The sequence below is a fragment of the Phalangium opilio genome, unplaced genomic scaffold (assembly GCF_054372755.1).
Source record: "Phalangium opilio isolate 3A_F unplaced genomic scaffold, DU_Popi_V2 ptg000329l_1, whole genome shotgun sequence".
In the NCBI taxonomy this organism is placed as follows: domain Eukaryota; kingdom Metazoa; phylum Arthropoda; class Arachnida; order Opiliones; family Phalangiidae; genus Phalangium; species Phalangium opilio.
Genome location: NW_028324226.1, coordinates 8667263 through 8793647, shown reverse-complemented (window position 1 = coordinate 8793647; position 126385 = coordinate 8667263). Strand labels below are relative to the sequence as shown.

Below are 126385 nucleotides of genomic sequence, written 5' to 3'. Positions count from 1 at the left end.
GCAGATTCGCCTTGAAATTGTATCGAGGGGGCCGTCATTACGCATCAGAGCGTACGAGATTTGAAATCACTATCGATTTTTGATGATTTCAATGATTTATGAATGATTTGACTGATTTGCAGATTTGGAGCTGATTTGAATGATTTGTATGATTTGAATGACGGGTGACTTAACGAGGATTTGAATGATTTGTTAGGGATTTCAATGATTTGGTGAGATTTGAACGGTTTGCTAGGGATTTGAACGATTTGCTAGTGATTTGAACGATTTGCTAGTGATTTGAATTATTTGCTAGTGATTCAAGTGATTTGGCATTGATTTTCTAGTGATTTAAGTTATTTGGCATTGATTTGATAGTGATTTGATTCAGTTGATGATTTCTTGATTTGACTGCTTTGTATAGTGATTTGACTGATTTACGATTGATTTCACTGATTTCTATAGTGATTTCAATGATTTACTAGCGATTTCACTGATTTGTGCAGCGATTTGATTGATTTCATAGCGATTTTAGTGATTTGCTAGATTTGCGAACTGATTTATGTGATTTGAAAACCTAGGTGTGCGAGATTTGAAGGAGCGACGGCCCCCTCGAATTGCGTTCTTGCGTTATATTTTCATTGTGTAGTTCTGTCAAGTCGTTTCGCCCTTTAATATCCCCAACCTCCTTGAGGGTGAGGGGCCAGGTTTTTACAGATGACTTGTGTTTTGACCTCCCTAACGATGATGCTATGCGTTCCGGAGACTGACTGAGTTTGGGCAAAAACAGAGCACACCCATGTTTATTTCAAGAGAAAACGAAACTCTCGGAAATGGTGGAGATACTGTACATAAGAGGAAAACATGACAAGACTTGGGTTAAGGAAGATACTAAATACCTTTAGAAATTTTCCTATTAGATAAATAAATTCAAATGTTGTGTCGAATATACTGCTTTAAATTAAAATTGGTCAAATGTAAGCGATCGTTTTTGGAAAGCGCGTTTCTAGATGTATTGCGCATTTCAACCTTCCTTGAAGCAGGCTTCAAAAACGGAAAAATAGTTCGCGTTGGGGCCATAATATTTCTGTGCCTTACATTCTTTTAGTTCGATAAGATCTGCGTTTTCTGTTGGCTAAAAGAGAATTAGTGAAAGTTTTCCATTCTATTTTACGTTATTTGAGCAGTTGGTTTGACTTAAGAAAGCTTTTAAAAGACTATAAGTGAACGCAGATACATAAAGGTCACGGACCTTAAATAACTGAAATAATAACCTGGGCGATTTATGTCGCCCTTAGATAGTAACAAAAACCAACGGCAGATATTACATACTAAGTTTGCATAGAGAAAAGGATTGTATACCAAAATCCCCCCAGCCAAAATCCCCCCGGCCAAAATCCCCCCATTTAACCCAATGCGACAAAATCCCCCCAATGTAGGACAAAATCCCCCCAAATCATTATAACGAGACAAAATCCCCCCAAATCATTATAACAAGACAAAATCCCCGCAAATCATTATAACAAGACAAAATCCCCCCAAATCATTATAACAAGACAAAATGCCCCCAAATCATTATAACAAGACAAAATCCCCCAACGAAAATCCTCTGAGAAATATATAACAGAAGTTTCAAATATAAGTAGTTTGTTTTATTTCACATTTCACATTTTTTTGGCGACAGAGCTTGTGGTGTCGCATTCGACCGAACGTAGCCAAAAGGTGCGATTTTATTATAGTCCCATTGGACCGAAATTCTATTGAACTGGAAGAAGACATACTGTATGGTTTTACATTAAATATATTTTTAATTAATAGGAAAATCTTTTGGAAAAGGTGGCAGCTAATTAATAGGAGAATATTTTAGAAAAGGTGGTAGCTAATTAAAAGGAGAATATTTTAGAAAAGGTGGTAGCTAATTAAAAGGAGAATATTTTGGAAAAGGTGGTAGCTAATTAAAAGGAGAATATTTTGGAAAATGTGGCAGCTAATTAGTAGGAGAATGTTTTGGAAAAGGTGGCAGCTAATTAGTAGGAGAATATTTTGGAAAAGGTTGCAGCTAATTAATAGGAGAATGGTTTGGAAAAGGTGGTAGCTAATTAAAAGGAGAATGTTTTGGAAAATGTGGTAGCTAATTAAAAGGAGAATATTTTGGAAAAGGTGGTAGCTAATTAAAAGGATAATATTTTGGAAAAGGTGGCAGCTAATTAGTAGGAGAATATTTTGGAAAAGGTGGCAGCTAATTAGTAGGAGAATATTTTGGAAAAGGTTGCAGCTAATTAATAGGAGAATATTTTAGAAAAGGTGGCAGCTAATTAATAGAAAAATCTTTTGGAAAAGGTGGTAGCTAATTAAAAGGAGCATATTTTGGAAAAAGGTGTCAACGAATTATTTGAACCTAACCTAACCTAAACCCTAACCTAACCTAACCTAACCTAACCTAAACCCTAACCTAACCTTAACCCTAACCCAACCCTAACCCTAACCCTAACCCTAACCTAACCCTAACCTAACCCTAACCTAACCTAACCGTTAAACATAATTTGGAGGATTTTGTCCATTAAATATGATTTGGGGGGATTTTGTCCATTAAATATGATTTGGGAGGATTTTGTCCATTAAATATGATTTGGGGGGATTTTGTCCATTAAATATGATTTGGGGGGATTTTGTCCATTAAATATGATTTGGGGGGATTTTGTCCATCAAGTAGGAGTTTTGGGGGGATTTTGTCCGTTACTTATGATTTGGGGGGATTTTGTCTGGGGGGATTTTGGGTCACACCCAGAGAAAAGTAGTCGCTGACAATGCAGTTCTTATTCAACTTCAAAAAGAATCCTCCAATGAAATAACAACAATCACTCTCAAAAGTAAAAAAAAAACATTGATTTAGTATTTCATAGCAAACCAATTCTACCTTTTTCTTAAAACAATTAAAAAATTATTAACTTCAAACAGTAAGATTAAGCCGCATTTATATGCTAAAGTAACTTTTTAGCCACATCGTATGATGATGTTGTCGGTGGTGGGGGCGACGGCGTCCTTGTCGTGAAAGAGTACCGCATTTGGCAGTATATATAAAATGTTTCGTTCGTCATTGAAGGGGGAGTGAATGGGAGTTGAGTTTTGCGTTTGCTCGATATATTTAAAGCGAGAGAGAGCATTATTTTATTGCTTTAATTTAAATGTGAGGTTTCCTACTCCCTTTAAATTTTCTGTCACCCGTCGACAATAAGGATTTTACGCTTTCAATCACGCTCCCTTATTCCCTATTTCAACACTCAAAGAAATCGAGGGAAATTTTAAAAGCAAAAGCAAGTATATACTGATGTTATTTTTAGAATGGTCTTCTATTAAGGAATTAAAGATAACTTGGGGGTTTCAAGTAATGATTTTAGCACCGTTAAAGGTAGCACGTAGAGAGGCTATTCACTAAATAATGATATTGACTAAAAACATAGCGTCGTCGTATATTAAACTATCTGTTCTTCTATTAAGGGATTATGTCGATGTTAGAAATTTATAAGATGCGTCGGCATAAGTATATGTTGTAAGGTGAAAGTTTCTGTACGTGTATTAATTGAGCGTTGTGTGATCATTTTAGCACTGTTAAAAGTAACTCACCGAGGGGATAATCACTAAAACTATCTGTTCTTCTATTAAGCGATTAAAGGTTACTAAGGGGTTTCGAGAAATCCTTTTAGCAACGTTAAATGTAGATCGTCGAGACGTTTTTCCTTCTCTTCTGGAATTAATGGTCTGTTCTTGATATTCAGACATAAAAAATACCTTGCACTATGGGTGTATTCATGTGTACTAATGAATTTTTTTACGCTTGCTTACTAACTACAGTGTTTTACTAGTGAAACTTTCTCGATTGCTAGAGCCTTACAAACGATGTGGCTCTAATCTGGCCGAGGCCATCTTGTTGAGTTGTCAAAACAACTGCATAATATTATAAGGTAATATCGGTAGAGAGGGGAGAGAAGCTTGTATCCCCGCGTTGTGGGCAACTTTTGTAATAGCGAATACTATTCGCCGCCGGAAGGGGGATAGACTAGTGGCGGTAGAGAGGGGCGTATACTGTGTATCCCTCCACCTGGGCACGCTCTTTTAAGAGGTGATACTCTACGCGCCCAGTAGGGGGATGACACTGAGCTAAGAGTAGAAGGGTATGACGTTTGTATACGTAGTACTGCACTACTACACTACATCGCTAAGGTTACGTTGCCAGTTGCCATACATATAAAATAAATTTCTCCATATCCTTCTTCATCCACGGCCAAGGAAAACCTAGTAGTAGCCCATCGTATACAGCCCTCAGTATTGCGACGTGCCTAAGAATTGTACTTTCATTCACCCATAAATATATACTTCCTTATTTGATATACTTCAGTTAATAGCTAGTTGCTGAAGCCTTCCCACACCGTGTATTAATAATTAAAATTAAAAATTTAGTATAATACACATAATTTAGTATAATCCCAAATACTTTAATTTTTAATAGGACCAAAAAGGTTGAGTAGAAAAGTGATAGGGAGTACAAACGGTTATTTTGTGAGATGTAAACGACTCAGTTTTCTAAAAGTACCACATTGAATTAATAGTATAGTAGTTGAATCGTCATATAAACAACAGGGAACGTTTAAAAAAAATACGGTATTTACAATAAAATTCTCTAGGTGTCGCCGTAAGATTTCTAAAAACAACCAAAGCTTCAAGGTTAACTTCGATAGATATTTTTTATCAAAGCACCCCTATCAAGGTCGAAATCGACTCTTCCGAAAGGCAGAAACTTTTGTAATAAGTCGAATTCTAGTTTTGCAGCTTTTCCGTAGAGAGTTCCGCGGCGGGAACTTTTTTATTCGCACTTGTGAGTCGAGAGGGAACGTTGGTGCGCTGTAGAAGGGGAAAAACTATTATAAAACTCTCAACCGGATGGGCCGAGCTCTGACGAAAGTTATAGAAGTTGATTCCCGCCTTCATAGAATATTTTTTCCCTCGTGAAGTCGTGGTGGTGGCGCTGCTGTTTTTCAACAGTTGTCATATTCCAGCTTTCTCGTGGTTGTATCTTCGGCAGTTTAGATTTAGTTGAGCCGCAAGTCAAGGCGAAACGGCGCGCCACTTTCGTCTCGTCTTTTAAAACCGACCACGTGGAGCGTATATTATAAGCCATTAATACACGCCCTTCTAGAAGCTCCGAGCTAACTGGGACAAGAATAAATTTTTCCTGCATTTTCAATTCGACAAATCAATCAGGTAGGCCTAATAAAATTCCCTTTGCGTTAGTGTCATGAGTGTTATTTTGATGTTTTAAAATACTTGCGCGCTCAGTTGAAGGGAGGTATTTGGTATTATGACGTTGACAGGTAACCTAAACTTACCTTTACCGTTTCACGTCTATAATTCGAATACTATTTAGTAACGTTTAAACGATAGGCCAGTCACTCAGCTTTTACAAATGTATTGCTTGTAATTTTTAAAATACCTGCCCTCCCAAATCTATGAGTTCTTTGCCCCTTGCGTGCAAAGCACTTTGAACTTTTAGAAACGAAATATATTTTTTATGACGTCACTTAAGGTGCTACAATGTTTTTACATTTATTGTATACCATGAACCATCCGTGTTACTTTGAATTTTACGGTGGAAAGCTGTCATTTGTTACTGTTTTAAAAGAATTCATTTAGCTTTACTTAAAACTTGCATGCACGCGTAGTACCAATGAATACTGTTTTTTTTTGGCGTCCAAACCTCATGATAAATTAAGGACAGGTACTGCACCTATCTCCTTGAAACAATAGGCCTACGATAATTAGGTTAAATTTATTTTCACATTATTAAAAGCTTGTTTTTTAAAAATAAAAAAATTAGTAAGCACAGTATATTACGTCAGACTTTGGCATAGAAACCCGGTTTTCCTTAAAATGGTGATAGGGAAATAGGTAAACAGAAAAACAAGTGGGATGATACGAAATTATAAGCCGTAAATTGAAGGTTCAATGTCAACAAAAGGTAGAGACTTCTGAAACTGGCGATAAGATGCTGTAAAAGTAAGTAGACCGCGTTGTTTATCATGCTTAAAGAAGTTCGCTTGATAACTTTGCAGTTACGTTATGGTGGTAGTTGTTCAAAAAAAGAAGCTTAAAGGTTTTCATTACTTTTATATACCTGTACAATAGCTTACTACGTTGGCAATATCTAATTTTGTTTGGCTTCAGCTTAAAAGTAAGAAGTAAAAAAAGTATTTTAAACCTTGGCTTTTAAGGATTATAGGTCGTTGATAACTTTACTACAAAATCAGCAGAGTTGTAATTAGAGGGGTGAAGGTTTCACATTGCCTCATGTTACTAATTGCGTCACGGAGTTTGATTCTGAGGTTTCATAGCGCGGTATTTTTGAAAAATCATCGAAAGATATTTTATATAATTTTTTGCTTTCGTAAATTTTATTGCAATTTGGTAATTTATTTTCAACTTGTACAAAGTATAATTATATTTTACAACTTGCGACTTTGTTATAAAACTTGACCGTAAGTTCTCGTTTTTCAATTTAGTCGAATTTGAAGACAATAGGCCCAAGGTAGGTCAAGCAAGGGATGTTTATTCTGTATAGAAGTCTGAACTTGAAGTCTCTCTTCGCGAAACGTAGCAAGTCATGTGTCTAATTTTCGGCGTTTGTTTTAACTGCGCATGATCTGGAGCGCAACACGTTATTACCCTACGTAATCGCCGTCAGAGGAAGAACTGTCGTCTGCCTTAGAACGATGCGTCAAAAAATTGCGCACTAGCACATCGGAATGATCTATAGGGCAGTTTTAAAATTACATAACGAAAACGACTTACAGAGGTAGTCTCTATAACTACTAGCGAAGTAACTAGCCTTCCACGTAAAGTGAAGTACTCATGCTGAATCTAGAAAGAAAATACCTACTGCAAAGTTCTCTTAATATTTTCAGTAAACATAAATAACAAAGTGTTTAGCCGGTATTTTCTGTTGATGACATTGTCGCTCTGACACAGCGTACCATTAACTGCCTATTACGAAGTTCAACACTTATAATTATGTATGTTTCTTACGATACTAGCATACTAGTAAACATGGTCGTTAGGCACCGACCCAAATATATAAGTAAAAAGAATTAGGGTGTTTTGCCAATACGGAGGTACACCGGAAATAATTGCACGGCATCTAAAGGATTGTTTTAATTCGCTCAATTTCGCTTTTTATCAGTTTATATTAAAAATTCTTAATTTTTTCCGTCTTGAAACCACTTAATTTTCTGAAGCCCTTTTTTGAGTGTATTTCCTTGAGTTAAGTATTTAAAACTTTAACTTTCCTTTCTTAAAAGTCCTCTTATTGCCCGGAGTAAAACGAATCATTTTCAGTAATTTTATTATATTTTCGAAACATACATAGACAGGCATAAAAATATTTTTGCTGAAAAAAAAACTTCTGAATGGCGTGAGCTTGCATAAATGTAGGTCCGCATCAATTTCGTGTTTTACGTCTAAGCCGAGTACGTAAAACGGGGTCACCGTTCTACCCCCATCGCTTCAAAAATCACGGAGCCGTGCATGAGGGTAGGCTTTACTATTATTATTATTATTATTATTATTATCATAAGTTGATAATCTACCATTAAGTTTGCATGTTTGAATGTAAACTATAGAGTTCTAGTCAAATTAAAAATCCGTTTATTCTTATTTATAATACATCAATCTCAATATTGAGGGCCCCTGCAACCTATATTCAAGCTGCATTTACACAAGACACTTTGAAACCGTTTTAAACCGTTTTGCAAAGTACAAAAAGTAATATTACACTGTTAAAAGCAGAGATCTTTCACGAAAAAATGCAAATATTACTTTCCAAAACGGTTGAAAACTGTTTCAAAGTGTCTCGTGTAAACACGGCTTTAGTCTTACCACAATCTGGAATTAAATGAGACACTTTCGTCGTAAAAGCCGTTCCTTTAGTGTACTCTAAGTATGACACGCGAGAGGTTATAAAAAAACTCCTCGATTGCCGGCGAGGTTTTCGTTCGGTTATTTTCTCCCCCAAAATCGTCTGTGCAAGGTCATCATAGCTTAAAAACTATGGTAAAAATATTGTTCGTCTTTTGCTCTGTTTTTTGCCTCATATATACTTGGCCACGAGCGGCGCCACTAGGAAAATAAAAATCTGACGCAAAGGTAGGGAAGGGCCAAAGACATAATGATGTATACTTATAGAGGGTTTTGGCTTATGTTATTATGTATCTGAATACTATCTGAATATAAACTCCCACTATAGTATTCCCCTAGTGTTTATTTTCAAAACGGGATATTTTTTATTGTGTTGTGAATTTGAGTGTGCTATACAGTTATACCATACTATGGATCCGGATTGTAACCTAAATTCACTCGTAAATATATTTAATATTATGGTAATTGTTTGCGCGTAATCAATCGTTGTTGTTTGTTAATTCAGTGTCATTTCAAGAATGATAAGTTTCACAGTATGATTTTAGGATAACATTGTTTTAGGAAATACTAGCTAAGCCACCTGGCTTTGCCCGGGTGTTTTAAGGTGCTGTAAAGCTGGAAGAGTTTCCTGTCTATGTAGCCATTAAACACTATCATTATCATTGGGACCACCCGTATCAAATATCTACACGCTGTTGTTTATTTGGAAACGAATCAAGCAAACCTGCACTTCTAAAACCTTCCCCTGGTCTTACTGAAATCATTCATGCAGTTTGGTCAAATTCGGTAACGAATTGTGACTGTGTATAAAGAACAAACATTCAAACTGTTTTCTGAAATTATGTTTTTGGAAATATTGCGAACCAGATATTACGTGAATTTGAATTAGTGTATCGTTGTTTGCTTTTTTAGGGCATGACACTTATGTACATATCCTTGATATTTTGTCCGTAAGATAGACGTCATCCCGTATATGTGAGCATATTGTTGTGTATATGTATTGTGTTTATATTGCAAAAGAGGTGCGAGAGGCCCACAGGAAGCCATGGTGGTGAAAGAGAAACTGGTGGTGTTGAGTGAGTCGTAGTTGACAGGCAGGCGAAATACTAACTTAACCTTATAATACTACAGAACGAACTCAATGATATATTATAAAAAAACGTCTTGATTTGGACCAAGACCGAAAAAACAAACGATATGTGTGAGGTTTATCAATTGGCTGAAGCGTCAGATATTGAAATTTTTTTTAGTTATTTTTATCCATTTAATCCTTAAAAAATATTAAATTCAATCAACTGATTTTACTGTTAATCGATCTATTCCCTCTAAATTAATTGAAAAAATTACATATCTACGCTTTTTCAAGAACAATTACATTTTCCGAAAACATTTTATCATGAAATTAATTATTTTGAAGGGAGTACGTGTTAAGAGCTCAGTATTGAATATTTGAAACACTCTGTCTAAAAAGACCAAGCGAACTTTGACATAATTCGAAAGGAAAATGTAAATTTTTAAACGTCGATTCCAAACCACCCTGCACGAATTCATACATTTAATTTCGTATATCGAAATGCTACATTTCTAATGTCGCGACTATGAAGGAAAGGTTGCACTGCAATTTCCCTCTTCGTACTTTAGAGTTTTATAACGTCACCACCCCTTTCTACATTGTTGGCGTTACTTGTACACCGGTAACGTATTACGCATAATCATTTTAGCACGCGTAAATACCATTTCGGAAAACACACAGTGGCGAGGCCACCATTGGGTATTATCCCTCGCACCAAGGGTCACCGCCAGACGGTAACAAAGTTGACTACAGGCAGGAGGCTAGTCAACTTGCACTGCCTATAGCGGTGCTTCTGGGCGAGAGAGAGAAGACCTTAATGGCGGCATCTGTATGTAATTTCTAAAATGGTCTACTCTCTTACAAATGTACACCGATTAGACTGAGTGATCGGTCCTTCAGGCGCTAGCGAGTGTCAAGCCACAACAATAATCATTCTTGTACACGAACGTTTTATAGTTTTAGGTTATTAAGGTTGGCGGGCAAGTCCGGAGAGTCATGTACCGTTCACTAATGTGAAAAGGTTTCGACCTATATGGTAATATTTGCTGGGTGTATTGCGTCGGCTCAGATGACCCAAAACACTGGAACCACTGGTGATTGTAAAATTTTATATATTGGGGAAATGGAGGAAGGGGGGGGGGTTAAGTTAAGTGTGACCTTCTTCGTTTAACTGGTAAAGAATGGAGATGAATATAACAAGCCATTGGTACTGAAACGTATTTCTTTTTATGTAATCTTTACCCTTACCTTTGGTTATATACCGTTATCATATTTGTCCAGTGCTACAGATAGCTACCTACTAAATGAAACCACACAGGATAAACGATGTTGCTTTGTCTTAAATAGACGACATTAGTTATTTAGTTTATTAACTAGTCTGAACAAAATAAATTTAAATTATCATATTTTTTTTGAACATCAGTCTTCTTAGCAACTTACAGATTTAAACTTTTTTGGGTGCACATTTGAAAATTTGTCAAGCCATCAACAATTAAATCTATGTCCGTCAAGGTGCTTACACGAAATCCCTTCAAAATAATTAATTTCATGATAAAATGTTTTCGGAAAATGTAATTGTTCTTGAAAAAGCGTAGATATGTAATTTTTTCAATTAATTTAGAGGGAATAGATCGATTAACAGTAAAATCAGTTGATTGAATTTAATATTTTTTAAGGATTAAATGGATAAAAATAACTAAAAAAAATTTCAATATCTGAAGCTTCAGCCAATTGATAAACCTCACACATATCGTTTGTTTTTTCGGTCTTGGTCCAAATCAAGACGTTTTTTTATAATATCTGTCACTTCAGTCTTAATGTAATTAAATTTTGAATAATTATGTTAGCTTTACCGTATATATATTTATATACGTGGGCTATTTATATATATAGGCGCTAGCCCACTTGCGAGAAGGTTCAAGGTAGTTTGACCATAAAGGATAGGTTTGACTAAATTGACTCTGCGAGACTTCAAAATTCCAATCGTGCCGAGACTGCCGACTACCGTGTAGTTTTAAATCTAACTTAATACCACTACCAAAACCTGGTACCACTTGGCAAGCCCTTCATTTGGGTCTAAACTCTAGAGTGATGCGGTTTATTGTGTTTGAAATAGAAAAGTTAAGAGTAGAAATTGGAAGAAAGCTTGAATTTTTAAACTGGTCCCGCCTCCATTCTCATCAAAAAACTTAATTATTAATTTTTTCAATTAAAAACTGGTCCAAGCAACCAATAAACTGGTTTTGGACCAGTGGACGTGTGCTATTTCTAAGTCTGGTAGTGTTAAAATTGTAACAATACTCCTGTTAAAAAGGCACAAATACTGTAAAATCCCCCCCCCCCCCAAACTTTAAGTTTCGCTCCTTTTCAATGGCTATCTTTCAATATGGGAAAAATGCTTTTAAATGACAATTTATTTAAGTGTAAGAATTAAACAGGAAAATGGAGGCTGAGTGTAAGATAAGTGTAGTTTTAATTATAATTTGTTAGTTTAATTATAAGGTATCCATGAATTTTCCAAAAACATTCGTGTTTTGGGTTGATTTCACATTAATTATACTTGATTAAGTTTAATTTAACGGTTTATCTAGTGTGGATACAAGTTTCGATAGAATATTAACTTTAATTGCAATTACCCTAAAATATGTAAGAGCTTTCGATGTATTTTAATGATGAATTAAATCAATTTGAAAGTGAAATAGGAAACATCTGTGGCTGTGCGAAAAACTTGTGATGTTTTAATATTAATTTGAGCGCGGTTCGGGAGAGTGGATTAAGCTTAAAAGTATAATTTCTTGGAATTTTTTACCCTAATTGCAACGTTTAGTGAAGTTTAACATTTTTGCCAGTCATTATTTTACCTTAAACTTTTGAATTTCGCGCCAATTAATGTACTTTAAAGACAGTTTAAATTAACTTAAGTGTGAAATAGAAAACATTGGGATTTATACCAATGGCTTGGGTAGTTTTAAATAAGATTAAAAGTTATTTGAGTTTTTATCCAAAAAATGAATATATTTGGTTTAATTTCACGTTAATTATATTTAATTGAGTGACTGACAATTAACGTAGGATTGTGTTTCGGCAGTGTATATTTAGGTTATAAAATTACTTTCAATAAATACTTCACGTTAATTGCAATTTTTAGTGGAGCTTTTGAATCTTATTTTACTCTACACTTTCGAATTTCGCGCCTATTAATGTATTTTAAAGATAATTTAAATTGACTTAAGTGTGAAATTGAAAACATGGGGCTATACTAACAGCTTGTGCAGTTTTAATCTTAATTAAGTATTTTATTTCAAAGTTACTCGAGTTCTCATCCAAATATATATATTTCATGTTTAAATTCACGTTAATTATACTTAATTAAGTTGAAATTAATGAAGGATTGAGGTTTGGCAGTGTTGATTTAGCTTACAAAATGAGTATCAAATCACCTTAATTGTAAAGTTTAGAAGAGTTTTTCATTCTTGCCAAGACAATGTGTTAAATTTTTATCATACCACGTGCTAAATTTGCGGTAACATAAAGATCATCTATAACATTTGTTAATGAATGATGTGATTCTATAGTTTAGCTACTTTGGCTTCAATAACAGTAATTAAATTAAATACCTAAACAATTCATAGCAATTTAGAAAAATGAACAAACGGCAATGTGAACTGTGGAGATAGCGAACAACGTAACCCTCCGTTGCTGACGTGGTTACGTTGGAAAAATCTGCGCCGATGTAAACATGGAAATTATTTGACTAATTAAATTACATAACGACACTGTCCTCCTGGATTAATCAGACCACTGTTACTTATATTTATGAATTAACAAAATCCACTGTTGGTAACAAACTGCGCTAAGGTAAACACCACGAGTCTTTAAACTGCCGTAAGGAAAACATTTTCAACTTTTTGTCATCTTACCAGTAGCATTTTGAAGTTTTCGATCTTTTCACAGGGTGAAAAGCACTATCTTTATTTCAACACGTTAATAATTTGAATAGGTATGCCATTTTTTAAATCAAATTGCAAGCGCACACGGTAAATACAGCATAAAAAACCTAGGGTAGTAGGGTTAACCCGGTTAGGCTCTGTTTCTAGCATAAAATTGAGCAGACTATATAATGGATTCCAATCCAAAACAAATGAGAGCTGGAAATCAGCCTTTTTAATAATCTTTAAAGAGTAACTAAAATAGGGTAATGGCAGCCCTCTGCCTTCGACTGTATTAAGCTCTATGGGGAAACAACATGGGGTGCTATTAGTCTATATAACTTAAGCCTTGGCCGTAAAGAACGTCGAAAAACTTACTTCAAAAGATATAAAAACCTCTATTAACTGTAATAATTTACCTGAATTACTTTTCTAGACGAAAATTCGACCTGATAACGACCTATTTCTTATTAAGGGTGCTACAGTTAATTAGAAAATACATATAAAGGTGCTCAAGCTCGGACGAAATACCAAAGTAATTTGTTAGTCTACTGCTAAGAAATTAGGAAAATCAGCAAGAAAGCCAACATTTGCAATTTGTCAACGTAACTTGTTAGCACCCACAAACCTAGGCCCTTCTAGTTGTCAACGAGAACAAAATGAAGCATTAGGTTTAAGCATGGTTTAAGCGCGCTATAAGGTTAGGCTGACTTCTGGCCCAAAAGTAATTTTTTGACGTACTATCTTAATTAGTTAAATTACAAAAATTAGAATTCATTAATTAAAAATCGAAACACGTAAGTTTCCCATTTAATAAATGCTTGTTAATTTAGAAGTATTCCGAAAACTAACTTCGCTATAGTTTTTCCGTAAGGCCGGCTTCAATTGCCTTAAAAAACCGAAAATTTTTAATGCTTTTTCTATGGGACGCTAACCCTAAAAGGTGTGACTTTTTCTTTAACATTACGGAAGGGTGTCATGTCATATCTACAAGGGCCTACCGGCCCTGTAGAATAATCTAGAATGAACAATAAACGAAAACCGATTTTAAATTAAATGCTTAATTTAAAAAATTGTTATTTTTAGCGTAGCATTTTAGTCTTAATTTAGTCCGTTCGAGTGTTTTAGAGTGTGTGATAGAAAATATTTTCGACAAATATAGATATATGTAGACCATTTCGTAGATTACATACAGAGAAACCAGCGCACAGGGGCCGTCATTGGGGTATGCTCCGTCTCGCCAAGAAGAACCGCTAGAGGCAGTGTGAGTTGGCTTGCCTTCCGCCTGCAGTGAACAAGGGCTCCGTCTGACGTTGATTATTGGCACTTGGGGTTAGTCACTTGAATAATCAGGTGAACAAAACCGCAGAAATCGATTACTTGATTGCTAGAATTCTTAGAAAATTCATCAGTTATCAAAATCATTCTTGTGGGTAATCAAAGCTAATCAAAAATCTCCGATGATCACTGGAAATCGCTTAAAGCCTTGAGAAAAATCAGAAATGATCACATGATTTACTAGTAATCTTTCGTAATCACCTCGGTAATCACATATTTCGTGAAGTAATCATACATAATCAATCGAGGAATTCGAAAATCCGAAATAAAAATTGTAATCAGTTGAAATAGAAATAATCAAAAGTCAAGTTAAAACCACGCTTTATTCCATATTATCTAGGACAGTCGTAATCCTACAAAATCTTACACTCGCGGTTAACGTCACCTAAAACCTCTACGAAACGTTTTGAGCTTTTTTTCTAAAGACGTAACTAATCGTTTTAACAGCAATGGAAGGTATATTACTAACCAAAATGAAACTATTGCTGTTAAAAAAGAAAAAAACAGTTGTTTGCAGGATACCAGACGACATATTTATTTGGCGTTTTAGTGGATAAAATTAAACACGTGACCCCAACCGAGAGCTGAAACCTAAAATACACGGGCGAGAAGATCAAAGTTTCTTTGAAGCGCTCAGCTTGCGCCATAAGTTAGCGCCGTTTGCGTCTGCTTATGGAAAATCAGCTCTCGCATGTTTATAAACGGTCGCGCGGAAGCCTACGCCGAGTAAAAATTTTAAGCTTCAACTATCAGCTTCAGGTTTTCGCTCGCTTATAAACGCGCCTCAAAGATTGTGACCCCTAGTAGATTACCATGAACGAAAATTTCTTTTAACCTTAGGGATCCCTGCCGAGCCGTGACGATCCTGGTGCAGGTGTTATATGAAAAGAGTGCAATTTTAAGGATAATGCTGTGTGCGTTTCCCGTTACAATATATGACAATTTGAATTATACACAGTTTCAAAACCCTTCATTTCTAAATTTTACTTAGATTACAACATATGCGATATGTTGCTGTGAATGTGTTTGCTGACTTGCTTCTTTTGGTATTCCTTCTATAGCTGGTAGATATCGCATTAGATGGTATGAGGGGCCTCCTTAATAGTTTGGTAGGCGGTAAGAACTTTAGCGGGGCAAAGTTGTTTAATGCTGTATCACAATAAAGATAATGTCATATTTTGTTCATTAATTAGGGTTTCATTACTGCTATAAACAAATGCAATAATGTACGAACATTTTAAAATAATAACTTCATCCTCGTCGGCATCAAATACTAAATAATTGCAGAATGAATTTCAAAAATGTTTTTATACATGTATTTAGATTGTTAGACATCAGTCTGTAAACCCTCAGATGCTATGGTTTTCATAAGTTCTAAAAGGTTTTTAATATGCAAGAATGTTAATACGTGGCTTAAAAAAATTAAGATTTTATGGTATTAAGTTAAGATTGCAATTTAAAATTGCCTATTTGACACTTTCTTTAAAAAGGAAAATTCTATGAATAATTTTATGAAACGTCTAGAGAGTGAGAAAATCCCAATAAAATGTTACAAATTAGCTTGTCATAAATGTTAAATTGGATCTTTCCTTTCTTCCGAGATAAAAGTTTCGCAATTCAAAGTGCTTTTAAACATCCCAGGAGGGGATATTTTACTGTGAAATGTGAAGCCGATTTTAAGCGCATATTGCATTGAAATTCCCGAAAGGACTTTGACAATTTTAAGAAAGTGTTAGAAGAAACGCTTTTTCTTCTGGAAGGGCAGATACCAAGTCACTTAAACTCACTTTTTTTTTTCACAAAATCAGTTACTAAAGTCACTTTTCTTAAAATTAGTTACTATTTGTCGCTTTTTATGGACTTTTGGGTTCTATATATCTTCTCTATCATAATCCAAAACAGTATATTTTAACCATTCAGTTTGATTACGGTTTAAACGCGGTATATTTTGGCCATATTTGACAAGATCTGAAAATGTCTCACTCAGGCACGTTTAAAATTACCTTTTCAGAAATTCCAATTCAAACGAAATTGTTTGTTTATATTTCAAACCATAACAATTCTGAGCTGATCGCGAAAAATATCTTGATTGTATGAGGTGACCTTGGACCTTATTGCGACATTGACCATTGAAATGAATTTAATTATAAAAATGAATTTTGGAAATTAGTCAAATCATCAGCAGTATAAGAATATTTTTTCCGACCCGGCCTTTTCAATAAGCCTCATTTGGCAAATTTTAACCAATTCTAAGTCACATTTTGCTTACTATTATTAAATAAAATGTTGTTGTCTCTTTTAACTACATAAGTATCAGGATCCTAGTTTGTTCTTGCACGGATATTTACTCTTTTTCTTATTTAGAGCTCCACTGCAGGGTTATTTAAACCTCTTTGCTCAATTGTAACGGCCAACGACAGTGTCACTTCTTAAGCAACGCGGTTTATTAGCCGAACAATTAAAGCCAGTATCCCCTCGCTCCTCTCATGTCTTATTAAAATGTTGCCTGTCCTTTTCACGTGCTAAGCATCTTGTCTTCCATATGATTTCAAGGCCAAGTTGATTTAGGCTTAAAGAACTACTGAACGGCCCAAGAAATAAGAAAGAATTTCTCGGCGAATGCGTGACGAAACATCCTAAGATCGTGCGGAATATCTTCAAAGAAAAGAACCGAAATGGAGGAAATAATTTGTACTTGTTCATCGGGTTCCCTTTTTACGCCATGTTTCCCTTAATTTACAAAGCACGCCTGGATAATGCGGAACTCACTGTATAGTCTGACGTAAATTTCTCATGACGTGGGTGCAATATTGGATGCTTTAGTTTCAATTTAGATCTTTTAATTATTTAATGCACTTTGGGAAAACGTTAGTAATTGAGTTACTCAATTACAATCAGGTCGTTAAACCAATTGTAACCTTGGGTTTGGCCTTACCTGAGACATAATAGCCAATCAACTTGCAGGAACTTCACAATTAAACAAGAACAAAATGTCACTTTCCTAGTCGGGAACGTGTACCTCCAGAAACATGTAATATTGCAAGAAGTCTCCCTACGGGACCCTTATTTCTACATGCAACAGTGCCCTGTTTCCTACGACCCTCAAACTACACACGATTTATCAATCCTTTACTTTTAAAGGGTTCCTTAAGTCTTTAGAGTGGGTGGAATTACTATACCCCTCGACTTTGGCGGATTTATAGAGAACTCAAAGACAGAATGACTAGTGGAACTGAATTTCACGTAAAATTATGCTGTTTTCATGAAATTCTACATAGGCTACAGCCACGCCTTTTGGTGATTCAAATTATTTCTTGGTTACTCGGTTTCTAAGTAATCACTTTTAAATTTTGAGTTCAATTTTACATCTAAATTACTCGTGAAAAGACCATTTTCAAAACTCGGATGCTTGAAAACGTAGTATTTTTAAGATGGGACAACCGGTATGCGATTACAAAGACGTTAGATATTACTTCAAACGAACAAGCTTTTCTGGAGTGGTAACTTTGAAGCCCTATCTAACGTCTTTTGATCCACGTACCCGATGTTCCGTCTTAACCTTATATCATGCAGACGATTCTGCAGCCCCACCCCTTCGAAAATGGTGTATATTTTCCATATGATATTTAACACAAACTGTACATAATGTAAAGCTTTATTGTGTGCTATCTTTCGACTTATCACTCGTGTTAGTACTAAAATCATTATAAGTCGTTTGTTAAATTAAAATACTTTTATTGTCATTGAGACTAAGTCAGGATTATTATTTAAAACTGAACTCCTAAACCGAATTTAATTTTTTCGTTAGAGGAAACCTCTTATCAGTAGGCTAATCTATTTTTATGTGTTTATCTAAATCTAGCTTGGCCTATTAATTAATTTTTTTACATGTTGTGACTATGTATTATTTTATCGTTTACAATAAATAAATTTTAATTTTTTAATAGATAAATTGTGACGCCAAATTGTGAACCTGTTGACCATATTACAGAGACGAAATTCTCAGTAAAGTTTTTCTTGAAGCCTCTTGCGAAATGATTTGAGAAACTACAATATCTGAGTGAGTGTTTAAACTTTTATTGACGATTTTGTGGTTAATTTCCAATGAAACAGTGAAATCAGAGTAAAGTTTAGAAATAGTACTTGGATACAAAATTCAATAACACCCTAGTGTTTCAAGCAACTTATTCGCGATTAGTTTCATTAATTCGTGATTAAATATTTTAATTATAATTAGCATGATTGAACTTCATTTATAATGCTCTCAAGTGATATACTCCACTTTCCTAACAAACTTGTATAAAAATCAAATTTAACTTGGAAATCTGGAATTCTTATCGGGACAATTATTTATGAACTCGGATTACAATGTCATGTAGAGCTGGGGACTTTCTTAAAATATTTATCTTTAATCGCGCCGAAAAGCTGTAATTTGATAATCCGGATATATTAGAGCGTCGAAACGTAAACACGAATAAGATATTGAATCAACAACCGAACGTGGGCCGGTTTAGTTTCTCTCGAAAATTGCCAGAAATCTCGGGAAACCAAAGCAGCTGTTGGCAGCGTGGTTTTGTGGATACGTTGGCTCATCATCTTGAACGCAATATTTTTCTCCTTATGCGCAAATCCCTCTTCAAAAGTCGCCTCACACGAAAGACGTCAATATTATATCCCGATATCTTCATAATCCCCTAGTTCCACGGGGTCATTTTGCCCATATATGATGGAACTGACTTTGGCTAAATAGGATTCCCATCCTTTTCCTTTACCATTATAGAACTTCTTACTTCCGCCTGCACGCTTTCCTTCTAAACAAGCTTTCTGGCGAAACAAGGTTTTTCCTTATTTCCCAACCGATCCTTCTCTACCCTTCCTGTTCCCAAACGGGACTAAATAGTCTTAAGAACGGAAAACCCCCTCGCCATCTTTATATAAAATTGGCAGCGCGGCGAATACCAAGCCACGAGCTAAAAGCGCCCTTTCTAGGAGTTTTTCGCGGGGGCGACCATAAGCTCGTTCACGTCATTGTAGCGGGGATTTTGGACAACCTTAAGCCCCGGTCGCCACGTTCTTCTTTTCGTTTTCCTAGTTTAGCTGCATCTGATATTGTTCAAACGCGTACTTGCAGATGTTCTTTGGTTTTGGTTGTAGTTGTGTGAGAGATGGTCATATTTGACTTATTGGGCCAAGCATTCAAACATCAAATCGTAGATATTTTTAAGGAGGTGCAACAAATGATTTGGAAAATGTTCTACCGAGAAGCGGTTTTCAATACGAGTTTCGCTTTTCTTCTAGCCCAATTATTTTTAATTTTTGAAATAATAAATATAACTTCTCGTAAGCGAGTTTGTTTGCACTTTTTCCTTATTTTAGAATTTGGTTTTCATTGCAATGAATAGCTAAAACTTGCCACATACCACCAAAGTGGTTCACTGGCATTTATCGTTTTTCAACCATAAGGAATGACTGTAAATTGCGACTATAGTATGCTTTATTAGCAGACTCTATGGTACTAATTATGATATAAATGTTAAATAACTGTACACTTACGTGTGTAGTTATGGTTTTGAAGGAAGTTTTTTTCAATGCCAATTTGCGAAAATGTCGCGAGCTTGTTTAAGAAGCATTTAAACAAACTTGAAGCCCTTAGGAGTACTTTTTATTCAAAACCACCTTCACGAAGTCTCTGTTTGAAACTGTTCTTATAGAACCCCCACTGATTTCAGATCTGCTAGGTTACAAGATTTCGTTTCTCACTGTTTCAAAAATAAGATACATTACTATTAAAACGTTTGTTCGATTTTGGAATTTCGGTATCATTAGCAGAAAATTTGAACTAAACCAACGCCGTTGCACAGTGTGATATCAATGTATTACTTATAACCAATAAATAATCCTTAACTCATCTTGAACTCATTCAGATGGAGGAACTATTATCTCTTTCTTGGGTACCATCTTGTTGGCTTTTATCTCACGGTACCCTACTAAAAAGGGCTTTGGGGCTACCAAATACCCCTAAAGCCCACCTTCCTTAAGTTTTCAAGCCTTGGTGGACGAACCTCGCTCCCCATCCTCATTTTCTTCCTCAGCTTCATTTCTAAACCTATTTAGGAGGGTCCGTCTCTAAAGTTGGACTTTCTGACCTCTCTGATCTATTCCAATTTAAAGGCAGTCTTAAACTCTCCCCATAACCCCTATTATCCGCGGTTTTCGAATCTCTCTGGTCCTTAATGGGCTCCATCTAATTAATAGTTTCTCTTGCACGTTGACTGTACCATCAATTAATTCACTTCTCCAACGAATTCTCGACTGCTTCGTGAATACCATCTGACTAGATAAGAGTTTTGGCTTAAGTTCCTGCAGGCTGACCACAAGGATTTTTTAAAATGATAAGCTATGTTCAAGTATTATTTGGAGTATTGAATAAATTCTTTCGCGCACGACCCCTCCTGATCAGCCTATTTTATCTTAACTTGAAGGGATATAAAGTGAGCCATGCAGCGAACTCGAGCTAGGGTACTTTCTTTGAATAATGAACCGATCAGTTTTAATTTAATCAATCGCGATTAATCTTAAATTAAAATTGGCGGAATAAATTTAAGCTTTTTTTCTCTCTCTCTTTTAATTTCGGATCTACGTCTTCGGTGAATAGCATTACGATATAGGGCCTCGGGGTCTTCTAAGTTTTTTCCTTCTTTTGCGGGCTTCCTTCTTACTCGAATTCAAATTTAGTCGAGCCCTATAAAAAGCTCTCGGTCCAACGTTACTCGGTGGCTTTAACATGCCTGCATTGACATTATTTCAGCTAAAACAAACGAAATTTTGGCACATGGAATTTGAGTTTCAAGAACGTTATAACGCCAATAAAATTAAGTTACTGAGAGCTTGTTGTGAAGTGACGTAGGTGAAACGTCATATATTCTAGTGAGGCACTGTCAAAGGCTGAGTAGAGACTAAATAGGAAGGTAAACTGCAAAACTGAGTGTAGTCAAACTCTAGCGTCGTTCTCGAACTAGCTCTCAGTAAGTCTCTACCTTTACGAAGTATAGGTAGTGTCATACTTAAGGAACATATCTTATAAACTTATGGTTAATATACCTTTTCAAATAAGAAAATAGTCTTGAGTTGGACCACTATGTGGATCCAAAGCAGTTTAGGTATGGCTTCAAACAATAAGGAATTTGGTGGACTGGTAACGTTGAAGCCCTATTTAACGTCTTTGGATTCACATACCGGATTTTTCGCCATAACCCTATTTCGAACAGACGATTTTGTGGGCTCCCCTCTTGAAAAGCATATATTGAAAAAACAGCACAGTTTTCTATGATGGGTTTTAGCGCATGTATAGGCCTACCTTTTATTGTGGTTTACTATTAAGAAAACTTCCGCCACACTCCCACGTCGACGCTTCACTGCAAAGATTGACGCTTTAGCGAATATGCGGTGGAAGCGTCTTGCTAAAGAATTTAGTGTCAAGAAAGGTTTGAACGCCATAAAAATATCTCCCCATAGCTACGACCTGCAGTGAATAATACGAAGCTCTGTTATGCGTTAAAACCCAATATAAGAACACGGTAAATCCCTTTTTTCCTGGGGAGCACCAACGTATGGGGTAAAGTATCGAAACTATGACGAAAATTGTCTTAGCTGAAAATGGGTTTCCGCAAGCGTTCAAATAAGATTGTGCAAGATGGGGTAATGATAAGTCTCATAAGAAGTAAATTGATATTCATAAATGTTACTTAAAAGTTGCTAAGAAATAATTTTCATTCAAAAATCGTTCGAAACTAGCCTTGGGATTTCTTACAAATTATTTAGTCGTCAGTTTACAAGATTAGTATATCACGTGCAGAGACGTATCAAATAATTTTCCTGCAGCTTGGTTTAAAGGAGACTATTTTCTGAAATATTTTATCTCTAGACATTGAAAAAGCAAATAACCCCCTCAATTTTATCGTCTGTTAGTAGTTTCTTATCGCTACAGCTCGAGCAAAAGTCCATTATGAAAGGTCCATATAAGTGAGATTCGTATGATACCTCTCAATTTTGGCGTTCATGTCGCACCGTTGTCAAATATATGTTTCTTTTCATGCATGTTTGATTATTTTGCTTCATGATTAATGTAGGACCAAGTATTTAGTGTCGTTAAATAAAGGTCAGTTAGGGCTACCATACTGTTAAGCTATTTTCCTTCATTTATTTTTAAGAAAGAGTTATGTCGTTTCGAAGTTGTAACTAATGTCCACATCTTGCGATGTCATACACGAGGACAACGAAAACAAGTAACAGTTTCTCTGGTCTTTTTCAATTCTTCATAATAGGCCTTTTTCGATGAACTGATTTATAACGTAAATACTTTCGTTTGAATTCATCTTTACCTCCATAAACCTTTCGACTCTAGAGTTCACTTGTTCAGTCTCTAAGTCACTGATGTGTGTGAGTTTGAAGCAACGTCTAAAAACAAAATACCCTATATTCTTGCCTGAGGTCAAACATAGTTCTTGAAAGTGGCCATGACTACAAAAGCAGGGATCGTACAGAACATAAACATTGAGGGATAAGTCTTCGATTCAAAGTTTTTAGTAAAAAATCTGAGATGGGTCTGGGATTTCTTTCGGTCTATCAAATTATTTGTGAAGCAGCAATAAATGTCGACCGGACGTGATCAAGTGGACTCCGGTAAAAAATGGGCCATAAATGATCAGGGACAACCTGGAAAGATGAGGTATGTTGAGTCCCAAAATTTCGTAGAAGTCTTCAGTTCTACCAAGAACTTATAGAAGACCTAAGAAAGTATGAACTGCCAATCCTTATGCACTGGGTTTGTAACATGCTTGCCAATATGGTTGCGACGCACAAAAAAATCCTGTAATAGTGATTGAAGAAAAATCTCAGATCAGGACATGGATGAAGTATGTATGCGCTTGAAAAACATTTGTCTCTCTATAAGATGTGCAACTCCCTATACCAAAATGTAGACAAGTCGATACTAGCGCCGTCTGACTACCAGCGCTGAAAAGCCTCGCGTGAAAAATAAAATATACTGGACGAAAGAAAAGAAAATCCACCGTTTTGCTTCTAGCAGACGACACGAAGGAATCAAATCTAACGTAGTGCTTGTTTTTTTCTTGTGTCCAGTACATTTTATTTTCAACCGAGGCTTTCCAGCGCTGGCATCCAGGTGGCGCTAGTATCGATTTGTCTACTTTTTAGTATAGGGAATTGCACATCCTATAGAGCGACGAAATGTTTTTCACGCACATCCTTCATCCATGATCAGGGCATGCAATCTTTGAACGTTCTTAGATGTTGTATGGGTTCTTTGTCCTCCTCTTTGGCTCGGTATATCACCTGAATGACTTACAAGAAATGCCAACTAAATACGTTTACTATGGAACTCGAGTTATACTTTGAAACATCTCTAGTCAAATAAACGCTGACGTTACTTATTTCTGAATTCAAATGCGTTTCTTTTTCCCAAGGAATTTTCTCTCCATATTAATGTATGGAACTTTTTATCACGTTCTTATTGAAAACTCCAGCTTAAAGGAAGAGTTCCACTGAAAAGGCCCAATTTTAATGAAAATTACGAAGCAGCAGAATTTGCTTCCAAAAACAGTCTTGAAAATAGCAGAGGTCCACAGGTCAAAAACAATTGCTTTTATCTGTTTTTATATTCACGAACTTGAGGTTACTGATTTTTTATTGAGACCAGTTTATTAATTGCCATGAAACGGGAACCCGTCTTAAGGACCAATGTACTAATGTGGACGCTAGGGGACACTGATCCCAAGGACTAGTTTAAAAATATCGCAATTTCAAAAAAGGTGTCAATTAGAGGTGTTGGACATGAAGCTTCTTGGCACCCGCAGTTCCACGTCAATGTTAAGAGATTTATCATCATGCATGCAATTGTGCTTTATTGTGGTATTCGTCAAGGCAGTCATGGGAAGAAATTTTAAAAATGTGTGGTGTTATTCTGTTATGATTGTTGATATTGCAACATCGTATAGACCAATCCATTATTGACATGGTTGAAGAGAACTTTACTGGGCGTAGCGGTGCGTCAAGAAGCACCGCTAGTCGCAATGCGAGTTGGCTAGCCTCTGGCGTTGCCTCTTGGCGAGTCCGAAGAGACCCCTCCGCCTCTACAAATAATGATCTATTTACACCAAAAATGTATTTATGTGGTAGTTTTGGAGGTGATGGTTTTCGTTAAATTTTATTGACAGTGACTCAAAGGTCCAGTATAGTACTCAAGAACAAGCGTCGAAAGAAGCAAGCCTGAAACAGTTGATAACAATCCTAATGAAATAGTATTTAAAACTTTTTGAATTGTTTCTCGACTTAAAAAGTCTTGCATTGACCACCACAATGGCGATAAAAATGTATTTTAGGCATCATTTAGTAGAGTAATAAAATATTACTAGTAGTGGAAAAACTATGTTTTGTAAGACAATATTTTTGACCTTAAATATATGAAAATGTTCTAACTAAATATATATGAGCGCCCAGCCCACTCCGCTTTTACTTAGTAAGCTAAAATTTAGCGGGGAATTTACTGTTGTTGTTTAAATTCATCAAAATGTTGTGCAATTTGAAAAGGCAACCCATTTCACTGGGACTTGTCCTTTATAGGAGAGGTATAAGAGCAGCCAGAAGATGCTTCAGGTTTTTTTCATGGCCTTTGACTAGAAATGCTAAGAAAAACTGTCGAATTTTTTACTCTAAAATGCAGGGATTATTTTATCATCTCGAGAGGATCTTATCGGATAGACGTGTTTCAAAGCCAGAAAGAAATGTGTAAGAAAAGCACTGCTGTTGCAGCGTCTTTATAACGCCCTTGAAAACCTTTCTCATTTTTATCGGTGGCAACTTTAGCCGCTAGATCGAGTACCTATACCGGCTATGATTTGAAGAATCGTTCTAAAATAGTGCTGGGGGGATTTTCTCGAAAAAGTTCTCATCTGAAAAGACGTCCGTCCTTTGGAAGAGAAAAAAAATATATTTTTGCTGAAAAAGCATGATTCTAGAATTAACGGTGTTCCTTGCACTCTCACGGGGAGTACTCTTACTGGAAATAGAGGTATGCATCCTTGATGCTTCGGTGTTGCGTCTATACAGGAAATGCGTAATTTTTTGGCTTAAAACGTCAACAAATATTTTCTATTCATTTTGGGGTCAAAAGTTCAACATTTTTAACATGTTAGCGAATTCTTTCGTTCGCAAAAGTATGATCTTATGTAGGACCTCATATATCTCCATAGACCCTAATTTCCATGAGCCCCTTAAACTGAGAATGTCAAAGCTATAGATGTAACATCTTGAGGTTGGAAGCTAGTTTTATGTAACTTCCAAAAAAAAAAATGTTTAAATCGAAATTGGTGAACATCCAAAACAGACAGGAGTAGCGAATGATAGTAAAGTTGAACGAGGACAATATTACAGATTTATATAGGTACAGGAACCCACATATTTACATGCAGGGGTCAAGTGAACAGATACATTATACTTCTTCACATCATGTTGTACGCCCGGTCGAAAATGGTTGCGATGTTACACAATTCTCGAGTGATCAGCTAATTCCGATAATGAAAAATAGCGCGAAAAAAATAATTTAGGCTATATGGAAACGGTTTTGAGCGAGGAGAGAATTTAATTGATGATCTATTGTTGTTAAAATTTAAAGAGACGCAACCCTTTGAAAAATATCACTGATAATTTCAGGTTATAATTAGGGAATAACTGTTAACGTATTAAGCATTATTAAATTCATCCTTAAATCGTTAATTATAGCAGTACCTGTCCCTATCATAAGCAATTCATCAATATTTGTCCTCGTGATATTAAATGAAATTAAACGGGGCTTTTTGCTTCATCGCGGCGTAAATAGTGGCTTAAGCATAGGTATGAGTAAATAAATAAGACAGAAGTGTAAGAAATGAAGCTCGCTTTCCGTCACAATTTAACGGAGGCAATCCGTCCTTGATAAACTTAATTTTTAAGTTGTATTTCGTTTTCTCTGCAATGTTTTACACTAAACTTAAAAACTCGCTAAAAAATCTACATGTATTTTGGGAACTTCCTAAAGATTCCCCATTGAATGATTCTGAAAAATTTTGATTTTATACTTAAGTTAATTCATAAATAAGTCGGAGAATGTTTTTAAATAAATTGGAATTTGCGGATTTTACACTTAAATTTACGTGATGTTATGTAATCGGAAGTGTTAGAGTTTTGTATTTGCGATACACTGTAGCACGCCAGTTAGAGTGAAAGTCTTATAAAATAGGTTATACCGTTTCTATTCCGTATCCCGTTATATCATTTAGTTTGAATAAAGGTAGAGACCCTACTTTCTGTATAGAGAATGTCAACTCGCTCAAATTAACCTCTTTAACTCAACCGTTACGTGTAATGTATTATGTCGAATCCACTTAGTAAGAAAGTGCATTTGAAGGAGATGACATTTAAGGCAAAATATAGCATCTGTTTTTCGCATGTTGGCTAATTAAATGGACCAGAAGGCTCGTTTCTTGATTCCACAAAATATTTTCGGCTAGTTTGTCGCTCTCATAACAAACTTCACATTCTAGAGATTAGCGCGCAAGATTCGTGTTTACAATTCATGAAATTGTTTTATAGGCTAGGCTATATCCATTTAAGATTATAGGTGCTTGGGTAAGTTTGCTTGTCTTCTCTTATCCATTTCAAAAATAGGTTGGGTAAGTTTAGCTTCTCCTTATCCATTTCAAAAATAGGTTGGGTAAGTTTAGCTTCTCCTTATCCATTTCAAAAATAGGTTGGGTAAGTTTAGCTTCTCCTTATCCATTTCAAAAATAGGTTGGGTAAGTTTAGCTTCTCCTTATCCATTTCAAAAATAGGTTGGGTAAGTTTAGCTTCTCCTTATCCATTTCAAAAATAGGTTGGGTAAGTTTAGCTTCTCCTTATCCATTTCAAAAATAGGTTGGGTAAGTTTAGCTTCTCCTTATCCATTTCAAAAATGGGTTGGGTAAGTTTAGCTTCTCCTTATCCATTTCAAAAATGGGTTGGGTAAGTTTAGCTTCTCCTTATCCATTTCAAAAATGGGTTGGGTAAGTTTAGCTTCTCCTTATCCATTTCAAAAATGGGTTGGGTAAGTTTAGCTTCTCCTTATCCATTTCAAAAATGGGTTGGGTAAGTCTAGCTTCTCCTTATCCATTTCAAAAATGGGTTGGGTAAGTCTAGCTTCTCCTTATCCATTTCAAAAATGGGTTGGGTAAGTCTAGCTTCTCCTTATCCATTTCAAAAATGGGTTGGGTAAGTCTAGCTTCTCCTTATCCATTTCAAAAATGGGTTGGGTAAGTCTAGCTTCTCCTTATCCATTTCAAAAATGGGTTGGGTAAGTCTAGCTTCTCCTTATCCATTTCAAAAATGGGTTGGGTAAGTTTAGCTTCTCCTTATCCATTTCAAAAATGGGTTGGGTAAGTTTAGCTTCTCCTTATCCATTTCAAAAATGGGTTGGGTAAGTTTAGCTTCTCCTTATCCATTTCAAAAATGGGTTGGGTAAGTTTAGTTTCTCCTTATTCGTTTCAAAAATGGGTTGGGTAAGTTTAGTTTCTCCTTATTCGTTTCAAAAATGGGTTGGGTAGGTTTAGTTTCCACTTATCCATTTCAAAAATGGGTTGGGTAAGTTTAGCTTCTCCTTATCCATTTCAAAAATGGGTTGGGTAAGTTTAGCTTCTCCTTATCCATTTCAAAAATGGGTTGGGTAAGTTTAGCTTCTCCTTATCCATTTCAAAAATGGGTTGGGTAAGTTTAGTTTCTCCTTATTCGTTTCAAAAATGGGTTGGGTAAGTTTAGTTTCTCCTTATTCGTTTCAAAAATGGGTTGGGTAGGTTTAGTTTCCACTTATCCATTTCAAAAATAGGTTGAGTAAGTTTAGTGACTTCGTATAAATTTTGATATTCATTTGAAGAATAGGTTAGATTGGCTTGATATTCATTTTAAGAATAGGTTAGATTGGCTTGATATTCATTTTAAGAATAGGTTAGATTGGCTTGATATTCATTTTAAGAATAGGTTAGATTGGCTTGATATTCATTTTAAGAATAGGTTAGATTGGCTTGATATTCATTTTAAGAATAGGTTAGATTGGCTTGATATTCATTTTAAGGATAGGTTAGATTGGCTTGGTATTCATCCGAAGAATAGGTTAGATTGGCTTGATATTCATTTGAAGAATAGGTTAGATTGGCTTGGTATTCATCCGAAGAATAGGTTAGATTGGCTTGGTATTCATCCGAAGAATAGGTTAGATTGGCTTGGTATTCATCCGAAGAATAGGTTAGATTGGCTTGATATTCATTTGAAGAATAGGTTAGATTGGCTTGATATTCATTCGAAGAATAGGTTAGATTGGCTTGATATTCATTCGAAGAATAGGTTAGATTGGCTTGATATTCATTCGAAGAATAGGTTGGATTGGCTTGATATTCATTCGAAGAATAGGTTGGATTGGCTTGATATTCATTCGAAGAATAGGTTAGATTGGCTTGATATTCATTCGAAGAATAGGTTTGATATGGTATTCCATTTCAAAATGTGGGTGCGACATTAAATGTTGTAGCTACCTACATAATGAAACTACTAACTGGAATTCGCTCGCGTGTTTTCTCGTCGCTTAATATCCTATTGCGTGGTCAAGTTGTAGCTAGGTCAGCGTCGCCACGTGTTTTTCACTCCGATCGATTTCAAGCTCTCGTTGAACTTCATAACCCAAATAATTTTCAGCTCATATACCATGGCTAATTAGGTTAAACACCAATGTATGCTACAAGAATAGTAATTTGCAAGGCATATTGTATTTTTAGACCATCTTTAATTATTTAAAATTATGGTTTAATCATAATTTCTCCTGATTGTAAAGAGATATTTTCGTTTTCAAGATAATAATTGGTTCGAAATCTTCACATCACGTCCACTGGGAAATTTCTCATTTTTATTTAATTTTTGACGTCGCTTTATGAATTTTGAATTATCAACTAAGTTTCAAAGTTAAATATTCATGGATTTTTTGGCTCGGACTGAAAAAAGACTCGTCTTCCGGGTTCTTCCTAGCTCTTTTAATATACAGGCATATAGCGTTTTAAGTCGGTATATCGTCTTGATGACTTTTATAAACCTAAGAGCGCTCCAATTAGAAGTTGATAACCTCCGCGGCAGCCTACATTTTTTCCATGCTAATGACTGGTTTATAAAACTGCTGTTTTAAGAATTTAATCACGGAGCTCGTGACCTCTTAATTAGACCACTTCCGGAAAACGACATTGCGTTTTTAGCCAACACGTACCTCTACAGCTTTGAGGGTGAAATATTAACACATTTTCGCGAGCCTTCTTATATAAGAACGAGATTAAAGCAAATTTTTTCGTGTAAAGATTTTGAGTATACCCTAGCACGTGATATCGCGTAAATTTGCACTGATTGTTAACGCTTTCCTTCTTGTTGAAATGATCAAGTAATCCGTGGCCTATTTATATCTTAATTAGTTATAATTTTCTTCTGTAAAAATATGTATTACAAATGGCCAAGAATTTTTGAAGTCGTCAAAACGTTGTTTTAGTAATGTAGTGTCCTAGAAATTGGAACGTCTTAAAAAATAATTTGAATTTCTCCTCGATCAATTTTAAAACAAAATTTATGACTTATTTAATCTGTAGAAAGTGATTGACATTGTGTTAAAAACAAGATCGTACATATACAGGGTGTTTCTGATAAGTCTGCCACAAATTAAAGGGTGCATTCTTTGGGTCAAACTGAGTAACAACATTTAGTTACGGAGATATGGGCTTCCAAATATTGGCCACAAAAACAAGGAAATAGTCACGCATAGACGCTTGGCATGACACTTTCCACCCAAAGAACAAATCCGGTAATTTATTGAAAACTTATCAGAAACACCCTGAATAGAATTATTGAAAGAAAAAGCACCCCTTTTCTACCTGTAACAGTTGAAGTAACCGATCTGATTTTATTTCCTTGCTGGAGAATTGTAACTGTTGTATTTTAGAACTTATCAATCGTCCAAGAATAGTTATCATAAATAATAATATCTTAACGGTCTTTTACTAAACTCAGCATAAATTAATTTTTAAGGGAGAGTGAAGTGCAAAATCAAGTGATTTTTTATCGATTCTTCCACTACTGCATAATGAAACATTCAGGAAATACCTCCGAATGATTTTAAAATTCAAATTAGGCTCAGATTTTAAGGATAATTTGAAATAAGGACCTCTGACCAATCGCATAACGCCCTGCCGTCCTGTTAACAAAATTCCCGGTGCTTGCTCTACATCTAGCGCCACCATTATGACATCGCGCGCAAATTTTATCAAATCTCGCGATAAATTTAATTTGGCATAGAGCGTGTCACGAGAATTTTCTTCACGCGATTGGTCAGAGGTCCTTTTTTCAAGTTATCCATAAAATCTTAACCAATTTTAATTTCAAAATCATTCGGAGATATTTCCTGGACTATGCAGACTGGTTTTACAATATGTAGAAGAATCGATGAAAAATCACTTGAATTTCCACTTCACCCTCCCTTTAAACAAACATATGTTTGATGACATAAACATAAAAGTCTGTAAAACAATTGCACAGGTTCATTCTCTAAAGTAGAATTAATTTTCATCTCTCAAAAGGGGTTCTTTATGCGTATTCGTGTTAAATCCAACCTACTTGCACCTTTCTTACTATAACATATGTTAAAATACATTTACAATAGCTTAGCTTTTTATTTGAAATTTTATAGCCGATACTTTCAGAAGATAAAAGTTCACACTTCGATTGTTTTTGTTGTAACCATTCGCTCTATAAAAGTGCCATTAAGTCTCATTTAATCTATTTCATTTCATCAAAGTCATACGATTTTTCACCGCCTGTCGCTTCTGCCTCTCAACCTTTCACGTTATCAAAACCGTCCCCTTTCTAACTCTTTTTCTTTTATCTATCCTAGGTCTATTTATAAAGAGTGGGATGCTAAATCGAGCCGTTGGCAATCTTTTTTTCCACAGTGACAGGATTTTTACACGCGTGCATCCAGAACGGCAGTCAACCCGGAAACCTAACTTCCCCATTTTGTTTTTGCTTCATTCCTCTCACTCGATAACCACGCGCCAGTTAGGCCTTGCCATACTAATACGTAAATACTTCGCCGTTCAAGAGCAGTTTGCCAGAACTACTTTTAAAAGCTACGCATTCATCCGCATCAAGTTTAATTATATTGCAAACTGCCGTTGAACCAAAATAGTAAAAGGGGAGTTTTCGTCGAACCCGTTTACTTTCGGATTAAATTTCCCGCCTTATTTTGCACGCACGTGCAGACTTCGGGAATGGTTTTCCCTTCTTGGAGGGGGATGAAAAATGTGAATTGGCTACTTTGGTGCCGGACTACTGCAGGAATATTACAGCCTTTGATCCTGCTGCCAGAAGTATATAATCCTTCTCTTCGAGAGAAGTGTAACAGAAAGCGGTGTAATTCTAACATGATTCTTCCAAACCTTAATACATTTGGAGCCAGGTTACTAAACCGAATCAAATAAGCGATAAATATTTCCCTCTTTATTACTCTATTAGCGCTTAATTATTTGCCAAGATGCTTGTGGATTTTTTTCGCACCTCAAGACGAGGTTTGTTGGTTAATTGCTGAGGATTTAGTACCAAAATTCACCGGTGCAATGTCTTCTGAAGTTTGATGAGCAGTAGAGCAAAGAAAGAGGGTGAACTTGGGAAGAATCAAGTTACATAACTAAATCATTAAGAGGATACTGAGTGCCACCCTTCTTCTATTATCCACTTCTGCTGCTACTTAATAAATTTGAACATACTCTTATGTATGCAAACATTTGCAAAATAACTTGTAACGAAAGTGGTCCATTACTAATACAATTCTTAAGGATAGGCTTAAACAGCCTAGTGAAACTTGGCTGTGTTTAGCTTCTTGAGGTTAGGGTGAGGAAATTGTGAAGTTTTCTCCTTACTCTCTTGGTTCAGGAATGTTTTGGCTGGAGCTAATGCCTAGTGCGAATATCGGGCCTTGCGTGCGAAATTTTAACTAGAGGAAAAAATCTATTTGGAGAATGCACTCTCCTTTCACGATGTGTATGCTCCTAAAATAGTCAGTCATATTTTCGTCACCTTTTACCATTTTTAGACATGTTTTTGTTAAACACCCGAAAAATTCTCTTATATTGGGTTTCAACATCTTATTTATACAGTAAAATTTAACAACATGAAGATATTTTTAACGTCGCCTTTAAATGCCGATGAATAACAAGTTGGGAAATCAAAATAAACCTCTCCGAGTGGAGACGCAGTTAAGAGGTTTTTCTAAAATAATTAAATAAGTGCAATTGACACTTATTATTTTAATCGTCATTAATTTACCTTAATTCTAGCTAAATCGTTTTAAGAAACTTTATTCCTTAAATCATTTTAAACATAGCTAATGCCAGGAGCAGATGACAAAGGAGTCTCGGACGCTATCTTCCACAATATAGAGGGCAATGGGACCCGCGTACGTCACAGCTGTAGCGGTATCGTTTGCCATAGAGGCGCTATCAGACATTATAGCAGACGATGCTTTTGGTGGATTATATCTGGCACCAAAGTCTGCTGGGAAATGTTTTTTGTAATAACGGACTAACGGTGGCTACTGAGGTTCGTCTTACCCGATCGCGACATAAATATACACAATATAATTACTTTATTCAAACAGCTGTAATCGTTGGTATTAAGATAAAAGATAAGACTACATTTTGTGACCTTAAAGGTAGGAATTAATTGACTGCTACAAGAGGTTGGAAACGAAATCACTGTCTCTTACTTTTTGGGTTTTAAAAGATCGTGAGTGATTTCTTTTCCCAACCTCTTGTAGCTATCATTTAATTCAAGAATAAATTTAGAAAAAATTGGCACTGAAACACATTTTAGTTTTTTAATAGTGTACATACGTTACTCGCTGGGCTTTTCATTATCCATTTTAGTCTAAAAAAAGTTTAAAAAGCCGTTGAAATCCATTTTTTAACTCTAATACTCGTTAAGCCTAGGCTAATTATAAGCAGACGATACGTATTTTTAAAGAGAGGGTCCAGACACGATTTCCCAGATCTCCTTTCGAGACTTTGCAGCCACGCTATTGGTGGGAAAATAATGCTCAAATTTTCTACGAGAGGTGGCACTGGCGTAATGATTTTGGTTAATAACCGTGACGTTCGCGGATCCCATTGCCCTCTACATTATGGAAGCTAGCGTCCGAGACTCCTTTGTCATCTGCTCCTGCTAATGCTGATGTTAAAAGGCGATTGATTCACAATAAATATGTAAGAAAACCCGCAATTACGTGAAGCTTTGGTGGAAGCCCTGCCATTGAGAGGCTAGACGTTTCTCTTAACTCTAGCCGATTGCCGTTAACGACGGGAGTAGAAGCCGAAAATTGCTTTCTGCGAACACGTTTGCCAACTGCAAACGCTGTTACAGACACACACACAGACACGTTCAGTGTAATACCCCTCCGTGACGTCATCGTCACCCGGAGAGCTAAAAATATGAATCATAATTATAAATTTGTAACTTTGTGGACTAAATAAGATAATTTATTGTTCTTTAAAGTTTTGGTTTTACCCTTACGTTCTGTTCGCCAAAAATACTAAATTAAATGACAAGAAATGCCTAAAATTACTGGCACATCTTCTGTAGGTGGACTGGTATTCATTATCCTTGATTGGATGACCCTCTGAGTTATAGTGCTCGGTATTGCTTGACCGATGAGTGCCTCGGGAACCAGTATCTTTACACCTAGCAAGCTATCAGAAGTTTATTTTTGTCTTTAGGTGTCTTCTAAGTCTTAACTTGGAAAGAAAATTCCCCTTCCTCTTTTGGGAAAACTACGCAACTAGATATTCGAGAGCGCAAGTTTTCGGACGAGAAACTACTCAATCTTGCTCTGCTTTCTTCCACGACTTGGCTTCCAGTTACCTTCTCGTGTTATAGTTCATCTCATGTGCAGTGCTTTGCTCATTTCAAACTAAAATTATCTCTTTCTAGCTTAGCCTTATAGTACACTTTGTATAAATTGCATTATTTAGTTGGGACGATAATGTAGGTAGGGTATCCCTGGTCTCAACTGATGATGAAAGTTTTAACTTTGCCCTTTAAAAAAAAGGATGGTTGATATGTAAAATTGATTCCAAAATCTCGGGTTTCACTTAAGATAACCAGGAAAGACTATCGGAAAATCTCTGGCAGGGTTGTCACAGTACCTGGAAATCCGAGAAAACCTTTGAAAGTCAAGGAATTAGAAAAAGGGTGTAAATAGTCAGGGAATTTGAATTTTTCTGTAAAAGTCAGGGAATTTCCGTTGCATACTGACTAGAAAATGTGTAGCCACGGCAAATTAGGCGCACCAGCTCAATGATAACGTTCTATAGGCCTACATTACCTGTTTCTGATAGTTCCTAACAAAGTTTTATTAACTTCTAAATAGTAGTTTCAATTAAAAACTGTGATAAAATTAGCATAATTGTAAGTACAAAGCTGATGATAAATTTGAAATTTTTAAAGGCTGCATTCTTACTTTTCTGTTGGTGTAAGTTTGAAAACTGGTAAGGGAAATTAGCTTTAGATGGTCAGGGAAAACCTGGAAAAGTCCGGGAATTTTGAAATGAAAAATCTGTTGCAACCCTGTCTGGCCAATTAGTGTTAGCGCTCCAACTAACAGCGTTCTATGGGTAAGATGAGCGGAATATTACCATCTTTCGTCTGGTCGCCTAAAATATACAATTTCCCATTCTAGCTAAAGAAAAAGTTCAGCAACATAACAATATATTTTAAAAGAACGGGTTTTTTAAAAAAAAAATATAAAAGGAAAAATATTAAAAAATTAATGATCTCATATTGCAAAATAATTATTAGTATTTAGTTTGTCTTAAAAACGTGGACTACTGCATCGCTATTTGTTAAGTGGCATCTGCCAAATCTAACCTCCAACTCCTACCTTACCCTTACCTCACTCAGCCTGTATGAATTCAAACCTCACACCACCTACCCATGGACAGGCATCCCCGTCTTAAACCGCAGTTTTCAAATTGAAACGCGTAGCACGCGCCCTCATGTGTCGGCAGACCACAATATATCTCCACAAGTGACACGTGATCATTTAAAGAAACAAAATTCGTTTTTTGGCCAAAGCTTAACATTATATTCGTTTTATAAAGTAACCCTGAGTTATATTTACTAAACTATTATAAATATCTTAATATCTTTAATTAGATGAACTAAAAATAAACGAATGATAAAGGTTTACTCAGTTTGTCACATTTATTATATTTTTGGCATCTATTGACGCCTATTAGGCCACTGTTCTCGAGGGACCAAGATTTAATATTTTTCACTTGAGTCTGTTTGTGGAGATGAATTTCCAGTAGCCGCCACCGCGGCGCTTTCGTCAGGCGGTACTCTTTGCTAACCTAGCTCCCAATCCTCATGCCTGTCCATGGGTAGGTGGGCTGATTTCAAACCAATACCGTAGGGGTAACAGGTTCGAGGTTTATTTTCGATAAGTTTGAAGCAATTAAGTATAATTTTACTCAAGTTAGGAATTGTAAGAAATACGAAATTTCTACTTGAAATTATTCATCTGCAGCTTCAGTGCTAAAAATTCATTCATGAAACTCAACTAATTGATACGAAAAGATTTTATCTATAAATGATCATTTTAGGTAATTGTTTATGATTCTGAGCGCTATAGTCAGGTTTAAATTCAACGTCGTTACGTTTTCTGAACTATTAGTTTTTTGTTTTTTTTTTTACATTTGGTTTTGCTTTTTGTGGTGAATTTCGCTTCTCACTTCATAACATGCAACTTAAAATTTCTTTTGTGTATGATAGTTTGTTCCATATCTGTCTCCTAACTCTTAAAGGGAGGGTGAAAAGGAGAATTAAGTTTCTTTTTTATCGATTGTTTTACTAATTATAAGACCATTCTGCATAGTGAAATATCTATCATTACGTGATGGGTCGGAGATGCTATTTCAAATTTTTTGTGCAATCTCAATTAATTAGAGTTTTAGAATCATTCGGAAGTAATTCCTGGATATTTTGCTGGGCAGGTTGCACTTAAAATAAGTTAAAGATTCGATAAAAAATCATTTGATTTTCCTTTTCACCCTCCCTTTTACGGATATGTACTGATGAAAGGCTCTGAATATTTATCGCTTTTCCTTTTCGAGAGAATATTGAAATGTTAATTAGTATAGTTTGATAAACAACTCAATTGAGTTATTTACCAATAATAAGCATTTCAAATTTCATTATAATAAAATCGAAATTTATGCTCCCTTTAAACTCTAAATGTTGGAATATGGTTCTAAATTATAGAACTTATGTCTGAGCAGACAAGTCATGATGTGTCCTCGAAATAAAGCCTACTTGAAATTAAAATGAAGTCGTGTTTTGTTCAAATTAAGACCCTGCAGATTACGCATTTTTTTTTAAGGTGTACAGCCAACGTTATGAAGTGAAAAACTTGTTTTAGTACAATTGCAATAGGATCTTATTTGTGCGATAGGATAAATTCTCAAAAACGGATGGCATTCGAATTGGAAATCTGATATGTTTTTACGTATGCCATTTCAAATATTGTAGGGTCGAGTTTTGGATTACTTAATTATAGGTCATTAACTTAATAAATATTCGGAATCTGCCTGAAACGAAATTTGAGATAGTTTCTTTTCAATATTGAATTACGATTTTTACAATTCGCAATGGAAAACGATACCTGCACGTTAAGTTTATTCAAATGAGTATTTGTTGAAATTTCGTTCGGTGTAAAGTTCAATTCAGTATATAGAGGAAACCTTTACCACATGTAGTTTTGGCTCTCAACGAAATAATGAACAATCCAGGTAGTAGAATCACTCTAAACCTTTATTTTGTTGAAAGCAATTTATCATTTTGCCGTTTTTCTTAAAGTTTAAATGAAATTTGAAACTGTATTCAGCTCGAATGGTGGATAAGGCATGCGCTGTAGAAGATAGACAATAGAGAAAAATTTGAGTAGGAATAGAAAGTTAGCCTTTGCTAAGGTATTATAAAAAGACTCCTAGTTTTATAGAACTAAATCCGTTTTTGTCTTATCCTCGACGGTTCTTATTGGTTTAATTTTATTGTCTGCTCAAGTATATGATCTTACGAATTAAGTAGGAACCCAAAATTCGGAGTGGAATTATCAAGCTCAAGTTTCTACTCCTATTCCTCTATTCACTCTGATCAATTTAATACGGTTGTTACGAAGAGATAAGCATAATCGGGATGGCCTTTTATTGCTTTGTTTAAGCACAATGAACATCTGTAGAAATAATTCACTCCCCGAACAACAGTGTTCATAGTTGTTCGCCTTGTGGAACTTTTTCACCTTGAAAACATTTTGCGAAATCATGTTGTCTCAAACTAGTCAATGGTTTGCCAAATTTGAAATGTTACCATAAAAAAGGTTCCACAAATATATATTATATTATTTATGATCGAAATTTTCATGATTTCGTCGCGGAAATGTAAATTGCCACTTCTTAAAATTATCCTTTTTGGATTGAATGAGCAATCAAATTAGGAATATTACATTTTACTGTATACTTTCCCTCAAGGCTTTCACTGACACTATACCATCAGCCTTAGGCTCATATGGCCCATGACATGTCTACTCCTATTAATTGTCCATAAGACTTAATCCAGTCATAGGCGACAACTGCCAATACCGGTCGGTATACGCCAGAACTTATTCATTCCCCTTTTTTATCACAGTTAATATCATCCGCTATTTTTGTCAATCAATGAGTCACCCCCATTAAACGCGTGGAACGAGAAAGGGAATACATACAATATATCAAAGTGTATATAAGCTTTCGTGGCCCGTGCGTAATTATATTCCCGTTTCTCTCCCTCTTCCACTAAACTATAGATCCTAATGCCCCCATCACTCCTTCCCTATTTTTTCCGCTCTTGGTCCTCCGCTCTCGTTATCTGTCTCTCTCGATCACGACTCTCTGAGATGAAGGATATTGTCCATCGCTGACTCGGCGACGAACTCGCTAGCACCTGTGGAATGTCCCTCTCAAACCATACATACACTCACCCCTCTGTATTTAATATAGATTCCCCATGCAGTCCCCTCTATAAAACACCACTGTTCATATATTTTTCGACTTTATTGGTCCTGCGGGGGTCTCTTTAGAGAATGAGGTGTATACGGCTGCAAGTTATCATTGGTTGATATTCTTCGATTTATGGGAAGTCGTTCTAATGGGTATACAGAGTGAAGTTTGAATAGTATTTTATTTCAGATTGCAGGTGTGTTATGTATCAATAGTAGCAAAGGTGTCTGCGGCCAATGCGACTAAGATGCTCTAAAAAATTTTAAATGTTAAAGGGGTACTAAAATTTATTCTGTTTTGCATGATACAGCTTAAAAAAATGAATATATTAATTGAAACCATGATTCTATCTACAACATTAAAGAAGATACAAGCAGTTACGTTTCCGTAATGGGCACTACACTTTAGGCTTCACCATGAAGCACAGAAGACTACCGTATTGGCTGACCGATTCTTCCAATAAAGGACGTCCCCAGTGCTTCGCGGAGAAGGCTAACGCGCAGTGTCCATTAAGGAAGCTTAATTCCTTGTATCTTCTTTAATGTTATGGAAATAAACATTGTTCAAATTGATGTGTATGCTCTTTCGATTAGAAAAGAAAAGTTAATTGACCGATGTGTCCCTTTAAATCGATTCCGTCCGCTGTTTTGGCAGCCATTTTCAAGGTGACCACAGATTCTAACCAAAAACAATGTATGCAGTCAGCTTATTTAACCATAAAAATTTGCAAACTTTATCCCGGGAACACATTTTGATAAACTTTCTCTCGACGCCATTTTCCAAGATGGCCGTGTATTCAAATCAGAAACCTTGCAACACGTCTCTAGGACATGTTAACTTGGGTAAATATTGAACCGTATAAAAGCAAGGCATGTTTTTAATGTTGTGATCACCATTTTCTAAGTTGGCGCTAATTTGAAAAACTTTTTAATGAGCACCTATACTGGTAAAGCGGTTGTGGGCATCTGGGCTGGGCTTTGATGATTAGACTTTTATTGTATCTATGGATATTGTTAGAAAAAATGGCTTGTTCAGGTTGAATTACGAATTTTATGGGTAAAATATGCCAGATGCTGCAACTGGGAAAGTATGGACGTTTTTTATTTTGCGTCAATCTTTAATTTTCATTCGTATTTCTAAAAATTCGTGTAGCATATATTTAGTTCTTTAGAACTGCCCATAGGTTTAAGACTTTCGCTTAAACTTTAGGCTTTTTAATGACGCTAAAGTATATAGTTGAATAAACTTCTCATATAGGATCTCACGAGTTAGGCACGCGCTTCTGTTTTGGTGCCATTTTTCCCGCGCACTAATCCAATTTTGCGGCAGCAGCAAGCGCCTCTCCATCCTCCCTATTTTCTCTTCTCGCATCCGCTTATCCATCATTCTCCCCTTGTCTTTCTCCTATTTCCTTTAAAGGCATTTTCTCCGATAAGCAAATAGTGTAGTAAGCGTGCATAATTCTACAGGTCCTCTTACACAATCCCCTTATAAATGCGAAAAACTCGATGGGTGCGGAGGCTCTTCCATATCTCACTTTAATTTTGATCGTTTTTGACCCGGTACTGATTATTCAACCTTTCTTCATCCATCCATCTCTTCCATTGTAGACACAGACATAGGATATTCCACACATTTCAAAATGTAACCCTTCTAATGTGTCTTTGCGATAACTGGATTTTTTAAAAGCTTATAAGAAACAATAAATTTTAAAATCAGGCTAAATTATCCTAAACAGTACATATAATCTTAGCCTGGCCTAATTTTATTTCACAGTTTGAAGTAGTTTTTCTTGATTTACATGATATGCTATGCTTTGCAACGAATGCTCTACACTCATAGATTTTCAGATAATTCTTAACATTAATTCCAATACTTTAAACTCGCCGAATTTATGACGAAAGGAAATTAAATGATTACAGTTGGATCATGGACTTTCTTTTCAAGTGTAGATCCCTGTTTGTCGGCATTGTTACAGGGCTGTTTTCAACTGGTTTCGAATTAAAAAAACCCAGCCCAATAAACCCGTGCGTTTTACCAATCATTAAAAACCACTTAATAAAACCCATCACTAAAATCTTAATTTTGATGAATTTGAATGCTAGAATAATTTCATTTTGAAAATTTTGTTTCAACTTAAAAGGCATTATTTAATAATAGTTATTACTTTTTATGAAACATTTTAAGACTTTTTTACTGAGTCATTTACTAAGACTTTTGAATGACAATTTCTACAATACTGCTAAAAATAAAAACCCAAAACCGCAAAATAAAACCGAGGTTTTTTTTAATCCTGATTTTCAAGGGCTGCAGACCCTTCTTTTTAGTTGGACGAATGCCATTTTTATTTATTAAATTTACAAAACCTTAGGGTTTCTGCAAAATTTAATTAATATACATATATATACAAAAACTTTCCGGAAAAGGTGCACTATTATTCCATACTTTTTAATCGCAAGAAAAGCGTTCCTTCTTACCAGAGCGTCCTTCTTGGACACCAACCCTGAAATGGTTGTTGACTAGTTTCTTATGCTTTGTATGTATACATATAGTATACCAAGAGAATATATTTCGTAAAACTTTTCTTTATCAATATTCAATCCTCCTATTAAGTTTATAAAGGTTAATTCGAATCGGTCTTCGATGAAGCGCGTTGTTATGATAGCTGCACCCCTTCCCAAAGCCAGCCAGCCAGCTCTCATGTAGGTACTGTTTATACTCGCTCTCCAATTCTAGAGATCCCTCGAAGCTTGGTTACGAATTAGCGGACTGAATCTATATCTAGAGGAACGAGAGAGTTAGCGATCCAACTCTCTATTGTTTACTCAACCATTTAAAAGCGTGCGGTAGTTGTGACTTCCGAGGGAAAGATAGAAATGACAACTTCTCTTGGCAATGTAAATAAACTTGAGTGGAACAACGTCACTTTGAAGAACGTTGAGTCAAGTCAGTTCAGCTGAGGTGTATGACTATCTTTCTGAAGCACGAATACGACTCCCTTGCGAAGTAAAACACTGTAGCTGGACTACCCTAGTTGAACTCGGTATTTATGTTGTCCATTTTGCACGTTATATTATCTTTATCCATACTAGGAAATTATCAGCCATTGTTGCATAGTAAATATTTTTCATCCACAAATTTGTGGATTATTCCGAATTTTTCCGCCTAAACGGATTCATGGCAAAAATATTTTAATACCCAGCTGGTATCGTAAGGTTTTTCTTATGGCTGCACCTTTGTTACTCTGAGCACCAAGTCTCTGAAATTAGAGTTAATTATGTACTTGGAGAGCACAAGCTCAAGGCTCTTCACGGTTGTTCCTTTGTGGATTGTGGCCTAACAGAGCGTTTTACTATGTATGACTGTTAACAACTGAACTGGTCAGTGAATGAAACTCCAGAGTCAAGTAAATTAAGTGATAGGTCTTCGTTAAATTTTACACAAAGGTTTATCTCAAAATCACATCGAACCTGAAAAGTCATACCACGCCACCTCAGTTGCGAATGAAACTTCGAAGCTGCTCTTTCGCGAATAGTTAATTTGTCTTTAAATTAAGTACCAGTAGATATAAAGTTTCTCGAGGTACCTCTAAATTGTTATTGGTCGATGCCGATCTGTGTTCGTTCTGTCGTGAGTAACGCGAGGAGGGATCTCGCCTGGGGTTAGAAGTAGGAAACGATTTTCGCTCAATGAGTTTCTGAACCGAGGTGAAAACCACTTGGAAATATTAATGCTCGTCATACCCTCCTCCCTCATTCAGTTCTTCTATACCATCCCAACTCATTTTATAGCCAAGCCCATTCAAAAATGTTTTAATGTAATAAGATCCGGTTTTGTTTGCTTAACGAATTAAAGAGAGGATATTCTCTAATAAACGAAGCGTACGCAATTTAAAAGCATTGAAACTTTCCACCCTCTTCGTCTCTTCTTCCGTCTGTTTAAAACGTAACGGTGCTTCTAGCCGTAAGCTTAATATTGCTTTTATGGCAAATTTAATGCACCAACGACTTACATTTGAAGGAATCGTCAAATAGCCAAGAGTAGCTATAAAAAAAATAAACATTTTTAATTAATTCTGAGTTTTCAGTTAAGACTAACTTTGGGTTTGTTTTAAAAATGATTTCACCTGAACAATTAACTCAAAACTCAGGGAAAACTCAGGAAATTTATACTTTTTAGTAATATTCAGGGAAATTAGGGAAAAGTCAGAAATTTTTTTAATATCTTTTAAGTTTGTCTTCGATGTTTGCTCTTTTTGGATATATGGTATTGATCAGACCTAAAAATCACGGAGCTTTCTTCGCTTGCTGAATCTTCTTTCAATTTCTAGCATCCAATTCAAATTAAATTATTTGTCTATGTTTAAAACTATAATTTATTTACATTACAAGCTACGTGTCCTGTTTAAAAGTTTAATTTGATAATTTTTACTGACATTTTAAGCCTTCTTTCCCCTACTGTTTGTGAAATTATTAGTCACTTTTCATTTTTTAGTTCACGTGTATAAGGCCTGCTTGATTTCCTATAATTTGCCATTATACATCCTATATTTTAAAGTTTTGAATAATTTTTTCCAATAATTCGCCTAGAAATTTCCTACTTTATCCATGAAGTTTTGAATAATTTAATTGGCAACCCTGTGTGAAAGTAACATAAGTAAAGCATAGGTTTTTGTTGGGTCTATTTTAAAACTGAAAATGTCAGGAAAATATATGGGAAAAAATCTGAACATGTCAGGAAAATATCTTGGATAAAACCTGGATATGTAAGAGAAATGTATGGGAGAAAACTAGAAATTTCAAGGAAATATATAGGTAACAAATCTGCAAATATCAGGGAAATATATGGGAAAAAATCTGAACATGTCTGGAAAATATCTGGGATAAAACCTGCATACGGCAGGGAAATGTATCTGAGAAAACTAGAAATGTCAGGGAATTATATGGCAAATTATCTGGATATGTCAGGGAATTATATGGCAAATTATCTGGATATGTCAGGGAATTATATGGCAAATTATCTGGATATGTCAGGGAATTATATGGCAAATTATCTGGATATGTCAGGGAATTATATGGCAAATTATCTGGATATGTCAGGGAAATATATGGCAAATTATCTGGATATGTCAGGGAAATATATGTGAAAAACGTGTATATGTCAGGGAAATAAATATATGTGAAAGCCTGGATATGTCAGGGAAATAAATATATGTGAAAGCCTGGATATGTCAAGGAATTAAATATATGTGAAAAACGTGGATATGTCAGGGAAATATATGTGAAAAACGTGGATATGTCAGGGAAATATGTGAAAAACGTGGATATGTCAGGGAAATAAATATGTGAAAAACGTGGATATGTCAGGGAAATAAATATGTGAAAAACGTGGATATGTCAGGGAAATAAATATGTGAAAAACGTGGATATGTCAGGGAAATATATGTGAAAAACGTGGATATTTCAGGGAAATAAATATATGTGAAAAACGTGGATATGTCAGGGAAATAAATATATGTGAAAAACGTGGATATGTCAGGGAAATAAATATATGTGAAAAACGTGGATATGTCAGGGAAATAAATATATGTGAAAAACGTGGATATGTCAGGGAAATAAATATATGTGAAAACGTGGATATGTCAAGGAAATATATGTGAAAAACGTGGATATGTCAAGGAAATATATGTGAAAAACCTGGAAATATATGCGAAAAACTGGAATTGTCATGGAAATTGGTTTTCCAAAAGTTGTCAATGAACCCTATAATAAAAAGAAAGTGAATAATGCAGCTGCTTCATCTGTATTTAGTAGAGAATGGATTGGAGGAGGTCACAAAGGGCATATAAATTGGGATCGGAGCAAGCAACCCACATTTAATATAATTGTTCTGAGGGTTAAAGGTTAGAGCTTGTTATTTATACTCTCAGAATTATTGAAGTTTTGAATAATTAGTTTTTTAATCTAGCCTATTCGTTTTTCTTACTCTTTGAAATACTGTAATGCTGGCTTTGATGTTTGCTGTAAGGTTAGCTTGGCTAGAGACCGGGCTCTGTGGAAAAATTAGTATGTTTGCTCAGCTTGGGTTACCACAAAATTAGCATTTAAAAGTAATTTTTTTCAACTGATATTTTAGGACAATCTTTTTCGTTATTTCAAAAATCATTATTCGCAAGGGATAGTTTAGGAAAATCATGCTCATTACTTCACCAAAGTGGTATAGGTGACTTCACCCAGAATAATGAGTTGCCTTTCCAAATCCTAGTTCCACTGAAACTTGGAAAAGAGGTAATGGATCATTCTAGAAGGGTTTTGTTTTATGAATGTCTTGGAATTAGGGAATATAAGCGATTAAATGAAGTCTATTTTGCTATAAACAAGCCGAAATATACCAACCGGCAATTTCATCGTAAAATATACGTAATTAATCACTTATTCTTGGAAATTCCGTGACAGTTACAAACAAATGTACGACTATTTGCGACAATGGCTTCGAACCTGAACGAATGGTATGAATTTCAGTGTTTGGCCGTAAAAAATTAACGAAATTTGAGGAAAGGGAGGTGAAAGACATTGCTTTATAAAATATAAGAAAAATATCCGCACTATTACAATTTTGGTGGTCCCCGCAAATTCCAACGGATATGCTTTGTATAGCTCCAAAGTTTTAACATTGCCAGTATAGCCTCCCCGAAAATACGTTCTTATAGACTCCTGATTGTATCTGTTATAAATGTGGTGTTGTCACATTTCAGTTACTGTATAGGCGCCCACAATTTGTTTAGCCGCTCTGTTATAGTTTACAAAACGCCTATCCCTTAATGTAATTTTTTCAGTTTTATGGCTTCATTTAACGATAATGCCATTACCTATAGGACATATGGCTTATTAAATTATTTATTTTAAAAGCGAACCTTAACGTCCCTCTTAAGTTGTTGATCTTAATTTTCCGTCACCTTGCATCAGTTTTGAGGTAAAACGCTTACCGACTTTAATTTTAAATTGGTTTTGGACTAGGCCCTAGAAGCATTAAAGGTATTTTCAAAATCTGTTTTACTTATCTGCGCTAGAACGAAACGCTGTTTTATAAAAAGAACCCTAATGCACTTAATGGCTTGTCGTAAAGACATGCAAAGAAGAAGAGAAAAACACATCATAAGCGACATTGTCATTCAATTAAAAGCATTACCTTATGTTTCGGTTCCCAGGCACAACCAACACCTAGTATGCCGAGTTATACTCTTTTGCGAAAAGGTTGCCTTTATATTTTAGAGCTCAATAAATACGGCTGAAAGTGCGTGAATATTAACGACTTTACTAGTTAGTCCGGCAGCTCTTGGCATTCTTCTGGACACTTCGGTTTATATTGCGTTCCATTATTATTCTCGATGCAAGTTAATATTTTATTAGTTCTGTTTTACTTATACTGTACAGTCAAAAGGAGATGATCTAAAAGGACATAGCTTTCCAGCCTAGGAATGAGGGTATTGTGTGTCAGGTTCTCTCTAACGAACGTCTCATCTCGAGTGTTCCTAAAACTTGATATCCCAAGGCTAGGCCGAATGTATTTACTGTAGAGTAAACGGTAGTTGAACACCCAAAGGTTTTCTCTACTAACATTTTTTCTCGGCGCCAACTAACATCAGCCGCGGAAAGCTGGGTCTCACTAAAAAAATTCCACCCCCCTTAAAAAATGTACGAAACTTCAATTTTTGGATTGGAGGTTGGGTCCGCTTGTGGTGAGTTACTCAGCCAATAGAGAGACGGAGATCTTATAAGACGATCGGAGTTTACGTTATGGCGGAGCAAGTTACGAATAACGAATCGGGTGTAAATGTATTAATTTAGAAATGGATAAAAGGCTCTCAAAACAAACTCAGAGTATTTCCGCGCCAGAAAAATATAATTCCGTCGGCTTTCTTTAAAAACGTTTGCACTCCACACGATACACCGTTGCCATAAAAAACGCAAACATCGTGCACTTGGATGAACGCTCCATGCTTGAACTTACTCGGATAAAAAAATTAACCCCGCCTGTTTTACTTCACTCTCCACCGCTGTGGAGCGCTGCTTCAAAAGCTCGTTCTCGGTCGTGGCCGATATTTTAGAAATTTTATCTCTCCATTCACGCGAGCTCCGTTGGGAACTTTAAAAAGCTTAACGTCAGAACTTTCAGACACAGAGGCTACGGCAAAAAATCTTACATAGGAACTTGGTGTAAGATTATTCTACTTGTGGTACAGTTTATAATACGGGAAGCATTTTTTGTAATTGAGCTGAAATTAATTATTACCCTTATAGATTTCGTATGACCAATGTTTACAAAATTTTATTTTCAAAAAGGTTTAACTATTAATAGGACTTAAAAAGGGGGATTGAGGTGGAAATCAAATGATTTTCTATCGATTCTAGTTAAAAGATAATTTTACAAATCCTAATAGTCTGCATATTCATGGATAAATTAGAAGCATCACCTTGAACTAATTGTGCCCTGTCTTCCAGTTCACTCGCTGATTTTGAAAGAATTCATGAGCATAATAGATTGTCTCAATCATAAATTGGATTGTTTGTTTACATTACTTTTCTTTATGCAATTTTGGAAATTCATCTTATTAGACCAGGGATAGATTTAATTTTAGAAGTAGGAATGGAGAAGAGAGTAATGTGGGCGCGCGTCAAAGTCCCGGACCCCCTTCCACGGGACAGAGGGGTATGAATGAAGAGGCGGGTCATAGCGACAGAGGAAGAAAGGAATACGTATTTTTCGCCGTCCCCGTCAGCAACGTCGTCAAAACGTAGTTTAAGTGAGCCAATAAGATAATTCGAAACTTTTAAATACGTGTTGGAGGGAGGGGCTTTTTACTGGGCTATGAGTCGGATTGAAGTAAATACTAACCTTCCTCTATTCCAACTTCTAAAATTAAATCTATCCCTGATTAGACGCACATGGTTTTTCTGAAATTGAAAGTTATAAGATGTTTCATGCGGGTTTGCCCAATGATTATTTAGTGTTTAACGACAACATAGACAGGACACAAACCCCGATTTCCAGACGCTTAGTTTAGGTAGTTTTTTTTGAAAGTAGTAGTGATTTTAGTATTGCATTGACGATAACTAATGAGCATACTGCATAGTCATTATTATCGAGAATCATCTTAAAGGCCGACTTCCAGCGAAAAGGGTTCTAGCGAACTGAAAACCGAGCATCGAGACTAACAATGAAGCGATCGTACCGATTTTCGAAGCCCCGCTGGAAGGGTTCTCGCTAACTGAAAGCCGTGCAATGTGGTTCTAGCGAACTGAAGATGAACAATAGAAATTGTTTTTTATTTCCTTTCGAATTTTTGCTTTCCCCTGAAGGAAATTCTCTATTGTGCATCTTCAGTTCGCTAGAACTCTTTTCGATGGAAGTCGGCCTTTAACTACGGAATTGTCTCGGGAAAACTACGTAATTGGTCAGGAATAAGTAAAATAATTTTTTATTAATCTTTACCACGTTAAAAAAAGAGCAAACATTTGGTTAATAAGGCTTCAATTGCACATCAGGGGTTTGCCACATTTTCCTGTGAAACACTCGTACGCGACATAAACCGGAGAATTGGCCTAAGGTTTTTTCCCTTACCGTTTCGTCTCTTTAATTGCACCCCTGTGTCCAGTAAAACCCTCTCTTTTACACGACGGAAGAAATAAATTGAGCCTTTTCTTTTGCCAAGTAAGCTGCTGGTGGTGGTAGCACTCGAGAGAATTTTAAGACGAACCGTAACCTTTTCGACCGAAACGAATATAACGTCACCTCCTCAGAAACCGTTATTTATATCTGCGTGCTAGGAAAATTCTATCCTTTTTTTTGGATTTGCCAGAAAAAGCGCGCCTTAACTTTTTCGGGCCATACTAAATCACAAGGGGGAACGGTTTCTTAGTAAACTGCAACTGTTAGGCTTGGTAAGATGCGAAAATGTGACGTTACATTCATATTTATGAGAAAAATACTCTTTAACGATAAAATCTTCTATTTTCTACTTGAAAATAGATGATTTTATCAAATCCCACATCTAAAAATCCTTTTTTTTCTTTAATTTACATTATGGGAAGATAAAGCAATTTGCATTTGTAGACTTGTTATTTTAAAGTAGAATTAGTTTCCTGATTTTTTCCTGGTTTTAATAATGAATTTTCCATTGAAACATTAACAGTAATATAAAATAATTCCACTTGCTTAATTCTTTATTGACTGTTAAATGGGTTATTTTTGTTAGTTTGATTGTGTGGGGTGTATAGTTCATCTTGAAGGGAAGATTAAATGAATAGCATCTTTAGACGTGTGATTGGTGGAAATTGACCGTGAATAATTTATCGATAGTTTCGGTGGTAGACTGGTAGTGGTTCTATTCCGTTACACCCGCATATAATGAACTCTCGCTAATTCTATTTCATGTATTGGATAAATTATAAGTTAAAACTAAATAATAAAACTTTATATGTAACATGTCATATGGTTTCTTTAAACCCCTGTTATTTTCCCAACTGTGTTGATTAACGTTCGTGTAAGTTTAAGTTCAGTCTAAAATTATTCGATTGTTGACTGGTAGTATGGTTAAAACACACTCGTATTCGTAAACTTAAAGACGCAATTTATTCTAAACTTGGTAAATCATATATATACATTCCGTTTAATCCTTAGGTTACATGATCAGCCTAAACCCTAAAGTAGGTCTTGGTAGTCCGAGAGCTAAAACTTCTGAAAATTATGCAATATTTTAATAGGCCAAAAAACTAGTACTCCGAAAGTCGTGATAAAACAAGGGGAGACTTAGTTAAAAAATATATTGTCTGAAAATGTTACGTTTTATAAATTGACCTTTTCTTTTAAAGGGTTAAAAAATTTCTAATTCTTCTTTGTTTTAAATTACAACAACCCCTTTTTAAATCAAAAACCATGTGGGCAATATTTGAAGAATACACATTGGAATGTTATTTCTACGAAGGATAGGCGAGTTTTTATTTGAGATACCACCTTTATGCTCATCGACTTTGATCGGGTTATAAAATACAATTTATATATTTTATTATATTATTATCTAAAATTCGAAGAGAAATAGTATAATAATCTGAAACTACAGGGTCAAAAGAGGCAAAACATATAGCTAGTGATAAACTTCTGCCCAAAAGCGCAAGCTTTTCTTTGTAGAGGATTTAGGGATTTAATATAAGACTTTTAGTGCCGACATTAATCACTTGGTATTAGAGGCGGTATCTCAAATACCGCTTATCTGTTTCACGCTTAATCCTAAAGTGGCGGTTTTGTTTTAGGAGCTATGAGACTCAGATGCGTTGCACGGTGACCAAAATTCCTTCATTGTGTCGTAAATACTAGTTCGGAAAAACTGTTTGAACCTTAAAGAAAGTTACTGTAAATGATTATTTTCTTTTTAACAATACCTATAAAGAAGGACTTCCCCCTTTTCGACCCTCGATGAGGAATTGAACTGTTCTGGGACTTAGATGTACTTATAAATAAATACCCTTCTTAGTTTTATCAGATAATACTGTTTTTGGTGTTTCGCAAGTACTGGAAAATTGATATTCCACTGGAATCAATTTGAATCAATTTGAATAATTAGAACATAATATTTAAAGTGAATTTGTCTTTGAAATTTGACAAAACGTTAGGCATGAGAGACTTAACAATAGATAGCGCTATTTAAGTATAATTTGATAAAATAATTCGTTATGTGAAGACCTACCAATTGCACTAAAAATAATTTTGACCAATGCCACTTTGTTAACTGCATCAAACCAAGGTAGTTTTTGCGTACTTAAAAATTGAGGAGGTAGACTCAGACGGGTCGGATGCACAAATACTTTGAACTTATTGTATTGTTGGAACTGATCTCTTTATATAGCGAGTACCAGTGATGAACTACTCTAAGATCGGCTTACGATTTTCTCTATTTTTTGTCAATTTCTAGAAATAGCAGAAAGCTCGTTCTCAATTCGATCATGAAAAATACACTTCATTTCCGGAACGGTTTTATTACGGATTTAATAAACGTCGGACGCAACGCAATTTCAGGCAAAGGCAGAGTATTGTGCTTACAAACTCTGCCCTCGCCTGTACTAAATTGCTTCGTGTTCGATGTTTATTACATTGGTATTTTCCTCAAAACTGTCTAAGCTGATTTACCGAGCGAACGGTACTGATCTGTCTTTTAATACAGATCAGCTCCGAATGGATCTCGGGTCGTGCACAAGGCAAATTGGAATGTAATAATCGGAACAAGAGCTGCTCTAGGTCAACAATTTAAACACTCAAAGTTTCTCAGAGCGATCCAAGCAGTCCATTGGAATTCACTATTAGTGGCTGAAGTTTGAACTTATATTACTGGCGAAACTGTACATGTATACACAGAGATAAGTTAAATATCGGATAGAGTAGGGAATCAGTGTAAATCGTAGCATCTTCACTCAGTTCACAGCAAAACAATCTTAATATAATACGACTGATACAGAGCTATCGTACAACTGCGTTACAAGATACCCTGGTCCCTGTAAGTCTCGAATTTGAATCCAGAAAGGAATATAATGGATAGTCGCGTATATTTCAATCTATAGAGCATGCTTATCAAATTGACAGCCTTTTTAGTGTAAGTGCAGCTTTAGGGTATCTTCAATCTTGTAAAGCCGATAAAAAAGGGCCTCTTTCGTTACTATCTAAAAAATTGGCGCAATTTGCGTCATTTGCAATCCATAAAAAATCTCTTAATATAAGAGATCCCCTATTTCGTCGCATCACTGTAAACGAAAAAGAAATTGACAGCCGAGAAGACAGTAACCGATATGGACGATGGGGATGTGGCTAAACGATATCCGAGAGGTTCAACATTCCCCATAATACCGTACAGGATCGCACGATTTCTTCTGTGCTTATGGATTTCCCCTCAGTGATGTTGTAAATTGATTGAGATTTTGCTATTCGTCAGGTTAGTCGTGATTTTTGTCACGCATTTCTCGATTTCTTCAAAGATTCTGTGATGTCCTTCTAATGTCAGATCTCGTCTTATGGATGTTGCGCGAAAACTACAACATTTCACGAAAATGTTGAACCCCTCGACTATACCACTTTCCACTTCAGTTTGCTATGCGCAACCCCTTCCTTTACCAGCACCCTTTAGGCTATGTACCTCTGAATTTTAAACTTGAGGAGGAACTTCCGCGTATTAAATATCCCTGAATCTCTAATTTCAATCTCACCGAGCCTTCATTTACGAAGGCATGGAAACCAAAGTAACATTCCTGGATAGCATTATATCTTTCAAGACTTTTCAAACAACAGTTCGAAAGACCCTAGTCTTTATCATCGTTGTAGAACTAACATAGTACTAGAAAGTCAGCCAGTTCTGGAGGTGTACTGTGCTTCACCCCCAACTGGTCGAAACCTGCTATTTTATTAAACCATTTTGAGCCTAAAGCATCGGTAATTTAGATGATCGTACTATTTGCAACAGCCAATATTTCTGGAAGCCAGAATTATATGGTATTTGAAGAATATCCAAAAAAAAGTTCTTTTCCTACACCCTTATGAAGGACCACGACGACTGAAAAAAAAGCAACTCTCTCGAGTCTAAATGAGATTATTTACTTTAAAGTTGTGAATTTTCTGAGTTGTCAGCTCTGACGTAAGTGCGATCATGAATATATTAACTAACATGAATAATTATGTCTAGCGTTACCCTGTAGTCCACTCTCAAAAAATGATAAGAGAAGCAATATTTTCTCGCCCCTCGTGTGACGTAATTTTTATAACCTGCAATAAGCAAACTGGATACCATATATCGTAGATTTCGGCGTGCCTTTCGGTTTCTGGTAGCCCAGCAGTTTGCGAATGAGTTATGCAACTGGTCCCGGTTTTGTTTACGATAGAAACGGATAGATAGGATATGTAATATTGGTTTTTGACTTTATTGTCTCGACATGTATTCGTTAATACTTATGTAACAGTTTAAAATGGTAGAATGAAATCATGAACTCTTGAATGTTGACATGTCGAGCGCCTGCATAGATTTGAAATCTATATTATGCTAAAGCCTCGGTCTGTCTTTGAAACCAAACATGAGCTTTTGACGACCACTAAATGGCTCCTATCACCGAATAAGAGGTGACCCTGAGTAAACCTGTTAGTTATTCATGTTAGTGAATAAGTTCATGATGATTTTCAAGGGTGTATGAATCGGCATGCTCTTTAATACAATGCAGATAGTACGAAGTAATTTTCGGGTCTTGTTGAAGTGACGAATGTAATGTACGACTATAACCCTGGTTCGCGGGCTACTATAGCAAACCCTGTCCGTATAGTTTTTCGTCTGCCCATATGGGTTGAAAATGGAAGAATTTATTTAACTTGTCCTAGGCGTCTAGAAAACGAACATCTTATCCTTTGTTTCACCTCTCCAAATTCATTCCATAGTCTTAACCGAGGTCATAACAACCGATCTTAATCAAATTACCAGCGGAACTACAATAATACCTGGTCTCATCTCATGTCAGTTAAGAAGTTGAGAAACTTGCATCATAGGGAAAAAGCCCCAGTACTCCTCCCCCGTCGTCATGGAAACCGAAGGAAGCTAAAGTTACTGCATTTTTGGTTGCAACAGTGTATATATAATCGCGTGGGTGAGCGAACTTGGCCAGTCGATCTCGCTCGTGCCAGTTGACTTTTTCACGCACTTTCGAGAGTAAATCAGACTTGGGGAAAAGACGTCTTCAGGCTGCCGCTAGAGGAGCTGCGCGATCAGGGTTAAAGAGTCCATACTGTCGCGTGCTAGAAAGGGACGCTAAGAAGCTGGGGACTTGACTGACTGGTAGAAGTCTCTCTCTCCTCTACCTCTCTCTCTCTCTTGGCGCGTGCGATTTGGGAAAAGCGAAATAAACTTTTTCTCTTTACGATTTTAGCCGGAAGATTGAGTTGACGTCGTGAAGGAACTGTTGCGCGTACTCTTCATAACATCCGAGCAGTTTCGTTTTTTTTTTCTCTTTAGGAGCAAGGTTTAAAAATAAAAGTAAAAAGTTATAGTAAGCTTTAACTTAGACGTGCGCCCGGGATAGAGAAGAAAAAGTTGTTGGTGCTGAAGTTGAATATTTTTTGGAAAATTCTATTTCCAGTAAGAGAAGCTTAAAGTCGAGGGTATATTCGCGGGTTGGTTTGTCGTTTCGCTATAGGGTGAGTAATTTGTTTCAAACTTAATGCTGAATTTAATTGTTTTTATATTCCAAAAAACGCTGTTTTGTTAGAATGATTTGATTGGTTTACTAGAATTTCTTTATTTTCGAGTTAAATAGCTAGTTTTATTTCTCTGATGGTTTGAGTTTTAAGGTTACAGCCACAGACAATAAAAATTGTATTTAAACCCATACTTTAATTTACCACAGCTACTTTAAGTGACAGCTGGTTAAATATTTTTGAAGTTTTGTGGAGTTTATGCCTTTTGAAGGTCATTTTTATTTTTGAAGCATCAAGAAAAGGGTTCTTTTTGCTTTTTCTCTATTTAAATAAAAGACTTAGTTTAAATGAAGACTTAAAATAACCAAAGATAAGAGTGAAGTTATTCACTTGACTGAAGTTCAAATATTTAAGTTTTCTTTAGAAATTTTTACGATTTTCTTATGAACAAGTGAAATTTGGAAAAAAATTCTATTTTAACGTCATTAATATTAAGAGTTCCTGTTCTGTAGTGTCCTTTTAACTGAAACTATACCTTAATTGGCATTTTATATCTATTTTCCATGTAATTATATCTTTATCGGTATAGTCTAGAATTATCCATTGTCTATGTTCAAAAGTAAATATCCACAACTTTGATTTTTAATAATAATTATCCACAAATTTTCGATCTATGTATAGATAATGATGAGCTCTAACTGAAAGTCGCGTTTTTAAAAAACCAACTATGTTCGTAAATAATACGTAGTCCCAAACTTGAAGTTAAATAGTTTAAACATATACTGTTTCAATTTCCTTACTTTTTTGTTGAGAAGTTTAAAATTGAAAAAGACAATTCGATTTTCTGCTAACATTAATTCGGCTTCAAATAATTTTTTGTTTCTGTTTGACCTTGTTGTAAAGACAATTAAAAATTCATAAATAATCGTATACTGTTGTCTGTAAACCATTTTGGGTAATGTTTATCTCAAAGATTTTCATTCCACAGTTGAACGTAGGCCTGCATCTGATTCATTCACACCCTCTATTTCCCAATTTGTTTCTAGACGCCCATGACTTCACCCACTACAACCTTAAGTTTTAATTGTGAAAATCTCCTAAGAAAAAAATCCTGCACCCATATCTTGTTAACGACTGTAGCTTCATTTTTGGTTATGTCACCATTTTCGGGGTGTTTTGAACAGTTTTTAACTATTTACACCTAGTGTTAGCCACATTAAATAACGTTTACGCGACTAATGTATAACGTAAACAAACGCCCGCCTCTACTACGAATCTCTTTTTGGTCCCTTTCATCACGAATTTCTAGGTCGAACATGTGTGTAGTCTATAGTAATTGGCTGAATCCCAGAACTTAAATTTTTTTTTTTTTGCTTTTAAAGTTTATAAAAAAACTTTCAAAGTCCCAGACTTCGAGTTTGAAAAAACCAAAGTGAAAATTTTGAAACTAAAATATTGGCACGTGTCCTCGTTCGTTTCGAATGATAAGTCATTTAATAACATTGGCCTTCGACGTATATTTCCATTCACTAAAATAACTTTTTTCTTTTATCTCAATATCTCCGCGATTCAATATCTATGTTACAAAAGTAAATCTTTTTTACTTTAGTTGTGGCAAAGTTATATAACCAAGTGTTACAGGCCGATTTTTTTCACAAGTCTTTCATAAAGTGAAGTGTCAAAGAATATGTGGTTTACAACATTTATTTAAGGGGATATGGGCTCCCAAACATTGGCCCCTAAAACAACAAGGAAATAGCCACGCTGGTGGAGCAATTAGCTTTACTTTACCATTTAATAGTAGACACTTCTGCTAGATAATCGTTCAATAACGTTCTTAGATTGAAGACTATAGAAGGCTGAACAGTTTGATTAGTTCCCTGTTTTAAAGGCCAATCAATGGTTGGAAACCCATATCCACGTAACTAGATGTTGTAGATCCCGTGTTCTATGACCTATCTATTCATCAGTTTGACCCAAAGAACACTCTCTTTTAAATTTATGGCAGACTTGTAAGAAAGACCCTGTATATTCACTAGTGGCAAAGAGACCTGGCATTACTCGTCAGAACATTTTTGAAACTTTTCGTGCAGCCATTTTGAAATAAAGCGGCATTACAGCCTCAAATATGCCACAAAGCCCATCTTCAGGATATGGCAAACCAGTATATTGCTAAATCGGCTGAAACGTACGCACGTTACTCCTGAAGGAAGTTTTTTTTTAAATTTTAGTGGCTGTCAGTTTTTGCGATGGCTAACTGCGGATTAAAATAATTTTTCTTCTACTACTTATGAATAACGTCCCTGCAAAAGTTCAGCTTCTTAAATGGCTGAGCTTGAGCTTGTGCAGAAAAGATTTAAAATATTTCAAGCAAAATCCTGTTTTTACGAGCTACAATCGTGCATGTAAATGAGCCTTTAGATGAAATGGTTTGAGCTGGACGTTGATATTCTGTCAGTCAGTTAGAGCACTAAATATTACCATAAGTTCATAAGATCTGTTCCATAAGTTTGTCACTGGTTACTGAGGGTTTATAATGAAGTGACGTAGGTGAAACGTCATAGATTCTGGTAAAGCGACTCCTGGTCAGGCGCTGTCAAAGGCTTAGGACAGACTAAATAGGAAGATGAACTGCAAAACCGCGTGTAGTAAATTTTTGCGTCGTTCTCGAATTAGCTCACATTAAAGCCGCGTTTACACGAGACACTTTGGAACCGTTTTGGAAAGGCCTAACACTTTTTAAAAAAATAATATTTGCATTTTCTCGTGAAAGATCTCTGGTTTTATCAACTTAATATTCTTTTTTGTACATTCCAAAACGGTTTAAAACTGTTTCAAAGTTTCTCGTGTAAATGCGGCTTTAGTCTCTAACATTTCGAAGTATAGGAAGTGTCATACTTATGGAACATACCTTATAGACTTGTGATATTACTTATATAGGTAAAAGAAGTTAGCATGATTTCCAATTTTTATCTCTCTTTTTCATGAATGCCACAAAAGTTTGAAACGATGATAATATTTTGTCTGTAATTATTCATAGTTTAAGGCAGTTAAAATTAAGAAATATTAGGTAACAATTTCATTAAAATTTTTAATACAAAATGAAATAATACCTTTATTTTTAGTTTAGTTCCGTTTTGTTTCAATGCGAATTTGAGAATTAGTTGCTTAGTTATGATGTAATTTATCAATGACGTGCTTTGTAAAGGATATCTTGTTTATTGTATTTTTATCTACGTGCGATTATACAATAAGTAGATTTAAAAAAAATAATTCCGAGAAGCCTTGGGTGTGTGTATTTCATTAGAAGAACGTGGTAATATATACGAGCTGCATTTTAGCAAATCTTTATTAAACGACAGGGTGTTTCTGATAAGTCTGAAATAAGTTAAAGGGTATGTTCTTAGGGTCAAACTCAATGGAAAAAGTCAAAGAACATAAGGTTATGAAGATACGGGACCTCCCAAACATAAATTTATCTCTAAAACAATTTTATTCAATCGGAAAATTCGTCAAAATCTCCATGAAAATTAACGTTATGATTTGTTTACTATTTCACGCTTCGATATACAGTATTATTGCGTAACTGTAATGATTCTAGTTACAAACGAAATTCAGTTATTGGAAATGAGAGGCAATATACAATATATCCTGGAAGCTACATACCGCTATTAACGGAAATTGCGTAAACACAATTTTAATTATTAGGAGCTTTGGTGATATTCTCATAATTGAAAGAGGATAGATAATAGGCTACAATCAGAGAATTATAGCCGCATTTAATTACACCAATAGAATCTAAACTAATAAAAAACATTCAATGCTCTGTAGGTGATCAAGAAATAGGTTTCGTTCGATTTGTTTATGATTGGTACGTAGAAAATATGTATATTGTTATTTACCAAGTGGTGAATAGCGTTTTATATTTATTGGTAAATAATGTTATGAAACTAAGTAAGTGACAAAGTGTAAATATGTAAATTTGTATAAGTATTTATTAATAAACATCAACATTTTCAAGTGCTTACAAGATTAACAAGTCTTCTTATTTGTTAAATCTGACGTGACCTTAAGTTTAACAGTTGCTTGTCTGACTTTTCACTAAGCATGCATACAACTAACTAGTTCCTTATTAACGCTATCTATTATTTATGATTAAACATCGTACGATACATTTGGAGTAGATTTGACGTTTTCGTAATTTTTTATCCATTTTACCCTTCAGTTATTAAACCTATCAGTAGACTCGAGATATGTTATCGAAAATTCCTTATCTATGATAATTTCAAGATTTTTACTCCATATCTTGCCGCAATAATATGATAATCGTAAGTTCAAGTGCTTGATCTCTAGCATGGTTTTTGTACATAGAAATATGTAGCTTGTTGACATTGAAGCTAATTTTAACCTTTTTTGTTTTAAAATAACTGCGAAAGTTGACGTTCAAGTCAAATGTTTCTAAAATTTAAATGACACAAAACAAAAAATTATGTTGAAGTTATGAATTTTTGAAACATTTCATTGGGTTTGAGGGTTATAGCTCGAGGTATGATGGGAATAGGGGTTAAATTAACGCATGACTTAAATGACAAGTGTTATTGAAACCATGAAATCATGGTTACTAGCGTCAAATCTCGACTACCATAAGGGTTTGATGGTGTCAAAGACTTAAAAATGCGAAAATGGAGCCTAAAGTGCTATTTGTTTCAAAATCGACAAGGTTATGATGTTATAACAGTGGCGACTTCTGGTATTTCGCGATTTGTGTTTACTTAACTGTACTGTCGTAACAGCAGGACGACGTGATCGACGTCATAATGCTGTCGTTTTCTTTAAGAAGGATATTTCTCAAAACATATATATATCAGAGGAGTTTTTATATTATACAAAACCTTTTTTAAAAGTTGGGGGTTGAAAAAAGTTAAAAAACCTGGGAATGACCACCTTGTTTTCTTAAAGGGAGGGTGAAGTGGAAAATCAAGTAATTTTTTATCGATTATTCTACTAGTTATAAGACCAATCTGCATAGTGAGACATCCAGGAAAGATCGCCGAATGATTTTAAAATTCAAAATTGGATCAGATCTTATGGATAATTTTCCATTTGAAATAAGCCCCTCCGACCAATCGCGTAACGCCCTGCCTTCTTGTTAACAAAAATCTCGTTAAGGATTATTTAAGGATCCATTTATATACTACTATCCCTTAAACCCTATAGAATACTTTTCGAAACGACTAGAGTCAGAGTAACTTAACTTTGAAAAACAAATTAAATTTGAAAGGCCCTTGTGGAGAGCCGGGTGGTTGTGTAAAAGATGTTTGAAATAAAATTTCGAAAGAATAAACTGTCGACGTGCTGTCTTGAGTATGTAGTTTTGAAAGCCACAATAAAATAAGGTACATAGGGAACCAATTGCTTCAAATTATCTTAGATACGAGGTCACTATGGGTTATGTAATTTTAGATTTATAATACGACTTAGCTGAGCTTGTATTTTTTTTTTATTTTTTTTGGTTGTCGTCAGCGATTTCTTTATCAGAAAACACTTGAGGTTTTGAGCTTGACAGTTGTGTTTAAACTCTAGTTTTATTAATAAAAACTGTCATTGTAGACAAAGACTGGAAAGTGTAAAAGATAAGGTTTGAAAATGAACTGCCTGAAGTAACAGATATTAAAATTTTCACTTTTGAAGACATCATTATAAAACATCAATTATTTTAAAAAATTCTTAACTTACTTTTTTTCACCAAAATTTCATTTTCCCAAAATATTTTTCAGCAATATTTACCAACTATTTTGTCCTCAATAGTAGTTGTCACCTAGAAGGGTTTAAGGGATACTAGCTTGGTACTGGTTTTACTTATAACTAACATTTGATTCTAGGAGATTCAAATGCTTGGATATCTGAAAAGATTTCTCTTGAAGAGTTTAAATTTTTATATTTTAAAATTGAAAATATTGCGAAGCGGAAAATAATATAGGCCTTTTCTTTGTGATTTAGTTATTAGTGTCGAAAAGATCTGTAGATTCATCGTGATCTTTGAGAGCAACACAGCACGTTAATATTTAATACTTTGAAAGCTTTACAATTTAAGAATACGTTTTGTAAAGTTTGAATACGGTTTATATTTTGTAAGCTCTCAACGATTTTCTCACGTTATAGGGTCAATTTTCTACCTAATTTTAAATTTTTGATAAAAAATAAAACGTAAAGCCGTAGTATTTTTAAAATAACGGGCATGTTCCTTTTTAAAATACTTTCCCGAAGTAATTTTGGTGAAAAAAAGTAAGATAAGAATTTTTTAAAATAATTGATGTTTTATAATGATGTCTTCAAAAGTGAAAATTTTAATATCTGTTACTTCAGGCAGTTCATTTTCAAACCTTATCTTTTACACTTTCCAGTCTTTGTCTACAATGACAGTTTTTATTAATATCTGTCACTTCAGTCTTCATATTAATTAAAATTCTTTAGAAAATATGGGAGAAAAAGTCCTAGGGCGTTGCGCGTCCATCGGTAATCTAGCTTAAATACCAGCCGTCGGTAATACGGCTAAATTACTAGTCGTCGGTAATGCGACTAAATTACCAGTCGTCGGTAATGCGGCTAAATTACCAGTCGTCGGTAATGCGGCTAAATTACCAGTCGTCGGTAATGCAGCTAAATTACCAGCCGTCGGTAATGCGGCTAAATTACCAGTCGTCGGTAATCTAGCTTAATTACCGGTCGTCGGTAATCTAGCTTAATTACCGGTCGTCGGTAATCTAGCTTAATTACCGGTCGTCGGTAATCTAGCTTAATTACCGGTCGTCGGTAATCTAGCTTAATTACCAATCGTCGGTAATCTAGCTTAATTACCGGTCGTCGGTAATCTAGCTTAATTACCGGTCGTCGGTAATCTAGCTTAATTACCGGTCGTCGGTAATCTAGCTTAATTACCGGTCGTCGGTAATCTAGCTTAATTACCGGTCGTCGGTAATCTAGCTTAATTACCGGTCGTCGGTAATCTAGCTTAATTACCGGTCGTCGGTAATCTAGCTTAATTACCGGTCGTCGGTAATCTAGCTTAATTACCGGTCGTCGGTAATCTAGCTTAATTACCAATCGTCGGTAATCTAGCTTAATTACCGGTCGTCGGTAATCTAGCTTAATTACCGGTCGTCGGTAATCTAGCTTAATTACCGGTCGTCGGTAATCTAGCTTAATTACCGGTCGTCGGTAATCTAGCTTAATTACCGGTCGTCGGTAATCTAGCTTAATTACCGGTCGTCGGTAATCTAGCTTAATTACCGGTCGTCGGTAATCTAGCTTAATTACCGGTCGTCGGTAATCTAGCTTAATTACCGGTCGTCGGTAATCTAGCTTAATTACCGGTCGTCGGTAATCTAGCTTAATTACCGGTCGTCGGTAATCTAGCTTAATTACCAATCGTCGGTAATCTAGCTTAATTACCGGTCGTCGGTAATCTAGCTTAATTACCGGTCGTCGTTAATCTAGCTTAATTACCGGTCGTCGGTAATCTAGCTTAATTACCGGTCGTTGGTAATCTAGCTTAATTACCAATCGTCGTTAATCTAGCTTAATTACCGGTCGTCGGATCTCTAATTTTTTTTATTTTTATTGTGTTACAGATTATTGATATTTGTTCATAAGTCTGTCTTAATAATAAAGGAATTGGCGCACAAGGATTTAATTACCACCATAATTAAGATTGATAACGGGGTCCGATTTTACTTTTACAAATAATGTATTTTCTAGATGAAAGCTTTTGTAACTATTCCAGTAAATGCGATGAAAATTACAAAAAAAGTTAAAAAACTAAAATACTGAAACTTCACTTTTCTTGCCGAATCGGTCTAGTAATAATTCAATTGCGTATTTTATATACATGAGTTGTTATCAAAATGTGCAATTAAAGCTAATATTCAGAATCCACGCAATTGGTAATAACAACCCGCAAATATTTTTACTATAGGCAAATTCAGAAACTACAAACAGAGAAACCAAAACACAGGGACGACACCACCATTGGGGTATTCACCCTTTCACCAAGAAGCAACGCCAGAGGCAGTGTGAGTTGGTTAGCCTCCCGCGCGTATAGAGCACCGTCTGGCGTTGCTCCTTGGCGCGAGGAAGAATACCCCAATGTGTGTTTGTTTCTAGGTATGTAATTTCCCAATTTGTCTTTTTCTAGTTATGATGGTGTAAAAAATATTTATAAAAATAATAATCGCCGTTCTGTGTGATTTTACTTTTAATTCTCAACGATTAAATTAAAATAAATGCTATATCACATCGTGCCACGTTCGAGGTTGCTTTAGTAGTATTTCCTTTAATTTATTAATTATCAAACCTTTAACGCTAAGTTTGTTTTAATTAAATCGCGACGGCATGCTTGACATACTTGTCATTTTTGATAGCAAACCTATAGTGGCGTGGGCGAATCTGTATGTCTTTGACTTTTGGTCGCGACCACCTGTTTGTGATCGACATTCGCCTCCTACTGAGTCGGAGACTGTTATTTTCAATTGCGAGCCTCCCACTTTATCTCTTCACCATCGCAATCGGGTCAACCACCCTAGCGTTGCCCTTGGAATTCTTTGCTCCCTTAAACATTTAGTTATACCGTAAGTTCCTAAGATATGTTCCATAAGTTTGTCACTGGTTACTGAGTTGGTGAAACGTCATATATCCTCGTAAAGCGACGCCTGGTCAGGCGCTGTTAAAGGCTTAGTACAGACTAAATAGGAATATGGACTGCAAAACCGAACCGAGTGTAGTCAATTCTCGAGAACTAGCTCTCAGTAAGTCTCTAGTTTTACGAAGTATACTTATGGAACATATCTTATAAACTTATGGTTATACATCATATTCTTCCTCTCAACTCGAAACACGTCAATCATATTCCGTTCCCCCACATCAAACATCTCTCTCTCTCTCTCGCTAGCTCATCTTATATTAAATTTATCCTTTTGCTTACGTTTAATTTTCCATGAGCTCGCCTGACAAAACTTTCAAAAGAATCTGGCACCCTCGATTTGGGAATACGAAGTTATTGGGTGGGCTTTTCTGAGACACGGTAAATAATAAATGATCTTCAGTGATGTTTACCTTATAAATTTTTAAGATCGCATCTTGTCAATCTGTCACTTTTCCGACTTCCGGAGGCGTTTTGGAAACAAATTTTTTTACCATATTTTACATACATAATCAAAATGTATCTCTTTGAAAATGCCCGGTTTATGTCTTTACACTCTCAGCTGAAGGTCGCGTCAAAGACTAGGTATTGCCCTAAAATTGAAATTTTTAAGTAATAGTTATTTTGTGGGGGTAAAAACTAAAGGATTTGTGGCTCCTAGATGAGCCAATGCTTAAAAGCTACAACTTTGCGAAAACGATACGTAAAATTGAGTGCACTCAAAGCGTTTCTACACGTGACCCAGTGAAGTGTTTGTGTAACCCTACTTTAATAAGAAAAAATTATTTCAAAATAATTTCTTGCGCGTTTCCCGCGACTAGCGAAATTAAGTTCAAGTTATTAATAATTGCCTCTGCTGATTTTGCTTATTTTTGAAACGCAGTGTAGCGAAGTGAGAACAGCCGATTTGAAATTAGTCGCATTCATAAGTTAAGTTTGTTAGAGGTTACTGAGAGCTTGTAATGAAGTAACGTAGATGAAGCGTCAAAGATTCTCGTAAAGCGACGCCTGTTGAGGCGCTGTACAGACTAAATAAGAAGATGGACCGCAAAATCGAGTGTAGTAAATTCTCGCGTGGTTTTCGAACTAGATCTCAAGAAGTCTCTAGCATTACGAAGTATAGGAAGTGTCATACTTATGGAACATATCTTATAAACTTTGGTCGCATATATTGTGATTTTTGAGCCAAGACTTTTGAATAATAAAATAGCCGAATCCAAAATAACACAATCTTTGACACGTGTGAACAGTGTAATTAAAACGAGCAAGGTGACTTTACCGACGTGAAGATTTTAGTCTAGTCTCTGAATATGCTTCATAAATCGCAGAAAAGCTGCCTTATTTATTATTTTTCATTATTGACTTTTTTTAGAATGCGCTTCCATCTTGCATGTGATTTAATTATTTGCATCGCGTCACGCAATAACTTTAAATATAATAGTTTAGATTTTCGTCTGGTAAGGGAAGCTTACATAACGGACGATAGGTTATCAAATTTCACTTCCTGCTATTGTAGGGATACACGAAGAACCTACTATACATAACTGGAATAATAACTTGTGCCATTGTTGAAATATTTTCTATTCCAAGTGGAAGAAGATTCCGCTATGAAAAGATTGGTCTCAAAGGAGCTCTGTTCAATCGTTGTTATTTTAGCTTTAAGCACGAAATGTTTTATATATTTAGTGGACATTTATTTTTATTTTAATTCAAAGCTTTAGAAGAACGATAGGATCTTTTATATGGGGGGATATCAATCCTCCTTGAACAGAAAGAAGTTAAAAGGAGATTCCACCCTGACATTCTATTATCCAAGAATCTCGTGTAAATATCCTTTTCCTTTTACTGGTGCTCATTGGAATGAGAAAAGAAGGCTCCCAATTCTTAACCCCGCCTGCTTCCCCCTAAGACCTCCATTCAATTCAGGTCTCCGAGAGACATTGTTATAGTGTAGCGTATACCGTTTACTGAAAGCGTCTTAAAGAAACTGAATTGGAACGTTCAAGCTTTAAAGCTAAACTCTGCCTCCCATCTGACCATGAAATAACTTTCACCCATAACACGAGTGTAACACTACTGCATCAGCCAGTCACAGTGTCAGCGCGGTAATAAACGTTACAGGGAAGCTATTATATAACCCTTAACGCTTGTGCTACAATACAAGAATCGTCTCTTATTGACAGCAGCATATCGTTATACACTGTGGAACATACCATCTTTAAATTTTACTGTTCTCTCAACGAAAATAAAATTGGTATGATAAGTTTTAGCTCCGCAACCCTGTATTTAAAAATGCATCCTAGTCACGAGACCGGGAAGAGGCGTGGTTAATTGAAACTTTGTTTTATTTCGATAACTAACAATTCAGGGAATTGGTGCTGCAATCTCGCAAAAAGAAGGACCCAATCCATTCGGAATATTTGGATCTTGGCGTTACGTGGTTTCCGTGACGTAATTCAAAAAATTTTTACCCATTTCCCGCACCCTTTGGAGTGTTCCTCTGTTCCACACTTTATATTGTGATTGCGGGATTGATTACTGTAATTATTTTGAAATCATTGTTTCCACTTATTTTCCTGTGAACATGTCATTGCATTTCCCCTAGAGCATCTCTAAAAATGTCTACGTTCTCGTAGAGTTTGCCATTACTGGTCGCTTTTATAGCCATAACGTGTTGATGATAGGACCAACGAGAGCTTAGTCTTGCTTTAAATAAAAAATAAAGGATGAGCGTCGTCGAATGATCTAGAGTGGAATTTCTGTTTTCTTTTCACCCTAGGCTTATAAATTCATTCCGAAATGAGGGTACAGTTACATTAAAGCTATATCCATGTTGAATATTTAGAAAACGGCCGTTACAGTCTTTGTTGCATTTTCTTCATGGATTGAACTGTTGGATGTCTTTCCGCGCAAGACATTAAGGCGCGATCCAGAGTAAACACTCCATGACCACCCATGCTGTAAAAATACTCCATCATGACCCTTTGAATGATGGGGGGAAGCTATATGCCAATGCCAAACGGTATATACAAACTTTGTTCTGGAGTAACTTCCTAAAGCCCGTGATGTTTGACCCTGAGAGACGGTATTGAAAATCTTGGCCAATTTAACTAGGCCATGCTATGCAATATTTATTGTGTTAGATGACTTTTTTTTAATCAACTGTGATGGTTTAACTTATTGACTGTCATGTGTCGCAGTTTCGATTGTATTCTAGTGTTGGTCGAATATACATTTTTAAATGGAAGGAAAGCTTGAAATGTGAAGGTCATCAACCTTTGTGCTTTTTTTTTCATTCTAAAAAACAAGCTGACTTTATCAGATTTTGAATATAATTGTAAAAGACTGATATTTTCAGAACGTTATTGAAATAAAAGAGTTTACTGCAATTTCATTGTAGTCTAAAAATATACTTGAATTTTCATATTGATAAAAAAGATGCTTTTTAAGCTCATCGTAAACTACAATTATGCGGTTCATTACGAACTCCTAACAACACCATTGTACATACCAAATTGCCAGTTTTTCTCACTTATAGCCTTTATCACCCTTAAAAATCATGTCGGTTCAGTACAGTTGTGCAGAGAAAGGTCTGTTTATTTACTCAGGATATACCCTAAAAGTATAATAAGACCAAACTTTTCGGAAGTAACAAAAGTAAACTTCTTTTGGAGGTTTTCAGAAATAAAGTAACGCATGGTAGCCTTGTAGCACCTTGAAAGCCAACAGATGAGGACGAATGAAATTCAGTAAAACTGTTTGATCAGGCGCAACTATAATAATATCGTATATACCTAAAGGAGGAATATATTAGAAGTTTCTGTACTGGTTCTTTGCAAATCGTTCATAATCGATCTGTTGTATTTCCTAAATATTTTTTATCAGACGTACACCATCCAATCTCTTTGAAATAAAAGTATACAAAAATATTTTTAGTTAAAAAAATATATATTTTAAATTAAGTCCTTAAATTTTCCTGAAATTTAAGGTGTCATTCGACCGTATCGGGATTATGTGGATTATTGCGTGACTTAAACCTTCCCTTTATTGTTCATGTAGAGGAATTTTGACATCCAACCTCGTTTATATGTAAACAGCTTTCCAAATACTTTTAGCGAAGTAAAAGTAAACACTGAGAGCTTGGCGCTGTCGTGGATACGTGGCTAGAAAAACGGAAAACTATCCTCGCCCGTAAGCTCGCAGTCAAAATAGTATGATCGGTCCCGCTACTAGGACGACTGATTTGAATAAGCTTTTGTGTGCCAACAGTTTTTCGTGCACCTACTATATTTTTTATGGCCTATTAACGCTAGTTTTTATTTTTTGGCCCGTGTACCGAAGTTTGTGTTTCTTATCTCCATGTTTTACGGTTATTAACCCATTTATGTTGCTATTTGGAAGTTAGAACAAAGCTTTATTATCTGTTCACAGTTTTCGTCTATGTTTTACTTCGCGCGTTTTTTAATGAAATCAATTTCCATTTAAATAAAGAATTATTATGCTAAGTTATGCAATTTTTTCATTGTTAATACTGATGACAATGTTTTTTAATGTTTCTAGTAGACGTTTGAAATGAAACCATGAAGAACGACGGTACCACAGTGCGCAGAAGTACATTATAACTTATCACCTCTTACGATACAATGACTGCTTCGGAAGACGGGGCGATTCAAGGACAAATACCGCGTGGTGAAAGTACTACTACAGTAGGCAGTCTTAGTAACAACAGCATACACGGATCCAGAAGCCAAGAACCTCTTGTGGCCTGCAACGGCAATGGCTGGAATGTTGGTAACGATAAAAGTAAAGAAAAAAGTTCCAACGAAGTCCGAGCGCCTAGTAACATTACGAAAAGAACTGACCGACGCGTTACTGGTACAATACCAGAAGAACCTGACGATAGCGGTGGAAAATGTGGTTGGTGGTGTTTTAAACCGGACATCTTACAAAGGTTTAGGTCGCCCCAGTGGGTATTGTTCTTTTTGTGCTGGGCAGGAGCCCTACAAGGACTTATCGTGAACGGTTTTGTCAACGTAGTGATCACTACCATCGAGAAACGATATAATTTTCGGAGCACGGAGTCGGGGCTTATAGCAGGCGGGTACGACATCGCCTCTTTTCTGTGCCTTATTCCCGTCAGTTACTTCGGAGCATCGCGACGGAAGCCCTTGTTTATCGGTTGCGGTGTTCTCATACTAGCCCTGGGTTCTTTCGTATTTTCTTTGCCACACTTTATCGCGGGACCAACGCAGTACAGCAAGGAAGAAGAGATGATATGCGGGAGGGACTCGGACTCCAGTTGCTCTGTGGACGAGAACGTAATGTCCTTAAACAAGTACAAATACGTCTTCCTTCTAGGACAGCTTATGCACGGTGTCGGGGCTTCCCCGTTTTATACGCTGGGATGTACTTATTTAGATGAGAATGTGTCCACTAAAATGTCGTCGGTATATATAGGTAAAACATTTTGATTTCGCTTAATCATCATAGACTGGACCTTGCTAATATTTATAATTATTCAGGTATTTATTACACCATGGCCGTTTTTGGGCCCGCAGTGGGATATATATTAGGAGGACAATTCCTCAAGATATACACCGATATTGGCGTTGATACGGATGCGTAAGTCACTGCTACCTTATTTATAACTCGGTGAAGTTCTTAAATTGATTTCCCATTTTAGTTTAGGGTTAACTTCCGCTAGTAGCGTCTGGATTGGTGCTTGGTGGATTGGGTTCATTATGGCAGCTGGAATTGGTGTCCTCGTGGCAATTCCACTAACCGGCTTTCCTAAAGTTTTACCGGGAGCCCTGAAAATTCAAGCAGAGAAGGTTTCCGAGATGCATTCGAAGCTTAAAGACAGTGAAGCCGCCCAGTCTGGTTTCGGGACCAAACTCTCCGACTTACCAGCTTCCTTCAAGTACCTCATGTGCAATCCTACATTCTTGTTTCTCAGTTTAGCAGGTGCCAGTGAAGGTGACTTGCATTTTCTATTGTTATGCATGACGAGTTGTTGAGACCTATTTAAATGACATCCAACTATTTCAGGAATGCTGGTATCTGGTTTGGCAACATTCATGCCAAAAATAATCGAGTCGCAATTTAGTATCGCCGCTAGCATGGCCGCCCTATTAGTTGGTAAGAAAATTGTAAATAGTCTTTTCGTAGCTATGTTTTTGGCTTGCCTTAGGAAACCTAGGAAATCTTTTTGAATGGTTTTGAGGCGAAATATTAGTAAAACCTAATATTATTCAATTTTAAGGGTTAGTGACAGTTCCTGGTGCTGGCGGAGGAACCTTCATGGGAGGTTATTTAGTCAAACGCTTGCAGTTACGGTGTTCGGGCATAATTAAAATGTGCATAATTTATTCCGCCATTTGCTTGTGTTTCGGGCTGGTCTTCATCATATATTGTCCAAATACTTTCTTCTTTGGATTAAACTACAAGCCGGAGAACCAGTAAGTTATTACTACCTTCATTTATAAATATAATATTTAAAATTAATTGCGTTTCTTCCAGTTCCTTTAACAACGATACTACTGATTTCCTCACCGAATGTAACTCTGATTGCAATTGTTCCCGTATCCACTACGATCCTATTTGTGGTACTGACAATGTCCTTTATTACTCCCCATGCTTTGCCGGGTGCCAGACTATGTACTCAACCGAAGGATCTAAAGTTAGTGTTGATAATTCGGATTCATGAATCTTTATTTTAACCGGTTATTTCATTCCGAAGGTATATGAGGGCTGCAACTGCATCAATTCTCCCGGCGAAAACTTCACCATTCCTGGTTCAAATACGACTGTTGTAATCCAAGCAAAGCGGGAAAAGTGTGTCAACAATTGCGCGTACTTGCCAGCTTTTTTGATTCTACTTTTCCTGTGTATGTTGTTCACCTTCCTCGTCAGCATGCCGTCGTTATCCGCCACCTTACGATGTGTCGCGGATAGTCAGAAGTCTTTCGCTTTGGGCATCCAGTGGATTACTGTTCGTCTCTTAGGTAATCCTAAAATAAAATAGTTTAAAATGATATGATCAAGAATAGTTTCGTGAATGATAATGGTATAGGTTAAGAAGGGCTATTTTGGCTTAATTATTCTAAAGTACGTGGAAGATTGGGAATTCACGTTAATCCTGACAACTGGCCAAGTTCAGAAGCCAACTAACCTCCACGCTACTATATTCTTAAAAGACTTGGCCAAGTATTATTGTTTTGAGAAGAACATTGTTACAGTTCCGTATCTAAATTGTCGATACCAGCAACCTTTGATTAATTTTGTTCCAAATTTAGGATTTATTTTAATTAAGATTAAAAAAATGGTAAATTGCATTTTAAGACCCACTTTTAGTCTAGCTCGACCGAACATTTAAGGGTAATTTGAAGCCTCCACAACGTCAAATTAACGCGTATCTTTAATGAAACAATTAAGCCGGAACTTAATAATTCTTTGCGAATGCATTTTTAAGAAGTTTGCACGATTTTATATTGTGATATTTCTGTATGTCCAAAGTCTTATAATTCCGATTTTTGAATTCAATTCTTAGGAACGATACCGGCTCCAATTATTTTCGGTCGCCTGATTGACTTAAGTTGTATGGAGTGGCAAAAGTCTTGCGACAATAGTGGTGCCTGCATTTTCTATGACAACGAGATCATGAATCGCAACACGCTGATCATAGCTTGCATTTTGAAGTCCCTCTCAACAATCTTCTTCTTTTGCGCTTGGTTCATGTACAAGCCACCGGAATCAAACCAGGAGGATGGAGAAAGTCCATTAGATGACGTAAACAATACATCCAACGCCAATCATACAGCTGCCGTCCAAGATCACGCTGTAAAATCATCCAATAAACAGAATGATTGTGAAGTCCAGGAAATAAACTCCACTGATAGTAAAGAAGAGGCACCTCACAGGTTCAAAGTTCAAGCCTCTAATGGTATTGCTAATGGAGCAGTCTAACTCGAATAATATCATAAAAATTCGCTGCTATTTTTACAAATAACCATGGACCAATCACGATGATAATTCTCCAGAAATTATCCTCACGAAATCTTTTGGAGTAGATTTTATTATGAATAGAGATATAGCGATCCCCATGTTTTGTAATAAATATTCTTAAAAAAAATGTTATTTGTGCTGTGATATGATGAACTGAATGTTATGTTAGACTCGTAGACTGAATGATCATGATTGTGTAAAAACCCACCAAATGAATTTTCAATTTTTTTTCTTTAGTCCACGGGAACTTGTCGAAGACAAATCCTTTTCATAACGATGTTTTTGTATATTGACAATTATGAGGATAATAAAAATTTTCTACACACATAAAGAAATTAATTAAAAGTTGGTTTATTGATTTCGAAAGATAATCATACGATGATGGTATAAGTTTGACCATAGTAGTAGTGCCATAGTACTGCTTTCGTCAATTTTATATGTCAAAGAACCTATTACCTTTATTTCAGTAAAGAACTTTTTTTGAAGTTAGTGTCGGGATTTGAGTACGGCATGTCTTCATTTGCGTTTTCTTTATCTCGAGTTTTTCCCCTTAAACGAAGACAGTATCGAGATGGAACCTCACGTAAACACTTCTTCGGTAACATAAGTATATGGTATAAGTCGACATAGGTACATTAAATTGTGGTTAAGCATTGAATTGATTTGTGGTGGTAAGGTTAAGCATTGTGAATGTATTATTGTAAAAGTTCTTGAATAAATACCGCGCATAGTTCGCGATTCTTAAAAAGGGTTGGCCAAACGTGAGAATAAGCTTGGCGCGTGCCAACGCTAATCCTCAAAGGTAATGTAATAACAGCACAAAACTTAGGGAACGTTATCCGTTATTAGTCTATCAATTTACAACGTCAAAACATTAGCATCATGAGCTAATTGACACTCTTTTTGACTTTTATAGATTCAAAATGTTTTACGCAGAACATTACAATATCACTTTGAGGCTGTGTGTGCGCTCGATAAGCTTTGAAAGCTCGATAAGCAACTTTTGAAAGGCTCGGCAACTTTTCGAGCCTCGGAAAAGAGCTCGAGACCAATTCTTAAGATTATCGAGCTTCAATCTGTGGGCGGTGAGATCCTAGATTAGGTTAAAGGTCAGATATTACCATCTAACACAATCTGCTGAATGTTGAGACGCTTCAAAAGCTAGCGAAATAGCAAATTATTATGATTTTTTATGGTATTTGTATCCTTCTTCTAAGCTCACATTTGATTTACTTTTAAAGTGGTTATAAGTTTATACTTATTTTTGGTAAAAAATAATTAAAACTAATTCTTGAAGTTTTAGTTTTACTTTTGGGTATAGAAAAATACGCTTGGTTTGTTTTATTAATGCGATTATCAGTAAACATAAGTAATTTTTAAATTAAAATTAAATAAGTTTAATTATAGTCAAATAAAAGTCAATCTGTTATATTTACGAATTAAAAAGGTTTTTCCTTACTAAGGACAATAATTGAAATTATACATCCATAGCATTGCAAATTAAGAGCTAAAATTGTACTCGTTAAGGCTCGCCACCGAAACTGGAGGTTCGATAAAAGATAAAAAAAGCAGATTTTCAACATGCAGCTTAAGGCTCGAAGCTCGATTACCGAAAAAAAAGGCTCAAGGCTCGGCTCGGACCCAAAAAAACAAGGCTCGCACAACCCTAATGACTTCACAAAATTATTGGTATTTCACGAGATTTGATTTGAAAGCCTTAGCTATTAATAAAAAAATTGTCAACACGCACAAGGCTAGGCCTCTTTTTTTTCAACCAGCACAAAAATTGGACAAAATAGAGTTAACATAATAACGTTTTAAACTTACATTGTACAGCGAAAAACGTTTGCCATACTTAAAAAATTAATTAAAATAACATACTTTAAAAACTTAATTGTTTTTGATGAAACTTGGAAAAGGTACACCCTGATAATTTTAAAGTATTCCGAAACATAACGTCGCTATAGTTTATAAGTTGGACAATTGTCCATTTACTTTATTACCTATTGTGTATGCTGCTATTGTTCAACCCACAGAATATCACACGATAAAAGAAGGAACATTTCATTCAAAAGGGACAAGAATTTTCTACAATATTCTCCATGAGATATGCATTTCTTGGATCATGAGATAACGCTTAATCTTACCACGCGCTGTTTTTGGCGATCATTTCCGTCCCATTAGAGATACAAATTCTATGACGAAAAAAAATATTTCGTACCTTATTATTTTCAAATTCAAATTCAAACGATAATCCACTAGCGATATTAGCCTTATCGACAGAGAAATTGCGTATATATGCATACTCTAGCATGTTTTGAATTCACACTTTGTACGAGTTTTTATTAAGAACCTCCATCTCTTTGAAACCCAAATTAATTCAATTGAAAAGATTGTCTTGTTATTGACGCCTAAAATGGCCTTAGCATATTTTGTTCTTGGTTTAATTTTTAGCGCGACCATCTCGATAGCATACGAAAACGATGAAGACGCCTACAAATTTATGAAAGAAGTTTGTGGTAAGCGAATACTTTCTTAATTCCTAAACGCGGTGATTTCATCTGTTATTTTCAATTAGACGCCACTCAGGACGGAAAGCACCAGGATGATCCGTGCGTTAAACAACTCGAGAAACTGATTTTGGAAAACAACTATATGCAATGGATGGTAACAGTTTCTATATTGTAAAAATGTCTCCCTAATCTTGGGGGAGGGAAGTTTGATTCTGAAGTGGCGTAAATCGGGAGAACATCTGTAGTTATTTAAGAATCCCATCATGCTTTTCTGGTTGGGAACCAGTGTGTAGCTACCTTTTGGCGGAAGTTTTGTTATAGCGAAGGCGAGTGAAAATAGAAGTTCTTGTTGATATATATAAGGTGGTACCTAAAGCTCATTGCCATCCAAAAACCGGGGGTACTATGGGCAGGGCCGGAAATAACCACAGGATTTTGTCGAATAAAATTTTAAAATGTCCCATAAGGGGATCATTGGATATTTTGGCCTATAAATTTTCCGAAGTTTTGATAGCTTGACTATGAAGATGCTACACTATTTTTGCACATTCCAGTGGACAATGTCCAATACATTTTCTAGTCAAATCACTGGACACATGACCTAATAAGAATTTTTTGTTATTTCCGGCCCTGACTATGGGTAGCTTTAACGGCAATGCTTTAAAGGGCCTCTCGTGTTGCCGCTATAGAATCAAACTCTGCTCTTCTAAGCTATAATGGACACTCGAACTTTCGAACCTTCGTGTCCTCACAAATACAATGATATTTATAAGCCCAATTTATACGTAACAGACATTCGAGAAGTTAGCCAACTTATGTACCAATCGTCTGTATTCTGACGGAACCAAATTTCAGAGGATCTGTGCTTATGTTAGACAAGGAGGTGACGGAGGTTACAAAGATTGGGCAAGTATCGATGAATATATATATTATTTTAAATATCTGATGATAATAATTATTTTTTAACAAATAGATATACATGGAGAAAGTATCTTGCGTCCTTGGATTTGGCGCCACCGTTGGCATGATAGATCCTGAAGTGACTGGATCATTCAGACATGCTTTTCAAGTAATAAACGTTCTTTCATCATTTCATAGCTTAAGTCGCTGAAATTTAAGTGAATTTTAAAATACTATCGATTAGTCTCATTTAGCCATAAATAAAATCATTATCTAAAAACGATCAAGTGTTTTGGTAACTGTAGGAATTACCTTTGACCAATGACTTTCAATGTTAACACGAAAAGACGTTAAACTTATAAATAGTTTATTTAGATTCAGAGTTTATTTGAAATGGGAACAGAGCGTAATTTCCCTAGTTCTTATTAAATTATTTTTAATTCTTGAAAATATTTTTTTTTCAGGAATGTCGTAAGTTTTCTGAACGTAATGTGTAGTATTATACATAAGTGTATTATACATATGTGTATTATACATAGTAATAGTAATAATAATGTAATATAAAATAAAATGCATTTAATTCATTGTGTTTATTTGTATTGAGATTAGAACTAGTTTTAAGCATACTAAAATGTAAATAAAACTGCATAAAACTTGGCTTACGTGGTGCCCCTGATGATTTTACGGTTTAGCAGTTCCAAAACAAATTTTTACACGTTAATGTTTTTGTTAGGATTCTTCTAATGTCGTGAAAGAGATGAAATTGTCTTGAATAATCTTGTTATAATAACGTTTGATTTAACGATGTTGGTTAGGAAGACAAATGAGGTTCTAAATTTTAATTGAAGTGGATACTTAAATCTTGACGTGGAAATTTGCTCCTGACAGATCTACCCACAATACAATTTTGCACAAGGTGTATTCTTGTAATAAGGGGTTAAAATTTCTGTCTTTATACTTCCATTATTAAAGCACAATTGAAATTAGCTTCTTTATGTCATATATCTTACATACAAGTTATTGTATCTCGTAACAGTGAACGTAATCTACCTAACGGTGCCTACAACGAAGTCGCTCGCGTTTTGGGTCAAGATAAATAAATTCTCGTCACCGATGAAGAATTTATGGGTTTGAAATACCTCGAATGTACTAAAAGATTTTGAGGTTGAAAAGGTAGTTTAATATATATGAATAATCTAGGAATCTAAAAGAATTTTTCGTTCTGTACCATTCATTATAAGAAAACGATTTAACTATATGTATAATGTGTAAGTCTTTTAATTCAAGCATAAGCAGCTTACAACTCATAAGTGTGAAACTTATCAATGTTCTTACATGCTCCAATAAGGTCTTTAAAATCCAGCAAATGACCTCGTCTCTCTTGAAGAGACAGATTCCTAATAAAGTCGACCCTGATAGCTTAGCCATCGGGAAAAAGTTCTGGTAGACACCTTTACGTATATACCCCATTCTCGGCTGGACCCAGATACTGCATAAGTATATTTTGAAAACAAACTTATCTTTTGAGGAAACTAAAATTGTTTTCATGTTTAGGTAAAACATTTGGTTTTAACAAAAAAAAAAACAATTATGGGTCATTTGAATCGCAAATTCACTTGGAAATAATTGGATCTTTTAGATAAAGTGACCTTTTGCTTGCAATATGGTGTAGAGGCCAATATCTGAACACTCAATTAAACTTATCAAACGGGATTAATTTAATAACTACATAACAATAATTTAAATATCCTTTGCACTAGAAGTTTAATTAAAAATTAAGCCTTGGATATTTTGTTGAAAACACTTACATGATCATTTGCTTTGTTTCTAGGCTCTATTACTACCACTTTGCATAGTCTACCTTTTGGACAATTGTTCATTTACTTTATTACCTATTGTGTATGCTGCTATTGTTCAAGCCACAGAATATCACACGATAAAAGAAGGAACATTTCATTCAAAAGCGACAAGAATTTTCTACAATAGTCTCCATGAGATATGTATTTTTTGGATCATGAGATAAGGCTTAATCTTACCGCGCGTTGTTTTAAGCGATCATTCCCGTCCCATTAGAGATATAAATTCTATGACGAAAATATTTCGTACCTTATTACTTTCAAATTCAAACGATAATCGACCAGCGATATTACCCTTAACGACAGAGAAATTGCGTATATATTCATACTTTGGCATGTTTTGAATTCACACTTTGTGCGAGTTCTCATCAAGAACATTCTCCTCTTTGCAACCCAAATTAATTCAATAGAAAAGATTTTCTGATTTTTGACGCCTAAAATGGCCTTAGCATATTTTGTTCTCAGCTTAATTTTTATCGCGACCATCTCGATAGCATTCCAAAACGATGAATACAGTAAAGACGCCTACAAATTTATGAAAGAAGTCTGTGGTAAGCGAATACTTTCTTAATTCCTAAACGCGGTGATTTCATCTCCTATTTTCATTTAGACGCCACTCAGGACGGAAAGAACCAGGATGGTCCGTGCGTCAAACAACTCGAGAAACTGATTTTGGAAAACAACCATAAGATGAGTGCGAGAGCGACTGCCGAAAACGACGAAGCAAACGAAAATAGTGATAGATTCAACAGTTGGAATTCTCGAACCAAAAGGGTCACAATATACGAGGTTTAAAAATTACAATCATATTTATCAGTCTCTAAAGTTTAACTTGTAATGGAGACTTCGAGAGGTTTTTTAGAAAGTATCCAATGGATGGTGAAAGTTTCTATATTGCAAAAATGTCTCCTAATCTTGGGGGAGGGAAGTTTGATTCTGAAGTGGCGTAGATTGGGAGAACGTCTGTAAATATTAATAAAAACTGTCTTTGTAGACAAAGACGGAAAAAGTAAGAGATAAGTGTAGAAAATAAATTGCCTGAAGTACAGATATTCAATTTTCACTTTGAACACATGATTATAAAACATCAATTATTTGAAAAAATTCTTATCTTAGTTTTTTTCACCAAAATTACTTTAGTAAAAATATTTCAACATGACACATATATCATTTTAAAATAATACGCGTTTTCCATTTATTTTCTCTCAAGTATTTACAATTTGGTTGAGCCCTATAAGGGGAATAAAATGGACTGAAAAATGTTAATAGCTGATAAATAAAAAACCGTATCAATTTTCTACACTTATCTCTTACTTTTTCCGTTTTGTCTACAAAGACAGTTTTTATTAATATCTGTTACTTCAGTCTTAATAATAATTAAAATAGTTTAGAAACCTTAGGAGAGAAAAGGTTTTAGGGCGTTGCACTTTTATTAGTTTAAGCTTTTCAACTAGCCAACCACATAACTTCAATCCTGACTGCTTGACTTGATAATCAACGTCCAGTCAACCTCAAATTGCTTTCCCGTCATTTTCACAAGCACATCACAGAGCAAGCGGTAGTTATACCACAAAAAGATTAAGTAGGCCTGTGCACAAAAAGATTCCATAGATCTGAGCACCATCAAATGTCTTAGAATTGAGCACCAGCACAAGTGATATGCTTATCGGTAATCAAGCTTAATTACGAGCCATCGGTAATCTAGCTTAATTACGAGCCATCGGTAATCTAGCTTAATTACGAGCCATCGGTAATCTAGCTTAATTACGAGCCATCGGTAATCTAGCTTAATTACCTGCCATCGGTGATCAAGCTTAATTACCTGTCATCGGTGATCAAGCTTAATTACCGGCCATCGGTAATCAAGCTTAATTACCTGTCATCGGTAATCTAGCTTAATTACCTGTCATCGGTAATCTAACTTAATTACCGGCCATCGGTAATCTAGCTTAATTACCTGTCATCGGTAATCTAGCTTAATTACCTGTCATCGGTAATCTAACTTAATTACCGGCCATCGGTAATCTAGCTTAATTACCTGTCATCGGTAATCTAACTTAATTACCGGCCATCGGTAATCTAGCTTAATTACCTGTCATCGGTAATCTAACTTAATTACCGGCCATCGGTAATCTAGCTTAATTACCGGCCATCGGTAATCTAGCTTAATTACCGGCCATCGGTAATGTAGCTTAATTACCGGCCATCGGTAATCTAGCTTAATTACCGGCCATCGGTAATCTAGCTTAATTACCTGTCATCGGTAATCTAGCTTAATTACCGGCCATCGGTAATCTAGCTTAATTACCGGCCATCGGTAATCTAGCTTAATTACCTGTCATCGGTAATCTAGCTTAATTTCCTGTCATCGGTAATCTAGCTTAATTACCTGTCATCGGTAATCTAACTTAATTACCGGCTATCGATAATCTACCTTAAATACCGGCCATCGGTAATCTAGCTTAATTACCGGCCATCGGTAATCTAGCTTAATTACCTGTCATCGGTAATCTAGCTTAATTACCTGTCATCGGTAATCTAGCTTAATTACCTGTCATCGGTAATCTAGCTTAATTACCTGTCATCGGTAATCTAGCTTAATTACCTGTCATCGGTAATCTAACTTAATTACCGGCCATCGGTAATCTAGCTTAATTACCTGCCATCGGTAATCTAGCTTAATTACCTGCTATCGGTAATCTAGCTTAATTACCTGTAATCGTTAATCTGGCTTAATTACGGACCATCGGTAATCTAGCTTAATTACGAACCATCGGTAATCTAGCTTAATTACGAGCCATCGGTAATCTAGCTTAATTACCTGTCATCGGTAATCTAGCTTAATTACCAGTCATCGGTAATCTAGCTTAATTACCCGTCATCGGTAATCTAGCTTAATTACCAGTCATTGGTAATCTAGCTTAATTACCTGTCATTAGAGATAATACCGGTTGTTTTTTATCTATATCCAGATTATATTTTCTACACTTGTGTTTTTTATGCATCGCGGTCATTCTTGTAATCTTTATTTTTAATCGCGATGCCTTAACTATATAACCGGATAACATTCCGATAACGTTGTCAGTTCTCAAAGTCAGTTCACAGTTGATCAGTTCCCAGTTATCTGTTCTCAGATATCAGTTGTTAGTAGCGTTCCCGGAAATTAACTTAAATGTTTTAATTAACTTAATAAAGAGTTTATAACCAGTTAAACCCAGAGTCGTTCTTGCGTCAAACAACAACAGGTTATGGGCCCAGCACGCTTCCACTGCGCAGAGGTTTAGAAGTCATAAGAAGTTCAACGCCGGGAAGATTATCCTTTAAGGTGCGGAGTCAAACAGAGAATGGCCGGAAATCACCTGGGACGAATCGAGACGTTAACTAAGGATAATTATGATACCTGGAAAATGCAAGTGGAAGCCCTGCTTCAAAAGAACGACCTCTGGGAGTACGTAGATGGAACTTCAACGAGGCCAACTCCGGTGCGGGGAACGGAAGGAAACGCCCAGGCGGTCGCTACCTGGGACAGTAATGATCGAAAAGCAAGAGCGGACCTAATCTTGTCGATCAGTCCGTCGGAGTTGAAGCAAGTAAAGAATTGCACAACCTCACGGGAAGTATGGCAGAGGCTCGAATCCATCTACCAGTCCAGTGGACCTGCCCGGAAAGCCACGCTGCTGAAGAAACTGACCCTCAAGAAAATGAAGGAGGGAGAAGATGTCCGGGATCACGTCCGAGAATTCTTCGACGCAGTAGACAAGTTGGCTGACATGGGAGTAGCTGTAAACGACGACCTACTGGCCATTATGTTGTTATACAGTCTACCGGAATCGTACGAGAACTTCCGGTGCGCAATAGAGTCCAGGGATACGTTACCTGATCCAGAAGGCTTAAAAATAAAGATCCTGGAGGAATCGGACGCCAAGCAATCTAGGGAAGACGAACCCGTGCAGAATGCGATGATGGGCAGTAACCACTTTTCCCGGAAAACTGCAGAAAGGGGTAAAGGAAGAGGCTTACGTGGACGAGGAAGCACGACCTTTAAGTACAAGTGTTATGGATGCAGGAAACCCGGCCACAAGGTAGCCGATTGCCCCGACAGAGGCAATGGTTCAGAAAGAAAAACCAGAAAGAAGGAAAACGCCCATCATGTACTGGCAGAAAATTTGGCCGAGAAAGAATTCGCATTGCACCTGAAAGCTGATCACGATTCCTGGTGCCTGGACAGCGGAGCCACCTCGCATATGAGTTCCAACAGAGATCGCTTCAACGTTTACGAAGAGACCACGAAATCTTTAAACCTGGCCACCGCAGAGTCAACGAAGATACGAGGTGTTGGCGAAGTAAAAGTACAGGCAACGAATGGCAGCGACAATCGAATTCTTCGCCTGGAACGAGCCCTTCATGTCCCGGATTTAAGAACAAATCTCCTATCCATTGCCAAGATGACAGACAAAGGACATGAGGTCACATTCAAGAAGTCGCAAGCCTGGATTAAAACGGCAACCGGGGAAGTGATTGCAGTTGCTGACAGAGTTGGAGACCTTTATTTCCTGAGAAAGGCTGAAGAAACGGTCCATGCAGTGCAATCGGAAATAAAGCCTAGAAGCAACCTGGAAAACTGGCATTTCCTACTCGGTCACTTGAACGAGAGAAGTTTAAAGGAAATGGCCCGGAAGAATTTGGCTACGGGACTCAACATTGAAAAAGATGGGAGCCTGGGAATCTGCCAAATCTGTATCAAAGGAAAGCAATCGAAAGAGCCGTTCCCGAAAACCGAAGATAGCCGAACCTCACATGTCCTGGAAATAGTACACTCTGACGTATGCCGGCCGATGAGAGTAATGTCGATGAGCGGAGCCAAGTACATCGTCGTTTTCACTGATGATTATTCCCGGTGGAGTGAAGTCAGTTTCTTAAAACACAAGAGCGAAGTGTTGAAAGCCTTCAAAGAATTCAAGCATCGAGCTGAAGTGGAAACCGGGAGAAAAATCAAGACCTTGCAGTCCGACAACGGAACCGAATACTGCAACAATGAATTCGACAGATTCCTGTAAGACTCTGGGATAAAAAGAAGGCTCACCGTACCATACACCCCGGAACAGAATGGCATTGCCGAAAGAAAGAACAGAACACTCCTAGATATGGCCCGATGTATGATGATACAAGCGCAACTTCCACCATCATTCTGGGCAGAAGCGATGGCCACGGCTAATTACATTCGAAACCGTTGTCCTTCCCGAAGTATAAATGGAGAAGTACCATTTACCAGATGGACCGGAAAGAAGCCATCCCTGCAACATTTGAAGATTTTCGGCGACAAAGCTTTGCTGTTGGACGAAAATAAAAGGAAGGGGAAGTTTGTAGCCAGGAGCAAAGAATGCGTTTTCATCGGTTATTCTGAAGTCTCGAAGGCCTATCGACTCTGGGTTCCGTCCGAGAAGCAAATTTACCGAAGTCGAAATGTCAAGTTCCTGGGAGAATTTAATAAACAAGGCGGATATGATGATTTCGTCACTCCAGAAGTCAACCTGAAATACGGAAGCAAAGCTAAAGGCGAAATCGAAGTCCCGGCCACTACACACGCTGCAAAACCGTCAGGCAAAGAAGTCAAAAAGCAGTTCGAAGATGAAACCCCGGAAGAACCTAATGCCCAGGAAAACGAGGACGTCTTCGAAGAACCCTCAGAAACCCTCGTTCTGAAGAAAGGTCCTGGCAGACCGAAGAAAATAAGAACTGGAGCACCCGGACGACCGAAGAAAAGGTTCAACATGATTCCGAGCGCCTCAGAAGAGTCTACTGAAGAGGCTACTGACGAGCAAGAAACCCTGTCCGATGAGTCAGCAAACCTAGCCATCTTATCAGAACCTTTGTCCTTGAAGCAAGCCCTGGCTTCTCCGTACGCAAACGATTGGAAGAAAGCAGTAACGGAAGAGTTCGTTTCGCTTATCAAGTGCGAAACCTGGGACATCGTTGACTGTCCGGAAAACCAGAAGGTCCTTGGAAATCGTTTAGTCTTCCGAACGAAGTACTTACCCAGCGGAGAAGTAGAGAAAAGGAAAGCCAGGCTCGTAGCGAAAGGTTTTGCCCAGAGACCAGGGATCGACCACCAAGAGACGTTCGCACCCGTCATTAGATCCAGCTCGATAAGACTGCTTATGGCCCTTGCTGTGGAAATCGGTTTGGAAGTCCACCAGATGGATGTCGTCACGGCCTATCTTAATGGCGAACTCGAGGAGGAAATATATATGGTCGTCCCGGAAGGATTAACAGAATCTCTCGAAGAAATTGTCAAGTCAACCCGGTTCGACAAGTCGATCATTGCCAGAGCAAAGAAATGGACCGGGGACCTGGAAGAAGAGGGACATAAAGTCTGTCGTATCAAGAAATCCCTTTACGGCTTAAAACAATCGGGCCGCCAATGGTACAAGAAGTTACATCAAAGACTTTCGGAAATTGGAATGACACCATTGAAGAGCGACCCCTGCTTATACGTTTTAAGAGTCGCGGAAGATATTATGATCATTGGAGTCTATGTCGACGATCTGATCCTTGCAAGCAACAACCCGGATTGGATGACTGAAGTAAAGATTGAACTTGGGAGAAAATTCGATATGAAGGACCTGGGGCCAATCCATCACTGTCTCGGAATGGAATTTCACCAAGATTTAAAACAAAATACCATCCGGATTTCCCAAGCGAAATATGCAGAAACGGTCCTGAAACGTTTCAACATGCAAGACTCCAAAGCAATAGCGACTCCAATGGATGCCAACAATAAGTTGCAAAATCCAAAACACCCAGCAGCAGAAGACATCAGTCGAATTCAGTATCAATCTCTGGTCGGCTCTCTCATGTACCTGGTAGTATCATCACGACCGGATATGGCGTATTCAGTCAGCGCATTGAGCCAGTTCAACACAAGTTATGACGAAACTCATTGGATTGCCGGGAAAAGAGTTCTGAGATACCTGAAGGGAACTCTTCATCATGGGTTGATTTATCGGAAGACCGGATTGCCAATCCAGGGTTTCGTTGATGCAGACTATGGAGGCTGTCCGAAAGATAGGAAGTCATATACTGGATATGTCTTCAAACTAGCCGGCGCTGCAGTATCCTGGGAAGCCCGGAAACAGCGAACTGTTGCCTTGTCCAGTACAGAAGCAGAATATATGGCAATGTCCGACGCAACCAAAGAAGCCATATATCTCAAGGGACTTCTCAACGAACTTGGAGTATCAGTTCAGGCGATCGAGCTGTACAACGACAACCAGGGTGCCCAGAAACTCGTTCATAATCCTGTTTTCCATGCCAGAACGAAGCACATTGATATCCGGCACCACTTCATTCGAGACACCTACGACCAGGGACATATAGCCTTGCGGTATCTACCAACAGAGGAAATGCCAGCTGATATCTGTACAAAGAGCCTGTTCCGTCCGAAGCACCTCTTCTGCGTTAAAGCCCTTGGACTGAAAATAATTGAATGACCACCCCCTGGATAGAAGATTGAAACCACCGATATTAAGAGGGACTGTTGTAAATTAGAGATAATACCGGTTGTTTTTTATCTATATCCAGATTATATTTTCTACACTTGTGTTTTTTATGCATCGCGGTCATTCTTGTAATCTTTATTTTTAATCGCGATGCCTTAACTATATTATAAAAAAACGTCTTGGTTTGGACCAAGGCCGAAAAAACAAACGATATGTGTGAGGTTTATCAATTGGCTGAAGTTTCAGATATTGCAATTTTTTTAGTTATTTTTATCCATTTAATCCTTAATCAATATTAAATTCAATCAACTGATTTTACTGTTAATCGATCTATTCCCTCTAAATTAATTGAAAAAATTACATATCTACGCTTTTTCAAGAACAATTACATTTTCCGAAAACATTTTATCATGAAATTAATTATTTTGAAGGGAGTACGTGTTGAGGGATTTAATATTGAATATTTGAAATACTGTGTCTAAAAAGGCCAAGCGAACTTTGACATAATTCGAAAGGAAGATGTAAATATTTAATAGTGGATGCCAAACCAGGGTGTTGCACGAATTCATACATTTAATTTCGTATATCGAAATGCTACATTTCTAATGTCGCGACTGTGAAAGAAAGGTTGCACTGCAATTTTCATCTTCGTACTTTATACTTTCTTGGGGCGGGGGGTTAAGTTAAGTGTGACCTTCTTCGTTTAACTGGTAATGAATGGAAATGAATACAAAAGCCATTGGTACTGAAACGTATTTCTTTTTATGTAATCTTTACCTATACCTTTGGTTATATTTATACCGATATCATATTTTTCCAGTGCTACAGATAGCTACTTACTAACAAAAACCACACAGGATAAACGATGTTGCTTTGTCTTAAGTATACGGCATTCGTTTATTAACTAGTCTGGACAAAATAAATTTAAATTATCATATTTTTTTTAACATCAGTCTTCTTAGCAACTTACCGATTTAAAGGAATAGCGACGTAATTTAAAAATTATCTCAAATCTAAAGAAAACCTTACTTTTTTGAGAGTATAAACTCTTCTGATTCCAAATATATGCTTGATTAATATTTAAATATGAAGGAAAACACAGAAAAAACACTTTGAAAACTTGAAATTTGGGGGGCAAAAGCAAATTTGCGGAGAAGATTTTTGGCGGGTTTTCTCCTTGCTACGTCACTCACGGCATCTCGCGGAAAAGCCAAGCGCGCGCGCCCGAGACTCCCGAGTATACCAATGCCGCGCGAATCTGAATAAAATAGGCTTAACGCGGCGCTGAGACACTTATAGGCGTCACGTGAGCGACATCAAGAGTGAAAGTTTCTCCTTACTACGTCATCAAGCGAAACAAAATTTTAACTAGGCCTTTTCCAAACACTAAACTTTGATTGCAATTTTACTAATTTCTACGAAACCAAATACAAAAGTAAACATATCATAATAAACTAGATTTTTCAAGGATTTTTTTAGCATTATAAGTTTGTGGGTGACGAAAATTATGTCGCTAACACTTTAAGTTTTTTTTTTTGATGCAAACTTGAAAATTTGTCAAGCCAGCAACAATTAAAACTATGTCCGTCAAGTGCTTACACGAAATCCCTTCAAAATAATTAATTTCATGATAAAATGTTTTCGGAAAATGTAATTGTTCTTGAAAAAGCGTAGATATGTAATTTTTTCAATTAATTTAGAGGGAATAGATCGATTAACAGTAAAATCAGTTGATTGAATTTAATATTGATTAAGGATTAAATGGATAAAAATAACTAAAAAAATTGCAATATCTGAAACTTCAGCCAATTGATAAACCTCACACATATCGTTTGTTTTTTCGGCCTTGGTCCAAACCAAGACGTTTTTTTATAATATCTGTTACTTCAGTCTTAATGTAATTAAATTTTGAATAATTATGTTTGCTTTACCGTCATACATTTGGGGTTGATCTATTTCTAATTGCTTAAAGAAGTACTTCAGTATCGTTAATTACATTTAACTTATATCCAATAACATTGATTTCGATAAGCATATAATGTTGCACTTTATTTATGAAAGAAGCTTAAAAACGACGGTATTTGAAATATGGAAGAAAACTATTTGTTTCGTACACTGTATACGTATACAGTGGTGTCGAGATCAGACCAACAGCTTCCTTTATGTACAACCCCCAATACTGCCAACGGGTGATGTCATACTAAATTATACAGGGTGTAAATAAATGTTTAGAATTCATGTTTTATTGTATGCAAGTGACAACGAGTGACAAGGTACAAAAAGAATACTGGAGAATGCAACAAAATATTTTAAAGCACTGTCCTACGATTAGTCTTAGAACGTGGGCCTCAAATTGCAACCTCTTAACTGTTTGGTAAACACCTCAACGTAAATATTCGACGTTTCTACCATTGTGGTTTAGGCAATCTTCCAGACGACTGTCCATGTCTTGCAATACATTTGCAAGCAGTAAACTCATGACGCATGGTAAGACTAATGGTATTGCCGTCTTGGGAAATCCTCGTCCGTTAAGGCTTGATGTAGGGGGTATGATAATGCCAGTAATGATTCCCTTGTAAACTGGCACAAACAGTAGAATGGCTTAGTGCAACTTCTTGTTCCACCGCTCTACTATTAGCATGAATTGGCTTCAAAACGTGCTACGATGTCAAAATCTATATCCTCATTACAGACTATACAGTCTCTTCTACGTTCATGATCTTGCACTACCGAAATCACGAAGGTGCTCGCCAATGTCGGAAAAGGTGCTTCGCACCGGATGTTGTCGGTGTGGAAACCGTTCGGCATAAAGCACTGCCTTTAGTTGAACGTTACTGCGACCTTCACCCAAAATAAACATCCTGTCCAATTTGTCCTGGTTAGAACAGGTTGGCATTTTGCTAGGAAACGAGACTAACTACTGTAATTCTACTACTTAGCTCCTACACTGAAGACCCTGTATATCAAAAGGGACCGGAAGTACCTCATAGTTGAGTTTTCAAAGATTGCCAGATTGAGCAGGTCATGGGATTTAAAGTGATGAAGGTCGCTTTAACGTTCAACAAGTGACACCGCGGTATGTTTTTGGTGCTCCAATGTCCTCACCCGATAGGTCCAAACAATTACCATCCTGGTTTTTCGGCTCAGCGTTGCGGTATTGCCGGTTCCATTAGAAATACAAGGTCTGTAGTGTTACAATTGTAACAATACTCCTGTTAAAAAGGCACACAAACTGTACCCCCGCCCCCTCCCCCCAAAACACTTTTAAATTTCGCGCCTTTTCAATGGCTCTCTTTTCAATATGGGAAAAATGATTTTAAATTTTTTAAGTGTAAGAATTAAACAGGAAAATGGAGGCTAAGTGAAAGATAAGTGTAGTTTTTATTATAATTTGTTAGTTTAATTATAAGGTATCCATGAATTTACCAAAAACATTCGTGTTTTGGGTTAATTTCACATTAATTATACTTGATTAAGTTTAATTTAACGGTTTATCTAGTGTGGATTTAGTTTATAATACAAGTTTCAATGAAATATTAACTTTAATAGCAATTACTCTAAAATATGTATGCGCTTTTGATGTATTTTAATGATGAATTAAATTAATTCGAAAGCGAAATAGGAAACATCTGTGGCTGTGCGAAAAACTTGCGTTGTTTTAATCTTAATTTGAGCGCAGTTCGGGAGAGTGGATTAAGCTTAAAAGTATAATTTATTGGAATTTTTTACCCTAATTGGAATATTTTGTGCAGTTTAACATTTTTGCCACAGTCATTATTTTACCCTAAACTTTTGAATTTCGCGCCAATTAATGTACTTTAAACATAGTTGAAATTAACTGAAGTGTGAAATAGAAAACATTGGGATTTACCAACGGCTTGGGTAGTTTTAATCTTAATTAAACAGTTTATTTAAAAGTTATTTGAGCTTTTAATCCAAAAAATGAATATTTTTGGTTTAATTTCACGTTAATTATATTTAATTGATTTAAAATTAACGTAAGATTGTATTTCGGCAGTGTACATTTAGGTTATAAATGACTTTCAATATATACTTAACCTTAATTGCAATTTTTAGTGGGTTTTGACTCTTATTTTACCTTAAACTTTCAAATTTCGCGCCTATTAATGTACTTTAAAGATAATTTAAATTAACTAAGTATGAGATAGAAAACATGGGGCTATACTAACAGCTTGTGCAGTATTAATCTTAATTAAGTATTTTATTTCAAAGTTACTCGAGTTCTCATCCAAATATGTATATTTCATGTTTAAATTAACGTTAATTATACATAATTAAGTTGAAATTAATGAAGGATTGAGGTTTGGCAGTGTTGATTTAGCTTATAAAATGAGTTTCAAATCACCTTAATTGTAAAGTTTAGAAGAGTTTTTCATTCTTGCCAACACAATGTGTTAAACTTTTATCATACCACGTGCTAAATTTGCGGTAACATAAAAATCATCTATAACATATGTTAATGAATGATGTGATTCTATAGTTTAGCAACTTTGGCTTCAATAACAGTAATTAAATTAAATACCTAAACAATTCATAGCAATTTAGACAAATAAATGTGAACTGTGGAGATAGCCAACAACGTAACCCTCCGTTGCTGACGTGGTTACGTTGGAAAAATCTGCGCTGATGTAAACATGGAAATTATTTGACTAATTAAATTACATAACGACACTGTCCTCCTGGATTAATCAGCACCACTGTTACTTATATTTATGAATTAACAAAATCCACTGTTGGTAACAAATAGTTAAGCTGCGCTAACGTAAACATCACGACTCTGCAGTAGGGAAAACATATTAAACTTTTTGTCATCTTACGAGTAGTATTTTGAAGTTTTCGATCTTTTCACAGGGTGAAAAGCATTATCTTTATTTCAAAACGTTAATAATTTGAATAGGTATGCCATTTATTGGAAGCGCACACGGTAAATACAGCATAAAAAGCCTAGTGTTAACCCGGTTAGGCTATGTTTCTAGCATAAAATTGAGCAGACTATACACAGGATTCCAAAACAAATGAGAGCTGGAAATCAGCCTTTTTAATAATCTTTAAAGAGTAACTAAAATAGGGTAATGGCAGCCCTCTGCCTTCGACTGTATTAAGCTCTATGGGGAAATAAGATGGGGTGCTATTAGTCTATACAACTTAAGCCTTGGCCGTAAAGAACGTTCAAAACCTTACTTTAAATGATATAAAAACCTCTGTTAACTGTAATTATTTACCTGAATTACTTTTCTAGACGAAAATTCGACCTGATAACGACGTATTTCTTATTAAGGGTGCTACAGTTAATTAGAAAATACATATAAAGGTGCTCAAGCTCGGTTGAAATACCAAAGTAATTTGTTAGCGTCCACTGCTAAGAAATTAGGAAAATCAGCAAGAAAGCCAACATTTGAAATATGTCAACGTAACTTGTTAGCACCCACAAACCTAGGCCCTTCTAGTTGTCAACGAGAACGAAATGTAGAATTAGGTTTAAGCGTGCTATAAGGTTAGGCTGACTTCTGGCCCAAAAGTAATTTTTTGACGTACTATCTTAATTAGTTAAATTACAAAAATTAGAATTCATTAATTAAAAATCGAAACACGTAAGTTTCCCATTTAATAAATGCTTGTTAATTTAGAAGTATTGCGAAAACTAACTTCGCTATACTTTTCCCGTATGACCTATGACCATTTCGTTAAAAAACCGAAAATTTTTTAATGCTTTTTCTATGGGACGCTAACCCTAAAAGGTGTGACTTTTTCTTTAACATTACGGAAGGGTGTCATGTCATATCTACAAGGGCCTACCGGCCCTGTAGAATAACCGGATAACATTCCGATAACGTTGTCAGTTCTCAAAGTCAGTTCACAGTTGATCAGTTCCCAGTTATCTGTTCTCAGATGGGTGACTCCCATAATCCCCCTGGACATAATCCCCCCAAAAATTTCCCCCCGTCCAAATGGGCATAAGACAAAATCCCCCCATTTGCAGACAAAATCCCCCCAAACTGGAGACAAAATCCCTCCCAAATTGGAGACAAAATCCCCCGCTTACGGAACGAAATCCCCACCTTGGAGACGAACCCTTCAGGGGTCATTCCTATTTTAGAGGTCGTTTTCCACAGTGGAAATATTTTTAGTAGGATAGTAGTAAAAATAGTAGTATTCCCCCTACGAGGAAAAGCGGAACCAATGATGGAGAAAATAGTATGAATTGCCGACTAACCATAAATTTTCGCCTTTTCCAAAATATTGCTGACTAACCATAAATTTCCGCCTTTTCCAAAATATCGCTGACTAACCATAAATTTCCGCCTTTTCCAAAATATTGCTAACCATAAATTTCTGCCTTTTCCAAAATATCGCTGACTAACCATAAATTTCCGCCTTTTCCAAAATATCGCTGACTAACCATAAATTTCCTCCTTTTCCAAAATATCGCTGACTAACCATAAATTTCCGCTTTTTCCAAAATACTGCTGATAACCATAAATTTCCGCCTTTTCCAAAACATTGCTGACTAACCATAAATTTCTGCCTTTTCCAAAATATCGCTGACTAACCATAAATTTCCGCCTTTTCCAAAATACTGCTGATAACCATAAATTTCCGCCTTTTCCAAAATACTGCTGATAACCATAAATTTCCGCCTTTTCCAAAATATTGCCGACTAACCATAAATTGCCGCCTTTTCCAAAATATTTTTGACTAACCACGAATTTCCGCCTTTTCCAAAATATCGCTGACTAACCATAAATTTCCCCCTTTTCCAAAGTATTGCTGACTAACCATAAATTGCCGCCTTTTCCAGAATATCGCTGACTAACCATAAATTGCCGCCTTTTCCAAAATATTTTTGACTAACCACAAATTTCCGCCTTTTCCAAAATATCGCTGACTAACCATAAATTTCCCCCTTTTCCAAAATATTGCTGACTAACCATAAATTTCCGCCTTTTCCTAAATATTTTTGACTAACCACAAATTTCCGCCTTTTCCAAAATATCGCTGACTAACCATAAATTTCCCCCTTTTCCAAAATATTGCTGACTAACCATAAATTTCCGCCTTTTCCAAAATATCGCTGACTAACCATAAATTTCCCCCTTTTCCAAAATATTGCTGACTAACCATAAATTTCCGCCTTTTCCAAAATATCGCTGACTAACCATAAATTTCCGCCTTTTCCAAAATATTGCTGACTAACCATAAAATGCCGCCTTTTCCAAAATATTGGAATTTTGGAAATAAGTTAAAACAAAATCAGTAGTTTACTTCTTTTGGTTTAGGAACATTGTTTGCAATACCTTTCACTCTTGTGAATTATACTTTTGCATTATTATTAAAGATAATCTTTGGATTTGGGCTTCCGTTTACCTTTACTTCTAAATGCCTATTATCTGGGGGATTTTCAATAAAATGATCCTTTCGGTAGGATTTTGTTGAACAGTTTTCCTTTTGGGGGATTTTGTCCTGGACGTTTTCTCTGGGGGGATTTTGTACAAACACGTCTAAAATCGGGGGGAAAAAGTCTTGGCAAATCCAAAATAGGGGGATTTTGTCCGGGGGGATTATGTCCAGGGGGATTATGTACGAGACCCGTTCTCAGATATCAGTTGTTAGTAGCGTTCCCGGAAATTAACTTAAATGTTTTAATTAACTTAATAAAGAGTTTATAACCAGTTAAACCCAGAGTCGTTCTTGCGTCAAACAACAACAGGTAATCTAGCTTAATTACCTGTCATCGGTAATCTAGCTTAATTACCGGCCATCGGTAATCTAGCTTAATTACCTGCTATCGGTAATCTAGCTTAATTATCTTTCATCGGTAATCTAGCTTAATTATCTTTCATCGGTAATCTAGCTTAATTACCTTTCATCGGTAATCTAGCTTAATTACACTTCATCGGTATTCTAGCTTAATTACCTGTCATCGGTATTCTAGCTTAATTACCTGTCATCGCTAATCAAGCTTAATTACCTGTCATCGGTAATCTAGCTTAATTACGGGTCATCGGTAATCTAGCTTAATTACGGGCCATCGGTAATCTAGCTCAATTACGGGCCATCGGTAATCTAGCTCAATTACGGGCCATCGGTAATCTAGCTCTAGTTCTGTGGAACTTTTTCGAAAGAATTAATGCAATGCAATAAAAACTACATCCAATCAAAAAACCCTCCTTATACATTAAGAGCAGTATGAAGTCTTATCTAAGAGAGCTATCGCTCTGCCGGAATTGTAGTTCTGTGGAACTTTTTCGAAAGAATTAATGCAATGCAATAAAAACTAGGCTACATCCAATCAAAAAACCCTCCTTATACATTAAGAGCAGTATGAAGTCTTATCTAAGAGAGCTATCGCTCTCCTAGAATTTAAAAATCCCATAATAGCTCTTTTCGCATCCAAAGGGCCAAAAAGGGGGAAAAACAACTCGCGCATGCGCTAGAAGCTCCTGGGGGCCAGTTATGCAGACTACCCTTGTAGTCTATGGAAAAAATGCATTAAATCCCAACTTCAATTTGTTTGGTGATTTGTAAGAGAGTTAAAAATATACAAATAAGTAGATTTTTAAATTATAATAATTAAAGTTTATAAAAAAATAATTTTTTATGTAGTTTTTCTAAAATTTCTATTCTTGGCTTTTAATATTGAGTTAAAAAGTTAAGCCTTTGCGAGCCAGTGAACAATAATCATGCCTTCTTGCTGTGTTGTTGGTTGTAAGAGTCACTCTTCGAAATCCAAAATAGAAAAGACAAAATTTCATAGAATTCCAGTTAAAAGACGAAAACTATGGGAGAAAATAATAAATAGACAAAACTGGAAGGTTGGACGAGATGATAAAATCTGTAGTAAGCATTTTGTTAGCGGCTACCCTGGGTGGGATAAAGACGACGTGGACTGGGTGCCTACGTTGTATATGAAACCCACTGTGATTGAAACTATCATTTCAAAACCATTGCCAATCGAAAAAGAACGTTCTTCATTAATCGCGGAAGAAATTAATGAAACTGAACCAAGTTCATTTGCGGAAGAAGTGTTTCCATTGAATTTGTCACGAGAAGAGAGGCAAGTACGCCGGAATGCCAAGAAGGTAAAACCTGTAATTTTAAAGTTTCCCAATACATGTTAATGAATTCAACTTTAGAGGAAGTCAGACGAAGACCAATGGGAAAAGAATTGGTATAATTATTCAATTCAGTCATCATTATCTTTTCATGATTATACTGATGGAAACCCATCAAAACCCAAGCAGAGTAAAACCACTAGAAGTATGATTTAAAATTATATCAATCTACCAAGTAATGACAAATATTTTACTTGTTCAAAAGGTTTTGGTACACAAACAATGAGCGATCATCTGCTCGAAGAAAATGCTAAGCTAAAGCTACAAATTGAGGAGTACAAAGATGTTATTCGTAAGAAAACGTGGTCTTTCGAAAAAATTCAACACGATGATAGTGTTACCAAATTTTACACTGGACTGCCTACATTTGCTACGTTTATGTGGCTTTTTAAGTAAGACTTTAAATTCTTTATCTTGACGTTCTTGAGCATGAAATTCGTAAATTTTTAGAAGCTTCCAGAAGTTAAGTTGAAGGATATATAATTATGCCATCATTTATTTCAGTTTCTTAAGAAGAAAAGCTGAGTGTATGACTTACTATCGAGCCTCAAAATCGGCTGACGGAGAAAGAAAAAAATGTGGGATATCACAAACTATCGCTTATCAATGAGTTTTTCGCCGTTCTTATGAGGCTAAAGCTGGGACTGCTAACGCAAGACATAGCAGACAGATTTGACATTAGTATATCTACATTTTCTGAAATTTTTACAACCTGGATTTGTTTATTAGACAAGGAACTACAGGCGCTGTGTCCTTACCCGTCTAAAGAATTGGTAAACAAGTACATGCCAGAAAAATTCAAAAAATACCCTGACACAATGTTGATCCTTGATGCTACTGAAGTATTTATAGAAAGATCTAAAGATATGCTTACTCAGAATACAACATATTCCTCTTACAAACATCATAATACGGCCAAGTTCCTTATCGGAATCACTCCGGGTGGTGTAATATCATATGTTTCAAAACCATGGGGTGGTCGAGCTTCTGACAAATACATGGTTGAAAAAAGTGGTATCATTGACCTTATACCATCAAATTCAAATGTCATGGCCGACAAAGGATTTACCATACAAGATTTGTTGGCGCCGAAACAGTGCACCTTGAACATACCACCTTTCCTTAAAAGTAAGGCACAGTTTACCGAGGAAGAAGTAGTTGAAACCAGGAGGATCGCTGAATTACGAATTCATGTAGAGAGGGCAATTGGTAGGATAAAAAACTTTCACATTCTAGATGGGGTGTTTCCCATATCACAAATTAAAATAATTAGTCAAATATTTAGTGTTTGTTCAAATTTAACCAACATTAATAAGCCAGTAGTCGGAAAATAGTTGTATTTTTATGAATTTCTTACACATTTAAATAAAAAGAAATTTTTAAATACTATCCCCTGAAGGGAATTAAAACAGTGTTCATTGTTTAACATAACAACATTACCATGACTACATAACTACATCACAAATGTTTTAGGAACTAAATTACGTAAGGTACAATGTATTGCTTGTAAAACTGGACAAGCTTTTCTTCGATATCCTGCCAAAAATCTTGGTCAAACTCTATTCTTTCAATATAAACATAACTACATTCTTTGGTTCCAGTAAAGATTACAAAATCTGCCCATGTCAATTTTTTGATTGCCATTTCACCCATCACTTGATAATAGTATGAGGAGTTTCTCTTTAATTTGTATTGGTCACCTACTTTACCAATACAAAAGTCTTTGTATTTATTCACTATCTCACCAACAGGCATATTGCTAATATCATTATTTCTCAGTGAAGAAGGGCACTTAATTTCAAGGACACCTTTGGAGACAATATTTGGATCAGTTATGATACCATCCCCACTAGCACCTAGAAAGCTATATCGCGTGTGCAAAGTAAGGCCAGATTTTTCAACGACAAAACTAGTGAGATCAATGTACCTTTCTACCGCTAATGGTTCTAAATCAATGCCCCTCTGGATCGCTTTGGGTAGTTTGCTATATTTACTTAGTTGGTTTGGGTTGAGTATTTTAGCAATGATAGATTTGGGTAAACTTTTACATTTTGCTTTGTATACTAATCCGAAGATAGAACTCGTTATTCTACCAGGTTTCAAATCAATCCATAATTTACATTTTGACTGAGATACAGTATTAGCTTCAATGCACCTAACAAGATCCGTGCTAGTGCTTTTATTTTGTATGTAAGATAACGCTGCTTCGTCTGAAATATTTTTAATTTCAGATCTTATTGGTAAAATTAAGCTTAGTGATTCTCTTTCAAATTGGTCAGTAGGTATCTCTATTTTAGATTGTACCATAGCAGGTTTTCTAATAAGTAGCGTTTCAAATTTATCATTAGTTGGTAAATCTGCTAGAGTTACTGTTTTACTATGGGGCATTGCATATTCTGAACTATCGTGTATTGACAAAGATTCTCTACTTCCAAGTAGCCTCTGACTAGGGACTAGGTTCACTGCGTCTAGACTGGAAGAAACTTCTACCTCAATTGCGACCTCGGGTACTTCTGGTTGTAACGTATCAATATCCCATAAGTGTCTAAGACCTGTTTCTGGGTAAATTTGTACTAATTCATTAACAGACCTGGCTAAATCGATAAAATCAGATTTTCTATGTATTTTAAGTCTCGGGTCAAAGTCAAAAGGTTTGTCCTCTTTGACAGCGTCAGTCAAATTTTCATCTTCACAAATTAATTTTGGTTTTTTAAACATTTGTGGTTTCAACTCAGACGCGATAATATTTTTCCCTCTGGGTTTGTTCCATCCACATTCTCGTGAAGTGCCTACATTATCTCCAGATTTGCATCTAAACTCGGCAAAGGCTTCTATGCATAAAAGAAGAGCACCTATGTGACTGCATGATCCAGATAATCCCCTCGCGCATTCGCAGGCTCCAGCGCACACCTTCCCAGTGCTCTTGAGGCACACAACTACAGCATAGTCTAAGTTTCTCGCTGACGCAAAACAGCGTGATGTTACATATGTCAGGGAATCGGTAATCTGTTGAAGTATTAAAATTAATTCAAACTTATCTAAAGTTAATAATTTATTCTTACTTGAGCTACTAAGAGTTCCTTGTGAATATCCCCAGCTCTTTTATGAGCTACAGCTCTTTCCATGCCTTTACGATCGTTTCTATCTTTCCCATCAATAAAAACTTTGGCGCGCACGAAGTAATCGTAAATGTTAGCGAAACTTAGATCTGGAATGAGGTACAGGTCTTTTGACCAACAACATGGTGGTATTTCCACCGGGTCGGGTAATTTAAACTGTGTCCGATAATACGGAAGCACTTCAGGATTTTTCTTTTCCAAAATAAAATCATGATGCGTGGATGATGAGGAACCAAAACTTAATACTCGGTTGTACGCATCTGACTTATTTGTTGGTTTTGTAATTTGCAAACGCTGTTGTTGAATATTATCGATGCATTTGAGCTTTGATGATTCTTTTGCGACTTGAATTGATGATCCTAAGCCTTGGTCGTATTGAGGGGTATTTTCACTTTCATGCTTACAGAGTGCCTCAACGAGAGCTTGTTTTCGCCAGTTAGTTTTATATGGAATATTTTTCCTTTTTAGAATATCTTTGAGTTCAACAACCTTTAATTTACTATATACCGGATCAAAAATCCGGAGCTTAGTTTCGGTCCCTTCCATTTTCAACGCAAGTTCAAAGCGTAGTCTGCTTAACTGGCCCCCAGAGTTATTCTGAGCATGCGTGCATAAAATTACGAAAAGAGCTATGCTTTTTCTGGTTGGGGATCAGTGTGCAGCCACCTCTCGGCGGAAATAATGTTATAGCGAACGCGAGTGAAAATTGAAGTTCTTGTTGCTATACTAGGTGGTATGCACTTCAAACTTATTTCCATCCAAAAACCGGGGTACTATGGGTGTGCATTTATGGCCATGCGTGGAAAGGGCCTCTCGTGTTACCGCTATAGAATCAAACTCTGCTCTTCGAAGCCCTAATTTACACTCGAACTCTAGAACATTCTTGTCCTCACAAATACAATGATATTTATGAGCCCTATTTTTACGTAACAGACATTTGAAAATTTAGCCAACACATGTACCAGGGATATGTCTTCTAACGGAAAAACCAAATTTCAGAGGATCTGTCTTTATGTTAGGCAAGGAGGTGACGAAGGTTACACCGATTGGGTAAGTAACAATGAATGTTTTTTTTTAAATATCTGAAGAAAATTATTTTTTAACAAATAGATATACATGGAGAAAGTATCTTGCGTCCTTGGATATGACTTCAACGTTGACATGATAGATCCTGAAGTGACTGGATCATTCAGACATGCCTTTCAAGTAATAAACGTTCTTTCGCTATTTTATAGCTTAAGGCTCTGGAATATTAGTGAATTTCAACATAATATTGAGTATATGTGGGAAGCCCTCACATGAGCGGTTCCCGTATGAGCGGGTTTCATAATAGCGGTCCTCATAACAGCGGTTCCCTAAATAGTGGATTTCCGGAATGGCAGTTTACCCTTTACAGCAGTTACCGATACAGCGGTTCTCGTAACCGCGGCGTATCGTAACAGCAGTTCTCTGAAGATCAGAAAAACAGGGATGCGAAAAACGGTAGTTATTTATTATATGAACTCAAATAGAACCAGGTCAGATATGGATAATTAGGTTAGGTTAAAGTTGATTATTTAAACTCAATAGTATTAGGTCAGGTCAAGTTGGGTATGGGTTGGGTTTTTTCGGTTTGGTTAGAGTTAGATTTTGGAAATAATGTGACAATGTTTTGCCTTTTCCAAAATATTGTTGTTTATCTTCATTGGCTTTCCAATTAATAATTTTGCCTTTTCCTCAAAATTGCTGTTCACATTTATTTACTTATAAAATAAGCTTTATCGAATAATTTTTCTATCCTGGTATGAGAATTGTAAATGCTATAGCGGTTGTTTAAAATTTAAATTATCAGTCGCGTAGTGGACTCAACGGCGGTATATACATGAAATTTCTAACTTTTGGAAAGTTTATTTTACCAACTTGCAGGGGGTTTAAAATGTTTTAAACATGCATTTATGTTTTCTTTTCTTATAAACATACATATCGATTTAAACCGTGCATTGGGGTATTTTGTCGTAAACACATTTTGGGGAATTTATCCTGTGGTTGGGGGTGTTTGTCATGTGGGTGGGGGTGTTTTGTCATTGACATCCATTTGGGGGATATGGTCCGGGAGATTTTGTCCCATATGGCAGGGGATTATGTTCTTTTTGGCTCTAATGGGGGGATTGTAACTGGGGGATTATGTCCTACATTCTTGACCCTACATGACAGAAAAATAATAGACCGAGGGGTCGGACGTTCGGCATTTTAGTGTAGGGGATTTTGAGATTTCAGGATTCTGACAAAGATTTTGAGATTCTGACTGAGATTTTAGAAATCTGGAAATCTAGTCCAAGATTTAAATATTTCGGTATTTTAAAGGAGATATTCAGATTTTGAACGCTATTTTCAGATTTCGAAGAAGATTTCGGGATTTTGTTCATGACCCGTACAAAAACTTTAGGCTGTAATTCATCTGCATACGCGCTTTTTTATCGCTACCACGCTGTAATAGGTATACATTAAGGCTACATTTTCTGCAGCTCAAAAAACGCGAAAATTTAACAACAATTCCAGAACTGCAAATTGTCTGCCGTTTCTACATTTTCTGTTTATTATCTGTTAATTGTCTGTACTGGCAGAAATATGCAGCGCGATTCTGCAAACGCGATGCAAAAGTAGAAATAATAGCTGCTAGTTTAAAACTGTAATTTGACCACAGTTATAGACATGTTACAGATCTTCAAAAGTGATGGAAAAGTAAAAATCCAGCTGCCAATTTAAAACTGCAATTTGACTATATTTATAGACATGTTACAGGTTTGCAAAAGTGATGAAAAAGTAGAAATACCAGCTGCTAGTTTAAAACTGTAATTTGACCACAGTTATAGACATGTTACAGATCTGCAAAAGTGATGGAAAAGTAGAAATCCAGCTGCCAATTTAAAACTGCAATAGGACTATATTTATAGACATGTTACAGGTTTGCAAAAGTGATGAAAAAGTAGAAATACCAGCTGCTAGTTTAAAACTGTAATTTGACCACAGTTATAGACATGTTACAGATCTGCAAAAGTGATGGAAAAGTAGAAATCCAGCTGCCAATTTAAAACTGTAATTTGACCATTTTTATAGACATGTTACAGGTGTGCAAAAGTGATAGAAAAGTAGAAATACCAGATGCTAGTTTAAAACTGTAATTTGACTACATGTATAGACATGTTACAAGTCTGAAAAAGTGATGGAAAAGTAGAAACCCTGCTGCCAATTTAAAACTGTAATTTGACCATATTTATAGACATGTTACAAGTCTGAAAAAGTGATGGAAAAGTAGAAATCCAGCTGCCTATTTAAAACTGTAACTATTCCACATTCATAGACATATTGCAGGTATTCAAAAGTAGAATTTCCTACTTTTGAATACCTGCAATATCTCTCTAAATGTGGTTAAATAAATTACAGTTTTAAGTTGGTAGCTGAATTTCTACTTTTCCATCACTTTTGCAGACCTGTAACATGTCTATAAAAATGGTCAATTTAGGTCAAATTAAAGTTTTAAGTTGGCAGCTGTATTTCTACTGTTCCATCACTTTTGCAGACCTGTAACATGTCTTTAAATGTAGTCAAATTGCAGTTTTAAATTAGCAGCTGGATTTCTACTTTTCTATCACTTTTGCAGACCTGTAACATGTCTATAAAATGGTCAAATTACAGTTCTAAATTGGCAGCTGCATTTCTACTTTTCCATCACTTTTGCAGATCTGTAACATGTCTATAAATGTGGTAGAATTGCAGTTTTAAATTAGCAGCTGGATTTCTACTTTTCTATCACTTTTGCAGACCTGTAACATGTCTATAAAAATGGTCAAATTGAAGTTCTAAATTAGCAGTTGCATTTCTACTTTTCCATCACTTTTGCAGACCTGTAACATGTCTATAAATGTGGTCAAATTGCAGTTTTAAATTAGCAGCTGTATTTCTACTTTTCTATCACTTTTGCAGACCTGTAACATATCTATAAAAACGGTCAAATTACAGTTTTAAACTAACAGCTGGTATTTCTACTTTTGCATAGCGTTTGCAGAATTGCGCTGCATATTTCTGCCAGGCTAGACAGTTAACAGTTAACAAACAGAAAATGTAGAAACGGCAGTCAATTTACAGTTCTAGAATTGCTGTGAAATTTTCCCGTTTTTTGAGCTGCAGAAATGTAGCCTTAATGGTTACAGCGTGGTAGCGATAAAAAAGCGCGTATGCAGATGAATTACAGCTTAAAATTTTTGTACGGGAAGTCAACTTCGAACGCTCCATAAATTTTTATCTGCTTCTGTTAGGTATTAATATTACTGCTTTTATTTTCCTAAACTTTGAATAAACAATTGGTTAGGCCTAAAAAGGCATCTTAAAAAAGCTTTACTCATTCATCTCAATAAGATCTTTTGATCTAATACTGTCACGTCTCGATCCTAAAAATATTTAAACCACCATAAAAGATAGAAAATTGAAACATTTTTGGTCATAAAAGGGCCAGTATTGTATATACAGTTATCAAAAGTTTATCAGATATATTTCAATAAGTATGACACTGCCTATACTTCGTAATGCTAGAGACTTACTGAGAGCTAGTTCGAGAATGACTCGAGAATTGAATACACTCGGTTTTGCAGTCCAACTTCACCGATTAAGACAAGATCTACTATCACCATGGCGCTCGAAATGTGAAGGAAATTGCGAACCAAAGTACTTTAGCGCTATCATATAAGGCTACAACAGTTTTCCTGGTGAAGGAAATTGCGAACCAAAGTACTTTAGCGCTATCATATAAGGCTACAGCAGTTTTCCTGGTTGCGAATAGACGTAAAACAAGCCTGTCGGGACCCTTCCCTTCAGTTGTTATCGGTTTTTAGCTACAAGTTTTAAAGACTTTTTCGATTATGTTCTGTGAGTGTGTATGTTGTGGATGTTAGATAGACGAAAAGACCTTTTTAGCTAGATGTGGTAAGAACTTGTACCTAAACAGTTGGACCATCTCAGATATTACTTTAGCAAGTCAGAAAAGCGTGTATTCAGATAAATTACAGCTTAATATTTTTGTAAGGGATGAGTACAAGTTGGGAATCCAAAATAAACCTCTCCAAGTCGAGACGCAATTTAGAGGCTATTTTTAAATATTAAAAAAAAATATAATTGATATTTATTAATTTAATCGTCATTAATTTACCTTAATTCTTGTTAAATCGTTTTAAGGAACTTTATTCCTAAAATAATTTTAAACATAGCTATTGTTGACGTTTGAACTAAAATTTTTTAGAAATTTAGGGTATATAAGGCGACTGATTCACAATAATTGATAGGAAACCCGCAATGACCCTGCAAAGCATCTGAAACGCGCCTGCAATGATCCTGCAAAGAATCTGAAATGCACCTGCAATTATCCTACAAAGTATCTGAAATGCACCTGCAATGATCCTGCGAAGTATCTGAAACGCACCTGCAATGATCCTGCGAAGTATCTGAAACGCATCTGATATTATTCCAAAAAGTATCTAAATCGCACCTGCAATGATCCTACAAAGAATCTGAAACGCGGCTGCAATGACCCTGCAAATTATCTGAAACGCACCTGCAACTATCCTACAGAGTATCTGAAATGCTCCTGCAATGATCCTGCGAAGTATCTGAAACGCGGCTGCCATGATCCTACAAAGTATCTGAAACGCACCTGCAATTATCCTACAAATTATATGAAAAGAGCCTGCAATGATCCTGCAAAGAATCTGAATCGCGCCTGCAAATATCCTACAGAGTATCTGAAATGCATCTGCAATGATCCTGCGAAGTATCTGAAACGCGGCTGCAATGATCCTACAAAGTATCTGAAACGCACCTGCAATTATCCTACAAAGTATCCGAAATACGCCTGCATTGATCCTAAAAAGTATCTGAAACGCGCCTGCAATGATCCTGAAAAGTATATGAAAAGCGCCTGCAATTTTCCTACAAAGTATATGAAAAGCGCCTGCAATTATCCTACAAAGTATATGAAATGCTCCTGCAATTATCCTAAAAATATCTTAAAAGTACCTGCAACTATCCTACAAAGTATCTGAAACGCGCCTGTAATTATCCTACAAAGTATCTGAAATTCGGCTGCAATGATCCTAAAAATTATCTGAAAAGCACCTGCAATGATCCTACAAAGCATTTCAAACGCGCCAATAATGATCCTGAAAAGTATCTGAAACGCGACTGCAATTTGCCTTCAAAGTATATGACAAGCGCCTGCAATTATCCTAAAAAGTATCTGAAACGCGCCTGCAATTATCCTAAAAAGTATCTGAAACGCGCCTGCAATTATCCTAAAAAGTATCTGAAACGCGCATGCAATTATCCTAAAAAGTATCTGAAACGCGCCTGAAATTATCCTAAAAAGTATCTGAAAGGCACCTGCAATTATCGTACAAAGTAAAGTATCTGAAACGCGCCTGAAATGGTCCTTAAAAGTATCTGAAACGCGGCTGCAATGATCCTGCAAAGTATTTGAAACGCGGCTGCAATTATCCTACAAAGTATCTGAAATGCACCTGCAATGATCCTGCGAAGTATCTGAAACGCACCTGCAATGATCCTGCGAAGTATCTGAAACGCATCTGATATTATTCCAAAAAGTATCTAAATCGCACCTGCAATGATCCTACAAAGAATCTGAAACGCGGCTGCAATGACCCTGCAAATTATCTGAAACGCACCTGCAATTATCCTACAGAGTATCTGAAATGCTCCTGCAATGATCCTGCGAAGTATCTGAAACGCGGCTGCCATGATCCTACAAAGTATCTGAAACGCACCTGCAATTATCCTACAAAGTATATGAAAAGAGCCTGCAATGATCCTGCAAAGAATCTGAATCGCGCCTGCAATTATCCTACAAAGTATATGAAAAGAGCCTGCAATGATCCTGCAAAGAATCTGAATCGCGCCTGCAATTATCCTACAGAGTATCTGAAATGCATCTGCAATGATCCTGCGAAGTATCTGAAACGCGGCTGCAATGATCCTACAAAGTATCTGAAACGCACCTGCAATTATCCTACAAAGTATCCGAAATACGCCTGGATTGATCCTGCGAAGTATCTGAAACGCGGCTGCAATGATCCTAAAAAGTATCTGAAACGCGCCTGCAATGATCCTGAAAAGTATATGAAAAGCGCCTGCAATTTTCCTACAAAGTATATGAAAAGCGCCTGCAATTATCCTACAAAGTATATGAAATGCTCCTGCAATTATCCTAAAAATATCTGAAAAGTACCTGCAATTATCCTAAAAATATCTGAAAAGTACCTGCAATTATCCTACAAAGCATCTGAAACGCGCCAATAATGATCCTGAAAAGTATCTGAAACGCGACTGCAATTTGCCTACAAAGTATATGAAACGCTCCTGAAATTATCCTGAAAAGTATCTGAAATGCGCCTGCAATTATCCTAAAAATTATCTGAAAATCACCTGCAATTATCCTACAAAGTGTCTGAAACGCGCCTGTAATTATCCTACAAAGTATATGACAAGCGCCTGCAATTATCCTAAAAAGTATCTGAAACGCGCCTGCAATGATCCTAAAAAGTATCTGAAACGCGCCTGCAATTATCCTAAAAAGTATCTGAAGCGCGGCTGCAATGATCCTGCAAAGTATTTGAAACGCGGCTGCAATTATCCTACAAAGTATCTGAAACGCACCTGCAATTATCCTACAAAGTATCCGAAATACGCCTGCATTGATCCTAAAAAGTATCTGAAACGCGCCTGCAATGATCCTGAAAAGTATATGAAAAGCGCCTGCAATTTTCCTACAAAGTATATGAAAAGCGCCTGCAATTATCCTACAAAGTATATGAAATGCTCCTGCAATTATCCTAAAAATATCTTAAAAGTACCTGCAACTATCCTACAAAGTATCTGAAACGCGCCTGTAATTATCCTACAAAGTATCTGAAATTCGGCTGCAATGATCCTAAAAATTATCTGAAAAGCACCTGCAATGATCCTACAAAGCATTTCAAACGCGCCAATAATGATCCTGAAAAGTATCTGAAACGCGACTGCAATTTGCCTTCAAAGTATATGACAAGCGCCTGCAATTATCCTAAAAAGTATCTGAAACGCGCCTGCAATTATCCTAAAAAGTATCTGAAACGCGCATGCAATTATCCTAAAAAGTATCTGAAATGCGCCTGCAATTATCCTAAAAATTATCTGAAAATCACCTGCAATTATCCTACAAAGTGTCTGAAACGCGCCTGTAATTATCCTAAAAAGTATCTGAAACGCGCCTGCAATTATCCTAAAAAGTATCTGAAACGCGCCTGCAATTATCCTAAAAAGTATCTGAAACGCGCATGCAATTATCCTAAAAAGTATCTGAAACGCGCCTGAAATTATCCTAAAAAGTATCTGAAAGGCACCTGCAATTATCGTACAAAGTAAAGTATCTGAAACGCGCCTGTAATGGTCCTTAAAAGTATCTGAAACGCGGCTGCAATGATCCTGCAAAGTATTTGAAACGCGGCTGCAATTATCCTACAAAGTATCTGAAATGCACCTGCAATGATCCTGCGAAGTATCTGAAACGCACCTGCAATGATCCTGCGAAGTATCTGAAACGCATTTGATATTATTCCAAAAAGTATCTAAATCGCACCTGCAATGATCCTACAAAGAATCTGAAACGCGGCTGCAATGACCCTGCAAATTATCTGAAACGCACCTGCAATTATCCTACAGAGTATCTGAAATGCCCCTGCAATGATCCTGCGAAGTATCTGAAACGCGGCTGCCATGATCCTACAAAGTATCTGAAACGCACCTGCAATTATCCTACAAAGTATATGAAAAGAGCCTGCAATGATCCTGCAAAGAATCTGAATCGCGCCTGCAATTATCCTACAGAGTATCTGAAATGCATCTGCAATGATCCTGCGAAGTATCTGAAACGCGGCTGCAATGATCCTACAAAGTATCTGAAACGCACCTGCAATTATCCTACAAAGTATCCGAAATACGCCTGGATTGATCCTGCGAAGTATCTGAAACGCGGCTGCAATGATCCTAAAAAGTATCTGAAACGCGCCTGCAATGATCCTGAAAAGTATATGAAAAGCGCCTGCAATTTTCCTACAAAGTATATGAAAAGCGCCTGCAATTATCCTACAAAGTATATGAAATGCTCCTGCAATTATCCTAAAAATATCTGAAAAGTACCTGCAATTATCCTACAAAGCATCTGAAACGCGCCAATAATGATCCTGAAAAGTATCTGAAACGCGACTGCAATTTGCCTACAAAGTATATGAAACGCTCCTGAAATTATCCTGAAAAGTATCTGAAATGCGCCTGCAATTATCCTAAAAATTATCTGAAAATCACCTGCAATTATCCTACAAAGTGTCTGAAACGCGCCTGTAATTATCCTAAAAAGTATCTGAAACGCGCCTGCAATTATCCTAAAAAGTATCTGAAACGCGCCTGCAATTATCCTAAAAAGTATCTGAAACGCGCATGCAATTATCCTAAAAAGTATCTGAAACGCGCCTGAAATTATCCTAAAAAGTATCTGAAAGGCACCTGCAATTATCGTACAAAGTAAAGTATCTGAAACGCGCCTGAAATGGTCCTTAAAAGTATCTGAAACGCGGCTGCAATGATCCTGCAAAGTATTTGAAACGCGGCTGCAATTATCCTACAAAGTATCTGAAATGCACCTGCAATGATCCTGCGAAGTATCTGAAACGCACCTGCAATGATCCTGCGAAGTATCTGAAACGCATCTGATATTATTCCAAAAAGTATCTAAATCGCACCTGCAATGATCCTACAAAGAATCTGAAACGCGGCTGCAATGACCCTGCAAATTATCTGAAACGCACCTGCAATTATCCTACAGAGTATCTGAAATGCTCCTGCAATGATCCTGCGAAGTATCTGAAACGCGGCTGCCATGATCCTACAAAGTATCTGAAACGCACCTGCAATTATCCTACAAAGTATATGAAAAGAGCCTGCAATGATCCTGCAAAGAATCTGAATCGCGCCTGCAATTATCCTACAAAGTATATGAAAAGAGCCTGCAATGATCCTGCAAAGAATCTGAATCGCGCCTGCAATTATCCTACAGAGTATCTGAAATGCATCTGCAATGATCCTGCGAAGTATCTGAAACGCGGCTGCAATGATCCTACAAAGTATCTGAAACGCACCTGCAATTATCCTACAAAGTATCCGAAATACGCCTGGATTGATCCTGCGAAGTATCTGAAACGCGGCTGCAATGATCCTAAAAAGTATCTGAAACGCGCCTGCAATGATCCTGAAAAGTATATGAAAAGCGCCTGCAATTTTCCTACAAAGTATATGAAAAGCGCCTGCAATTATCCTACAAAGTATATGAAATGCTCCTGCAATTATCCTAAAAATATCTGAAAAGTACCTGCAATTATCCTAAAAATATCTGAAAAGTACCTGCAATTATCCTACAAAGCATCTGAAACGCGCCAATAATGATCCTGAAAAGTATCTGAAACGCGACTGCAATTTGCCTACAAAGTATATGAAACGCTCCTGAAATTATCCTGAAAAGTATCTGAAATGCGCCTGCAATTATCCTAAAAATTATCTGAAAATCACCTGCAATTATCCTACAAAGTGTCTGAAACGCGCCTGTAATTATCCTACAAAGTATATGACAAGCGCCTGCAATTATCCTAAAAAGTATCTGAAACGCGCCTGCAATGATCCTAAAAAGTATCTGAAACGCGCCTGCAATTATCCTAAAAAGTATCTGAAGCGCGGCTGCAATGATCCTGCAAAGTATTTGAAACGCGGCTGCAATTATCCTACAAAGTATCTGAAACGCACCTGCAATTATCCTACAAAGTATCCGAAATACGCCTGCATTGATCCTAAAAAGTATCTGAAACGCGCCTGCAATGATCCTGAAAAGTATATGAAAAGCGCCTGCAATTTTCCTACAAAGTATATGAAAAGCGCCTGCAATTATCCTACAAAGTATATGAAATGCTCCTGCAATTATCCTAAAAATATCTTAAAAGTACCTGCAACTATCCTACAAAGTATCTGAAACGCGCCTGTAATTATCCTACAAAGTATCTGAAATTCGGCTGCAATGATCCTAAAAATTATCTGAAAAGCACCTGCAATGATCCTACAAAGCATTTCAAACGCGCCAATAATGATCCTGAAAAGTATCTGAAACGCGACTGCAATTTGCCTTCAAAGTATATGACAAGCGCCTGCAATTATCCTAAAAAGTATCTGAAACGCGCCTGCAATTATCCTAAAAAGTATCTGAAACGCGCATGCAATTATCCTAAAAAGTATCTGAAATGCGCCTGCAATTATCCTAAAAATTATCTGAAAATCACCTGCAATTATCCTACAAAGTGTCTGAAACGCGCCTGTAATTATCCTAAAAAGTATCTGAAACGCGCCTGCAATTATCCTAAAAAGTATCTGAAACGCGCCTGCAATTATCCTAAAAAGTATCTGAAACGCGCATGCAATTATCCTAAAAAGTATCTGAAACGCGCCTGAAATTATCCTAAAAAGTATCTGAAAGGCACCTGCAATTATCGTACAAAGTAAAGTATCTGAAACGCGCCTGTAATGGTCCTTAAAAGTATCTGAAACGCGGCTGCAATGATCCTGCAAAGTATTTGAAACGCGGCTGCAATTATCCTACAAAGTATCTGAAATGCACCTGCAATGATCCTGCGAAGTATCTGAAACGCACCTGCAATGATCCTGCGAAGTATCTGAAACGCATTTGATATTATTCCAAAAAGTATCTAAATCGCACCTGCAATGATCCTACAAAGAATCTGAAACGCGGCTGCAATGACCCTGCAAATTATCTGAAACGCACCTGCAATTATCCTACAGAGTATCTGAAATGCCCCTGCAATGATCCTGCGAAGTATCTGAAACGCGGCTGCCATGATCCTACAAAGTATCTGAAACGCACCTGCAATTATCCTACAAAGTATATGAAAAGAGCCTGCAATGATCCTGCAAAGAATCTGAATCGCGCCTGCAATTATCCTACAGAGTATCTGAAATGCATCTGCAATGATCCTGCGAAGTATCTGAAACGCGGCTGCAATGATCCTACAAAGTATCTGAAACGCACCTGCAATTATCCTACAAAGTATCCGAAATACGCCTGGATTGATCCTGCGAAGTATCTGAAACGCGGCTGCAATGATCCTAAAAAGTATCTGAAACGCGCCTGCAATGATCCTGAAAAGTATATGAAAAGCGCCTGCAATTTTCCTACAAAGTATATGAAAAGCGCCTGCAATTATCCTACAAAGTATATGAAATGCTCCTGCAATTATCCTAAAAATATCTGAAAAGTACCTGCAATTATCCTACAAAGCATCTGAAACGCGCCAATAATGATCCTGAAAAGTATCTGAAACGCGACTGCAATTTGCCTACAAAGTATATGAAACGCTCCTGAAATTATCCTGAAAAGTATCTGAAATGCGCCTGCAATTATCCTAAAAATTATCTGAAAATCACCTGCAATTATCCTACAAAGTGTCTGAAACGCGCCTGTAATTATCCTAAAAAGTATCTGAAACGCGCCTGCAATTATCCTAAAAAGTATCTGAAACGCGCCTGCAATTATCCTAAAAAGTATCTGAAACGCGCATGCAATTATCCTAAAAAGTATCTGAAACGCGCCTGAAATTATCCTAAAAAGTATCTGAAAGGCACCTGCAATTATCGTACAAAGTAAAGTATCTGAAACGCGCCTGTAATGGTCCTTAAAAGTATCTGAAACGCGGCTGCAATGATCCTGCAAAGTATTTGAAACGCGGCTGCAATTATCCTACAAAGTATCTGAAATGCACCTGCAATGATCCTGCGAAGTATCTGAAACGCACCTGCAATGATCCTGCGAAGTATCTGAAACGCATTTGATATTATTCCAAAAAGTATCTAAATCGCACCTGCAATGATCCTACAAAGAATCTGAAACGCGGCTGCAATGACCCTGCAAATTATCTGAAACGCACCTGCAATTATCCTACAGAGTATCTGAAATGCCCCTGCAATGATCCTGCGAAGTATCTGAAACGCGGCTGCCATGATCCTACAAAGTATCTGAAACGCACCTGCAATTATCCTACAAAGTATATGAAAAGAGCCTGCAATGATCCTGCAAAGAATCTGAATCGCGCCTGCAATTATCCTACAGAGTATCTGAAATGCATCTGCAATGATCCTGCGAAGTATCTGAAACGCGGCTGCAATGATCCTACAAAGTATCTGAAACGCACCTGCAATTATCCTACAAAGTATCCGAAATACGCCTGGATTGATCCTGCGAAGTATCTGAAACGCGGCTGCAATGATCCTAAAAAGTATCTGAAACGCGCCTGCAATGATCCTGAAAAGTATATGAAAAGCGCCTGCAATTTTCCTACAAAGTATATGAAAAGCGCCTGCAATTATCCTACAAAGTATATGAAATGCTCCTGCAATTATCCTAAAAATATCTGAAAAGTACCTGCAATTATCCTACAAAGCATCTGAAACGCGCCAATAATGATCCTGAAAAGTATCTGAAACGCGACTGCAATTTGCCTACAAAGTATATGAAACGCTCCTGAAATTATCCTGAAAAGTATCTGAAATGCGCCTGCAATTATCCTAAAAATTATCTGAAAATCACCTGCAATTATCCTACAAAGTGTCTGAAACGCGCCTGTAATTATCCTACAAAGTATATGACAAGCGCCTGCAATTATCCTAAAAAGTATCTGAAACGCGCCTGCAATGATCCTAAAAAGTATCTGAAACGCGCCTGCAATTATCCTAAAAAGTATCTGAAGCGCGGCTGCAATGATCCTGCAAAGTATTTGAAACGCGGCTGCAATTATCCTACAAAGTATCTGAAGCGCGGCTGCAATGATCCTGCAAAGTATCTGAAACGCGCCTGCAATGATCCTACAAAGTATCTGAAACGCGCCTGCAATTATCCTACAAAGTATCTGAAACGCATCTGCAAATATCATACAAAGAATATGAAACGCACCTACAATGATCCTGCAAAGTATCTGAAACACACCTGGAATTATCCGACAAAGAATCGGAAATGCGCCTGCCATTATCCTACAAAGTATTTGAAACGCGCCTGCAATGATCCAATAAAGTATCATAAACGCGCCTGCAATGATCAAAAAAGTATCTGAAACGCGCCTTCAATTTTCCTACAAAGTATATGAAACGCGCCTGCAATTATCCTAAAAAGTATCCGAAACCCGCCTGCCATTATCCTACAAACTTAGCAATTTCTGACTGTAACATGCATACAATATATCTGGAAGGTACAGTACCTGTAATGAGCCTACAAACATCCTGATTTCTTACGGTAGTTACTATTTCCCTTCTGTTTTCTAGCTGTAAGGTAGCTATTTTATGACTCTAGAGTAGCTAAATTTTGTATACTGCTGTACTGAGTTTTCCAACGGAAGATATTTTTTCTGCAAAACGTCTAAAATGTTCTGCATTGCTCTCTGGAATGCATCTTAATTTTGTCTGAAGTTGAACCTTTTTCAGGTTTATTCCAGTATTTTTCCAGAATATTCCAGTTTATTTGCAATATATTGCAGATTCTAAAAAATCTAAATAACAGCAAAATGCAGCCGTAAATTTTTGTACGGGTGATTTTCAGATTTTGAAGGAGATTTTCCGATTTCGAAGGAGATTTTCAGATTTTTGATAAAATTTTGGGAATTTGCAGGGGATATCAAGATTTACTATTAACTTCCGGTGTTCAAAGGATATTTCGATTTTCGAGATTTTGAAATGTAGGATTAGGTTTCAGACTTTAAATTTGTTTTTATTCACCGTAATGAATGCTGGAGAAAAATCGATAAAAATAGTCCAATTTGTAATATAGCGCAGGCGCCAAAAAGCGAGATGGAAGGAAGAGTTTTACCCCCATAACTTCCCCTCTTAAATAGATGCAAAACGTGTATTATAAGCATGGGGATTTTCAGATTTTGATATTTTAGGGTGAGATTTCGGGATTTTACGTTAAGATTTCGGGATTTCTAGATTTAAATAAGAGATTTCGGGATTTTAGGTGAAGATTTCGGGATTTTCAGATTTTAAAATAGGGATTTCGGGATTTTCAGATTTTAAGGTAGGGATTTTCAAATTTTGACGTGAGATTTTGGGATTTTTAGATTTTGACGTGATATTTCGGGATTTCGAGATTTTTGAGAGAGATTTCAAACGAACTGTACGGGATTTTGATAAACGTCCGACCCCTCGTGATAGACCTAGAGATTTTTCCTCGCTTCACTAACAAACTGATGCAGCCTAAAGAATAGTACAATATTTAAGTGTACTGTAAAATATTCAAAAACACGATTCTTCAGTAGGTCACATTACTGATCGAATGATCACAGAGAAACAAATATAAATGTATTGTTAAGAAATACTCAAAATTCAAGACAAACACTGCTATTTCGCAAAATAGCAGCCGCTATTTCTAGCACAGCAGTTTTGAACAACGCCGCGGTTTTTTGGAATCGCGGTTGCTATTTCGAGAACTGTTCTTCCGGGAACTGCTGATACGAGGTACACCCCATTTATGTAGCCATAAAAAATCGTTTTCTAAAAACGATCAAGTGTTTTGGTAACTGTAGAAATTACCTTTGACCAATGATTTTCAATGTTAACTCGAAAAATTGTTAAACTTATAATTAGTTTATTTAGATTCATAGTTTATTTGAAATGGGAGCAGAACGTAATTTCCCTATAGTTCTTATTAATTTATTTATAATTCTTGAAAATGTTTTTTTTTTCAGGAATGCCATAAGCTTTCTGAGCATTGTAAAGAATATTGTGATGCGTAGTTTTATACATAAGCAAATACATAGTAATGGAAATAATAATAATAATAATATAAAATAAAATAAATTTAATTCACTGTGTTTATTTAGAACTATTTTTAAGTTTACTAAAATATAAATAAAACTGTATAGAGCTTGGTTTACGTGGAACCTCTGATCATTTTACGGTTAAGCAGTTCCAAAGCAAATTTTTACAGGTTAATGTTTTAGTTAGGATTCTTCTAACGTTTGATTTAACGATGTTGGTTAGTGAGACAAATGAGGTTGAATGGTAATACACCATGCCTCTACGCACTTTGGAAACGGCTTGTTTTTCATTTTAATCAGCGTTAAGAAAGTATTTTTATGGAAATTTTAATAGAAGTGGAATAGAAGTATATATCCATAATGCAATTTTACACAAAGTGTATTGCTGTAACATTTTATTATTCATTTAAGGCTAATAAAAGAAGCACAAAACCATTAATCCATTAATTAAATAATAAGTTTCAAAATTTGACGTGTTAACTTTAGCACTCGAAATATCACGACCGGGCTACAGAAAGTACATATATTTTCATCTGCCTATTTTGTTTTCAGTTTTCGAAATACTTTTAATTTCCAAATAACAAAATGTAGCTTTCTCAGCTCAATTTTTAGTAAATCCAATTATTAATTGGAAATGAACCATAAATAAAAACCGTAAACTTTTTTTGTGGGAAATTTAGGCAAAAACTGTGATTTTGTGGTTTATTATTACGGTGGGTGCCAAGTGATATCAACAAGTTATTTTCATGAAAATATTACCAGGAGTTCATAATAATCCCCTTCGGGGGGGAAGTATGAAACTGGCCATAGAGCTAATGGTAAAAATCGCGAACAACAAGATTCTGTCGTTGCGCATAGAAAGGATTATCCTGTTTATGGACACACATCCTTACAGTATATTGTAGTGGTATCTATGCTCCTTGGTTTTCGTTCCAAAACTTCCGTGGAAAAGAAAAATGGCGATATGATGAACGTAGAAACACGTTGCAATTCTTATATTAAAGATATAAACTCCTGATATTACGTATCATTTTCATAGCTTAAGAACAGCTCATTTGCTAGAACACTTGGTGGAAGCGCTGCCATTTGGATATTTAACAGAGAAAGTGCAATTCCACCTCGTTTTCTATTTAATTACTTATATGCGTTTATGAAGATGTGATCTCTGAGGGGCATTAATTTTATCAAAACTTTTTGTAAAATGCATTAGTATACTGCGATTTATTTACTTTTGCCATTCCATCTATGAGCATTGCTCGTTGCATATTAGAGTTAGTTTTAATTTTAATTTTATCAATCCAGCTAAACTTTTGCTAGGGCGCTAGACGGTGGTTTTGTTTCTTTTAGTAGAAAGAAGCTATATGTAAGTGTTTTGGTTTCTACCTTTACCAGCCTTGATGAAGTATCGACAGTTCTATTCATTGCTGCACCAAAGAGCCTTCACTTTTTTATAGAAAAAAATCCAATTTCTTTCCCGGGCATCTAGATTGGATCCCAGGGACCGGGGTGCTAGAATAGGGGAAAAGGGTGATGGTATTCCGGAAATGGAATTTATCGTGGCAGTGCAGAGGGACCTGATGTGCTTTGCCCTTCTTGCATTCCCAATCTCGTTATATACCCGACAACGAAGTTTCCCAAGAATCACGTAGCACCAGCACTGCACTAGGAGAATAAGAAGCTAAAAGAATATACTTCTCTAGCTCAAGCCAGTTTGATATCCGTTTAAGTGTCCAGGAAGAAAGCACATACGTTTTTCCAGTTGGAAAGGCAGCGCGGACTTTCAATTTTCTGTTTAGATTGATTGCGTCTCTTGGTACCACACTAAAACCAAGGTTAAAACTATAGATTTCCTATAAGTATTTCTACAAAATTTAGTACGTGCATGGAGATTTTGTGATTGCAAAAATTCAACGCTCAAAACTTATAGTCGGTCACCTCGCTGTACGTGGCGCGTTTTTACTCTATTCATTACATTTTAGGCATGAGATTGGACGGGTTTCGAAATTTGGCTTGGTTATTAAAAATGTTTTACATAGTTACTGTTAATCAATAACAAGTTTAATTTTAACTTGTTGCATATAATTCTAGTGGTACGGTGGCCCTTAGTTGCAGTTAATAATCTTGGTTTTTTTTTTCAGTGAAAATACATTTTAATGTATGACCAAGGCTCGGAATGACAGTAAAATACATTTTAATGTGTGACTAAGGCTCGGCATGACAGTAAAATACGCAAGTACAGCCGATTTTGACAAAATTTGCTATCGCCTCAGGGATGACACTGTAGCATTGGTTTTTGATTGCAAGGACACAGATATTAGCAACCCATCGGAACACGTGTTTATTTAATTATTTTTTTTTTACATTTTGTGCTGATTATATACTTAGCGGATAGAATCGTATTATTTCGTGTTTGAAACGCTTTGAAAATATGATTGTGGATACAAACGCCATCGATGACATGGGTCAAGTATAGAAATGAAAGGCAAGGGTATTTATGTAGAATAAACGAGAATGGGAATCATTATTTGGAATGGAGACAGTTTGCTGAAAGATTTAACTAGTTTGTCGTTGCTAAAGCAATGTAACAGTAGTATGGCAGATCAGTAAAGCGCCAGGCCAGTGTTGCAATGTCGCGGGATAAGTATACCCACAAGTAGAATAATCTTACACCAAGTTCCTATGTAAGATTTTTTGCCGTAGCCTCTGTGTCTGAAAGTTCTGACGTTAAGCTTTTTAAAGTTCCCAACGGAGCTCGCGTGAATGGAGAGATAAAATTTCTAAAATATCGGCCACGACCGAGAACGAGCTTTTGAAGCAGCGCTCCACAGCGGTGGAGAGTGAAGTAAAACAGGCGGGGTTAATTTTTTATTTTGCACACGCCATCATAGATGGCGTTAGCAAAATACTGCTCTATACGGAAAATTTGACGAGGGAGAAGCCACTCTGTAATAAAGTCTTTCTGAGGGTGTAAGATGGCAAGCGTATAACGCCGTTTAACGCGAAAATACACTCGGGATTACTTTTTACAGTTTTTATTTCAATATTAGAACGGATTGTAGGCATATCGCCCGAATTTACGGCATTAAAACCTCCAAAGAGGTAATACCGGGGGAATACGCCAGTGGCTGATCCCTCGGACGAGGTTGTTCGCTTTTCGACTCTTTCGAGCGATGTTCGGGGCTCGCGAGGTTCGCCTAGGCGCCTCGCTATCACGGCGATTCGATATTATGTACGTAGGTAACCTCGTATTTTAAGCTTAAGATGATACTGAGTGGAGATTGCAGCTGTGAAGAACCGAGCGCTATTAGGGGCGCCTCAGCTTTATCGGGAGACGGGAGTCTATAGTAATGTACGCGGGAAGCTAATATTTTCAGTCGGCAGCTCTAAGCCTTTGCTTAACTGAATTTTCTACTTTGATTTAAATATTAATTTTTTAAGCTAAGTATAATTTTTGTGATCTAAGTGAGACCATTTTTGTTCGTAATATATTCTTTTACTAATAGCTCAAGTGTTGTTATAAAATTCTAATTTTAAAGTAATAAATGAATTTATCGTAGGTAATTAATTTACTGCCTTAGTGTAATTTATGCTGAAATAAAATTATGCAGTGAAAGAGGAAGTGACGTACATTTGGGTAAGTGTTTCGCGGGAGATTCAAATGTCGATTTGGGCTAAAGAATAAGAGAATAATTTGAGATGGTGAAATGTTTGGCGGGAGATTCAAATGTCGATTTGGATTAAAGAAATAGGAGAATAATTTGAGATGGTGAAATGTTTGGCGGGAGATTCAAATGTCGATTTGGATTAAAGAAATAAGAGAATAATTTGAGATGGTGAAATGTTTGGCAGGAGATTCAAATGTCGATTTAGGTTAAAGAAATATGAGAATAATTTGAGATGGTGAAATGTTTGGCGGGAGATTCAAATGTCGATTTGGATTAAAGAAATAAGAGAATAATTTGAGATGGTGAAATGTTTGGCGGGAGATTCAAATGTCGATTTGGATTAAAGAAATAAGAGAATAATTTGAGATGGTGAAATGTTTGGCGGGAGATTCAAATGTCGATTTGGATTAAAGAAATAAGAGAATAATTTGAGATGGTGAAATGTTTGGCAGGAGATTCAAATGTCGATTTAGGTTAAAGAAATAAGAGAATAATTTGAGATGGTGAAATGTTTGGCGGGAGATTCAAATGTCGATTTGGATTAAAGAAATAAGAGAATAATTTGAGATGGTGAAATGTTTGGCGGGAGATTCAAATGTCGATTTGGATTAAAGAAATAAGAGAATAATTTGAGATGGTGAAATGTTTGGCGGGAGATTCAAATGTCGATTCGGATTTGGGTTAGAGAATAAGGTTTTAAGCTCTCTTTCCTTATGGAACCAACCCTAATGTTTACATTTGGATTTGGGTATTTAATCATTGAAATTTTTAGAGAATAGTGTCAAGTGTTCAGCTTATTTCCGCTCTCGCGAATTTCCAGGAGGCTCAAAGTATTTGACTTATTTCCGCCCCTTTTCAACCTTGTCTTGCTGTGATTTATTTCGTCGGCTTTATTTTAAGCAGGGACAGAAGTAAGATAACTTTGAGACACTTATAGGGGTCATTGCCTCACTGGACCAATGTCCTATAAATGGATTGGGTGTGCAAAATGTTCTGGTTGCTGGACCAGCTTGTTTATCCGAGTAAGTTCAAGCATGGAGCGTTCATCCAAGTGCACGATGTTTGCGTTTTTTATGGCAACGGTGTATCGTGTAGAGTGCAAACGTTTTTAAAGAAAGCCGACGGAATTATATTTTTCTGGCGCGGAAATACTTTGAGTTTGTTTTGAGAGCCTTTTATCCATTTCTAAATTAATACATTTACACCCGATTCGTTATTCGTAACTTGCTCCGCCATAACGTAAACTCCGATCGTCTTATAAGATCTCCGTCTCTCTATTGGCTGAGTAACTCACCACAAGCGGACCCAACCTCCAATCCAAAAATTGAAGTTTCGTACATTTTTTAAGGGGGGTGGAATTTTTTTAGTGAGACCCAGCTTTCCGCGGCTGATGTTAGTTGGCGCCGAGAAAAAATGTTAGTAGAGAAAACCTTTGGGTGTTCAACTACCGTTTACTCTACAGTAAATACATTCGGCCTAGCCTTGGGATATCAAGTTTTAGGAACACTCGAGATGAGACGTTCGTTAGAGAGAACCTGACACACAATACCCTCATTCCTAGGCTGGAAAGCTATGTCCTTTTAGATCATCTCCTTTTGGTATACCATATTGTGAGATTTTTTAAGATATATTTTTGTTTTGCTGAATTTACAGAACTTTTGTGGCAATTTTAGGTTTTTCAACAATTATTCACCAAAAAATATGTTTTGTCAATATTTGAAATGCAATTTCCACATTTCCCAGAAAAAAAATTGGAATTTCTCTTGAAATTCGAAAATAAGTGCGTATTTTTCGTGGAGGTTTTATAGGGGAAACGTTCAAGGTCTTTGGGCCGTTTTAGCAAAAATAAATAGTGACGGACTGCCATATTTTCCTGCCTTTGCCTTAGCTTGGCATGCATTTTGAGACGCTCAAGCGCGCGAGAGGTGTATAAAATGGTATCAGCCAATCAGATTTGTAGTTGATGATGTCATTCTTCCCGAAAATAACGCTCGTACGCCACCAACCAGAGCTGTGCTAATTAGCTGACTACTAATTGAATTAGAATTAGCAATTATGTAAATATTTATGAACTAATTAATTAGCCAATTAGCAATTAGACATAGAAACTAATTAAATTGAATTAGAAATTAGCCATTTATTTATCAAACTAATTAATTAGAATTACTAATTTCTAATTAATTACTTGTCTAATTAAGGGAAAAAAGAAACCATAAGTAAACATAAAAGTTTAAAAGTGCCCATGGATTTAGTACTTTGGTAATGCAAAGTTTAATGTTTTAATGCCATTGAAAAACGGTTACGGAAGCCGTGAATTATGCACTAAAAATGAGACAAGCCTCGAGCCTTCTGTCATGTTAAAATTTGTCCAATTTCTTCATTTTCTTGCCACAGTTCCTATAATGGACTCTGAGTAGTAAATCCATGGGCACTGCTATAAATTCGAGTAGGAAAAACAGTCGAAATTTCGAAATGGGACAGTTAGGATTTACGAAATTTTCTACTAGTACTAGTATTCTCTCATGTTTTGAGGAGCTGAAATATTTAGAGCCGCACTAAGGTTTCCTCATCGATATAATAAGGCAGTTTTCATATTCAAATCAATCGAGAGTTAATTCCTCGATTTTTAGTTTTTACTAAATTAAAAGATTAATTGAAAATCCAATTGGCTAATTAGTTAATCCTAAATCTAATTAAATTTTAATTAGATAATTACCTTTCCGATTCATACTAATTAATTAGAATTACTTCTCAATTAGCACTAAGGTAATTAAAATTCAATTACCATTTTCAATTAGTAAATGTTGCTAATTAATTAGAAATTCAATTAACTAACTAATTAATTAGCACAGCTCTGCACCAAACGGGAGAATTTGTCATAGGCGTATCTCAAGGAAGAGTCAGAACCTCGGACCTCCGCGCTCTGTTCTATATTCTTTAGTGTTATTTTCGCGTTTGAACGAGGTTAAAGTTTGTTTAAAACGTTAGCACGCCGAAATTAAATTAAAAATGCCGCGGATGTTCTTGAAATCATTATTTAATTCAAAAAACTCATCGTTAAAATCCTTTAGAATTTCGTTTAAACTTAGGCCTTGGGTTGTCATTATAAGCTAAAACGTTTTAATATTAGTAAATAACATCAATATTAGCAAACTAAATTAATTCAATCATGTGCATCATCAAATTAAATTGTGGCGATAAACTGCAGAGGCCACGGTTAGCCTCAGTCAAAAGCAGCTAATGTAAAATAAAACCGCACTATTTCTTCACGCGCAATATCACAAATTATCTTACCTTAGGTACGTGGTGAATAGGTGAGGGGGATGAAACAGATTTCGCGAGTATGCATTCACCCCTCCAAATTTATTTTTGGTTTTATCGATCTCTATGGGAGTTTTGGTCGAAAACCTTGGCATCACTGCGCCAGGCAGTAACTAAAATTTTAACTGGCTTAACATGACATCTTGTGCTTTCGCTTTGTAGACTCACCATGTCAAATTTAAATTTGAAACTTGGGAATAATAAACTGGATGATTTCTCCTAAAACGAGTGTTGTCTATTGGGATTCTCAAAAACAATCACATTTTTCGCAGTATTTTTCTGCTAGATGTCTCTTAACACGTTCTTACTTAAACTTAGACAAATCGATTAATACTCCACGTTGTTGGAAGCAACTCGAAAATCGAACATAATAGAGTTTAAGGAAGCGACCAGAAGCGGCTTTCATTGTTGACGTTCGACACTATAATAATTTATTGAAAAGGAAAATGAAGGTTTCTTATCGATTATTCTACTAATTATAAGACATCTCCACGATTTTAAAATTAAAATTAGTTTGGAATTTCATGGATAATTTGGAATTTGCACCTCTGACCAGTCGCGTTACGCCCTGCCGTTTTTTTACCAAATGTTTGGTGTCACGCTCTATGTCTCGTGCCAAGATTGTCACATTGCAGCAGAAGTAAATAGGGGGAAGTACGTTTCTCCAGCTTTAGCTAGTGTAAGGCGTCCCTTTATTATAAAATCACGCTTTGCGGTCCAAAATTTGAATTCCTTCAAACGGAGTGAGGCAACTTATCCAGGGAAATTTTCTTTCATGCGCCACCACTCGGTCATAAAGTTAACTAAAATCGTTCAACCGGAAATTAGCATACATAATTTGAAATAGTTAGTTTTTCGAGATCGCCGTTTTCTTTAAGGTTCTGGAACATATTTTTTTCTATTCTCACATAGTGAGACCGCCTTGAATAAGTTGAATTCCTCTTTAGCCTTTTCACTATTCAGGCCAGTTGTGTTGTAATTGTTAAGCTTAGGCAGAGGCTTAAGTTAATTTTAAAATTTCACGCATCTGATTCTAATCACATCTAAATTAATATAACCAGTACATATTTAGTTTTATTATTCTATTTTTTTTATTTAGAAAACATTCAGTTATTATTAAAAATTAACTAAAACAGGGATATCAGGCCGAATAAAATTTTACTCTGTTACCAGGGCCAGGCAGTCGACTCCGTACTCCGTAGTCCCGGTCCCGGTCCGTAGCTGGCAGGGCCGACTACGGAGCGAAGGTACGGAGCCGACTAGACTCTTGAGAACGAAAAGAAAATAGTTTCGGGGAAATGTATTCATCCGCGAGTTCCCGCCAAAAACGCGGTTGCGGGAAGGCGCGAAAAATAACATAACTCGACGCCTCTCGAAACCCCCTTTGTTACGTACTTCCCCCTATTTACTTCTGATTGCAGCCAATTTTTAACAAATAGCGCGATAAATTTCATTCGAAAAGGAGCGTGCCACCGGAATTTTGTTAACAAGAAGGCGGGGCGTTATGCGATTGGTTCTACTGCTAAATAAAACTATCTTTGAAATCTCAAACTAATTTCTATTGTAAGATCTCTTATAGGTCCTTCCCGGATGTTTCTCTATGAAGATGGGTCTTCTAATTTGTAGAAGAATCGATTAAAAAATAACACTGGATTTTTGTTTTCATCCTCCATGCATTTAAACATATATTTCATCACCTTATATTCTTCGAGTTAAGCTCACTAATTAATGAAAAATTGAAGAGAAAACGGTGATTTATTTCGAGCCAAACTTGAAAGGTCTTACGTCCGGGGCGAAAGACGTTTTCGGTCAATTTTAAATACTCTCTAATAGGCCTACTATGCATTTCAGACTCTGATAATTCATGCTATTTACATAAGGAGACAGGTAACTTGGAGTAACCAGAAGCAGAACTTATAAATCCTCCAGTCTGAAAACTATATAGGTCTATTCCTCGTCTCTCACAAACGCAGTTTTACAATACGGGATTTCGTAGTTAAATTATTTTAAGAAATTTAGGGAACTACCTAGGAGTTCCAAAAAGTGCTAACGCTCCTGTTCACAAACGGCGCTTTGAAGAAATTAACTGCGAGGTTGTCAAGTCCAATTTTCACTTTTTACCTCTCCGAGTGACGTATGTCACGGAGAGGTTCTAATTTCGACGTGTCTGTCTGTCTGTGTGTCTGTGTGTCAGTCTGTTGTTATTGACTTACACCCCAGGGGACCGCGTTCGCAGTTTTCAAATCGGAGCAAACGTTTTCCCAAATTCCGGACCGCATTTACAGTTCCCGGAAATTTGGAAAATTGTATTCCACTTACAATGGCTATTATCCATTGCCTATCTAACACCACTATCTTCAGGCCATTTGTCCATCTTACTGACTTTTATAATCCACCTTCATCTGCTCTTTGTCCATCCCACATGGACACCACTCTGTACACACACAGGCTTCTACACACCACCATTTTCTGGTCTTTGTCCATCCCACTTGGACACCAGTCTGTACACACTGGCTTCTACACACCACCTTCTTCTGGTTTTTGTCCATCCCACATGGAACACCAGTCTGTAAACACTGGCTTCTAACCCCCACCATCTTCTAGTCTTTGTCCATCCCACATGGACACCAGTCTGTACACACTGGTTTCCACACACCACCATCTTCTGGTCATTGATTTTGTCCATCCCACATGGACACCAGTCTGTACACACTCGTTTCCACACACCACCATCTTCTGATCATTGTTTTTGTCCATCCCACATGGACACCAGTCTGCACACCTGGCTTCTACTCCATCATCATCCTTAAGGTTAAGACATACGCGGCGATCGGCCAGGGTTACGAGAAACGTCCGGCCTCCCTAAGTTGGGGCTTCCACCAAAGGTTCACGCAATTGCGCTGTTTTTATCCATAGCTGCGATTCGAAACCCTTATATACTACCAGTAGTTCATAATAACCCCCCTTCGGGGGGGAAGTACGAAACTTGCCATAGAGCTAATGGTAAAAATCGCGAACAACAAGATTTTGTCGTTGCGCATATAAAGGACTAGCCTGTTGATGGACATACAACTTTACAGTAGATTGTAGTAGTATCTATACTCCTTGGTTTTCGTTCCAAAACTTGGCTGGGATCTCCATCGTTAAGTAAAATGGCGAGTATGTGGACGCAGAAACACGATGGAATTCTTATATTAAAGATACTGGGAATCAATTTGTCCATACCGTTTTAATTTAACCACGGAATTCTCACACATATCACAAGAAAACAATAATGACTATCGTTTAAATGTTTTGTAGAAAACTAGAAACCATCGCAAAGCCAACTTCTTAGCCAAGGCTTAATGTACACCGCGGCTGCCCGCGCCGACAGACGTGAGACGCGACTCGCGAGCCATTTTCGCTCCCAAAATCACAAGATAAAAATAGTGCTAACCCGGAATATGGGAAATTAATGCGCGTGGGCGCTAAACATTGGGGTAACTATTTCTTTGGGAGTTAAGCGGTGTATAAATCCGCTCAGCTTTACGACGAAACTTTGTTGTTACGGGCTTTTTAACCAGTTTCGTACTTCCCCCCCGAAGGGGGGTTATTATGAACTCCTGATACTACCTATTTTAGTAAGGCGAAGCAACCGGCGTATGCTTCATTTCAAACTCCAATATTAGTCAAGTCTCTCAAGAATGTTTAATTGTTCTTTTTTAAAACGATGTAACGTTCAATAAGGCGAATAACTAACGAAGAAAATATTAAATATTAATTATATTTATTTTAATATTTAAGATAATCTTGTTTCTCAATTCAAAATTAATACGGAAAGAGTTAAAAAGCAGTCTATGTTATTGTCTGTGTATGTCCGTCCGTTATTACACTAGTGCCGCAGTGCGCTGCGTTAGAAGTTCGTTTTGTTTTGATGTGTAAAGAAATCCTACAGAACCATAATATTCCCTTTATCCTTAATATAAAGTGAATATGATGAAATATTTTTCGTAATTATGATGCATTTAGTGCTTTTGTAGCTTTAAAGCTCTGTTTCATTTTGATATTCCAAAGATTTTTTTTAATATTATTATTTGAAATGGCTGTTTATATATTACTTAAGCTATACTACATCTGTATATAGAATAATCCTTGGTTTAGTAATTTCATGAAGAAAGCTAAGATCTAGACTCCGGCGAGTTTATCTAGCATTACTTGCAATAAGCTTAGTGAAATATAGAGTAAATAATTGAGGCCTGAGGTGAAGTAAACTTTGGATTTTGATTTTCGTGTCTGAAATGAAGAGACATCAACGGTTCAGAGTGAGCCGAAATGCTAAATTAGCTGGGGTCATCTTATAATGTATATAGTAATACTAATTCTTGTCACTAGACTCCGATGAATATAACATGTGTTATCCGCTATAGGCTTAGTGGAACAAAGAGTAAATAATTGAGGCCTGAGGTGAAGCAAACTTCTGGCTTTGATTATCGTGTCTGTAATGAAGAGACATTAACGGTTCAGAGTGAGCCGAAAGTTAATTACACTCTTAAATAATCAGGTTAAGATTTTAAAATAGAAGAAAAGATCATGGTGGCGATTAGATTAGTAGGGCTAAGCTACAGAGTTTTTAATCTCTTTATGGTGCGCATTGACTATCAGTGCGTCTAGCTACAATTTAGCTTTGGTATTATTTAACGTTAACACTCATGTTGGCAAACTAAGAATATTGTTGAGGTGAGACGAGACGATAGTGTTTACACTGCTAACCAGTTGTGAATGTAGCTATCAGAATATAGGGTAAACAGCTGAAGCGTAGACTTCATTTCCTGTTCTTTTTGCCATTAACTGATTTCCATGTGTCCAAGATTTATCCTTATTGGATGTAAAATGTCGTCTGCTTTACTGTATATTTGCTATGCTTGGAATACTGCTTCAATATTTCGTAAATTTTTACTTCAAAAAAGAGAAATAATTCCATATCTAGGTAAATAACTTTGTAGTAGTAGACCTCTTGACTCGGAGAGGTAATATTTTGGTTTTCCCAACTTGTATATTATATATTTAGAACACACGGTGTTGAAAACTTGTACATAAGAAACCCTCGGTTGGGCTAAATTCATTAAAAACATTGGCGGGATTCGGTCTAATGGAATTCTGCGCAACGGGCCAGAGTGTATTAGAAACCAGCAAAATTTATTGACAACCAAACCGGCATTAGGATACATGGAGCATTTTTTAGTTATTCCTATGGTGCTTGGACAAAAACTGCTAAAAGTTTTCTGCTATAACTAGTAATGCTGGACCGTTGTACTAACATTGTGCAACACAACTTAGGTTAAGTTGCAAACCGATTTCCTTATATAAATTGTCACAAATGTGTGTTTGGCCAAATATCTGTTAAGGGTACTCAATATTTGTTTATCTGCAGTCTTAATATCATAAATGACTTGAAGATTGAGGCAAATGTTTACAACTTGAATGCATTAGAGAAAGTGTCTAGAGCGGGGTAAGTCAGCTGATCACGCCGTTTCATCAACTGTACAGACGACGTGTTTGGGTTAGAGCTTCATGTGGAAGGTTGCGTCGAGTAAGTTGGCTTTGATTTGGTTTGTCTAGATTCGTACATGGTCTTAAGTATTTGGAAAATATAAAATAGTTATTTAATTTTTACTAGAATTCTTTTTTTTCTTTAACTGTTTTCGAGAACGGTCGGGACTATTTGAAATGACCCACCCTCAATCATTTACTGCTGAGAAATTGTTTATTTTAATTTATCCCAAACAGATTGGAATATTAAACCTGAAAATTTCTATTATTATTGGTCGAGAATATTGGCATAAGTAGAAATCTAGCTGCTAATTTAAAACTGCAATTTGACTACATTTAAAGACATGTTACAGGTCTGCAAAAGTGATGGAACAGTAGAAATACAGCTGCCAACTTAAAACTTTAATTTGACCTAAATTGACCATTTTTATAGACATGTTACAGGTCTGCAAAAGTGATGGAAAAGTAGAAATTCAGCTACCAACTTAAAACTGTAATTTAACCACATTTAGAGAGATATTGCAGGTATTCAAAAGTAGGAAATTCTACTTTTGAATACCTGCAATATGTCTATGAATGTGGAATAGTTACAGTTTTAAATAGGCAGCTGGATTTCTACTTTTCCATCACTTTTTCAGACTTGTAACATGTCTATAAATATGGTCAAATTACAGTTTTAAATTGGCAGCTGGGTTTCTACTTTTCCATCACTTTTTCAGACTTGTAACATGTCTATACATGTAGTCAAATTACAGTTTTAAACTAGCATCTGGTATTTCTACTTTTCTATCACTTTTGCACACCTGTAACATGTCTATAAAAATGGTCAAATTACAGTTTTAAATTGGCAGCTGGATTTCTGCTTTTCCATCACTTTTGTAGACCTGTTACATGTCTATAAATGTGGTCAAATTACAGTTTTAAATTGGCAGCTGGATTTCTGCTTTTCCATCACTTTTGTAGACCTGTTACATGTCTATAAATGTGGTCAAATTGCAGTTTTAAATTGGCAGCTGAATATCTACTTTTCCATAAGTTTTGCAGACCTGTATCATGTCTATAAATGAGGTAAAATTACAGTTTTAAATTGGCATCTGGATTTCTACTTTTCCATCACATTTGCAGGCCTGTAACATGTCTATAAATGTGGTCAAGTTGCAGTTTTAAACTAGCAGCTGGTATTTCTACTTTTTCATCACTTTTTCAAACCTGTACCATGTCAATAAATATAGTCAAATTGCAGTTTTAAATTGGCAGCTGGATTTCTACTTTTCCATCACTTTTGCAGATCTGTAACATGTCTATAACTGTGGTCAAATTACAGTTTTAAACTAGCAGCTATTATTTCTACTTTTGCATCGCGTTTGCAGAATCGCGCTGCATATTTCTGCCAGTACAGACCATTAACAGATAATAAACAGAAAATGTAGAAACGGCAGACAATTTGCAGTTCTGGAATTGTTGTTAAATTTTCGCGTTTTTTGAGCTGCAGAAAATGTAGCCTTAATGTATACCTATTACAGCGTGGTAGCGATAAAAAAGCGCGTATGCAGATGAATTACAGCCTAAAATTTTTGTACGGGAAATCAAGCCAATGAATTACAGAAGAAACCAGAAGCTGTTCCACCGTTTTTTCGACCTCCACCCCAGCCGATTGCTCAACCTGAAGCTGCCTTTTCATTGGTGGGTTAACATAGTATTGGAATTTGCAGGTATATTTCTAAATTGAATTATTATGTTGTTATAATTTAGCTTAAATCTATGGTTTTCTTTCTATGAACTCAATCATTGTTAAGTCCACCGCAAACTACATAAGATCGGCAAATTTTATATTTAGTTCCCAAATAGACAAAAAATATTTAGTATAAATATTAATAAATTAGGAGAAGTTTTTTTAAATACAGAAAGAAATTATAAAACCCAATAAATTTGTGCCAGCACAAGTGCAAGTTAATCATTACAATATCATGATTATTCCATGTTACACTTAGAAACGTATATGTTTCTTGATATTCAAAATAAAAATGGCAATCTATGGGGCTTTACTTGTTTTTAAGGGGTGATTATCCATAAATAAAAATTCTTTCCGTGATTAAAGAATTTCATTAAAGATATTGTAACGTTTAATTTCAATAAAACACATTTCTTAAACTTATAGATAATTCTCAAATTTTTTGTTGTAAATTTTTTAATAAATGGGGTTTTTGGTGGTGAAGCATCGAATAAATTAAAAGCTACAGCGAAGATACGTTTCGGAATTCTTTAAAAGTAACAAGTAATTATTCAAGGTGTGCCCTTCCAAAGTTTCATCAAAAACAAGTATGTTATATAATTAATTTGTAAAATATGGAAAACGGGTTTCTCTGTATCAAGTCGGTTTGAAACTTAGCACACTAAAAGCTATTTTCTCCAATATTCGTACTGGTTGCTTTGTAAGTCCTAACAAGTTGGTAAATTATTCTTTTATATGGAAAGTTTTTAAATTCAAATCTCGTGAAATACCAACAATTTCGTCCAAA

The 126385-nt window shown here is 36.2% G+C and overlaps 5 protein-coding genes and 2 long non-coding RNA genes across 11 annotated transcripts; 4 read left to right on the top strand and 3 right to left on the bottom strand.

Annotated features, from left to right (window-relative positions):
• Positions 1-4823: 4823 nt before the first annotated feature.
• Positions 4824-70740, top strand: Oatp26F (Organic anion transporting polypeptide 26F). Of its 4 annotated transcripts, none has more exons than XM_089859251.1 (10): positions 4824-5238; positions 18231-18343; positions 66955-67848; positions 67914-68013; positions 68075-68367; positions 68440-68529; positions 68654-68849; positions 68911-69070; positions 69131-69395; positions 69941-70740. In XM_089859251.1, the coding sequence occupies exons 3-10, from the start codon at positions 67035-67037 to the stop codon at positions 70354-70356; spliced, it is 2334 nt and encodes a 777-aa protein (XP_089715377.1). In that variant the 5' UTR covers positions 4824-5238; positions 18231-18343; positions 66955-67034; the 3' UTR covers positions 70357-70740. The 4 variants fall into 4 exon arrangements, with proteins under 4 accessions (XP_089715377.1, XP_089715376.1, XP_089715378.1 ...); XM_089859250.1 differs by having other exon boundaries at positions 66952-67848; XM_089859252.1 differs by lacking the exons at positions 4824-5238; positions 18231-18343 and adding an exon at positions 53076-53693.
• LOC149610693 (uncharacterized) lies at positions 11467-12923 on the bottom strand. Its single transcript, XR_016376684.1, has 2 exons — positions 12634-12923; positions 11467-12555 (listed from the first exon to the last, which is right to left on the bottom strand). It is a non-coding gene; the product is annotated as an uncharacterized LOC149610693 (long non-coding RNA).
• Positions 70741-76075: 5335 nt separating the features above from the next.
• Positions 76076-96839, top strand: LOC149610687 (uncharacterized). The gene is made up of 5 exons (XM_089859516.1): positions 76076-76215; positions 76275-76453; positions 96350-96466; positions 96527-96622; positions 96780-96839. Exons 1-5 carry the CDS (start codon positions 76104-76106, stop codon positions 96837-96839), a joined length of 564 nt encoding a protein of 187 aa, XP_089715642.1. The 5' UTR covers positions 76076-76103.
• LOC149610691 (uncharacterized) lies at positions 86542-89024 on the bottom strand. Of its 2 annotated transcripts, none has more exons than XR_016376813.1 (2): positions 88366-89024; positions 86542-88289 (listed from the first exon to the last, which is right to left on the bottom strand). It is a non-coding gene; the product is annotated as an uncharacterized LOC149610691 (long non-coding RNA). The 2 variants fall into 2 exon arrangements; XR_016376814.1 differs by having other exon boundaries at positions 88407-89024.
• Positions 91565-92933, top strand: LOC149610690 (uncharacterized). Its single transcript, XM_089858773.1, has 4 exons — positions 91565-92264; positions 92319-92442; positions 92503-92689; positions 92802-92933. The coding sequence occupies exons 1-4, from the start codon at positions 91866-91868 to the stop codon at positions 92905-92907; spliced, it is 816 nt and encodes a 271-aa protein (XP_089714899.1). The 5' UTR covers positions 91565-91865; the 3' UTR covers positions 92908-92933.
• LOC149610689 (uncharacterized) lies at positions 92834-93631 on the top strand. The gene has a single exon (XM_089859518.1). It carries the CDS (start codon positions 92924-92926, stop codon positions 93629-93631), a length of 708 nt encoding a protein of 235 aa, XP_089715644.1. The 5' UTR covers positions 92834-92923.
• On the bottom strand, positions 93774-95985 carry LOC149610688 (uncharacterized). Its single transcript, XM_089859517.1, has 2 exons — positions 95360-95985; positions 93774-95303 (listed from the first exon to the last, which is right to left on the bottom strand). Exons 1-2 carry the CDS (start codon positions 95960-95962, stop codon positions 93774-93776), a joined length of 2133 nt encoding a protein of 710 aa, XP_089715643.1. The 5' UTR covers positions 95963-95985.
• Positions 96840-126385: the final 29546 nt, after the last annotated feature.

Excerpts from the sequence above, each read along its gene's own strand:
- Oatp26F (XM_089859251.1), top strand. The coding sequence starts at position 67,035 with ATGACTGCTTCGGAAGACGGGGCGATTCAAGGACAAATACCGCGTGGT. Across the intron at positions 68,530-68,653 it reads CATGGCCGCCCTATTAGTTG|GGTTAGTGACAGTTCCTGGT; the intron begins GTAAGAAAATTG and ends TTCAATTTTAAG. Across the intron at positions 68,850-68,910 it reads AACTACAAGCCGGAGAACCA|TTCCTTTAACAACGATACTA; the intron begins GTAAGTTATTAC and ends CGTTTCTTCCAG.
- LOC149610687 (XM_089859516.1), top strand. The coding sequence starts at position 76,104 with ATGGCCTTAGCATATTTTGTTCTCAGCTTAATTTTTATCGCGACCATC. Across the intron at positions 76,454-96,349 it reads AAAGGGTCACAATATACGAG|ACATTTGAAAATTTAGCCAA; the intron begins GTTTAAAAATTA and ends TTTACGTAACAG. Across the intron at positions 96,623-96,779 it reads CATTCAGACATGCCTTTCAA|TGGATTTCCGGAATGGCAGT; the intron begins GTAATAAACGTT and ends TTCCCTAAATAG.
- LOC149610690 (XM_089858773.1), top strand. The coding sequence starts at position 91,866 with ATGCCTTCTTGCTGTGTTGTTGGTTGTAAGAGTCACTCTTCGAAATCC. Across the intron at positions 92,443-92,502 it reads GCAGAGTAAAACCACTAGAA|GTTTTGGTACACAAACAATG; the intron begins GTATGATTTAAA and ends CTTGTTCAAAAG. Across the intron at positions 92,690-92,801 it reads ACGTTTATGTGGCTTTTTAA|TTTCTTAAGAAGAAAAGCTG; the intron begins GTAAGACTTTAA and ends CATTTATTTCAG.
- LOC149610689 (XM_089859518.1), top strand. The coding sequence starts at position 92,924 with ATGAGGCTAAAGCTGGGACTGCTAACGCAAGACATAGCAGACAGATTT.
- LOC149610688 (XM_089859517.1), bottom strand. The coding sequence starts at position 95,962 with ATGGAAGGGACCGAAACTAAGCTCCGGATTTTTGATCCGGTATATAGT. Across the intron at positions 95,304-95,359 it reads AGGAACTCTTAGTAGCTCAA|ATTACCGATTCCCTGACATA; the intron begins GTAAGAATAAAT and ends ATACTTCAACAG.